The 143,275-nt window shown below is 41.8% G+C and overlaps 7 protein-coding genes and 2 long non-coding RNA genes across 18 annotated transcripts; 5 read left to right on the forward strand and 4 right to left on the reverse strand.

Moving 5' to 3' along the window:
* The first annotated feature begins 14,543 nt into the window (after nt 1–14,543).
* Nucleotides 14,544–19,780, forward strand: LOC135510057 (polymeric immunoglobulin receptor-like). Its single transcript, XM_064930861.1, has 9 exons — nt 14,544–14,841; nt 15,031–15,336; nt 15,585–15,920; nt 16,090–16,201; nt 16,631–16,719; nt 16,926–16,966; nt 18,612–18,695; nt 18,951–19,010; nt 19,404–19,780. Exons 1-9 carry the CDS (start codon nt 14,772–14,774, stop codon nt 19,425–19,427), a joined length of 1,122 nt encoding a protein of 373 aa, XP_064786933.1. The 5' UTR covers nt 14,544–14,771; the 3' UTR covers nt 19,428–19,780.
* Nucleotides 19,781–28,505: 8,725 nt separating this feature from the next.
* Nucleotides 28,506–29,870, reverse strand: LOC135510058 (uncharacterized). 2 transcript variants are annotated; one of them, XR_010451058.1, is made up of 7 exons: nt 29,729–29,870; nt 29,466–29,641; nt 29,314–29,375; nt 29,145–29,231; nt 28,774–29,057; nt 28,659–28,694; nt 28,506–28,560 (listed from the first exon to the last, which is right to left on the reverse strand). It is a non-coding gene; the product is annotated as an uncharacterized LOC135510058 (long non-coding RNA). The 2 variants fall into 2 exon arrangements; XR_010451057.1 differs by having other exon boundaries at nt 28,774–29,231.
* Nucleotides 29,871–32,426: 2,556 nt separating this feature from the next.
* On the reverse strand, nt 32,427–35,079 carry LOC135511198 (CMRF35-like molecule 3). Of its 3 annotated transcripts, XR_010451222.1 has the most exons (5): nt 34,911–35,079; nt 34,489–34,726; nt 33,499–33,579; nt 33,183–33,242; nt 32,427–32,790 (listed from the first exon to the last, which is right to left on the reverse strand). XR_010451222.1 is itself a non-coding variant. In XM_064932826.1 (3 exons), exons 1-3 carry the CDS (start codon nt 34,969–34,971, stop codon nt 33,513–33,515), a joined length of 366 nt encoding a protein of 121 aa, XP_064788898.1. In that variant the 5' UTR covers nt 34,972–35,079; the 3' UTR covers nt 33,475–33,512. The 3 variants fall into 3 exon arrangements, 2 of the variants coding, with proteins under 2 accessions (XP_064788898.1, XP_064788896.1); XM_064932826.1 differs by lacking the exons at nt 32,427–32,790; nt 33,183–33,242 and having other exon boundaries at nt 33,475–33,579; XM_064932824.1 differs by lacking the exons at nt 32,427–32,790; nt 33,183–33,242 and having other exon boundaries at nt 33,500–33,579; nt 34,421–34,726.
* Nucleotides 35,080–36,639: 1,560 nt separating this feature from the next.
* LOC135511197 (polymeric immunoglobulin receptor-like) lies at nt 36,640–43,996 on the reverse strand. Of its 2 annotated transcripts, none has more exons than XM_064932823.1 (6): nt 43,771–43,996; nt 43,485–43,562; nt 42,894–43,226; nt 38,653–39,081; nt 38,376–38,439; nt 36,640–38,171 (listed from the first exon to the last, which is right to left on the reverse strand). In XM_064932823.1, exons 2-6 carry the CDS (start codon nt 43,531–43,533, stop codon nt 38,069–38,071), a joined length of 978 nt encoding a protein of 325 aa, XP_064788895.1. In that variant the 5' UTR covers nt 43,534–43,562; nt 43,771–43,996; the 3' UTR covers nt 36,640–38,068. The 2 variants fall into 2 exon arrangements, with proteins under 2 accessions (XP_064788895.1, XP_064788894.1); XM_064932822.1 differs by having other exon boundaries at nt 36,642–38,171; nt 38,376–38,487.
* Nucleotides 43,997–48,025: 4,029 nt separating this feature from the next.
* Nucleotides 48,026–68,100, reverse strand: LOC135510140 (polymeric immunoglobulin receptor-like). Its single transcript, XM_064930919.1, has 10 exons — nt 68,052–68,100; nt 61,251–61,586; nt 60,970–61,081; nt 60,457–60,551; nt 60,204–60,244; nt 54,606–54,671; nt 49,050–49,124; nt 48,758–48,841; nt 48,443–48,502; nt 48,026–48,049 (listed from the first exon to the last, which is right to left on the reverse strand). Exons 1-10 carry the CDS (start codon nt 68,098–68,100, stop codon nt 48,026–48,028), a joined length of 942 nt encoding a protein of 313 aa, XP_064786991.1.
* LOC135510059 (polymeric immunoglobulin receptor-like) lies at nt 68,086–73,339 on the forward strand. Of its 4 annotated transcripts, none has more exons than XM_064930862.1 (11): nt 68,086–68,205; nt 68,400–68,705; nt 69,002–69,337; nt 69,507–69,618; nt 70,667–70,797; nt 71,011–71,051; nt 71,515–71,580; nt 71,882–71,956; nt 72,164–72,247; nt 72,512–72,571; nt 72,964–73,339. In XM_064930862.1, the coding sequence occupies exons 1-11, from the start codon at nt 68,148–68,150 to the stop codon at nt 72,985–72,987; spliced, it is 1,293 nt and encodes a 430-aa protein (XP_064786934.1). In that variant the 5' UTR covers nt 68,086–68,147; the 3' UTR covers nt 72,988–73,339. The 4 variants fall into 4 exon arrangements, 3 of the variants coding, with proteins under 3 accessions (XP_064786934.1, XP_064786935.1, XP_064786936.1); XM_064930863.1 differs by having other exon boundaries at nt 72,967–73,339; XM_064930864.1 differs by lacking the exon at nt 71,882–71,956.
* A 3,763-nt stretch (nt 73,340–77,102) lies between these two features.
* LOC135510060 (uncharacterized) lies at nt 77,103–79,191 on the forward strand. The gene is made up of 3 exons (XR_010451060.1): nt 77,103–77,328; nt 77,537–77,614; nt 77,873–79,191. It is a non-coding gene; the product is annotated as an uncharacterized LOC135510060 (long non-coding RNA).
* Nucleotides 79,192–82,494: 3,303 nt separating this feature from the next.
* On the forward strand, nt 82,495–88,238 carry LOC135510141 (uncharacterized). Its single transcript, XM_064930920.1, has 8 exons — nt 82,495–82,816; nt 82,986–83,097; nt 83,527–83,615; nt 83,822–83,862; nt 84,142–84,207; nt 87,424–87,507; nt 87,763–87,822; nt 88,215–88,238. The coding sequence occupies exons 1-8, from the start codon at nt 82,573–82,575 to the stop codon at nt 88,236–88,238; spliced, it is 720 nt and encodes a 239-aa protein (XP_064786992.1). The 5' UTR covers nt 82,495–82,572.
* A 19,200-nt stretch (nt 88,239–107,438) lies between these two features.
* LOC135511199 (CREB3 regulatory factor-like) lies at nt 107,439–122,682 on the forward strand. 3 transcript variants are annotated; one of them, XM_064932827.1, is made up of 11 exons: nt 107,439–107,580; nt 107,853–107,960; nt 111,082–111,186; nt 114,437–114,552; nt 114,779–114,895; nt 115,263–115,493; nt 115,741–116,347; nt 117,011–117,200; nt 118,155–118,228; nt 119,992–120,117; nt 120,249–122,682. In XM_064932827.1, the coding sequence occupies exons 4-11, from the start codon at nt 114,544–114,546 to the stop codon at nt 120,365–120,367; spliced, it is 1,473 nt and encodes a 490-aa protein (XP_064788899.1). In that variant the 5' UTR covers nt 107,439–107,580; nt 107,853–107,960; nt 111,082–111,186; nt 114,437–114,543; the 3' UTR covers nt 120,368–122,682. The 3 variants fall into 3 exon arrangements, with proteins under 3 accessions (XP_064788899.1, XP_064788900.1, XP_064788901.1); XM_064932828.1 differs by lacking the exon at nt 111,082–111,186; XM_064932829.1 differs by lacking the exons at nt 107,439–107,580; nt 107,853–107,960; nt 111,082–111,186; nt 114,437–114,552 and having other exon boundaries at nt 114,812–114,899; nt 120,249–122,681.
* The last annotated feature ends 20,593 nt before the right edge of the window (nt 122,683–143,275 follow it).

Genomic DNA, 143,275 nt, shown 5'->3' on the forward strand with positions numbered 1-143,275 from the left:
GAATTAGTTGGGTAACATTTATAAATAAGATGTTTTATTCATTTTATAGCATGCTTATGTGGGCAAAGTTACGTGGGCCCAGAGAGGGGAGAGGTCTGGTTAGTCTTATCTGTGAATGTGTCATGTATAAACATCTCTTTTAAACCATGTGACGGGATGATTGAGGGGAAACCAATTATCTCTTGGCTCCACAATGTCTGTGTGCCAGTCACTGTCTCTGTGATCTTGTCCAGTAGGGGGTGTATTTGATATATGCCATTGGGTGAGGTAATGGTGTTGGTCCTGAGTGGTACCAAGAGCGAGATAAGAACATAGTTTAGGAGACCAAAGCTGAACGATAATTTATAGCCAATGCTGTCTGGCTATGTGTATCTTTGCTATAAAGGATCTCCGTTGCAATGTGTAAGCTCTCTCAGAGAATTCATTTATAGACACTGAATTGATCTGAGAGTCACAGGGTTGAGATGGAGCTCATAATAATTAAAGATGGACTTTAAATTTCCACTACACCATCAAAGACAGCTCTGCTGTTAGGACTGGAGATCCTGCTGTCTCCTCTTCCACCTCTCAGGCCCCAGTCAACAACACACCACAGAGCCCAGGGGTAAGTGTACACAATGATGATTATCACTTATTAAGCAATGTAATTAATTTTGTTTCTAAACTGATTAATTGTACTGTCTCACAGTCACTTGCTCTTTCTGTATCACCCTTCATACATGTCTATCTGATTGCAGTTTGCAGTCTCAAACAATGTTGTTCTTATGTAGTTTACAAAAGTTTAATCAGGAGGTCCCGAGTCTTGGTTTCTACTAAGCTAACATATGGAACTGTTTTAACATCATCATAAGATGATAACAAGGATAATTTAAGTATTTCATTTAGAATTTGTAAGTATAAATAAGTGCATAACTAAATTATTTGATGAAACATTGAATTTGGCCTTACTGCTACTATCTCATAGAAACACATTGAATAACATATACATAAATGACTAATCAGAAAATCAAAAAATAGCTATGTTGTCAAACTTTTCACGCTGTCTAACATTTACTGGACACAATACATCACAATGGTATAAATGTCATACCAAATGAAAGAAGGAAGTATTGGGTACATATTTTGTATTCATTGCATCTTCATATCTTATTTCAGTACGGAGTTGTAGACCGTTAAATAAAGAGTGTTGTCATGAAGTGGCCCTCTTTGGGTATAGCGAGTAGCCTCCAACTCTCTCTCTTACCAGTTCTCTCTCTCCCTCCTGCACCCAGGCTCTGTTATCTCAGGTCATAAATTCCTGGAGGAGACTCTCTCTCTCATGCAGTATAGAAAGAGGGTTTCACAGTCGAACAAAGGAACTTCTTCTACATCACAGAACTTGAGAACTGAGCAATGTCCATGTTTTGGAGAATGTGTAAACGGTCAGTGGAGAATCCAGCTCCGACCGGTCCACTTTGTGTAATGTTTGTGACCTCATGAGAGACAATACAGCCACATTACCATAACTCTGTTTATACAAGAGTCTCCGTTATGAATTTTGCATCTAATTATTGTATAAAATGAATGAGTAAAGATGAAACTATTTGTGAAATTATGTATTGTGGTTTTAAACTGTTTAATGAAAGAGAATCCAGTTCCCTTTAAAGTTTAACTGAGTCATTGGCCCACCCCATGAGCACAGACATTGATTTGGCGTCATGGGACAGCCCTTTTCTGATGTTCCGATTATAAACCCCAACTGGAGAAGCCCACTTCAGACCAAGCGTACCTCAATTACCAAGAGGGCTAAGGTTTGAGTAGAGACCATGCATTCCTCGGTCATCTGAGGGAGCTAAGGTTGTAACGGTTGTTGAATCCCTAACCAAACCACGTGGAGCATTGGCTACACTGTTGGAAATGGTTAAACTCTGAGACTATCGATACCGACAGAATAAGAGCAAATCTTAGATACTAATTACTAGTCTGCAGCTAGAATTTATGTCGACCTGGAATGCGAAGACCGTCAACTACCGAAACAGCTATTCTATAAGAACATTTCTGAATATTACTCTGAAGTATTCCATTCTAACCAAAGACTCCAGGGATACAGAGAGAATCTAGGATGAACTTTCCAACAGAAAAGGACGATTCCAACAGAGATCACGACGACACACTGAGCGTAAATATATGTATTGATTGCAGTTGTTCCCGAATGAGTGAGCGTTCATGTGCAAAGGATTAGCATTTCAATTATTATAATTATCTGCTGTGTAGTGACTCTTGTCTTTCCCGGCGTTCTCAGTCCACACCCACTTCCCTTATAATTTCCTTGTAACCATATATATTGTTGTTTGTTTATGCATTTCTGTGATTATTTAGTTAGTTAGTAAAGAAATGATTAAGATAATTGAGGTATGGATGATTCATAGCAAAGACTGGGTTCGTGCAGATAACCAACAACTTTCGACGTTTGAAATTTACATTTACATTTAAGTCATTTAGCAGACGCTCTTATCCAGAGCGACTTACAAGAAATGAGACTAACATGAGGTAATGAATGATTCATTAATTTAGAAGACTAATTGGTCAGATATTAAAATATCTGAAAAGTTATATTAGGAAAACTATAACTTTGTAATCTGAAGATTTTCCTTGGTGCCCCAACCTCCTGGTTAATTACATTTACATGATTAAGTTAGTTTAATCACATAATAATAATTACAGAGAATTGATTTGACAAAATAAGTCTTCACTTTAATGATGCCAAAGGCACGACAGTGTGCACTTGTGACTATTTGACCCATCAGCGGGTAAATTGTTACACTACGTCGGGTAATTGTCACATTGGATTATCATAACATAAGAACACAACTAATTAATTGTGAATATTGATTTTAATTTTAATTTCAAATTCAAAACCAAATTCAACTTCATTAAAGAACTCAAAATAAAAACAATCATGCCTAGAGAATCTGTCAAATCGTGCCTTTCAATCAAAACAATGATGCTGGCAGAGCACGCATTAATTAAGTGGCACGAACACTTTACTTAAATCGAACGTTCTCTGGCGTGCACATAGATCCGCGATAATTGTTGGAATCGGAATGGAATGTAATACTGCAGATAACTTGCTTAAATGTTTAAAGTCTTAACAAAACAGACATGGTGTTTAAACACACTAATGCGCTCATGCACAGTTTTGTAACAGCCTATACGACGTACATCTGTATCTTGTCATATATATATATGTAAACATTCATAGTGTCAGGATTTGGCCAGGGTTGTTCCGGGTTTTGGTCACTAGATGCCCCCATTGTGCTTTTTGACCTTATGTTTTTTCCCTTGTTCCCCATTATTATTTGCACCTGTGCCTCGTTCTCCCTGATTGTATTTAAACCCTTAGTTTCCCTCAGTTCTGTGCTCTGTGTTTGTATGTTAGCACCCAGCCCTAGTGTTCTGTGTATTCTTGTCGATTCCGGTGGATGCTCTTGTGGAATTCTGTTTTTGTTTTTGAGTATCTTTTGAGGCTTTTTTGTGCTATTCCTACCACCTTTTGGATTTTCCATTTTGTATTGAAGGACTTCTCCTTTTTACTTTATTAAATACACCATCTTAAGTACTGCTGTGTCTGCCTCATCTTCTGGGTTCTGCTGACTATTCGTGGCTCAGTTGGTTAAGTGACTGTTTCTCACTCCGGAGACCCAGGTTCGTAACCGGGTCCTGACAGAAAACACAGAGCCAAAAATGAACCCAGAGGCAGCCAGTTCCCAGGACCTTTTTGCCATGCTGTCCCACCACCAGGAGACTGTCCAACGCCACGAAGCCGCCCTGGTTCAGCAAGAGGCCTTAATGGCTAGACATTCTCATCTTCTGTCGGAGATGCTGACTTCCATTAAGCAAATATCTGATCGTCTTACCCCGGCAACAGTTCCCGTCCCAGTACCTCAGATTCACGTACCCATGGCAGTTAACCCCCTGCCTGAACCTCGTCTTCCACCTCCCCAACGGTTCTCAGGTGATCCAAGTGCTTGTAAAGGGTTTCTCACCCAATGTTCTCTCTCCTTTGAGCTACAACCCTCGTCGTTTCCCACCGACCGGTCTAAGATCGCTTATATCATCACCCTGCTGTTGGAAAAAGCCCTGGCCTGGGCTACTGCTGTGTGGGATGCCCATAGTTCCTGCTGTGCCAGCTACTCTGCCTTTGCTGAGGAATTCAAACGAGTGTTTCAAGGCCCAAGCAGTGGTTCTGACTCAGCCAAACAGCTCCTGACTCTCCACCAAGGTTGGCGCAGCGTGACGGACTATGCCATCCAGTTCCGCACGGTGGCAGCAGCAAGTGGCTGGAACAACGAGGCGCTCACGGTGTGCTTTCTGAAAGGCCTTTCCGACACTATCCAAGATGAACTGGCCACTCGGGAACCACCGGACAATCTCGAGTCCCTGATCAAGTTGGCCTCACGCATTGACCAGCGTCTGAGAGAGAGAGAACTCAACCGTAGACCTCTAGCCCCTATCAGTCCCAGCTCCGAGTCCCCACCTTTATCCTCGCTGGCTCCATCGGAACCCATGCAGATTGGACGCATCTCCCAGGCTGAGAGAGACCGCCGGATGAGGGAGCGACGCTGTCTATATTGCGGCAAACCGGGCCATTTCCGTTCCACGTGTCCCGGGCTCCAGGGAAACGCTCTGTCCCGTACAGACCGGGGGAACTGTAACGGGAAACATAACCTCCTCCCATCCGTCCAACTCCCGTCTGCTCATTCCAGTCACCCTCTCCTGGGACAACCACAAGCTTCACCTTCAAGCCTTGGTAGACTCTGGAGCCGCAGGTAACTTCATGGATGGTGTCTGGGTGAAGGAGAATGGCGTTCCCTCTGAACCTCTAAGTGAACCCATGAGGGTCACTACATTGGATGGAAGCCCTTTGGGATCTGGACTTGTCACTCATGTCACTACCTCCTTGCGACTTTCAGTTTCACAACACCAGGAATTGATGAACTTTCATTTGATCTCCTGTTCCGAGTTCCCTCTCGTCCTTGGATACCCCTGGCTTCACAGCCATAACCCTCACATCGACTGGTCTGTGGGCACTATCAAGCAGTGGGGTCCTACGTGCCAAGCTACTTGTATTTTCCAGAATTCCCCGAGTTCTACTCCCGAGTCTTTAGAATCCATCGACCTGACCCGAGTTCCCGAGTGTTACCATGACCTCAAACTGGTGTTTAGCAAACAGAGGGCCACCATGCTACCACCCCATAGACCTTACGATTGCCCCATCGACCTGTTTCTGGGCACTTGCCCCCCCAGGGGTCGGATCTTCTCCCTATCTCCACCCGAACGAGCTGCTATGGATACCTACATCAAGGACGCTCTGGAAGCAGGCCTCATGCGTCCATCCACCTCCCCGGCGGGAGCAGGGTTTTTCTTTGTGGCCAAGAAAGACGGTGGATTACGTCCTTGCATCGACTACCGGGGACTCAATACCATAACCGTCCGTAACCGTTACCCGCTACCCCTTATGGCCACAGCCTTCGAGCTGCTCCAGGAAGCAGTTGTTTTCACTAAGCTTGACCTGCGGAACGCATACCATCTTGTGCGGATCAGACCTGGTGACGAGTGGAAAACCGCTTTCAACACGCCTACTGGTCACTATGAATACTTGGTGATGCCCTTCGGCCTGACCAACGCCCCAGCGGTGTTCCAAGCGCTCATAAACGATGTGCTTAGGGATATGCTTAACATATTTGTGTTCGTTTACTTGGATGACATCCTCATCTTTTCGAGCTCCCTTCAAGAACACACTAAGCATGTCAGACAAGTACTCAAACGCCTCCTGGACAGCCATCTGTACGTTAAGCCGGAAAAATGTGAATTCCATTCATCCCGAGTACAATTCCTGGGATTTGTAGTGGAACCCGGTCGAGTCCAAATGGACACCAGGAAGGTAGGGGCGGTAGCGGATTGGCCCACCCCCAAATCCGTTAAGGAAGTTCAGCGTTTCCTGGGCTTCACAAACTTTTACCGCAAGTTCATCAAGAACTTCAGCTTGGTGGCAGCCCCTCTCTCAGCTTTAACCAAGGGTGGCAATGCAAGGTTTTTGTGGGGAAGAGAAGCTGAGACGGCCTTCCAAGGACTCAAGCAGCGCGTTCTCTCTGCTCCCATCCTGATACTACCGACTACGGATGAACCATTTGTGGTGGAGGTAGACGCATCAGAGGTTGGTGTTGGAGCTGTCCTGTCTCAGAGGGGTGAAGACAAGAAGCTTCATCCGTGCGCTTTCTTCTCACACTGGCTTACCCCGACTGAGAGGAACTACGATGTGGGGGATCGTGAACTCCTAGCGGTTAAGATGGCATTGAAGGAATGGAGACACTGGCTCGAGGGGGCTTCTCACCCGTTTCAAGTGCTTACGGACCACAAAAATCTGGAGTATATCCAGCAGGCGAAGCGGTTGAACTCTAGACAAGCTAGATGGTCTCTTTTCTTCAATCGATTCCAGTTTATCCTCACCTATCGGCCCGGGTCGAAGAATCTCAAACCGGATGCCCTGTCCCGAGTCTACGCTCCTGCCATTCGAGATGACACGGACATGCCTGTCCTTCCTGCTGCTAAGATTGTGGCTCCGATCTCGTGGCAAGTTGAGGATACCGTGAGACGTGCTCAAGCTAGCGAACCGGACCTGAAAGGAGGTCCTGCCAATCGGTTGTTTGTCCCCAAGGCAGTGAGGACTCAGGTCCTTCTGTGGGGGCACTCCTCTCGCCTCACCTGTCACCCGGGCGTAGGTCGCACCTTGGAGTTCATCCAGCGTAAGTTCTGGTGGCCTACCATAAGAGAAGACGTTGCCACTTTCGTCAATGCCTGTCCCGTGTGCTGCCAGGGCAAATCTTCTCACCTCCGCCCTCAAGGACTCCTTCACCCTTTACCTGTTCCCCACAGACCCTGGTCCCATATCTCATTGGACTTTATTACTGGACTTCCTCCATCCCATGGCAATACTACTATCCTAGTCATAATCGACAGGTTTTCAAAGGCGGCCAGGTTCGTCCCTCTGACTAAGTTACCTTCTGCCAAGGAAACGGCTGAGTTGGTAATTAATCATGTGTTCCGAGTCTTCGGCATTCCTCAAGATATGGTTTCTGACAGAGGTCCCCAGTTCGCCTCAAGGTTTTGGAAGGCCTTCTGCCAACTCATGGGGGCTTCTGCCAGTCTATCTTCAGGGTACCATCCGGAGTCCAACGGCCAAACAGAGAGGATGAATCAAGAGCTGGAAACCACCCTCCGATGTATGACTCGTGACAACCCGTCCACATGGTCATCCTTTATTGTTTGGGCCGAATACGCGCACAACACCTTGCGCTCCTCCTCCACTGGTATGTCCCCGCACGAGTGTCAGTTTGGCTATGCTCCTCCATTGTTCCCAGACCAGGAGGCAGAAGTCAGAGTGCCTTCAGCCTTGAAGTTCGTCAGACGCTGTCGGCTTATGTGGAGGAAGACCCGTCTTAATCTTATGCGTTCCTCACAGAGGTACCAACAACAAGCCAACAGACGTCGCCGTCCCGGGCCTACCCTGCGCCCCGGCCAGAGAGTCTGGCTCTCCACAAGAGACTTACCTCTACGGGTGGAGTCTCGCAAGCTGTCCCAAAAATACATCGGTCCCTTCAAGGTTGCCAGGAGAGTTAACCCAGTTTCTTATCGCCTACACGTACCCAGATCCCTTAAGATTAATCCCACATTTCACATTTCATTGTTAAAACCTGTTGTTTTTTCTCCCCTTGTCCCGGCAGACAGACCTCCCCCTCCGCCTCGTGTCATTGGAGGCCAGCCGGCTTATACCGTCCATCGGATACTGGATTCCCACCGGGTGCAGCGGTCCTGGCAGTATCTGGTGGACTGGGAAGGCTACGGTCCCGAGGAGCGCTCCTGGGTTCCTGCCAAAGACATCCTGGACCCTGACCTCATTCGTCAGTTCAGGGCCCTCCACCCTGAGAGAGCTGGTAGGAACGTCAGGAGCCGTTCCTAGGGGGGGGATTCTGTCAGGATTTGGCCAGGGTTGTTCCGGGTTTTGGTCACTAGATGCCCCCATTGTGCTTTTTGACCTTATGTTTTTTCCCTTGTTCCTCATTATTATTTGCACCTGTGCCTCGTTTCTCCTGATTGTATTTAAACCCTTAGTTTCCCTCAGTTCTGTGCTCTGTGTTTGTATGTTAGCACTCAGCCCTAGTGTTCTGTGTATTCTTGTCGATTCCGGTGGATGCTCTTGTGGAATTCTGTTTTTGTTTTTGAGTATCTTTTGAGGCTTTTTTGTGCTATTCCTACCACCTTTTGGATTTTCCATTTTGTATTGAAGGACTTCTCCTTTTTACTTTATTAAATACACCGTCTTAAGTACTGCTGTGTCTGCCTCATCTTCTGGGTTCTGCTGACTATTCGTGGCTCAGTTGGTTAAGTGACTGTTTCTCACTCCGGAGACCCAGGTTCGTAACCGGGTCCTGACACATAGCTCATATATTATACAGCGCTAAGCTAATCTGCCTGACTCAAGTCATTTCACGTACCCCTGCTAAAACAGGAACCAGGTCACTCTCCCTGCAATAAAACTACCCCCTCAGCTCTGATGTTTCACGACCCCCTCTGCTCTCCTGTCTCACTGTCCCCTGACACACAAATATCTTGTTGGATAAAACACACACATCCCCCTCTACTGGTCGAGTGCTCAGAGCAGAAGACTCTGCTCTGCACCAATGGGGCTCCTGCTATGGCTAGAGCAGATCCGCCTACAACCCTTCGGGACCAGTCAGAAGACCAACACGACAAGACTCCACCTACATATTCCATGTATAAAATCTGCTGTGACCAATAACTAGGTCTCTTTGTCACCTGACTCCTTACCGAGTTAAATGAACTAGATCCGTGCACGTTAAACTGCGGGACAAGATATCTTTTGACTCAATAAAACTGCCTTTTGTTACAACTGAAATCCACTCTGTCCAGCGCCCGTGATTTGGTCTCGACTCTCCAGTATTTAAACACTAACAATCTGACTAATCCGACTCATCTTCAGAGATGGCTGACACACATAAATTGCCTGGCCTGAGGTGCAAGCATCACGGGCCCATTTGTTGCATCTCACACACTTCACCCACGTCTCATTTGGAAGGCTGTTTGAAAATGGCTCCACACAGACGTGGCAGAAGCACTCCTCTTCCTCTGATGATGACTCTTCTACGATTTTTCATTTTTTAGCTGCTTTCTTGTTCTTTGCAGATCCAGATGTTGACTTCCCCCTCCTTGCTTCCCTTTCTTCGGAAACAGGCTTTTGCTAGATTGTGCCTTCTTCTTCTGCTTTTCCATTTCTAGTGCCTGCTTCACTGGTGTGTCAGTTAGAATTGCTATTTTGCACCGTTTTCTTCCTTTGCAAGCTGGTTTTCGGGGGCCAGCTTTTGGACATGGCGGGATGTCCTCTGGAGTTGGCAGTCCACTGTCAGCAATGGCATTGTTGGGCAAGGGTGAGCTAGTGCTAGCATAAGAACTGAGCAGGTCTGTGTTTGAGCTTGTGCTAGGCAGGGCTAGAATGGTGCTGGGGCCTGGCAGGGCTGAATTGGTGCTGGGGCCTGGCATGTTGGTGCCGGGGCCTGGCAGGGCTGGAAGAGTGCTGGGACCTGGCAGGTTAATGCTGGGACCTGGCAAGCTGGTGTTGGGGCCTGGCAGGGCTGGAAGAGTGCTGGGGTCTGGCAGGCTGGTGCTGGGGCCTGGCAGGGCTGGAATAGTGCTGGGGTTTGCCAGGTTGGTGCTGGGACCTGGCAAGCTGGTGTTGGGGCCTGGCAGGGCTGGAAGAGTGCTGGGGTCTGGCAGGCTGGTGCTGGGGCCTGGCAGGGCTGGAATAGTGCTGGGGCCTGGCAGGGAATTGTTGGTGCTGGGGCCTGGTAGGGTTGGGTTCTGAATGGGGCAATCTGCAACATAGGAGGCGCAAACTCGGTTTCCAGCAATGCATCCCCGTTGTAAGATTGTACCCCAGACACCCTAAAGCCAGCCTGAATGTTCAAGGGAGTTGCAGCCAGAGGATAGGCAATTTACACAATCCCAGGAATGTCATAAATTGACATTGTCCTCCCGGAATTGTTCCTCATCCAGGCATCACACGCGGTGTTGATGTGCCTCTTTAGCAGCAGGTAGACAGACCTGTCTAAGGGTTGAAGCCAATGAAAGCAATGGGGTGGGAATGACAGCATAATTATCCCATTTTCTTTGGCATAATTGAGTCCATCAATGGACAGATGAGACTTGTGGTTTTGTCCAAAAGAATTAAACAGGGCTTCTCCTTTGAACACTTTGTATGCTCAACGAAATGTTTCAGGAAGTCAACAAAGTGCACATCTTTCATCCACCCAGTGGGATTTGCCTCTCCTATGCTGTCAGGTGGCCCGTTGATCAAGAAATGATTGTGAAGTTGACAGGGGGAATATAAAATATGGAGATATACTATTCCCTGTGGCAGAGACAGCAAAGGCCAGTGTGAAGAGGGTTCCCCTTTCAGTCTGCCCACCACTTTGTCAGGTTTATGTACAGTGGTCACCCCAGTTTCATCAACATTCCATATGTCTCCTGATCCAAATTGATATCTCTGTAGCACTTCTGCTACATTGTCGAAGAAAGCGTTACAATTTTCTCTGTTGAAGCTACTTGCCCTGACAAGGCTAGTTGCCCCTGGCTTTCTCAGCGACAGCGTTGGGTGCCGCATTAAGAAGCCTGTAAACCACTCCGAGCTGGCCTTTTCTTTTTCTACCCACATTGCCGAGAACTTTAGCTGGTGTGCCACAGCAAACTGGTAGGCAAGTCTTCTGACCTCACTTGGCGACAGACCAAAATAAATGTCAGCTGACCCGGTAATATACTGAACAAGCTACATTTCCTAATCAGGTGAAAAAACCTGCCATGATTTTGTATAGCCAACCACTGTTGTTGGCATGGCTGTCTGACTTTCAACTTCTTCTATGGTAACCTTTAACATTATGCCAGGTGGTGTGCTGCCATTCTCTGTCTTTCTTTTAGAATTTCTAACCATTTTTCTTTCCTTCTCCTCTTTCTCTCCTTCCTTCCGTCCTTTCGTTTTTCCTTCAAAAACACATTTCCTCAATGCAATTACATATTAATTACAGGCTTATTACACGAACCGCCCTGTCTACTACCCTTGTTGCCAAAATGCAAATCATAACACCACACTAAATTCATGACACTCGATAAAGTAGTATGTGTGTGGATATACTGTCTCATACAGTAGGCATGTTTTGTGTGAGTAGACAGACACACACACACACACACACACACACACACACACAGATACGTTTGGCGTTTTCGTTAATAATTTATTTTATGAATCGAATTGATGTCGTACCCTGCCTCATCCATGGCCAGGAGGAGGGTGTCACTCTCATAGGGATGGTGACCGTACACCTTCCAGCTCCATGCTGAAAAGAAATCGTCAATAGGGCTGAGGTAAGGAGAGTATGGGGGCAGATATAAGGTCACGATATGGGATGGGCAGAAACCATGCCTGAACAACCTCTGCATGGTGGAACCTGACATTGTCCCAAACAATGTCATAGGTGACCCCTTCACCTTGACAGATCTGCTCAATTTCATTAAGAAACACAATGAGGTGTGCAGCATTGTAAGATCCAAGTAATGGCCTACGTCCTCCACACCATCTTCAGAGGTAGCTGCACACATGGAGATGTTTCACCACGTTGTCCAGGCATTTGGACAGTCTCCCATTGGCCGATGAGAGTCCGCCCACGGCGCCAACATTTAGCAAGGTTGAAGCCCGCTTCATCAACAAAGATATACTTATGATGGTTAAAAACAGTGTCCAGCACCATCACTATCACATCTAAGGTAAGACCCAGGTGCAGACAGTGTCGAAACAACAAAGTTTATTTGAACAGGGGCATGCAAAATGACAGGTCAAGGGCAGGCAGAGGTCAATAATCCAGATAGGTGGGGCAAAGGTACAGGACAGGACAGGCGGGAGACCCCGGCAGCAGCGACGGACAGGCGGGAGACCCCGGCCGCAGCGACGGACAGGCGGGAGACCCCGGCAGCGCAGGAGAGGAGAAAGGCTCTGGCAGATCCTGGCTGACTGGCGGATCTGGAAGAATCTGGCAGATTGGCGGATCTGGAAGAATCTGGCTGACTGGCGGATCTGGAAGAGTCTGGCAGACTGACGGTTCCGGCGGATCCTGGCTGACTGGCGGATCTGGAAGAGTCTGGCTGACTGGCGGATCTGGAAGAGTCTGGCGGATCTGGAAGAGTCTAGCTGACTGGCGGATCTGGAAGAGTCTGGCTGACTGGCAGATCTGGAAGAGTCTGGCTGACTGGCAGATCTGGAAGAGTCTGGCTGACTGGCAGATCTGGAAGAGTCTGGCTGACTGGCAGATCTGGAAGAGTCTGGCTGACTGGCAGATCTGGAAGAGTCTGGCTGACTGGCGGATCTGGCTGACTGGCGGATCTGGAAGAGTCTGGCTGACTGGCGGATCTGGAAGAGTCTGGCGGATCTGGAAGAGTCTGGCTGTCTGGCGGATCTGGAAGAGTCTGGCTGACTGGCGGATCTGGAAGAGTCCGGCTGACTGGCGGATCCTGGCAGACTGACGGCTCTGGCTGCTCCATGCTGACTGGCAGCTCTGGCTGCTTCATGCTGACTGGCGGCTCTGGCTGCTCCATGCAGATTGGCAGCTCTGGCTGCTCCTTGCAGACTGGCTGCTCCTTGCTGACTGGCAGCTCCTTGCAAACTGGCAGCTCCTTGCAGACTGGCAGCTCCTTGCAGACTGGCTGCTCCGGCTGCTCCATGCAGACTGGCAGCTCTGGCTGTTCCATGAAGACTGACAGCTCTGGCTGCTCCATGCAGACTGACAGCTCTGGCTGCTCCATGCAGGCTGGCAGCTCTGGCTGCGCTAAACAGGCAGGAGACTCCGGCAACGCTGTAGAGATGGAAGGCTCTGGCAGCGCTAAACAGGCGGGAGACTCCAGCAGTGCAGGAGAGGAGAAAGGCTCGTGCAGCGCTGAACAGGCGGGAGACTCCAGCAGCGCAGGAGAGGAGGAAGGCTCCGGCAGCGCTGGAGAGGCGTGGCGCACTGTAGACCTGATGCGTGGTACTGGGCCGAGGACACGCACAGGAAGCCTGGTGCGGGGAGCTGCCATCGGAGGGCTGGTGTGTGGAGATGGCACAGGATGGGCTAGACCATGAAGGCGTACTGGAGATCTTGAGAGCAGTGCTGGCACAGGACATGCAAGGCTAGGGAGGTGCACAGGAGGCCTGGTGCGTGAGACTGGCACCAACTTCACCAGCCGACTAGCACGCACCTCAGGACGAGTATGGAGCGCTGACCCAGGAGCCATCAAATCCCCGACACGCTCCGTCGGGCGAATTCCATATTTAAAGCACCAACAAAGCAACTCCCTCATTACTCTCTCCTCCAATTTCCCCATTAACTCCTTCACAGTCTCTGTTTCGCTCACCTCCAACACCGGCTCTGGTTCTGGTCTCCTCCTTGGCTCCTCACGATAAACAGGGAGTGGGCTCAGGTCTGACTCCTGACTCTGCTACACTCTCCCTGAGACCCCCCCCCCCCCCCAAGAAATTTTTGGGGCTGACTCTCGGGCTTCCATCCGCGCCGCCGTGCTGCCTCCTCATACCGGCGCCTCTCCGCTTTTACCGCCTCCAGTTCTTCCTTGGGACGGCGATATTCTCCAGGCTGAGCCCAGGGCCCTTCTCCGTCTAATTCGTCCTCCCATGTCCATTCCTTCTTATGTTGCTCCTGCTGTTGCTTTTGCCTGTTACCACGCCGCTTGGTCCTGTTGTGGTGGGTGATTCTGTCACGGCTTTCGTTGTGGGAAGGAGGAGCGGACCAAAATGCAGCGTAGTTTTGATTCATTTGATTAAATACGGAAACTATACACGATAAACTGATAAAATAACAAACGTACGAAAACCGAAAACAGCCCTATCTGGTGCAAAACACAGACAGGAACAATCACCCACAAACACACAGTGAAACCCAGGCTACCTAAATATGGTTCCCAATCAGAGACAATGACTAACACCTGCCCCTGATTGAGAACCATATCAGGCCAAACACAGAAATAGACAAACAAGACATCCAACATAGAATGCCCACTCAGATCACACCCTGACCAATCAAAACATAGAAACATACAAAGTAAACTATGGCCAGGGCGTGACAGAAAGCAAACAAATAAAAAGTAATTAATGTTTTGAAAGATATTTTACTGTTCTCAAGATCATTTGTCGCAACATGATGTGAGCTCTGTGAGTTTGAGTGAGAAATTCTGATGTATCTGAAGTAGTTTGGAGTATTGGAGTCAATAACAGAACTTATAGCTCAGTATTTAACATGACGTCATGGAAGGATTGTAACTGAAACTTGCAGCATTCTGAGCTACTGTAACTTTCACACTTTTGCTGTACATTTCCTGTATAGAAGGTGGTGAGTGACAGAGTGTTCTGTTGAACGTAAAATCACATCAGACTGGGTTGTGGGAATCCTGAACCATGAACCCGGTTTAGTTATTCTGTAGAGGTCTTGGCCTTAAAGTAGTCTATATACTGCAATGGTTCCTATCTTTCACTGAGGGGAGCATATACACACAAACAGAAGCAGGAAGAGTTAAAGTGAGGTCTGTGAACACTAGGAAGTAGTAGTTCTCACTGGTGCCTTGGTCCTTGACACACATTTGTACTCAGGCCAATTTAACGTAACAGGCTGACTCTAACTCTCATGGCTCTTCATCTCTCCCTCCACCTGCTCCTCCTCCTCCTCCTTGTCTACAGAATCTCAGCAGGTAAAGGTAACATTTCTATTTATTAAGGGTGAAGTCCCCTAAGTCAATTCACTTTAAAAACTGTATAATCAATCAGAATCATGAACAAGCTGTTTAAAAGTGTTGGAGCGATGTGATATTTACATTTTCCCTCTGTAAAGATTCTATTAAATGTTAACTCGAATTTAAATGTGTTGTGTGTTGATGTGTCCACAGTGGGGTATGTTTCTGTGCAGACAGGAGGCTCCATCACCTTCCCATGTAGCTATGATCAGTATTACATAAACCATGTGAAATACTGGTGTCAAGGATTAGTTTGGGAAGTATGTTCGTATGTAGTACGTGCTGACCATCCTAAGAGCAGTGGTAAGACCTCAATCTCTGATGACATCAACAAGAGAATCTTCACCGTGACCATGACTGACCTGACGTCATGGGACTCTAATACTTACAGGTGTGTTGTGGAGATCAATAGAGGAACAGATATCATGGTACAAAGGTTCTACCTATCTGTCACTCCAGGTAAGATCCCTTCACTGCTTGTATCTAGTAAAGTGGAATGAATAATTCCTAGACAGAGCTATACTGTACATGTAGTTAAAACAAGATTATATTTTGTGTCATGATGGAGTAACAGAACTAAGATTGTGATGCAAGTTACATTTTTCAGAATGAATCAATCCCAGAATGCAGCTTGAAGGAATTTGTAAGGAGGCTGTTGTAAAAGTCATTTTTTCTTCTCTGAATTCTTGTTTTTTACCCGTGTTCAGGTACTCCAGAACTCTATGTAGAACAACAGGAAGTGACTGGAGTAGAAGGAGGGAGTGTCACTGTCTGTTGTTACTATAGTAACTCTGGAGACATGAAGTGGTGCAGGATGGGTGGTGATTGTGTGAGTGGGTATTCTGGGACTTTACATGGAACATCAGTGGCATTAATCTGGACTAGTGATGCCAACAACAGAAAAGCCTTAACAGTGACTATGAGTGGACTGAAGATGGAGAACACTGACTGGTATTGGTGTAGAGTTGGAGAACTAGAGATGCCTGTTCACATCACTGTCAGTCAACAAACTGCAACACAGAGAACCTCTAAGATGACCTCAAGTTAGTAGATCAATCACATACTTTATGATCAATATGATTCACTTTGTTTTATCCACTGGTATCATCTGGAACTAATTGTAATATGAACTATGAATGTGATGTTGCTATACAACCTGACTATCTGGTTTACCATTAACTTCATTGATGATATTGTTGTTTTACCTCACAGCAACCCAAGATCCAACCCCTCCACAACCCTCTGCCTCTCCAACTGCTGAGCCTGTTCAGACTGACAACACAAGTCAAGGAGCTGAGGGGAACATGGAGGAAGTCCACCAGAGGTTATTATCACTCCTTCAGATGTTTTATCCCACATGTTGTTAGATAATATGAACTCAGAGAAACATTACAATTCAATCATACACTACAACAGTTAATGCTAACCAAACACCCTCCCTAAATGCATATAGAGACTGTTACCACTCCCTCCTGGGTAGAACATCTCTGTGGTTGCCTTGTGAGAAGTAGCAGTAATGTTGGTGTTATTCTCACTCATTTGCAAGGACAAGTTGCACACACGAACAAAACATTATTTGTATAGTAATAATCTCAATAATAATCACATCATCTCTTCATTTGCATGGTCGACTTCCACACATGTGAATAGACAAAAAAAATGTTCCACTTATCATACAAGTTGTTACCTTTTCACAAATGATCCATTCATAATGATGTATTTTAATTGTATTATTAATTCAAGTTGTCATCAGGTCCGTGGAAGTCCTAATCATCTCTATGGGCATGTTGGTGGTGGTGACAGCTGGTATCCTAGTAACATGGAAGATGTGGAGAAGGCCTAGTAAGTAGTCATTTTATGTGAATATAAAAAGGAGAATAGTTTAGAAAATACTAAATGTATTGTGACCAACAGTATATTTCTTGCCTGTGATTCATCTTGAATGACAGAAAACATTTGGAGGAATTGTCTTTAAGAAATCCATTCAGAGGTATTATTGTACTATAACAAACTCAGAAGTAACTGACATCTCCCTCTCTTTATTCCAGAGGACAATAAGGCCAAGGACCAGACAACTAACAACTCAGTGGTATGATACACTTATTTAATTTAATTATTTTCAACCATCTGCAAATCTGTTCTTGATTTGGGATCATCTACCATTTGACTCCAGCGTTACTTCTTCAGTTGATCATCAATGAGTTGACATAAAAGGTCCCATATTCTAACTGAACCCAAGCTCTTACAGTGCTCAATATGTTGAAAAATGTTGTGAATACTGTCAGTTCACTAAATATACACCTGACTGCATCATATCAGTGGAAAGGTGCAGCGTGAGTAGAGTTCCACATATTTATTAAAGTGAATCTTCAAAAACCAACAACGAATAAAAAACGTGAAGTTCGTAGTGCACATAGCACTAAACCAAAACGAAACAATATCCCACAAACGCAGGTGGGAAAAGGACCACACTAAGTATCATCCCCAATTAGAGGCAACGATCATCAGCTGCCTCCAACTGGGAACCATACTCACACCAACATAATACAAGACTAGAACACCCCCTGGTCACGCTCTGACCTATTGCACCATAGAGAACCACAAGGGCTCTCATTGGTCAGGGCGTGACAGGTAATTAATGGGGTCAAATGTGTCTTCACTTTTGTAGATTGGGGTGATCAGTCCTTGGTTCCAGATGATGGGGAATATGCCAGAGCTGAGGATGGTGTTAAAGAGTTTAAGGATAGCCAGGATAGAATTGTGTTCTGTATATTTTATCATTAAATTTAGGATAGCATCAACCCCACTGGCCTTTCTGTTTGTAGGGTTTGTATTTTGTCCTAATTTGTAAGTCGCTCTGGATAAGAGCGTCTGCTAAATGACTTAAATGTAAATGTAAATGTCCTGTAGATCATTTAATGTAATTGTAGAATCCTGGGGTTTCTGCTAGTATTTAATAGTTGATTCTAAGATTTGTATTTGATCATGTACATGTTTCTGCTGTTTGTTCTTTGTAATAGAACCAACCAGTTTGGAGAAGTGGTTTATCCAAACATCTCCGTTTTGGATAGATAACTCTTCGTGTTGCTGTTTGTTTAGAGTTTTCCAATGTTAAATGGTTTTTCCAAATCTAAGTGGTTAGATTCTATGGATTTTTCAATTACAATGAGCTGATTTCTGACGTGCTGTTCCTTCTTTTTCTGTAGTGTATTTCTGTCCAGGAAATTGTTGAGAAGGGATTGAATTTGCCTTGCCTAATTGTTTTATGGTAGATCTCCACAATACTTTCTTTCCACCTGTAGCATTTCTTAATATTATTCAGGACCTTTGGCTTTGATGCCTCATGATTGAGCTCAGCCCTGTTCAAGTAGAGTGTGATTTTGCTGTGATCTGATAGAGGTCTCAGCACTACTGCCAAGAGATGAGCTATAGGTGTACCGACTGTAGGAGTCCCTTCGAAACCACCTTTGACTATGTACATACCCATTGTCCGACAGAGCTGCAAGAGATGTGACCCATTTTTGTTGGTTATGTTGTCGTAGTTGTGTCTAGGAGGACAATAGGTAAATGTACACTTTAACAGTCATGTTGTCGTAGTTGTGTCTAGGAGGACAATAGGTAAATGTACACTATAACAGTCATGTTGTCGTAGTTGTGTCTAGGAGGACAATAGGTAAATGTACACTATAACAGTATAACACATTTTTGTTACTTGGGCGTCTCTCTACCAACAGGATCCATTTCCTGAAGCTGAGGATGATGTCACATACAGCACTGTCATCTTCCTGCACAAGGCCCAACTAAAAGGACAGACAAAGGTAAAGCTGTTCTACTGATTCTCCACAGCTGGTATTATGTTATCAGAAACAACAGTAGGTGATTGTTTCCTCAGTGTTAATATAGTCATGGTTACATCACCATTATAGCTGTAGGCCTAATATATCACCTTTATGTTACATATCACAATTATAACTGTCTACACTTGTAATTTCACAGAGAGGTGTGTTTTATAGTGTATCTCCATCATGACAGAACTGTCCCTGTTCACCTCTCTACCTGTTCCTCCTCTGTAGTCAGCAGACCCAGATGATAATGTGGTCTACAGCTCACTAGCTCTACAGGTGACCAAACAGGTCAGTGTTGGTGTCTCCTCTGTCTGTTGTACCAGATGATGCTGATCTCTCAACAAAGATACAGACAACAACACAATACTATGTGTACTAAACATCACTCTTTAACCACAAAAATATTTATTCATCGTTTTATTTTGCTGCATGTAAAATTTTGTCATCACATTGTGACCAGCTAAACTATTGTTATCAGTGTGTATCCATAACATTACAGTGTGGACTGCACCTGGGTTTAGGGTGACGTTGCCCCTCGATGCTGATCTTGGGTCAGATTTCTTTTTAAATCTTACTGAAGATTAAGGTTTGGATAGGAGGAAGGGGAAGCTGATCCTAGATCTGTATCTAGTGGAAACATCACAATGGAGATTGTGACTGAATGTTTCACTTCCTCTCCAGCAGAGAGCAGCAGCACAGCAGTGACTGACAGAGAAGACCTTGATCTTGTCATTTTACTGGAAGGACAGAACACTCCCCTCTCCTGTGTCACAACATCTATCTGCCTCCAATATGATTCTGTCATACCTCTTGACCCACCCCAGGAAGACCCCTCTATCCTTTAGTGTAATAAACTACTGAAGGCAGTCTGCTGTGTTTGTTGTGATTATCATCACATTTCTGTTATTAGTTATGTTCCACCACCTTTCCCCTTGTCTCTTATTTCTTACATCATGATCTTATTGATCTAGTTTAATGTCCTATGTCTGTAACTAATCATGATCAAACGTGTATTAAGATCTTAGTATAGACAGCTACTATGTATAATAACTACTGTACTGCAATGATAAAATGTACTATATATTAAACAATGGAAATGTATTTTTTTAAATGCAACTGTGACATCTATTTATAGCAACTATTTATAGGAATTACACAAACATTTTATTTTAGGTATGGGGGTAATTGTCTGCATTATTTTCAATCACCCATATATTATTTTGTAAATATATACAGTACTGTATATATATATTTACAAATGGACAACTTCACTTAGGCTTTTATATCCAGCTTTTACATACTATATACATTTTACTGACACAGTATATTTGACATTAGTTGTATTTTGTTTGTTTTTAGTCCTTCAGCTCCCCTCTACCCCTCCCATCTATCTCAGTGTTCTTGTTAGCCTTCCGACGCCGACAGAGATGGCCGCCTCGCTTCGGGTTCCTAGGAAACTATGCAGTTTTTTGTTTTTTTACATGTTATTTCTTACATTAGTACCCCAGGTCATCTTAGGTTTCATTACATACAGTCGAGAAGAACTACTGAATATAAGATCAGCGTCAACTCACCATCAGTACGACCAAGAATATGACTTTCGCGAAGCAGATCCTGTGTCCTGCCTTTCAACCAGGACAACGGAATGGATCCCAGCCGGCGACCCAAAAAAAACGACTTCGTAAAAGAGGGAAACGAGGCGGTCTTCTGGTCAGACTCCGGAGACGGGCACATCGTGCACCACTCCCTAGCATTCTTCTCGCCAATGTCCAGTCTCTTGACAACAAGGTTGATGAAATCCGAGCAAGGGTAGCATTCCAGAGGGACATCAGAGACTGTAACGTTCTTTGCTTCACGGAAACATGGCTCACTGGAGAGACGCTATTGGAGGTGGTGCAGCCAGCGGGTTTCTCCACGCATCGCGCTGACAGAAACAAACACCTTTCTGGTAAGAAGAGGGGCGGGGGCGTATGCCTTATGGCTAACGAGACGTGGTGTGATCACAGAAACATACAGGAACTCAAATCCTTCTGTTCACCTGATTAGAATTCCTCACAATCAAATGTAGACCGCAGTATCTACCAAGATTATAATCACAGCCGTATATATTCTCCCCCAAGCAGACACATCGATGGCTCTGAACAAACTTTATTTGACTCTTTGTAAACTGGAATCCATACATCCTGAGGCTGCATTCATTGTAGCTGGGGATTTTAACAAGGCCAATCTGAAAACAAGACTCCCTAAATTGTATCAGCATATCGATTGCGCAACCAGGGCTGGCAAAACCTTGGATCATTGTTATTCTAACTTCCGCGACGCATATAAGGCCCTGCCCCGCCCTCCTTTCGTAAAAAGCTGACCACGACTCCATTTTGCTGATCCCTGCCTACAGACAGAAACTAAAACAAGAAGCTCCCACGCTGAGGTCTGTCCAACGCTGGTCCGACCAAGCTGATTCCACACTCCAAGACTGCTTCCATCACGTGGACTGAGACATGTTTCGTATTGCGTCAGACAACAACATTGACAAATACGCTGATTCGGTGTGCGAGTTCATTAGAACGTGCGTTGAAGATGCCGTTCCCATAGCAACGATTAAAACATTCCCTAACCAGAAACCGTGGATTGATGGCAACATTCGCGTGAAACTGGAAGCGCAAACCACTGCTTTTAATCAGGGCAAGGTGACTGTAACATGACCGAATACAAACAGTGCAGCTATTCCCTCCGCAAGGCTATCAAACAAGCTAAGCGTCAGTATAGAGACAAAGTAGAATCTCAACTAAACGGCTCAGACACAAGAGGTATGTGGCAGGGTCTACAGTCAATCACGGACTACAAGAAGAAAACCAGCCCAATCACGGACCAGGATGTCTTGCTCCCAGGCAGACTAAATAACTTTTTTGCCCACTTTGAGGACAATACAGTGCCACTGACACGGCCTGCAACGAAAACATGTGGTCTCTCCTTCACTGCAGCCGAGGTGAGTAAAACATTTAAACGTGTTAACCCTCGCAAGGCTGCAGGCCCAGACGGCATCCCCAGCCGCGCACTCAGAGCATGCGCAGACCAGCTGGCTGGTGTGTTTACGGACATATTCAATCAATCCCTATACCAGTCTGCTGTTCCCACATGCTTCAAGAGGGCCACCATTGTTCCTGTTCCCAGAAAGCTAAGGTAACTTAGCTAAATGACTACCGCCCCGTAGCACTCACTTCCGTCATCATGAAGTGCTTAGAGAGACTAGTCAAGGACCATATCACCTCCACCCTACCTGACACCCTAGACCCACTCCAATTTGCTTACCGCCCAAATAGGTCCACAGACGACGCAATCTCAACCACACTGCACACTGCCCTAACCCATCTGGACAAGAGGAATACCTATGTGAGAATGCTGTTTATCGACTACAGCTCGGCATTTAACACCATAGTACCCTCCAAGCTCGTCATCAAGCTCGAGACCCTGGGTCTCGACCCCGCCCTGTGCAACTGGGTACTGGACTTCCTGACGGGCCGCCCCCAGGTGGTGAGGGTAGGCAACAACATCTCCTCCCCGCTGATCCTCAACACTGGGGCCCCACAAGGGTGCGTTCTGAGCCCTCTCCTGTACTCCCTGTTCACCCACGACTGCGCGACCACGCACGCCTCCAACTCAATCATCAAGTTTGCGGACGACACAACAGTGGTAGGCCTGATTACCAACAACGACGAGACGGCCTACAGGGAGGAGGTGAGGGTCCTCGGAGTGTGGTGTCAGGACAATAACCTCACACTCAACGTCAACAAAACTAAGGAGATGATTGTGGACTTCAGGATACAGCAGAGGGAACACCCCCTATCCACATCGATGGAACAGTAGTGGAGAGGGTAGTAAGTTTTAAGTTCCTCGGCATACACATCACAGACAAACTGAATTGGTCCACTCACACAGACAGCATCGTGAAGAAGGCGCAGCAGCGCTTCTTCAACCTTCGGCTTGTCACCAAAAGCACTCACAAACTTCTACAGATGCACAATCGAGAGCATCCTGGCGGGCTGTATCACCGCCTGGTACGGCAACTGCTCCGCCCACAACCATAAGGCTCTCCAGAGGGTAGTGAGGTCTGCACAACGCATCACCGGGGGCAAACTACCTGCCCTCCAGGACACCTACACCACCCGATGTTACAGGAAGGCCATAAAGATCATCAAGGACAACACCCACCCGAGCCACTGCCTGTTCACCCCGCTATCATCCAGAAGGCGAGGTCAGTACAGGTGCATCAAAGCTGGGACCAAGAGACTGAAAAACAGCTTCTATCTCAAGGCCATCAGACTGTTAAACAGCAACCACTAACATTGAGTGGCTGCTGCCAAAACACTGACTCAACTCCAGCCACTTTAATAATGGGAATTGATGGGAAATGATGTAAAATATATCACTAGCCACTTTAAACAATGCTACCTAATATAATGTTTACATACCCTACATTATTCATCTCATATGTATACGTATATACTGTACTCTATATCATCTACTGCATCCTTATGTAATACATGTATCACTAGCCACTTTAACTATGCCACTTTGTTTACATACTCAATTCATATGTATATACTGTATCTTGCATATGCTGCTCTGCACCATCACTCATTCATATCTTTATGTACATATTCTTTATCCCCTTACACTGTGTATAAGAAATTAGTTTTGGAATTGTTAGTTAGATTATCTGTTGGTTAGTACTGCATTGTCGGAACTAGAAGCACAAGCATTTCGCTACACTCGCATTAACATCTGCTAACCATGTGTATGTGACAAATAAAATTTGATTTGTTGATTTATATTTGCCATATATTTTCCAACTGTGCTGTTTCATAAAAGTTATAAACCTATATACAAAATCACAACTGTTTGTGGTCTCCATTGAAAACTCACGTGTCCTGGTCTCTGTCTGCCCAAAATAAATGATTAACCCAAGTGGAGAGTTGAAGGACACATGCAAAGGAGTTCCCGGGGTTCAAACCAAATCTGTTAAAGTATGAGGGAGGGGGTTATTAACAGTGGGGCATTTATCATAGGTTACTGTTTAAGTACCCTAAGTTGGTATCCATCAACATTTACTTTGATTAATGTATTGCACCTTTTATGTTATTTTGAATATTATTTGTAATTTTGAATGTATTGTTTTTTTGATTGAAATGCATTGTTTCTGTAGGAGGTGCTAAAGCAATGTAAAGGCTGGGGTTGAGCTCGTCCCAGACCCGGAGTCGTGGGCTGACCATGATAAGCAGATTCCATTAGCTTCCACAGTCACAGAGTCAGATTCCACAGCCACAAAGTCAGATTCCACAGCCACAGAGTCAGATTCCACAGCCACAGAGTCAGATTCCACAGCCACAGAGTCAGATTCCACAGCCACAAAGTCAGCATGCTATTTAAGGTTAGGGATAAGGTTAACAGTGTGGTTAGGTTAGGGTTAAAGATAGGTTTAAAATGCAATTTTAAGAAGATTAATTGTAGAAATGGGCGGGCTTTATGACTTTGTGGCTATGGGAGCTAGTGACAACTATCAAATGCTGAAATTACGTGCTCATCAGAACTTCCTATTTCCTCATTTGAAAATTCAAAAGGCACTCGCACATCTGAGTTATCTTTTTTGCAGGTGCATGCAGTTGAATCAATGTGAAAAATAAGAAAAATGTAAGGGCAGTGTGCTGGTTTCTTATTTTTTCAAATTGATTCAACTGTTACCATGCAGCTGCAAAAAAGACACCTCAGATGTGCGAGTGTTTTTTGAATTTTCAAGTGATAAATGCAAAAAGATACCGAGCTAATATGATAGGTAGCCTGTGATATTTAATTCAGTTTTCTAGCTATCTATACAGTATATGACGTTGGCTAGATAGCTAGCTAGTTCATTTAGCATCTCATTTGAATTAGCCTGCACTGTCGCTAATTATACATTTAAAAGAATGTTTGTCATGTGTTTACTTGGTTCTCCCAGCCATGTGGATAATTGGAAACAGGGCGGCAAAGTTTGCTTGTCACCAGAGCGTTTTAGATCATATTACTATTGAACTATGTACCCATTTAATAACCAGACCTTCATACAAACTTGTATGCTGAATTCTTGCCACACAATCGAACGTGCTGCCAGCACGTCCACAAGCGAGTCACAAGGGGCGGCCTAAGCTGCACGCGTCAATTTACCACTATCTAGTGTACATGCAACGTTAGGCCTACTTGTAGCTAACATTTAAGTTAACCTTAGCTACTTCTGTGGCTTGAGACTGCTAGCTAGCAATAAACGGAACAGAGGGAATATGTCAGACCCCCCTAAAAGAGGCTTTGCCCCCCTATCCAGTAATCTCTAGTGACGTCCCTGGGCTAAACACTGCACACTTCTTTACCAAAGGTTCATTGCCACATTCATGTGCTTTCGGAGTTCTGTGAAATTCCTATTTCTGACTGGGTAGTTTCACTTGACTGATCCTCCAAGTCGGAATTACAAGAGGAAAATTTGAAAATGTTGCTGCCTGAGTTGCTGAGTTGTGACGTTTCACCACTGACCTGGGAACAAATCCGTTTTTGACCACTACACCCTCATCAGTATGTAATTTGTAATGTAATTAGATTTACCATATTGTCAATATCAAGGTGGATAAACTCTTACTGGTTGAAGAATTGTTCTGACCAAATCACCAAATAGCACACGAATGAAAAAAAAGTTGTATTTCCGACACCAACAATTAGAAGTTTTGACAGGCACATGTAGGATTGTAGGATTTTTATTTAACTAGGCAAGTCAGTTAAGAACAAATTCTTATTTACAATGATGGGCTGCCCCGGCCAAACCCGGATGACGCTGGGCAAATTGTGCACTGCCTCCAGGGACTCCCAATCACAGCCAGATGTGATATAGCCTGGATTCAAACCAGGGACTGTAGTGACACCTCTTGAACTTAGACCGCTGCTCCACTCGAGTAATTACTAGATTCCATAGCCAGAAAGTCATAAATCCCGCCCATTTCTACATTTGATCTTCTTATGTGTGATTTTAAACCCAACTTTAAGCCTAACCTATCCACTATCTAGCCTTTGTGGCTATGGAATCTGACTTTGTGGCTGTGGAATCTGACTCTGTGGCTGTGGAATCTGACTCTGTGGCTATGGAAGCTGTTGTTAATAAAATGTGGCTATGGAATCTGAATTTGTGGCTGTGGAATCTGACTTGGTTTGAACCCTGGGAACCCCTTTACATGTGTCCTTCAAATCTCCACTTGGGTTAATCATTTATTTTGGGCAGACTGAGACCAGGGGCCTGTTGCACAAAACTAGGATAAGGGATTAAGCCAGGATATCTTGGTGATCCTGGCTCAATTGATCCGTAATCCGGTTGCACTAAAGATGGATAGGGGGCAGGAGGACATGTTATGGTATAAATTACCATGGAGATTTATTCTGTGGAGCTAGCCTGCTCCAGACCAGGCTAAATTCCAGGATCTATTTAATCTCATCCCTAATGTCAGTCAGCAGTCACCACAAATGGAAACCAATAGTTATTTCACTGCTCACTACATTGTTATCACATATAACTAGACCCACTGTTATTATTTAAACGTTTGTGATCATTAATTTCAATGATTTTGGATAAAAAAATGATTTTTAGATGTTGCTATCATTAGATAATTTACAGTTTCCCATAGACTATAAGGCTATATATAAAATGATAGAATATTAGGGCCACAGAGGGGAAAAAAACCACAAGTCATAATATTGTAACCAGTTGTTTTAAAGGAGGACAGTTGTTAAAATGACAGATGTGGGGCATTTCGTGAAATTGTACTTCAGTATGGTTTCATAAACAAAGACATGCTGATGTGCCAGAATATTAAGTATCACATTGTCATAAGTATCAAAACTGTAAAAACAATGTAGCTTTTCTGCAGAAAGAACCAGCCTCATAAATGTATGACTTTATCCTTTTTCTTCAGTGTGGCCCTAGTACTCTGTCATATAAACAAATACACATTCCATATGAATATAAAAACACAATGTGTAACATTATGTTCCTTTATTGAATAAGGACAAAACAAAGCAGGTAAACCATCAGCTCCTTTCGAAACTGAAGTCACAGTGACTCTACAAGATGGAAAGCACAGAATCCAAGCATATTATACAAAATGATACATACACATTCAAAGGTCTGTATATAACACACCCTGCATGTCTGCACACTAAAATAAATGCAGGACAAATCCATACACATCAACTGAACAGACAAATGAATGGATGCAGTAGCCTCCCTGCAGCCTTGTATTACACACAGTATACCGCACAAACATCATAAGAGGCCAAATTCGTCAAAAAACGAACCCAAAAAACCCAAATTCCTCTGCCACCGCAGGACATATTTAACCAAAATTGAAAGCACACATACTAACTAAAATAATTCAACACATATTGGTCCCTCAGCAGCCGACCACTGTCGTCATCAGGGAAGATTGCCGGATTGTCCCAGTCCATGGCTGGTGGCACTCTGGGGGCCCTCTCCTTCCTCAGGCAGGCCACATTGTGGAGGACAGCACAAGCCACAGTAATATCACATGCCCTAACAGGGCTGACCCTTAATTTGTGAAGGCAGTGAAAGCGTGCCTTCAGGAGGCCAAAGGTCATTTCAACTCTGGCCCTGGTCCTGGCATGGGCATTGTTGTAGGCCTGCTGTGCTTCCTGGGGGTCTGTGAAAGGTGTCAGGAGAAAAGGCTGGCAGCCATACCCCCTGTCTCCCAGCAACACACCAGAGAATTCACCTGTCAACACAAAATCTCATCATTACTACCTCATAAACACAGTGATATTCTTGACACAGCCATGATGGTTATAAATAGGGGTTGTGTGGCTTACCTTGTGATAGGCACTGATAGATTTCAGAGGCCCGAAAGATTCTGGAGTCATGGACTGAGCCAGGCCATTTTGCCACAACATTGCTGATCACACAGTCAGCATTGCAGACCATCTGAAATCATAAGATGAGGAATATTACACCAATCAATGCACATCACTGGCAATGCAGAGTGTTCGCAAATGGACAATATCAAAAAGTTATGTTCACCTGAACATTAATGCTGTGAAAGGATTTCCTATTCACAAAATCGGCCTCATGGGCACCTGAGGGGGCTTTTATCCTTATGTGTGTGCAGTCCACTGCACCAATGACATTGGGGAAACCTGTCACACAAAGTAATGAGTATCCTACTATGTGTTAACAGTTGTCCTGTAATTTGTAGATCCTCTTACCTGCAATCCTATAGAACTCCTCTTTGATGTCACAGAGTCTTCTGTGGCCAGGGAAGGAGATGAAGACATCTGCTAATGCTTTGATAGCCAGACACACACTCCTTATTGTGCGGCAAATTGTGGCCTTGTTCAGCTGTTCTGCATCCCCCACTGAGTACAGGAAGGCTCCACTAGCAAAAAAGCGCAAGGCCACACAAACCATTTGCTCCACACTCAGTGCATGGCTCCGTGCAGTGCGGTGCTTAATCCTGGGACCCAGTAGTCTGCATAGATACCTGATGCCATCTGCAGAAAACCTGTATCTTTCATATAGATGGTCATCAGGGAAGGCCAGTGGGTCCAACCGGTCCCTGAAGACCCTTTCTCGCCTGAAGGCTCTCCTCAGCACAAGTGCTTCTTCATCCACCACATCTCGCACGAATGGGCATGCCATTGTCAGAGCAGAAAGGAACACACAATTTTGGGCCTTCATATAGGCTAGTGGCCACACCTGGTGCTGGGGGTGGGCAAAAGAGGGCGATGCCTTATAACGATGACTTGGTTGTACTGATTGCTGGGAAAATAAAAAAAACCTTAGAAAGATGCCACCGTCCTGTGTGCTCACAATAAGAGCTCATATGTCATGGCTCACTTGACTTTACGAGAATATACCTAATTTTTATTTTGAGCTGTGTCATCTTCTTGGAGCTGGGGGAGGAAAGAAAAATAATGATTAATACATTTGTGTTACAGTTAGCATACAGTGTACATTGAAGGCATATCTCACCTCCCTCTCAAGTTTTTTTATTTCAAGGTCCAGTTTCCTAATTGTCCTCTTTTTTATTTCGGACTCCAGTGCAAGATTTTCCATCTTTTTCTTCTTGTACTGAATGTCTATGTCTGCCAGTTCTATTTGGCACCGGAGGTGGTTGCCATACAACTTTCTGATAGCTTGTGAGCTCTGTGAACACAATACAATTAGCGCAGCTGGAATTTGGCAGGATGTGGTGTCCTTTTATTAATACGCACTATGTTGCCAGGCTGGTTTTCCCACTGTATAGCATCTGGGTCCTGTAAAATAAATTAGATTTTTTGATTTTGATGAGGACTCCTCACCATTGTAGAGTAAATAGTACTTTCACAGTCTTAACATGATACCTCATGCCTTCTGGAATCCAGAGAGATGGTCTCCTCCTCTTCATCGTCTCCATCATGTGCTGTTGCTGCTGCACTGGGGCCTTCACCCTATCACATTTAATCGGATTCATATTGAAGCTAGTAGACAAGACATGCCAGGCCTACAGTATGCCTTTGATGGAGTACTCACTGGATCAGCATCGTCTGGTGCTTGTGCTGGTGGCTCTAACAGGAACACAGTGCTGCCAGACACTGCAAGGCAATAGGTAAACCAAAGTCAGACAGTCCAAATTGATTCAATATGAATGTGGTTGTATCCCATGTAGAGATGGAAGGACATACCTTGAATGAAGCGGGTGGCATCTTGGGAGGAACCTATGCTCGTCTCTTTCCCCTCGGGATCCCCTCTAAGACGGGCCTGCCTTTATTTAGCTCCAAGGCCATGTCCTCTGCTGGGGTAAGGTCAGCCTTTGGTGACCCACCACCCGTGCCTTGTCTGTGGGTATTCTTTTTCACTGCTAAAACAGTACAGACAATGTGTGAGCAGGCACCTTCTGGGTACAATATATGCTTGTGCTTTGTTAAATATTAGTCAGGGACCATACCATTCTGCAGAATGTTCTTGTATTTGATTTTGACCTGCTGCCATGTCCGTTTTGGCCCGTTCATGTTTAATCTACACACACACACACACACACACACACACACACACACACACACACACACATTTAATGGAGTCACACTGCAAAAAATGACTTGGTATTTTTGTCTTGTTTTCAGTAAAAATATAAAAAAAATTATCATAGCTTTATACAGTGTGATGGAGTTACTTTACACAATTTCACTCATATCTGCAGTGCATTTCAATTAAAAATTTAACCGTTTCATAATTACAGTACAACTGCATTTTTGGAGATGTGAATTAAATATTTGAATTGTAATTGTGATGTTTCAGCGGAGCGGTGAGTGTGTAATTGTGCACTACTTACGCATTCAGGCGGTCTGCAATACTTTGCCACGCTTTTTCTCTTTGCTTTATCACTGTGGCGGTGTTGCCTTTCTTCTTAATTATATCTTTTACCTCCTCGTATGCCTCCATGAGGATTTGTGCTTCTGACGGGGAAAAGTACGCGGCTCTAGTTGCCATGGTAAATCAGTTAATCTGTGATCTGTGGCGGGGTCTATTTGAGTGAGCCGTGAGCGCGCACCTATCCAGGATTGGTTTCACCTGGCTTAATGAATCCGTGTCTGCTCATCCTGGCTTGGTCTTTGTGCAACCAATTAAGCCTGGACGCACATGTTTTGGCTTCATTGAGCTCAGCTGAGTCATTTATCCCGGATGTCTTAATTCTACTTTTGTGCAACAGGCCCCAGGACATGTGAGTTTTCAATGGCGACCACAAACAGTTCTGATTTTGTATATAGTGTGGCAGACTGCAGGGAGAGGTGAGAGGAGTGGTTATTGAAGGGAGATATCTTGCAGCCCACTGGCTCCAACCCCGAGCCTTATATAGACTTCTTGCCCTAATGAGGCAAGCCTGTGGATCATTAAGCCAGAGAGTACATGGGGATTAAAGAGGAAGTGGCTTGCTCAAAGGGGCTGTGTGATTACCCCCACTGTGTACCGAACCGGTTTGGCTGAGGACACGAGTTTTAGGATTACCCCTGGAGAATGGAATGGAATGGACAACGAGAACGGTTTGTGGACTGTGAAATGGTTGGTGAATTCCCCCCTTTCTCCAGTGTGCAAATATCCCTAATAAACTCCCCATTTGCATTCTAGTTGTGCTCCTTGTGCGTGTTTGGTTATTGAACTGGATGGTCTTCAGAGATAGATGGGAGGGGTAGAGGGGAGGGGGTTGAGGAAAGCTGAAGGACTAAAAACAAACTAAAGATAACTAATGTAAAATATACTGTGCCAGTAAAATCTATTTTAAACTGGAATTAGAAGCCTAAATGTTGTCCATGTGTGTATATATAAACTCAGAAAAAAAGTCCTATCACTGTCAACTGTGTTTATTTTCAGCAAACTTAACATGTGTATATATTTGTATGAACATAGCAAGATTCAACAACTGAGACATAAACTGAACAAGTTCCACAGACATGTGACTAACAGAAATGGAATAATGTCCCTGAACAAAGGGGGGGGGGGGGGTCAAAAGTATCTGTCAGTATCTGGTGTGGCCACCGGCTGCATTAAGTACTGCAGTGCATCTCCTCCTCATGGACTGCACCACATTTGCCAGTTCTTGCTGTGAGATGTTACCCCACTCTTCCACCAAGGCACCTGCAAGTTCCAGGACATTTCTGGTGGGAATGGCCCTAGCCCTCACCCTCCGATCCACAGGTCCCAGACGTGCTCAATGGGATTGAGCTCTTTGCTGGCCATGGGAGAACACTGACATTCCTGTCTTGCAGGAAATCATGCACAGAACGAGCAGATAGACTGGTGGCATTGTCATGCTGGAGGGTCATGTCAGGATGATCTGGTGAGGATCTGGTGAGGTCTGGTGAGGATCTGCCTTACAACAGGCCTACAAGCCCTCAGTCCAGCCTCTCTCAGCCTATTGCGGACAGTCTGAGCACTGATGGAGGGATTGTGCGTTCCTGGTATAACTCAGGCAGTTGTTGTTGCCATCCTGTACCTGTCCCACAGGTGTGATGTACCAGTCCTGTGCAGGTGTTGTTACACGTGGTCTGCAACTGCGAGCATGATCAGCTGTCCGCCCTGTCTCCCTGTAGCTTTGTCTTAGGCGTTTCACAGTATGGACATTGCAATTTATTGCCCTAGCCACATCTGCAGTCCTCATGCCTCCTTGCAGCATGCCTAAGGCACATTCATGCAGATGAGCAGGGACTCTGGGCATCTTTCTTTTGGTGTTTTTCAGTCAGTAGAAAGGCCTCTTTAGTGTCCTAAGTTTTCATAACTGTGACCTCATTTGCCTACCGTCTCTAAGATGTTAGTGTCTTAACGACCGTTCCGCAGGTGCATGTTCATGAATTGTTTATGGTTCATTGAACTAGCACGGGAAACTGTAAACCCTTTACAATGAAGATCTGTGAAGTTATTTGGATTTGTATGAATTATCTTTGAAAAACAGGGTCTTGAAAAAAGTGATGTTTAAAGCTGATCTACCCCCCCAAAAACATAATGAAAATTTCAATGATTCCCAATAAATATAACATGATTTGCAAAAAGAAAATGCATCTGTGTAATTCCTACAAATATCTGCTATAAATAGATGTAAATAATTGCATTGTACCATTGATGTCCATTGGGCAATATATAGTCCATTTTATTATTGCAGTTCAGTATACTAAGATCTTAATACACGTTTGATCATGATTAGTTACAGGCATAGGACATTTAACTAGATGAGATCAATAAGATCATGATGTAAGAAACCAGAGAGGGGAAAGGTTGATGCAACATAACTATTATCAGAAATGTGATGATAATCACAACAAACACAGCAGACTGTCTTCAGTAGTTTATTACACTAAAGGATAGAAGGGTCTACCTGTGGTGGGTTAAGAGGTATGACAGAAGAATATTGGATGCAGATAGATGTTGTAACACAGGAGAGGGGAGTGTTCTGTCCTTAAAGGATAAGGACTCGATCAAGGTCTTTTCAGTCAGTCACTGCTGTGCTGCTGCCCTCTGCTGGAGAGGAAGTGAAACATTCAGTCATATTCTCCATGGTGACGTTTCCATTAGGCACAGATCTAAGATCAGTTTCCCCTCCTCCTACTCTAACCTTAACCTTTGGTGGGGGGGAAATGAAATCTGACCCAAGATCAGCATCTAGAGGCAACGTCACCCTAAACCTAGGCACAGTCCACACTGTAATGTTATAGATACACACTGATAACAGTGAGGTTAGCTGGTCAAAATGTGATAATAACATTTTACATGCAGCAAAACAAAAACACTACTAAAAGTGTGTGTGGTTAAAGAGTGATGTTTAGTACACATAGTAATGTGGCGTTGTCTGTATCTTTGTTGAGAGATCAGCATCATCTGGTACAACAGACAGAGGAGACACCAACACTGACCTGTGTGGTCACCTGTAGAGCTAGTGAGCTGTAGACCACATTATCATCTGGTTCTGCTGACTACAGAGGAGGAACAGGTAGAGAGGTGAACAGGGACAGTTCTGTCATGATGGAGATACACTATAAAAACACACTTCTCTGTGAAATTAAACGTGTAGACAGTTATAATTGTGATATGTAACATAAAGGTGATATATTAGGCCTACAGCTATAATGGTGATGTAACCATGACTATATTAACACTGAGGAAACAATCACCCACTGTTGTTTCTGATAACATAATACCAGCTGTGGAGAATCAGTAGAACAGCTTTACCTTGGTCTGCCCTTTTAGTTGGGTCTTGTGCAGGAAGATGACAGTGCTGTTTGTGACATCATCAGCTTCAGGAAATGGATCCTGTTGATAAAGACACAAATAACAAAAACGTTTTGTTATATTGTTTTAGTGAACATTTACCTTTTGCTTGTTCCAAGACAGGAAGTGATACTGGAAATACAATTGTTTTCTAAAACAGATGCACATTTGCCAAGGCTATGACGCTTGATGAGTAACAGCCATAATGTTGTCTAATAGCCGAGATGCTTGTAGCCATAAGTTGACCTTCTGTTCTGTCCTGAACTGATCAGGCATCACAGTGCTGTACATCACATCATGGTGGCTCTCTGGGTTTGGGCTCTGAGAAATGGACAGCACAGAAGATAAACACATGGCTACATGCATAGGAAGAGAACCGGAACTTCAGATGCTCAGCACTGCAGAGATGGAGGAGAGAGAAAGAGAGAGAGAGAGAGAGAGAGAGAACCCCGGCTCACTGCAGAGATGGAGGAGAGGGAGAGAACCTGCAGAGATGGAGGAGATTGTATGATTATCATTGAGATTATTACTGTACAAATAATATATTTTTTTAAAGTGTCTGTCATAGTCTGTCATAGTTTGTCTGTCATAGTTGAAGTGTACCTATGATGAAAATTGCAGGCCTCTCTCATCTTTTTAAGTGGGAGAACGTGCAGAATTGGTGGCTGACTAAATACTTTTCTGCCCCACTGTACCTACATTCCTCAGGTCAACTTGAGCAATAATGGTAATACCAGATACGAGACACGGAACTTGTTACAAGGAAATGAAACGAGAACACCAGTCATGTAGTTTGTGAAAGCTGGTATTTTCGGAGAGTCTGATCCTTACTGAGAACTACCTATTCTACTTTACTGAATTGTAAGAGTTGCAGGGATCTTACCTGGAGTGACAGATAGGTAGAGCAGTTGTATCATGCTATCTTGTCCTCCATTGATCTCCACAACACACCTGTAAGTATTAGAGTCGTCTGGCTCCAGATCAGTCATGATCACAGTGAAGACTTTCTGGGTGATGTCATCAGAGATTGACGCCCTATCAGTGCTCTTAGGATGGTCAGTGCGTACTACAGAGGAGCAATGAGTCCAACCATACCCTTTACACCAGTACTTCACGTGGTTTATGTAATACTGATCATAGCTACATGGGATGGTGATGGAGCCTCCTGTCTGCACAGACACATGCCTCCCTGTGAACATATCAACACAAAACACATTTAGGTTGGAATACAATACAATCTGCACTGCAGAAAACAAAACCCCATTGCTTGTAAACTATAAAACAGCTTTTTAATGATTGAGCTTTATTACACAGTGTTTACGGTGAATTGACCCACTGGACTTCAGCCCTTCATATAAACATGTTTCACATACCTGCTGAGACTCTGTAGAAGATGATGAAGAGGAGGAGGGGGAAGGAGAGATGGTTAGCCATGTGAGGGTTTCAGTCTGCATGTAATATTAAATGGTACCTGAGCACAAATGTGTGTCAAGGACCAAGGCACCAGCCAGAATGACTCTACCTCCCAATGTTAGTACACTGTCTAACTCTCTTCCTGCTTCTGTTTGTGTGGACATGCCCCCCTCAGTGGCAGCCAGCAACTATTGCATCATATGGACTAATTTAACCTAAAACTAAACCTAAAATATATTTCAGCTTTCTCTAAGGGTTTTGGGACCAAGAATCACTACTATCCTCATACTACTCTCTACTGGAACATAGGTCACTAATGACTACAAAGATTTGATAATTGGGCATCTTGCACCATATTTCCATTGGCAAAATTCTATATTTCACTATATATGAAACTATATGATAAATGTCCTGCATATGCTAAAAAATGTAGTGATAGTACAAGACCAAGACCTCCATAGACTCTCACTTTAAACCAGGTTCATGGTTCAGGGTCCTCTGGACCACAACCCAGTCTGATGTGGTTTTACGTTCCACAAGAACAGACTCTTTCTCTCTCCCCCTCTAAACAGGAAATGAACCCTGGTCATGTACAGCTCATAACTACAGATGTCCTCCAAGTGAAGGTGGTAAATTAGCTCAGGAAGCTGCATTACCAGAATGCTGCAAGTTTCAGCTAAACTCATTCCATGATGTCACGTTAAATGCTGAGCTGTACGTTCTGTTATTGGCTCCAACACAGCAAACCTCTTCAGATACATCAGAATTGAACTCTCAAACCTACAGACCACAGTGCTCACATTATGTTTTGACAAATTATCTTGAGAATAATAAAATGTCTTTGAAAATGTTTATTACAGTTTTTTTAATTGCTTTGGTACTATTTTCACACTTGTGGAAACATTTCACAACTTTTAGTACAAAACAGATCCTCAAAAAGGACACACAAAATCACTCAGTAACTTTTTCCACCAAACCTAATCAGTATTTAATCTATAAACACCTTTCATATAAAGTAATTGCCCCTCACAATGCAATGCTCACAATGCTTTTCATATGATTCTCTTCTCACTTGTTGAAATACATTTGGTAATCCAACGGTGCTTAATGGTTAATCACTTAACCGTTTGGTAAACATATCGTTTTTAAACTGGTTTGTCTACTATATATGGATTTTGAGAAATACATAAATAAAATATGTTTGTATAGTATAAACATCAAAATGACATGTATAATACATAAAGCCAAGAGTGTGCAAAGCTGTCCTCAAGTTAAAGGGTGGCTACATTGTCGAATCTATAATATAAAATATAGTTTGATTTGTTTGACACTTTTTTGGTTAATAAATGATTCCGTGTGTGTTATTTCATAGTTCTGATGTCTTCACTATTATTCTACAATGTATAAAATAGTAAAACTAAAGAACAACTCTTGACTGAGTCGGTGTTGTAAAACCTTTGACCGGTAGTGTATGGAAATAAGGTAAACCTGTTTTTGTTTTGTCGTAATGGGGTAGTGTGTGTAGATTGATTAGGTTTGTTTGTATTTCATCCATTTTAGAATAAGGCTGTGACATAACAATATGTGGAAAAAGGGAAGGGGTCTGAATACTTTCTGAATGTACATTCTATTGTTGGCTCCAACACAGCAAACTATTTATGATAAATCAATTTCACACTCAAACTCACTGAGCACAACAACTAGTGACAAATTATCTTGAGAACAATAAAATGTATTTAAAATGTTTTATTAGCCAAGCCTTTATATATTCCATTAAAGCTGGTAAAGACAGAATAGTTCTCCAAGGCACTGATTAAACAAGTGGAGGATTTGTTACAGAAAACCAGACAACCAAATATCAACTTTGAAACAACTCAAGAACTCAGGATTCATAAATGAACCCAAAACATTTAAATGTAACCTTGTCTTGTGTGTGTGTGTGTGTGTGCGGTTTGGTTTTACTATCCTTGTGGGTAAAACAAGAACCATTTAGACAAGTCAAAATTCAAAAGCAAATCAAATCAAATGTATTGGTCACATACACATGTTGAGCAGATGTTATTGCAGGTGTAGCGAAATGCTTGTGCTTCTAGCTCCGACAGTGCAGTAATATCTCAGAAGTAATACTGAACAGTTTCACAACATACACACAAAATACACATTAATGTAAGTAAGGAATAGATTAAGAATGTATATACATATATGTTAGAGCGACATTGGTCTAAGATTCAGTGCCATAGTATAGAATACTGTATATAAATGTGCGATGGGTGATCCACCAAATGGACAAGTTGGGACATTTTGCCGGTCCCCACAAGGAAACATTATATTTAGCCTGAGGGGTTAGGTTGAGGGTTATGGTTACAATTAGGGTTAAGGATAGAATCATAATTAGGTTTAGGGGAAACAGGATTTTGAATTGGCATACATTTTTTGGGCCCCACAAAGACTGTAAAACATACATGTGTGTGTGTTTTATCCTCAAGAAAGTTAAACATGTTTGTGTACCTGCCCCCCTGAGTGGACGATAGCAATTATTGCATTATGTAGACTAGTTTAACCCAAAACTCATAGTCACTACAATGTATTTCAGCTTCCAGCTTTCTCCAAGGGCTTTTATGGATCAAGAGTCACTGTTACCCTCTGCTGGAAAATAGGTCACTAATGATTAAACAAAGAAATGTATAGAATTAAGAGCACATGAGCTGCAGAGATGGAGTGATGACAGCCTTCCACTTAGAGATCAACCCTGGTCATAGACGCAGCTCAAAACCACAGATGTCCTCCAACCTAAACTGTTAGGTATCTCAGGAAGCTGCTGTACCACAAGGCTGCAGGTTTCTGGTAAACTAATTCATGCCATGACATCTTGTTAAACACTTGTTGTCTCCAACAGAGCAAATACAGTAACTTCGATACATCAGAATTTCAGATTTTCATTCACGGAATTTCACAGAATTTGGTGACAGATGATCTTGATATCAGTAAAACATGTTTATTAGCAAGTAAATTAAATATTAAATGAAAGCTGGAGAATGTGAAGAAGATAAAGACATATACCGCAATGAAAAATGCGCAAATGCTAAATAAATCTAGTTTCTACTCTTCCTGTTTCACCTCAGAGTTGGGTTGCCCTGAACTTCACCACAGCAATGACGTTGCACAGGATGAAGAGCAGTGCATTAACAGTTTTCTGAAGGTAGAAGAGTGTTCTCTCCCATCTGGAGAAGAACAACACTGCTTTGAGGACATGATACTCTGCAAATGTCAATCAGGCATATATATATATATATATGAGGCATACTTGGGACATGTTTTAAAGTGATTTTAAAACAACACAATTCATTAATCCAATAACTGACATTTAAATAAATGACCTTCTTGCTTGTTGAGTACCGGTTAAAGAGGTGGTAGTGTACACTTACCCCTGGGCTACATGGTGTGTGTTGTTGACTGGGGCCTGAGAGGTGGAAGAGGAGACAGCAGGATCTGCAGTTGTGGGCGAGGTCAGAGAGATGTCTTGAGTGGGCTGTTTGTCTGTCAAGGTGCAACAGTTTCCGTATGTAATGTATTAGTGTTGAAGTGACACAATTTCAGTGAGAGATGGCAATGCTTTAAATTAACAAAATGACTTCAGTTGGATTCTGTGAATTTGAGAGACTCATTCCACTATTTTTGGTTATAACTGGTCTCATTACTTACTAAAGATGGTGTCAGTCTGTGTTGTGGTCAGTTGATTAACAGTGGAGGTGATGATGGTGGAAGAGGGGGTAGGGGTGGTGGTGGAGGCAGGTGTGGTACTCTGTGTTGTGGTCAGTTGATTGACAGTGATGTGAACAGGCATCTGTAGGTCTCCTCTGGAACACCAGTACCAGCCAGTATCTCCCATATTCAATCCATTCAGAGTCACTGTTAAAATGTATCTGTTGTTGTGATCAATGGTCTGCTGTGATGTCACTGATGTTCCATCTAAAATCCCTGAATATCTCCCCACCAAGGGGACATAGTAGATACCCATCTTACACCACAACCACTTCTTAACCACAGTGTTACTATAGTAACAACGGACAGTGACACTCCCTCCTTCTACTCCAGAAACGTCCTGTTGGTCCACATAGAGTTCTGGTGTACCTGAACACAGAGGTACAGTCACAAGTTCACCAAGGGAGAAGCAACACATGTCATATCATAGGCAATGATGTACACTGATGGACAAAACATTAAGAACACCTGCTATTTCCATTACATAGACTGACCAGGTGAATCTAGGTGAAAGATACAATCCTTTATTGATGTCACTTGTTAAAAAATCCACTTCAATCAGTGTAGATGAAGAAGAGGAGACAGGTTCAAGGAGTTTTAAGCCTTGAGACAATTGAGACATGCATTTGTATGGGCAAGACAAAAGCTTTAAGTGCTTTTGAAAACGGTATGGAAGTAGGTGCCAGGTGCACCGGTTTGAGTGTGTCAAGAACTGCAACGCTGCTGGGATTTTCACACTCAACAGTTTCACTTGTGTATCAAGAATGGTCCACCACCCAAAGGTTATTCAGCTAACTTGACAGAACTGTGGAAAGTATGAGTCAACATGGGCCAGCATCTCCCTGGAAAGCTTTCGACCCCTTGTATTGTCTATGCCCTGACGAATTGAGGATGATCTGAGGTCAAACGGGGAAGCAACTCAATATTAGGAAGGTGTCCCTAATGTTTTGTACACTCAGTGTATACAAACACTAGATTGATGATGCTATGTATTGGCCAATGAAAGGCTTTGAAGCACCTGTCTGCCATATTGGTACTCTTCAGAAGGAGCGGTCTTCAACAGGAATGACGGGAATTGGACAGTATTTCAACTTAATGTCTCAAAGATAATTAATGCATGTATTTAAAGACAAACTCCAGCTATTTTTTAACATTTCCTGTTGAGTAAAAAAATCCCATGTACACTTAAGGGTAAAAAAAAAAAAATTCGAGCAAAATATTGTTTTTAGTGTCAATGAGTTGGGCTGATGGGAATCTGTGATGTCATCGGCCTCACCCTTGTGGGAACAATAGAGGAACGATGGACAACAAAAGAGGAAAGGTCCATTCCCCACTTGTGCCATGTCATGAGGATACCTCGACCACCTATTGAGATGTGATAACTGAGGTGAAGAGGTGACAACTTCAATCAATTACCCCATCGGAACCCAAAATATACAGTTGAAGTTGGAAGTTTACATACACCTTAGCCAAATACATTTATACTCAGTTTTTCACAATTCCCGACATTTAATCCTAGTAAAAATTCCCTGTTAGGTCAGTTAGGATCAGCACTTTATTTTACGAATGTGAAATGTCCGAATAATAGTGGAGAGAATGATTTCTTTCAGCTTTTATTCCTTTCGTCACATTCCTAGTGGGTCAGAAGTTTACATACACTCAATTAGTATTTGGTAGCATTGCCTTTAAATTGTTTAACTTGGGTCAAACGTTTCTTGTAGCCTTCCACAAGATTCCCACAATAAGTTGGGTGAATTTTGGCCCATTCCTCCTGACAGATCTGGTGTAACTGAGTCAGGTTTGTAGGCCTCCTTGCTTGCACACACTTTTTCAGTTCTGCCCACAAATGTTCTATAGGATTGATGTCAGGGCTTTGTGATGGCCACTGCAATACCTTGACTTTGTTGTCCTTAAGCCATTTTGCCACAACTATGGAGGTATGCTTGGGGTCATTGTCCATTTGGAAGACCCATTTGTGTCCAAGATTTAACTACATGACTGATGTCTTGAGATGTTGCTTCAATATAACCACATAATTTTCATACCTCATGCAGCCATCTATTTTGTGAAGTGCACCAGTCCCTTCTGCAGCAAAGCACCCACACAACATGATGCTTCCACCACCGTGCTTCACGGTTGGGATGGTGTTCTTCAGCTTGCAAGCCTCCCCCTTTTTCCACCAAACATAACGATGGTCGTTATGGCCAAACAGTTCTATTTTTGTTTCATAAGACCAAAGGACATTTCTCCAAAAAGTACGATCTTTGTCCCCATTTGTAGTTGCAAAACATTGTCTGGCTTTTTTATGTCAATTTAGGAGCAGAGGCTTCTACCTTGCTGAGCGGCCTTTCAGGTTATGTCGATATAGGACTTGTTTTACTGTGGAAATAGATACTTTTGTACCTGTTTCCTCCATCTTCACAAGGTCCTTTGCTGTTGTTCTGGGATAGATTTTTACTTTTCGCACCAAAGTACGTTCATCTCTAGGAGACAGAACGCGTCTCCTTCCTGAGCGGTATGACGGATGTGTGGTCCCATGGTGTTTATATGCGTACTATGCGTACTATTGTTTGTACAGATGCATGTGGTACCTTCAGGCATTTAGAAATTATCCTAATGAAGAATCAGACCTGTGGAGGTCTTGGCTGATTTCTTTTGATTTTCCCATGATGTCAAGCAAAGAGGCACTGAGTTTGAAGGTAGGCCTTGAAATACATCCACAGGTACACCTCCAATTGACTCAGATGATGTCAATTAGCCTATCTGAAGTTTCTAAACCAATGACAAATTGTTCTGGAATTTTCCAAGCTGTTTGAAGGCACAGTCAACTTACTGTATGTAAACTTCTGACGCACTGGAATTGTGATACAGTGAATTATAAGTGATATAATCTGTGTGTAAACAATTGTTGGAAAAATTACTTGCGTCATGCACAAAGTAGAAATCCTAACCGACTTGCCAAAACTATAGTTTGTTAACAAGAAATTTGTTGAGTGGTCGAAAACGAGTTTTAATTACTTAAGTGTATGTAAACTTCCAACTTCAACTTCTAAGCTTGTTTTTCTCCAATGTTTGTAAACATTGTAAATGTAAACTAACACTGTATAGCCTCAAAACATGCTTAAAACTATAATTTTAATATATTGGATGGTCACTCCATAGCTCTGAGTGGTTACATTTATCCAGGCTCATCCCTCATTAGCTGTTCTTGGTAGAGAGCTTTGGAGACCTCTTTCTTATTGGTCTTTAAGCAAAAAGGCACGAGGGGGTGTGGTATATGGCCAATATACCACGGCTGAGGGATGTTCTTACGCAGTACCTGGATACAGGGGCTTGTGGTATATCAGCCATATACCAAACCCCTGAGGTGCCTTTTTACTATTAAAAACTGTTTGTAATTAGTGCAATAAAAATACATGTTTTGTCATACCCGTGGTAAACGGTATGATATACCACAACTGTCAGCCAATCAGCATTCAGGGCTCGAACCAACCAGTTTATAATAACTAATGTACTGCATGGTGATGTCACCATGGAATGACACAACTCCATCCCACCAAAACAGGCTGACATTTCAGGCGGTCTTTTCAAACAGCTCAACACTGAAAGGGAATAATCATCATTTTCACAATTTCAAGGTTTTCTTCCAACCTCATGTTGTGGAAATACAGTATATATAAAATGCTGACCTTCTGTCCTGAACTGATCAGGCATCACAGTGCTGTATGTCACATCATGGTGGATCTCTGGGTTTGGGAACTCTTTTTGTGTTGCGTTAGGCATATGAAAGTGACAATACTGTGACTTAACAAAAATAGGAACATTAGGTTGTGATTTTGAATTCATTATGCATGGCTTATGAATGTGTTATGACGTCCTTACCCTTCATAATAAAGTGTTTCTGTTCTCCACAGTGTAACAATGTATACCTACAATATAAACCCATTCCATATTTACATTGCGTCTGCCTGTATGTATAACCATGTAAATACATTGTATTTAGAGCCTTAAAACAGTCTCCCCCAAATCAATAGCTACATAGCTGTGTCATACTGAACAAATAAACCAAAGGATGATGGCATGTGACCTGGAATAAAATACAAGCCCAAGTTGTACTCTCTAAGTCAGCTCTCTATGATGATCAAACACAGTGTGATTAAGGAGAGGTATGGAGGGCTAACCTGTGGTGACTGACAGGTGCAAGTATGTACTTTGATCTCGTCCTGCAGTCTCCACAGCACACCAGTAATACCCAGAGTCCTCTGGCTGCAGATCAGTCATGTTAACAGAGAAGATTCTTCGGGTGACATCATCAGAGATGGACACTGTCCCAGATATCTTTGGTTGGTCCGTGCGTACAAGAGCAGAACAAGAATTCCAGTAATCTCCTTGACACCAGTATTTGACATATTGTATGTATCTCTGATCATAGCGACATGGGATGGTGATGTAGTTTCCTGTCTTCACAGACACCTTACTCACAGTTGACACACCGTACGCTCCTGCCTGAGTACCTGCAGACACAGCAACAGAAAACACTTTTAGACTCCTTCCGGTCGACTGATAAGGTAATCTACCAATTACCCATTCAGGTCACCAGTAGGAGTGAGAAGTGCACAACATGGCTGGTATGGCCGGGATGAGTGTGGGCTCAATATATAAGCTAGCTAATATTTTGTATTCAGGGTTTCAGCATAGCCAGTACCTGACTTCAAGCAGCAGTGCACAGAAACATGAGACTTTATCAATTCATAAAAATATTTTACCAGTACCTGAGAGTCTGGAGAAGATGAGGAGGAGGAGGGAGAGATGAGGAGCCATGTGTAGTTTGTGTTTCTGTGTGGTACAAACTGTACACAAATGTATGTGTCAAGGGAAGAGGCACCAACGACAATGTCTCCTATACACATCACTGTCTGTACCCTTCTTTCTGCTTCTGTTTAAGTGAACATGCCCCTGATTGGCTGGTAACAATACATTCTGTGGATCAGTCAATACAACTGATATGATTTGATTTATTCAAATAAATTAATTTCAATTCTTTATTTATGTACTTACTTGATGTATTTTTTCCCCAATAAAGTTAGACCAATATCTCCACAGACCAGACTTCAAATCAGCTTCAAAGTAAACCAATGATTAGATCTACCACGATACAGTCTGCGATTTTAAGGTGGTTACACAAAATTCAGATACGAAGCCTCTCTGTCTTAAAAGACTAAACAGGAATAGAAAAAGAAACAATAAACATTGTCTGTGTCGAGGAAATAAACCCTGGTCATAGATACATCTCAAAACCACATTGTCCTGAAAGGTAGCTCATCAGCAGTAGCTCAGGAAGCTGCTGTACCACAAGACTACAGGTTTCAGGTTAACTCATTACATTACATGTTGATAAAAGACAGTTTAGCTAAACTGTTGGGTTGGTTGACCCTGCACTACTAGAGTGGATTTAGCGGGTGGTGTGGAGTTACTATTGGTTTATTTGACAAAAAGTTAGTTTGAGACGATGCCCATATGTCTTTGTGGACGCTCATTTTTTTGGTCGCTAATTAATGAGCCCCCCCCCTAAATAAATCAATATATCAAACAATATATTTTCTGTGTGATTTCTTTTTTTTCCGTCAACATTTCCATCGCAACTTAAAATCGAATTTAGTAGGTGCTAGGACCTGGGGGAGGCTGCTGGCGCTCTAGTGACTGTTATTCTTCAGGAAAGATGGCTGACAAAAATTGATTTGCACTTTTTGCAACAAAGTATGTTCATCTCTAGGAGACAGAACACGTCTCCTTCCTGAGCGGTATGACGGTTGCGTGGTCCCTTGGTGTTTATAATAATAATATGCATATATTAGTACCTGAGACAGAGTAGGAGGCAGTTCACTCTGGGCATGCTATTCATCCAAAGTGAAAATGCTGCCCCCTATCCCAATGAACTGTGTACCAATTTAATAACCAGATCTTCATACAAACTTGCTATGCTGAATTCTTGACGCACAATCGAACGAATTTACCACTATCTAGTGTACATGCACCGTTAGGCCTACTTGTAGCGAACATTTAAGTTAACCTTAGCTACTTCTGTGGCTTGAGACTGCTAGCTAGCAATAAACGGAACAGAGGGAATATGTCAGACCCCCCTAAAAGAGGCTTTGCCCCCCTATCCAGTAATCTCTAGTGACGTCCCTGGGCTAAACACTGCACACTTCTTTACCAAAGGTTCATTGCCACATTCATGTGCTTTCGGAGTTCTGTGAAATTCCTAGTTCTGACTGGGTAGTTTCACTTGACTGATCCTCCAAGTCGGAATTACAAGAGGAAAATTAGAAAATGTTGCTGCCTGAGTTGCTGAGTTGTGACGTTTCACCACTGACCTGGGAACATTTTCAACCAAAAGATGACAACAAATCCGTTTTTGACCACTAATTAGATTGACCATATTGTCAATATCAAGGTAGATAAACTCTTACTGGTTGAAGATTTGTTCTGACCAAATCACCAAATAGCACATGAATGAAACAAAGTCTTATTTCCGACAACAAAAATTTGAAATGCACATGAATGTAGGATTTTTGTTTTTTATTTAACTAGGTAAGTCAGTTAAGAACAAATTCTTATTTACAATGATTGGCTGCCCCGGCCAAACCCGGACAATGCTTGGCCAATTGTGCACTGCACTATGGGACTCTCAATCATAGCCAGATGTAATACACCATGGATTTGAACCAGGGACTGTAGTGACACCTCTTGAACTTAGATGCAGTGCCTTAGACCACCGCTCCACTCGGGTCATCACTAGTTTCCATACCCAGAAAGTCATTAATCCCGCCCATTTCTACATTTGATCTTCTTAAAATTTGATTTTAAACCTGACTTTATCCCTGACCTAACCACACTGTTAAACTTAACCCTAACCTAACCACATTGTTAACCTAACCTAACCACACTGTTAACCTTAACCCTAACCTTTAATAAAATGTGGCTGTGGAATCTGACTTTGTGGCTGTGGAATCTGACTCTGTGGCTGTGGAAGCTAATGGAATCTGCTTATCATGGTCAGCCCACATCTTCGGTTCTGGGAAGAGCTCAACCCCAGCCTTTCAATTGCCATAGCACCTCCTACAGAATCCTTAAAATTCAATTTAAAAAAACAATACATTTAAAATTACAAATAATATTCAAAATAACATAATTAAAGGTGCAATACATTAATCAAAGTAAATGTTGATGGATACCAACTTAGGGTACTTAAACAGTAACCTATGATAAATGCCCCACTGTTAATACCCCCCTCCCTCATACTTTAACAGATTTGGTTTGAACCCTGGGAACCCTCAATGTCCATTGTTTAATATATATCCACTGCTCAAAAAAAATAAAGGGAACACTTAAACAACACAATGTAACTCCAAGTCAATCACACTTCTGTGAAATCAAACTGTCCACTTAGGAAGCAACACTGATTGACAATACATTTCACATGCTGTTGTGCAAATGAAATAGACAACAGGTGGATATTATAGGCAATTAGCAAGACACCCCCAATAAAGGAGTGTTTCTGCAGGTGGGGACCACAGACCACTTCTCAGTTCCTATGCTTCCTGGCTGATGTTTTGGTCACTTTTGAATGCTGGTGGTGCTTTCACTCTAGTGGTAGCATGAGACGGAGTCTACAACCCACACAAGTGGCTCAGGTAGTGCAGCTCATCCAGGATGGGACATCAATGCAAGCTGTGGCAAGAAGGTTTGCTGTGTCTGTCAGCGTAGTGTCCAGAGCATGGAGGCGCTACCAGGAGACAGGCTAGTACATCAGGAGACGTGGAGGAGGCCGTATGAGGGCAACAACCCAGCAGCAGGACCGCTACCTCCACCTTTGTGCAAGGAGGAGCAGGAGGAGCACTGCCAGAGCCCTGCAAAATGACCTCCAGCAGGCCACAAATGTGCATGTGTCTGCTCAAATGGTCAGAAACAGACTCCATGAGGGTGGTATGAGGGCCCGACGTCCACAGGTGGGGGTTGTGCTTACAGCCCAACACTGTGCAGGATGTTTTTCATTTGCCAGAGAACACCAAGATTGGCAAATTCGCCACTGGCGCCCTGTGCTCAGATGAAAGCAGGTTCACATTGAGCACATGTGACAGACGTGACAGTCTGGAGACGCCGTGGAGAACGTTCTGCTGCCTGCAACATCCTCCAGCATGACCGGTTTGGCGGTGGGTCAGTCATGGTGTGGGGTGGCATTTCTTTGGGGGGCCGCACAGCCCTCCATGTGCTCGCCAGAGGTAGCCTGACTGCCATTAGGTACCGAGATGAGATCCTCAGACCCCTTGTGAGACCATATGCTGGTGCGGTTGGCCCTGGGTTCCTCCTAATGCAAGACAATGCTAGACCTTATGTGGCTGGAGTGTGTCAGCAGTTCCTGCAAGAGGAAGGCATTGATGCTATGGATTGGCCCGCCCGTTCCCCAGACCTGAATCCAATTGAGCACATCTGGGACATCATGTCTCGCTCCATCCACCAACGCCACGTTGCACCACAGACTGTCCAGGAGTTGGCGGATGCTTTAGTCCAGGTCTGGGAGGAGATCCCTCAGGAAACCATCCGCCACCTCATCAGGAGCATGCCCAGGCATTGTAGGGAGGTCATACAGGCACGTGGAGGCCACACACACTACTGAGCCTCATTTTGACTTGTTTTAAGGACATGACATCAAAGTTGGATCAGCCTGTAGTGTGGTTTTCCACTTTAATTTTGAGTGTGACTCCAAATCCTGACCTCCATTGGTTGATAAATTTGATTTCCATTGATAATTTTTGTGTGATTTTGTTGTCAGCACATTCAACTATATAGAGGAAAAAAGTATTTAATAAGAATATTTCATTCATTCAGATCTAGGATGTGTTTTTTAGTTTTCCCTTTAATTTTTTGAGCAGTATATATAGTACATTTTATTATTGCAGTACAGTAGTTATTATACATAGTAGCTGTCTATACTATGATCTTAATACACGTTTGATCATGATTAGTTACAGGCATAGGACATTAAACTCGATCAATAAGATCATGATGTAAGAAATAAGAGACAAGGGGAAAGGTGGTGGAACATAACTAATAACAGAAATGTGATGATATTCAGAACAAACACAGCAGACTGTCTTCAGTAGTTTATTACACTAAAGGATAGAGGGGTCTTTCTGGGGTGGGTCAAGAGGTTTGACAGAAACATATTGGAGGCAGATAGATGTTGTGACACAGGAGAGGGGAGTGTTCTGTCCTTCCAGTAAAATGAGGAGATCAAGGTCTTCTCTGTCAGTCACTGTTGTGCTGCTGCCCTCTGCTGGAGAGGAAGTGAAACATTCAGTCACAATCTCCATTGTGACGTTTCCACTAGATACAGATCTAGGATCAGCTTCCCCTTCCTCCTATCCAAACCTTAATCTTCAGTGGGATTTAAAAAGAAATTTGACCCAAGATCAGCATCGAGGGGCAACGTCACCCTAAACCCAGGTGCAGTCCACACTGTAATGTTATGGATACACACTGATAACAATAGTTTAGCTGATCACAATGTGATAATAACATTTTACATGCAGCAAAATAAAAACACTACTAAAAGTGTGTGTGGTTATAGAGTGATGTTTAGTACACATAGTAATGTGGCATTGTCTGTATCTTTGTTGAGAGATCAGCATCATCTGGTACAACAGACAGAGGAGACACCAACACTGACCTGTGTGGTCACCTGTAGAGCTAGTGAGCTGTAGACCACATTATCATCTGGGTCTGCTGACTACAGAGGAGGAACAGGTAGAGAGGTGAACAGGGACAGTTCTGTCATGATGGAGATACACTATAAAACACAGTTCTCTGTGAAATTACAAGTGTAGACAGTTATAAGTGTGATATGTAACATAAAGGTGATATATTAGGCCTACAGCTATAATGGTGATGTAACCATGACTATATTAACACTGAGGAAACAATCACCTACTGTTGTTTCTGATAACATAATACCAGCTGTGGAGAATCAGTAGAACAGCTTTACCTTGGTCTGTCCTTTTAGTTGGGCCTTGTGCTGGAGGATGACAGTGCTGTATGTGACATCATCCTCAGCTTCAGGAAATGGATCCTGTTGGTAGAGAGACGCCCAAGTAACAAAAAGGTGTTGTTATACTGTTATAGTGTACATTTACCTATTGCTTGTTCCAAGACAGAAAATTAGACTGGAAATACAATTGTTTTCTAAAACAAATGCACATTTGCTAAGGCTATGACGCTTCATGAGTAACAGCAATGATGTTGTCTAAGAGCCGAGATGCTTGCAGCCATAAGTTGACCTTCTCTTCTGTCCTGAACTGATCAGGCATCGCAGTGCTGTACATCACGTCATGGTGGCTCCCTGGGTTTGGGCTCTGAGAAATTGACAACACAGAAGGTAAACATATGGATACACGCACAGGAAAAGAGAGAGTACACTAACTTCAGATACTCAGCTCACACTGCAGAGATGGAGGTGAGAGAGAGAGAGAGAGAGAGAGAGAGAGAGGGGGAGAGAGAGAACCCCAGCTCACACTACATAGATGGAGGAGAAAGAGAGAAAGAGGGAGAGAGAGAGACATCCCAGCTCATTCCGCAGAGATGGAAGAGAAAGAGAGAGAGAGCTAGGCAGATAGAGAGAGAGAGATTGCGAGAGAGAGAACCCCAGCTCACGCCGCAGAGATGGAGGAGAAAGAGAGAGAGAGAAGCCCAGCTCACACTGCAGAGATGGAGGAGAAAGAGAGAAATAGGGAGAGAGAGAGAGAGAGACATCCCAGCTCACTCCACAGAGATGGAAGAGAAAGAGAGAGAGAGAGAGAGCTAGACAGAGAGAGAGAGTGAGATTGAGAGAACCCCAGCTCACACCGCAGAGATGGAGGAGAAAGAGAAAGAGAGAGAGAGACAGAGAGAGACAGAAGCCCAGCTCACACTTCAACAGCGTTTATGACCAGGTCCACCTCTACAAAGCAGCAATCCCAACTTTCTCCCAACTTTCTCCAGGACCCTGAAGGACGTCACCCTGAACCGTACCCCCAGCAACTCACACAGGAGGAGCAGAGCAACGGACTCCCCACCCAGATTAGCGAGACACCCTCCCAGACCTATAAGACCCCCTCCTGAAAGACCTGCACTTAGAGAAGCCATGCCAAGATGACCTACACCCAGACCACAGCATCACCAGCCACATCCCAAGCAGCTAAGACTACCCCAAGCAAAACCTGGCCACACCCTTTATAGGTAACCCCCATTTCAGACCTATGCCCCTTCTGCCCACCCCATTCCCCCCACCCCTGTGGCAAGGACTTCAACATGACAGCAGAACATAAGCCCAGGCCGTGAGCAGAGCAACAGCCCCAACCACCACTATAACACCCTCCCAAGCCCCATCCTGCAATCTAAGAGGTACAGTTGAAGTTGGAAGTTAATATACACTTAGCTTGGAGTCATTCAAAATAATTTTTCTACCTCTCCACAAATGTCTTGTTAACAAACTATAGTTTTGGCAAGTCGGTTAGGACATCTACTTTTTGCATGACACATGTATTTTTTCAAACAATTGTTTACAGAGAGATTATTTCACTTATAATTCACTCTATTACAATTCCAATGGGTCAGAAGAATACATACACTAAGTTGACTGTGCTTTTAAACAGCTTGGAAATTTCCAGAAAATGATGTCATGAATTTAGAAGCTTCTGATAGGCGAATTGACATAATTTGAGTCAATTGGAGGTGTACCTGTGGATGTATTTCAAGGCCTACCTTCAAACTCAGTGCCTCTTTACTTGACATCATGGGAAAATCAAAAGAAATCAGCCAAGACCTCAGAAAAAATTGTGGACCTCCACAAGTCTGGTTCATCCTTGGGAGCAATTACCAAACGCCTGTTCATCTGTACAAACAATAGTACACAAGTATAAACACCATGGGACCACGCATACCGTTCAGGAAGGAGACGTGTTCTGTCTCCTAGAGATGGACGTTCTTGGTGTGAAAAGTGCAAATCAATGCCAGAACAACAGCAAAGGACCTTGTGAATATGCTGGAGGAAACAGGTACAATAGTATCTGTATCCACAGTAAAACGAGTCCTATATCGACATAACATGAAAGGCCACTCAGCAAGGTAGAAGCCACTGCTCCAAAACCACCATAAAAAAACAGACTAGGGTGTGGAACTGCACATGGGGACAAAGATCGTACTTTTTGGAGAAATGTCCTCTGGTCTGATGAAACAAAAATATAACTGTTTTGCCATAATGACCATCATTATGTTTGGAGGAAAAAGGGGGAGGCTTGCAAGCCGAAGAACACCATCCCAACCATGAAGCACGGGGGTGGCAAGCATCATGTTGTGGGGTGATTTGCTGCAGGAGGGACTGGTGCACTTCACACAATAGATGGCATGAGAAAGGAACATTATGTGAATATATTGAAGCAACATCTCAAGATCAGTCAGGAAGTTAAAGCTTGGTCGCAAATGGGTCTTCCAAATGGACAATGACACCAAGCATACTTCCAAAGTTGTGGCAAAATGGCTTAAGGACAACAATGTCAAGGTATTGGAGTGGCCATCAAAAAGCCCTAACCTCAATCCTATAGACAACTTGTGGGCAGATCTGAAAAAGCATGTGCGAGCAAGTAGGCCTACAAACCTGACTCAGTTACACCAGCTCTGTCAGGAGGAATGGGCTAAAATTCACCCAACTTATTGTGGGTAGCTTGTGGAAGGCTACCCAAAACGCTTGACCTAAGTTAAACAATTTAAAGGCAATGCTACCAAATACTAATTGAGTGTATGTAAACTTCTGACCAACTGGGAATGTGATGAAAGACATAAACGCTGAAATAAATCATTCTCTACTATTATCATGTCATTTCACTTTCTTAAAATAAATTGGTGTATAACCTAAATTGGTATATAACCTAAATTGGTATATAACCTAAAACAGGGAATTCTTACTAGGATTCATTGTCAGGAATTGTGAAAAACTGAGTTTAAATGTATTTGGCTAAGGTGCACGGAAACCTCTGACTTCAACTGTACGTATCAGATGCTCAACATGCTCTGCTCACACCTGCTGTGACGGTCCAGGCCTAAACCACTCAAAAACAACCATAGGCACTATGGAACACAAATCTGTAACTACCTCATCCTGGAATATACAAGGTCTGAGGTCATCTGGCTTTGGCCTAAAGAGCAGGAACCCAGACTTCATCAAAGAAATTGGAAATATAGACATTATCATCCTACAATAAACATGGTATAATGGAGACGGACCCACTGGTTGCCCTCTAAGCTACAGAGAGCTGTTAGTCACATCCACTAAACTACCAGGTGTCAAACAGGGAAGAGACTCAGGGGGTAAGCTAATTTCGTATAGAGCAGACCTAACCCACTCCATTCGTCAAAACAGGAACATTTTACATCTGGCAAGAAACTAATAATGAAATGATCTCAACAGAGAAGAATGTCCTCATGTGTGCTACCTATATCCCCCCAATAGAATCCCCATGCTTTAACGATGACAGCTTCTCCATCCTAGCGGGGGAGATCAACAATTTCCAGTCTCAGGGATGTGTGCTAGTCTGTGGCAGCCTAAATGTCAGAACTTGACAATAACCTGACACCCTCAGAACACAGGGGGACAAAAACCTACCTGGAGGTGACCATATTCCCTCCCCCATATGCCCCCATATGCCTCCCTGAGGCATCAAAGCCAAAGGAACGGAATAATATTAAGAAAGAAGGAACATAGTGTGAAATCTAGCAAAAAACAATTAGTCAACAACAAATTCAATCACTTCTAGAAAATTTCCGGGACAAAATGTTTCACTGTAATAGTGAAGGTGTAAACTTGGCAGTAAAAAACCTAAACAGTATATTTGACCTTTCAGCATCCAAAATCAAATATAAAAATGTCAAGCAGACAACCTAAGAAAATTAACAACAATGACAAATGGTTTGATGAAGAATGCATAAACCTAAGAAAGAAATTGAGATACCAATCCAACCAAAAACATAGAGACGCAGAAAACCTGAGCCTACGCCTTCGCTATGGTGAATCACTAAAACAGTACAGACATACACTACGGAAAAAGAAGGAACAGCATGTCCGACATCAGCTCAATGTAATTAAAGAATCCATAGAATCTAACCACTTGTGGGAAAATTGGGAAACTCTGAACAAACAACACGAAGAGTTATCAATCCAAAGTGGAGATGTTTGGATAAACCACTTCTCCAATCTATTTGGCTCTGTAACAACGAACAAAAAGCAAAAACATATACGTGATCAAATACAAATCGTATAATCCACTATTAAAGACTTCCAGAACCCACTGGATTCTCCAATTAAATTGAATGACCTAGAGGACAAAATACAAACCCTCCAACCCAAAAAGGCCTGTGTGGCTGATGGTATCCTAAATGAAATAATAAAATATACAGACCACAAATTCCAATTGGCTATGCGTAAACTCTATAACATAATCCACAGCTCTGGCACATTCTCCAATATTTGGAAACAAGGACCAGTGGTGGAAAGTACTCAAGCAAAAATACTTTAAAGTACTACTTAAGAAGTTTTTTTTGGTATCTGTACTTTCCAACATATATATCATTCAATTGGCGAGGGCACTGGAACAGTCTGCAGCACCCACCCTACTAGAATCTGAAGTCAAATGTCTACCGTTTCCTCTTGATCTGGTGCTTCTGTCCCCAACCAAGGAGGGCCTACAGCAGCACCTAGATCTTCTGCACAGATTCTGTCAGACCTGGACCCTAACAGTAAATCTCAGTAAGACAAAAATAATGGTGTTCCAAAAAAGGTCCAGTCACCAGGACCACAAATACAAATTCCATCTAGACACTGTTGCCCTAGAGCGCACAAAAAACTATATATACCTTGGCCTAAACATCAGCGCCACAGGTAACTTCCACAAAGCTGTGCTATTGAGAAAGGCCGTCGTAGGTAGACATGGCTCTCAAGAGAAGACAGGCTATGTGCTCACTGCCCACAAAATGAGGTGGAAACTGAGCTGCACTTCCTAACCTCCTGCCCAATGTATGACCATATTAGAGAGACATATTACCCTCAGATTACACAGATCCACAAAGAATTCGAAAACAAATCCAATTTTGATAAACTCCCATATCTACTGGGTGAAATTCCCCAGTGTGCCATCACAGCAGCAAGATTTGTGAACTGTTGCCACGAGAAAAGGGCAACCAGTGAAGAAACACCATTGTAAATACAACCCATATTTATGCTTATTTATTTTATCTTGTGTCCTTTAACCATTTGTACATTGTTAAAACACTGTATATATATATATAATATGACATTTGTAATGTCTTTATTTTTTTGAAACTTCTGTAACTTCTGTAATGTTTACTGTTAATTTTTATTGTTTATTTCACTCTATATATTCACTTTATATATTATCTTTCTTCACTTGCTTTGGCAATGTTAACACGTTTCCCATGCCAACAAAGCGTCTGAATTGAATTGAGAGAGAGAGAGAGAGAGAGAGAGAGGGGAGAGAACCTGCAGAGATGGAGGAGAGAGAGAGAGAGAGAGAGAGAGAGAGAGAGAGAGAGAGAGAGAACCTGCAGAGATGGAGGAGAGGGAGAGAGAGAGAGAGAGAGAGAGAGAGAGAGAGAGAGAGAGAGAGGAGGGAGAGAACCTGCAGAGATGGAGGAGAGAGAGAGAGAGAGCGCGAGAGAGAGAACCTGCAGAGATGGAGGAGAGAGAGAGAGAGAGAGAGAGAGAACCCCAGCTCACTGCGAAGATGGAGTGATTGGTTCTCGTCCAAGATCTCCACAGACCAAAACCAGGTTTATTCAGTTTGTACCTGCTGTGCTGTTTCTCTGGTGTGGGTCACTGTGCTGTATGTAATGTCCTGCTCAGGGTCAGCAGGCTGCAAAGAAATAAATAGCAAAGAGAAACAGGACTTGTCTATTTACCACCTAAACTACAGTTTGTTTCAGATGTATGTTTAGTGAACTGACAATTTCCTGTTATCTGTCTTTTTAACAGTATTTTCTGTCAGGACCCGGTTTCGAACCTGGGTCTCCGGAGTGAGAAACAGTCACTTAACCAACTGAGCCACGAATAGTCAGCAGAACCCAGAAGATGAGGCAGACACAGCAGTACTTAAGACGGTGTATTTAATAAAGAAAAAATCCTTAAATACAAAAAATGGCAAATCCAAAAGGTGGTAGGAAAAGCACAAAAAGGCCTCAAAAGAAACTCACAAAAAATAAACAAAAACAAAAAACAGAATACCACAAGAGCGTCACCCGGAATCGACAAGAGTACACAGAACACTAGGGCAGGGTGCTAACATACAAACACAGAGCACAGAACTGAGGGAAACTAAGGGTTTAAATACAATTAGAGGAAAAAGAGGCACAGGTGCAAATAATTAATGGGGATCAAGGGAAAAACATAAGGACAAAAAGCACAATGGGGGCATCTACTGACCAAAACCCGGAACAACCCTGGCCAAATCCTGACAGAATCCCCCCCCTAGGAACGGCTCCTGACGTTCCTACCAGCTCTCTCAGGGTGGAGGACCCTGAACTGACGAATGAGGTCAGGGTCCAGGATGTCTTTGGCAGGAACCCAGGAGCGCTCCTCAGGACCGTAGCCTTCCCAGTCCACCAGATACTGCCAGGACCGCTGCACCCGGCGGGAATCCAGTATCCGGTGGACGGTATAAGCCGGCTGGCCTCCAATGACACGAGGCGGAGGGGGAGGTCTGTCTGCCGGGACAAGGGGAGAAAAAACAACAGGTTTTAACAATGAAACATGAAATGTGGGATTAATCTTAAGGGATCTGGGTAAGTGTAGGCGATAAGAAACTGGGTTAACTCTCCTGGCAACCTTGAAGGGACCGATGTATTTTTGGGACAGCTTGCGAGACTCCACCCGTAGAGGTAAGTCTCTTGTGGAGAGCCAGACTCTCTGGCCGGGGCGCAGGGTAGGCCCGGGACGGCGACGTCTGTTGGCTTGTTGTTGATACCTCTGTGAGGAACGCATAAGATTAAGACGGGTCTTCCTCCACATAAGCCGACAGCGTCTGACGAACTTCAAGGCTGAAGGCACTCTGACTTCTGCCTCCTGGTCCGGGAACAATGGAGGAGCATAGCCAAACTGACACTCGTGCGGGGACATACCAGTGGAGGAGGAGCGCAAGGTGTTGTGCGCGTATTCGGCCCAAACAATAAAGGATGACCATGTGGACGGGTTGTCACGAGTCATACATCGGAGGGTGGTTTCCAGCTCTTGATTCATCCTCTCTGTTTGGCCGTTGGACTCCGGATGGTACCCTGAAGATAGACTGGCAGAAGCCCCCATGAGTTGGCAGAAGGCCTTCCAAAACCTTGAGGCGAACTGGGGACCTCTGTCAGAAACCACATCTTGAGGAATGCCGAAGACTCGGAACACATGATTAATTACCAACTCAGCCGTTTCCTTGGCAGAAGGTAACTTAGTCAGAGGGACGAACCTGGCCGCCTTTGAAAACCTGTCGATTATGACTAGGATAGTAGTATTGCCATGGGATGGAGGAAGTCCAGTAATAAAGTCCAATGAGATATGGGACCAGGGTCTGTGGGGAACAGGTAAAGGGTGAAGGAGCCCTTGAGGGCGGAGGTGAGAAGATTTGCCCTGGCAGCACACGGGGCAGGCATTGACGAAAGTGGCAACGTCTTCTCTTATGGTAGGCCACCAGAACTTACGCTGGATGAACTCCAAGGTGCGACCTACGCCCGGATGACAGGTGAGGCGAGAGGAGTGCCCCCACAGAAGGACCTGAGTCCTCACTGCCTTGGGGACAAACAACCGATTGGCAGGGCCTCCTTTAGGGTCCGGTTCGCTAGCTTGAGCACGTCTCACGGTATCCTCAACTTGCCACGAGATCGGAGCCACAATCTTAGCAGCAGGAAGGACAGGCATGTCCGTGTCATCTCGAATGGCAGGAGCGTAGACTCGGGACAGGGCATCCGGTTTGAGATTCTTCGACCCGGGCCGATAGGTGAGGATAAACTGGAATCGATTGAAGAAAAGAGACCATCTAGCTTGTCTAGAGTTCAATCGCTTCGCCTGCTGGATATACTCCAGATTTTTGTGGTCCGTAAGCACTTGAAACGGGTGAGAAGCCCCCTCGAGCCAGTGTCTCCATTCCTTCAATGCCATCTTAACCGCTAGGAGTTCACGATCCCCCACATCGTAGTTCCTCTCAGTCGGGGTAAGCCGGTGTGAGAAGAAAGCGCACGGATGAAGCTTCTTGTCTTCACCCCTCTGAGACAGGACAGCTCCAACACCAACCTCTGATGCGTCTACCTCCACCACAAATGGTTCATCCGTAGTCGGTAGTATCAGGATGGGAGCAGAGAGAACGCGCTGCTTGAGTCCTTGGAAGGCCGTCTCAGCTTCTCTTCCCCACAAAAACCTTGCATTGCCACCTTTGGTTAAAGCTGAGAGAGGAGCTGCCACCAAACTGAAGTTCTTGATGAACTTGCGGTAAAAGTTTGTGAAGCCCAGGAAACGCTGAACATCCTTAACGGATTTGGGGGTGGGCCAATCCGCTACCGCCCCTACCTTCCTAGGGTCCATTTGGACTTGACCGGGTTCCACTACAAATCCCAGGAATTGTACTCGGGATGAATGGAATTCACATTTTTCCGGCTTAACGTACAGATGGCTGTCTAGGAGGCGTTTGAGTACTTGTCTGACATGCTTAGTGTGTTCTTGAAGGGAGCTCGAAAAGATGAGGATGTCATCCAAGTAAACGAACACAAATATGTTAAGCATATCCCTAAGCACATCGTTTATGAGCGCTTGGAACACCGCTGGGGCGTTGGTCAGGCCGAAGGGCATCACCAAGTATTCATAGTGACCAGTAGGCGTGTTGAAAGCGGTCTTCCACTCGTCACCAGGTCTGATCCGCACAAGATGGTATGCGTTCCGCAGGTCAAGCTTAGTGAAAACAACTGCTTCCTGGAGCAGCTCGAAGGCTGTGGCCATAAGGGGTAGCGGGTAACGGTTACGGACGGTTATGGCATTGAGTCCCCGGTAGTCGATGCAAGGACGTAATCCACCGTCTTTCTTGGCCACAAAGAAAAACCCTGCTCCCGCCGGGGAGGTGGATGGACGCATGAGGCCTGCTTCCAGAGCGTCCTTGATGTAGGTATCCATAGCAGCTCGTTCGGGTGGAGATAGGGAAAAGATCCGACCCCTGGGGGCAAGTGCCCGGAAACAGGTCGATGGGGCAATCGTAAGGTCTATGGGGTGGTAGCATGGTGGCCCTCTGTTTGCTAAACACCAGTTTGAGGTCATGGTAACACTCGGGAACTCGGGTCAGGTCGATGGATTCTAAAGACTCGGGAGTAGAACTCGGGGAATTCTGGAAAATACAAGTAGCTTGGCACGTAGGACCCCACTGCTTGATAGTGCCCACAGACCAGTCGATGTGGGTTTATGGCTGTGAAGCCAGGGGTATCCAAGGACGAGAGGGAACTCGGAACAGGAGATCAAATGAAAGTTCATCAATTCCTGGTGTTGTGAAACTGAAAGTCTCAAGGAGGTAGTGACATGAGTGACAAGTCCAGATCCCAAAGGGCTTCCATCCAATGTAGTAACCCTCATGGGGTCACTTAGAGGTTCAGAGGGAACGCCATTCTCCTTCGCCCAGACACCATCCATGAAGTTACCTGCGGCTCCAGAGTCTACCAAGGCTTGAAGGTGAAGCTTGTGGTTGTCCCAGGAGAGTGTGACTGGAATGAGCAGATGGGAGTTGGACGGATGGGAGGAGGTTATGTTTCCCGTTACAGTTCCCCCCGGTCTGTACGGGACAGAGCGTTTCCCTGGAGCCCGGGACACGTGGAACGGAAATGGCCCGGTTTGCCGCAATATAGACAGCGTCGCTCCCTCATCCGGCGGTCTCTCTCAGCCTGGGAGATGCGTCCAATCTGCATGGGTTCCGGTGGAGCCAGCGATGATAAAGGTGGGGACTCGGAGCTGGGACTGATAGGGGCTAGAGGTCTACGGTTGAGTTCTCTCTCTCTCAGACGCTGGTCAATGCGTGAGGCCAACTTAATCAGGGACTCGAGATTGTCCGGTGGTTCCCGAGTGGCCAGTTCATCTTGGATAGTGTCGGAAAGGCCTTTCAGAAAGCACACCGTGAGCGCCTCGTTGTTCCAGCCACTCGCTGCTGCCACCGTGCGGAACTGGATGGCATAGTCCGTCACGCTGCGCCAACCTTGATGGAGAGTCAGGAGCTGTTTGGCTGAGTCAGAACCACTGCTTGGGCCTTGAAACACTCGTTTGAATTCCTCAGCAAAGGCAGAGTAGCTGGCACAGCAGGAACTATGGGCATCCCACACAGCAGTAGCCCAGGCCAGGGCTTTTTCCGACAGCAGGGTGATGATATATGCGATCTTAGACCGGTCGGTGGGAAACGACGAGGGTTGCAGCTCAAAGGAGAGAGAACATTGAGTGAGAAACCCTTTACAAGCACTTGGATCACCTGAGAACCGTTGGGGAGGTGGAAGACGAGGTTCAGCCAGGGGGTTAACTGCCATGGGTACGTGAACCTGAGGTACTGGGACGGGAACTGTTGCCGGGGTAAGTCGATCAGATATTTGCTTAATGGAAGTCAGCATCTCCGACAGAAGATGAGAATGTCTAGCCATTAAGGCCTCTTGCTGAACCAGGGCGTCTTTGTGGCGTTGGACAGTCTCCTGGTGGTGGGACAGCGTGGCAAAAAGGTCCTGGGAACTGGCTGCCTCTGGGTTCATTTTTGGCTCTGTGTTTCTGTCAGGACCCGGTTTCGAACCTGGGTCTCCGGAGTGAGAAACAGTCACTTAACCAACTGAGCCACGAATAGTCAGCAGAACCCAGAAGATGAGGCAGACACAGCAGTACTTAAGACGGTGTATTTAATAAAGAAAAAATCCTTAAATACAAAAAATGGCAAATCCAAAAGGTGGTAGGAAAAGCACAAAAAGGCCTCAAAAGAAACTCACAAAAAATAAACAAAAACAAAAAACAGAATACCACAAGAGCGTCACCCGGAATCGACAAGAGTACACAGAACACTAGGGCAGGGTGCTAACATACAAACACAGAGCACAGAACTGAGGGAAACTAAGGGTTTAAATACAATTAGAGGAAACGAGGCACAGGTGCAAATAATTAATGGGGATCAAGGGAAAAACATAAGGACAAAAAGCACAATGGGGGCATCTACTGACCAAAACCCGGAACAACCCTGGCCAAATCCTGACAATTTTCAACATATAACATATAACATCTTATAACACTATAAGAGATTGGGTTCCATTAGAATATGGCACCTTTTATATCAACTCATTGATGATCAACTGAAGAAGTAACGCTGGAGTCAAATGGCAGAACATAATACAATTAAAGAAGTGTATCCTACCACTGAGTCGTTAGTTGTCTGGTCCTTGGCCTTATTGTCCTCTGGAATAAAGAGAGGGAGATGTCAATTACTTCTGAGTTTGTTATAGTACAATAATACCTCTGAATGGATTTCTTAAAGACAATTCCTCCAAGTATTTTCTGTCATTCAAGATGAATCACAGGCAAGAAATATACTGTTGGTCACAATATCAATACATTTAGTATTTTCTAAACTATTCTCCTTTTTATATTCACATAAAATGACTACTTACTATGCCTTCTCCACATCTTCCATGTTACTAGGATACCAGCTGTCACCACCACCAACATGCCCAGAGAGATGAGTAGGACTTTCACATCTATGGACCTGATGGATTACATATACGAACTTGAATTAAAAATACAATTAAAATAGATCATTATATATTGTTCATTTGTTGTATGCACTTGTTGTGATACATGGAACAATTATTTATCTGTTCACATGTGTGGAGGTTGACCAAGCAAATTAAGAGATATGATTATTATTGAGATTATGACTATTTATTAAGTGTGCAACTTGTCCTTGCAAATGAGTGAGTATAAAACAATAATGCTGCTATTTCTCACAAGGCAACCACAGAGATGTTCTACCCAGGAGGAAGTGATAACAGTCTCTATATGCATTTAGGGAGGGTGTTTGGTTAGCATTAACTGTTGTAGTGTATGATGGAATTGTAATGTTTCTCTGAGTTCATATTATCTAACAACATGTGGGATAAAACATCTGAAGGAGTGATAATAACCTCTGGTGGACTTCCTCCATGTTCCCCTCAGCTCCTTGACTTGTGTTGTCAGTCTGAACAGGCTCAGCAGTTGGAGAGGCATAGGGTTGTGGAGGGGTTGGATCTTGGGTTGCTGTGAGGTAAAACAACAATATCATCAATGAAGTTAATGGTAAACCAGATAGTCAGGTTGTATAGCAACATCACATTCATAGTTCATATTACAATTAGTTCCAGATGATACCAGTGGATAAAACAAAGTGAATCATATTGATCATAAAGTATGTGATTGATCTACAAACTTGAGGTCATCTTAGAGGTTCTCTGTGTTGCAGTTTGTTGACTGACAGTGATGTGAACAGGCATCTCTAGTTCTCCAACTCTACACCAATACCAGTCAGTGTTCTCCATCTTCAGTCCACTCATAGTCACTGTTAAGGCTTTTCTGTTGTTGGCATCACAAGTCCGCATTAATGCCACTGATGTTCCATGTAAAGTCCCAGAATTCCCACTCACACAATCACCACCCATCTTGCACCACTTCATATCTCCAGAATTACTATAGTAGCAACGGACAGTGACACTCCCTCCTTCTACTCCAGAAACCTTCTGTTGATCCACATAGAGTTCTGGAGTACCTGAACACAGAGGTACAGACACCATAGAAAGACCTCAGCAGCAGACCTTTATTTCTAGCAGGTGTATGACCTTTACACATAGTGTTACTAGGTGATATGGTGCTGCTTGTGGTAGACAACGTTGAAAGACACAATACAGACAGCAGACTTGAAACAAAGTTTACACCAACATCTACATATAGAAAACATAAAATAGACATATACAGTGGGGCAAACAAGTATTTAGTCAGCCACCAATTGTGCAACTTCTCCCACTTAAAAAGATGAGAGAGGACTGTAATTTTCATCATAGGTACACTTCAACTATGACAGACAAAATGAGAAAAAAAATCTAGAAAATCACATAGGATTTTATTTATTTATTTGCAAATTATGGTGGAAAATAAGTATTTGGTAAATAACAAAAGTTTATCTCAATACTTTGTTATATACCCTTTGTTGGCAATGACAGAGGTCAAACGTTTTCTGTAAGTCTTCACAAGGTTTTCACACACTGTTGCTGGTATTTTGTCCCATTCCTCCATGCAGGTTCTCTGTGTTGCAGTTTGTTGACTGACAGTGATGTGAACAGGCATCTCTATTTCTCCAACTCTACACCAATACCAGTCAGTGTTCTCCATCTTCAGTCCACTCATAGTCACTGTTAAGACTGTTCTGTTGTTGGCATCACTAGTCCGCTTTAATGTCACTGATGTTCCATTTAATAGAATAGAAACAGATCATCAAAAATGCTGTTTTAACAAAACTTGAAGCACATTTTCAAATTACTAAATACAACACACAAAATCACACAGTAACTTTTTCACCAAACCTAATCAGTGTTTCATTTAGAAATACCTTTCATATATAGTAATTGCCGTCCACAATGCAATGCTCACAATAGTTTTCATATTATTATCTCTAGTTTGTTTAAATACATTTGACCATCACTTAATCCACCGACGTTTAATGTTTAACCACTTAACCGTTTGGTAAACCTATAGATTTTTAATTAGTTTGTCTACTTTATATGGATATTGAGAACTACATAAATAACATGTGTGTTTGGACAGTATAACCATCTAAATGACATGTTCGAAGATTTTAGAGAAACCACAAATGTCGGTAAATATAAGTGTCTTATATTGGCAGAAAGCTTAAATTTGTGTTAATATAAATGCCATGCTATTGTTTGACGAGAGCTCCGAACAACAAAACACTTTTTTCATCTGGCGAACTGGAATTCCTGGGAGTGCCTTCTGATGAAGATCATCAAAGGTAAGTGAGTATTTATGGTGTTATTTCTAACTTCTGTTGACTCCAAAATGGCGGATATTTCTCTGGCTGGATTGGGCTCTGAGCGCTGTTCTCAGATTATGCTTTTCCCAAAATGTTTTTTTTTTTTTAAATCTGACAGAGCGGTTGCATTAAAGCCTATTCTATAATGTCTGCAACTGTATTACTGAATACTACAGATGACTTCATGTCTTATTCCAGTGCAGCACCTCAAATATCACTGTGCGTTTATCCCATTCACAGATATCATTATTATTTATTTTTTGCATAGGGGTTGCTAGGCCCTAGGATTTCTACTGGTGTTCTATTCATTTTATCAATTGTCTACTCTGTTACTTCAACTTTACTTCAAATTCTATCTGATACCTTTTCCTTTTAATTTAGTTATTTATAATGTCTACCCTTTCTTGTCTTAATTTATTTACTTACTATATCCTATCTTATTGTTACTTATTGCTTTATTGCTAATTTACTATATCTGTTCTCAGCGCTAATTTCACTGAATTTCTCCAGAGCCAGTCTCTATTCTGGTTTCTGTAACCTTACACCTTTGCCTTTCCTTCAGGCTATAATTACCCTGCGGGCTCTGCTGCTACTGAGCGCTCAGTTGCCCACTGTTTCCTCCTACCGTCCTTCACGGTGCTGTAATGTCTCTAGTAGATACTCTAGATTATACCACGTAAAAGTTTTTTATGTATTTATTGTCACTATTTATTCTAGACAGATTTATTTTATCTTCATGATGCACCCATCCCGTTAGCGGGATCATTTTTGTCAACACCGCTGAATTGCAGAGCGCCAAATTCAAATTAAATTACTACAAATATTTAATTTTCATGAAATAACAAGTGCAATATAGCTTGTTGTTAATCCACCTGGCATGTCAGATTTCAATAAAGCTTTTCGGCGAAAGCATACTGTTACGAATCCCTTTGGCCCAGCAGTCTAGGGGGAATGGTATCGAGACCCGTAACATAACTCATGCAAATTTTAACAGTGAAAAAGTAACAGTGAGAACAAACCCAGAGGCAACTAATTTACCGTCAAACTTTTATGGTTTATTTCTAAACACACGGTAAAGGGAGGGGGGGCAGGAAAAGGGGCTGAGCTGGTGTCACGAGTCCGACCGAGGGTGGCTTCCCTTCCCAGTCGGGTGGCGCTCGGCGGTCGTCGTCACCGGCCTATTAGCTGCCACTGATTGTTGTTCCACCCCCTCCTTGTATGTTTATTGGTAGCACCTGTTTGTGATGATTAGTTGGGCTTCTTTAGACAGTTGGCCCGCCTGTTTGTTGTGCGGGATTAATTATTGTAACCTTCGGCTCTGTAGTAGAGGAACGTGTTTGTTCCTGGACGTGCATTTTGTACATTTTTCATTCCCTGTGTTTGGGGCCGTTATTATTGTGAGCATCCTGTGCGTTGGTGCATTAAAGAGCACAGCATTGCACTCTCTGTCTCCTGCGTTTGACTCCACACCCACAACACCCGGAGCATTACAGCATTACCCAAGGAAAGAAATAATAACTATCCAAAAACACCCCTAAGCTAGACTACCTGCTTTTAGAACAGCTAGCTAACTAACCAAAAATACAGTGGGTCGTCCGCCAAGTTCTAACAAGTGTTTTTATACAAAGTATTCCTACGGGTAGTGTATGCCCATGGGCAACTTGTCTTGGTACCCCCTTTTCCCACCATCAAACAAACACCATAACCAAAACGATACTCACAGGTGGGGACAAAGTGACATGTAGTTGCAAAAACAAAACAGCTCAATCCAAAGAGAGAGAGAGAGAGATATAGAGAGCGAGATATTGAGCGAGAGACACAGAGATATTGAAACACAGAGAGATCGAGCGACACAAAGAGATTGAAACAGAGAGATCGAGCTCCAGAGGAAACAACTGAATGGATTTTTAAACCAAGGGAAAGGGGATGTGATTGGGTAATGGAAACAGGAGGTGTGTCTTCTGATTGATGACTGCATGGTGACTGATTGGGGAATGATGATTGCCACCTGTGAGGGGAGAAGGACAGAAAAGAAATACACACACAGGATACACTCAGAGGATACCTATATCCGTAACACAAACCAAGCGTTTTTGTAAGCACATCTCTCTCAGTAGACAAAATATTACAAAAGGCTAGCAGCCAAGTAGATTGGTCACGAAAGTCAGAAAAGCTATAAATTAAATTGCTTACCTTTGATGATCTTCGGATGTTTGCACTCATGAGACTCCCAGTTACACAATAAATGTTCCTTTTGTTCCATAAAGATTATTTTTATGTCCAAAATACCTCCATTTGGTTGGCGCGTTATGTTCAGAAAACCACAGGCTCGAGCGGTCACGACATCACTACGAAAACTCCAAATAGTATCCGTAATGTTCGTAGAAACACTTCAAACGTTTTTTTTTATAATCAATCCTCAGGTTGTTTTTTACAATATATAATCGATAGTATATCAACCGGGAATGTAGCGTCTTCAATGGGAGAGAAAGAGAAAATGACTGCTTCAAGCTGTTGCGCATACAAAACGCTGCTGGCACCCAGCCATACAATAACGCGATGTGATCTTTCTCGCTAATTTTTTCAAAATAAAAGCCTGAAACTATGTCTAAAGACTGTTCACACCACGGGGAAGCCATAGGAAAAGGAATCTGGTTGAAATCCCTTTAAATGGAGCAAAGGCAGACTATGGAACATGGAGCTTTCAAAATAGAGGCCACTTACTTGTTTGATTTTCCTCAGGTTTTCGCCTGCAATATCAGTTATGTTATACTCACAGACAATATTTTGACCGTTTTGGAAACTTTAGAGTGTTTTCTATCCTAATCGGACAATTATATGCATATTCTAGATTCTGGGCCTTAGAAATAGGCAGTTTAATTTGGGTACGTTTTTCATCCAAACATCAAAATACTGCCCCCTACACTCAAGAGCTTAACAATGACCTTTCTTTTGCATTTCAAAGATGGTAGTAAAAAAATCACCATTTGGTTTTAACTTTGTATTTTCTTCTACCATATCTATTGTGTTATATTCCCATACATTAAATTCACATTTCCACAAACTTCAAAGTGTTTGCTTTCAAATTTTTACCAAGAATATGCATATCCTTGCTTCAGGGCCTGAGCATCAGGCAGTTAGATTTGGGTATGTGTTAAGGGAATTTTTATCAATAATGACTAATTATGTATACATTTCAATCAGGACTGACTAATCAGAATACTATTATTTTACTGTATATGTATGAATTTTATTTTTAATCCTAGTACTGAATATAATGTGTGTAAATATAATCAAGATTTAGAACAATGACTGTCTGTTCCTTGGTAGAAATTAATGAACTATATCGCCAGACTGGCTAGAATGCTTATCTACACAGGCTGACCTTGGCTCTAGACGATGTGGGAAAGCTTGAGAACTATACAGCCTTTGTACCAGTGTCAAGAAGAGACGGAACAGTTTAGAAAACGCTGACGTCATTTTCAATTTATAACCTGGGATAAAATGTATCATGGGCAGTACTCACGAGAATAAACGCAGCTGGTTGATTTTAAAGACTGATCTCTGTACATTTTATACAAATAAGGGTCTTACAAATTCTTATGAATTGACAGAGTGTTTAATTTTAATTGGGTATTAAAACATAGAGGAATAGGGTTAGGGATAATACTGCCCCGTTTGGATGAATTGCGTGCCCATAGTAAACTGAAAAGAAATCTGTCCTAAATTGTTAATATATGCACATAATAATTATTATTGGATAGAAAACACTCTAAAGCTTCTAAAACCGTTTCAATTATGTCTGTAAGTATAGCAGAACTCACAGGGCAGACAATCTCCCAAACTAGTTTTGGAATCCTGAAAGTTGGGGCAACTTTGACGTCATCGCCCCCACCCTTCCCAACCAGCTATGGATCTGGAGACACTTTCTATGTCTTCCAATAGATGTCCTCATTCACCAGAGTGTTTAATCCCGTGAACTTTGACCCTTTGAGACGAAGAACAGTGGGTGTCGCAAGAAAATACATGTGCGTTAGGGCGCGAATTGGACACAGACCTTCCTCTGTTCCAGCTTGCCTGAGATGAATTCGGATTGTCCGGTTGTAATGCCAATCGTTTTGTACATTTATAACATCCTAAAGCTTGATTCTGCACTTAGTTTGACCAGTTTAGTCGACATATACTGTTCTGGACCAGAAATCATTTTTGGTGCATTGGAGCTGAAAGTGGTAGCATATGCTACTACATGGACACCCGAACTGAAACAAAACGATGTATTGGGTAAGTATGACTCCTTCCACTACATTCTGATCGAAGACCATCAAAGGTAAGGGAATATTTATGTTGTAATTTTGTATTTCTGTTGACTCCAACATAGCGGAGAAATATTGCTTACGTCTGAGCGCCGTCTCAGATTATTGCATAGTGAACGAATTCCGTAACGTTAAAAATAAATGTGACACAGCGGTTGCATTAAGAAGCAGTGTATCTTTCTAACTATATGTAGAACATGTATATATAGTCAAAGTTTATGATGTGTATTTCTGTTATCTGGCGGAGCTTTCTATAATTTCTCTGGACTTTTTTGAGCATTTTTTGAACATGGTGTCAATGTAAGCAGAGATTTATGGATATAAATGGCATATTATTGAAAAAAACATAAATGTACTGTGTAACATGTCATATTACTGTCATCTGATGAAGATTTTCAAAAGGTTAGAAAATGATTTTTCTTTTAATCCTGCGTTTGTGATTGCATCTTTTGTTTGACAAAATGGCTGCATATCGTCTGTGACTTTGTGGTGGTTTGACATAAATATGTGCTATGTTTTCGCCGTAAAACATTTTAGAAATCTGACACGCTGGGTAGATGAACAAGGTGTTTATCTTTCATTTGAGCTATTAGACTTGTTAATGTGTGGAGGTTAAATATTTCTAAGAATATTTTTGCATTCTGTGCGCCACCATTTGAGTTGAGCGGGTGGGGGTGTGGTTCCCGCAGGGGAACCTGTACCGTTAACACGTCAATTCCTGTAACAGTATGTCATTTAGGCGAACATTTAAAAAGGGGGCTATCCCTAAGAAGTTTTTTAAAGTAGTCTATATACTGCAGTGGTTCCTATCTGCCACTGAGGGGGGCATGTACACACAAACAGAAGCAGGAAGAGAGTTAGACAGTGTACTAACATTGGGAGGTAGAGTCATTCTGGCTGGTGCCTTGGTCCTTGACACACATTTGTGCTCAGGTATCATTTAACATAAGAGGCAGACTCTAACTCTCACATGGCTCTTCATCTCTCCCTCCTCCTCCTAATCCTCATCTTCGACAGACTCTCAGCAGGTAAGGGTCACATTTCTATGAATTAAGGGCGAAGTCACCTGGGTCAGTTCACTTTAAACACTGTATAATCAATCTCAATCATGAACAAGCTGTTTCAAGTGTTGGATTAATGTGATTTTTAAATGTTTCCTCTATAAAGATTCTATTACGTTTTAACTCAAATGTAAATGTGTTTTGTGTTGATGTGTCCACAGAGAGGCATGTGTCTGTGCAGACAGGAGGCTCCATCACCATCCCATGTAGCTATGATCAGTATTACATAAACCATGTGAAATACTGGTGTCAAGGATTAGGTTGGGATGTATGTTCGTATGTAGTACGTACTAACCATCCTAAGAGCAGTGGTAAGACCTCAATCTCTGATGACATCAACAAGAGAATCTTCACCGTGACCATGACTGACCTGGTGTCATGGGACTCTAATACTTACAGGTGTGTTGTGGAGATCAATGGAGGAACAGATATCATGATACAAAGGTTCTACCTATCTGTCACTCCAGGTAAGATCCCTTCACTGCTTGTATCTAGTAAAGTACAATGAATAATTCCTAGACAGAGCTATACTGTACATGTAGTTGAAACAAGATTATATTTTGTGTCATGATGGAGTAAAAGAACTAAGCTTGTGAGGATAGTTACATTCTTCAAGAATCAATGACTATATATAATTATTATGAATTTAAAAGACCAAAAATGGATGTACCAATCACAGAATGCAGCTTGAAGGAATTTGTAAAGAGCCTGTTGTAAAAGCACTTTTTTCTCCTCTGAATTCTTGTTTTTTACCCGTGTTCAGGTACTCCAGAACTCTATGTAGAACAACAGGAAGTGACTGGAGTAGAAGGAGGGAGTGTCACTGTCTGTTGTTACTATAGTAACTCTGGAGATATGAAGTGGTGCAGGATGGGTGGTGATTGTGTGAGTGGGAATTCTGGGACTTTAAATGGAACATCAGTGACATTAACGCGGACTAGTGATGCCAACAACAGAACAGCCTTAACAGTGACTATGAGTGGACTGAAGATGGAGAACACTGACTGGTATTGGTGTAGAGTTGGAGAACTAGAGATGCCTGTTCACATCACTGTCAGTCAACAAACTGCAACACAGAGAACCTCTAAGATGACCTCAAGTTAGTAGATCAATCACATACTTTATTATCAATATGATTCACTTTGTTTTATCCACTGGTATCATCTGGAACTAATTGTAATATGAACTATGAATGTGATGTTGCTATACAACCTGACTATCTGGCTTACCATTAACTTCATTGATGATATTGTTGTTTTACCTCACAGCAACCCAAGATCCAACCCCTCCACAACCCTCTGCCTCTCCAACTGCTGAGCCTGTTCAGACTGACAACACAAGTCAAGGAGCTGAGGGGAACATGGAGGAAGTCCACCAGAGGTTATTATCACTCCTTCAGATGTTTTATCCCACATGTTGTTAGATAATATGAACTCAGAGAAACATTACAATTCCATCATACACTACAACAGTTAAGGCTAACCAAACACCCTCCCTAAATGCATATAGAGACTGTTACCACTTCTTCCTGGGTAGAACATCTCTGTGGTTGCCTTGTGAGAAGTAGCAGCATTATTGTGTTATACTCAGTCATTTGCAAGAACAAGTTGCACACTTTAAAAAATATATTATTTGTACAGTAATAATCTCAATGATAATCATACAATCTCCTAATTTTCATGGTCAGATAAACAATTGTTCCTTTTACCACAACAGTGCACATAACAAGTCCATACAGAAAACGATCAATTAATAAGGATCTATTTTAATTGTATTTTTAATAGAATCTTTTATATATAATCCATCAAATCAAATCAAATTTATTTATATAGCCCTTCGTACATCAGCTGATATCTCAAAGTGCTGTACAGAAACCCAGCCTAAAACCCCAAACAGCAAGCAATGCAGGTGTAGCAGCACGGTGACTAGGAAAAACTCCCTAGATAGGCAACTTAGAGAGGAACCAGGCTATGAGGGGTGGCCAGTCCTCTTCTGGCTGTGCCGGGTGGAGATTATAACAGAACATGACCAAGATGTTCAAATGTTCATAAATGACCAGCATCAAATAATAATAATCACAGGCAGAACAGTTGAAACTGGAGTAGCAGCACGGCCAGGTGGACTGGGGACAGCAAGGAGTCATCATGCCAGGTAGTCCTGAGGCATGGTCCTAGGGCTCAGGTCCTCCGAGAGAGAGAAAGAAAGAGAGAATGAGAGAATTAGAGAGAGCATAGGACACCGGATAAGACAGGAGAAGTCCTCCAGATATAACAAACTGACCCTAGCCCCCCGACACATAAACTGCTGCAACATAAATACTGGATGCTGAGACAGGAGGGGTCAGGAGACACTGTGGCCCCATCCGATGATACCCCCGGAGAGGGCCAAACAGGAAGGATATAACCCCACCCACTTTGCCAAAGCACAGCTCCCACACCACTAGAGGGATGCCTTCATCCATCAGGTCCATAGATGTGAAAGTCCTACTCAGCTCTCTGGGCATGTTGGTGGTGGTGACAGCTGGTATCCTATTAACATGGAAGATGTGGAGAAGGCATAGTAAGTAGTCATTTTATGTGAATATAAAAAAGGAGAATAGTTTAGAAAATACTAAATGTATTGATATTGTGACCAACAGTACATTTCTTGCCTGTGATTCATCTTGAATGACAGAAAACATTTGGAGGAATTGTCTTTAAGAAATCCATTCAGAGGTACTATTGTACTATAACAAACTCAGAAGTAGTTGACATCTCCCTCTCTTTATTCCAGAGGACAATAAGGCCAAGGACCAGACAACTAACGACTCAGTGGTATGATACACTTATTTTATTATTTTACACCATCTGCTTTTCTGTTCTTGATCTGGGATCATCTACCATTTGACACCAGCGTTACCTCTTCAGTTGATCATCAATGAGTTGACATAAAAGGTTCCATATTCTAACTGAACCCAAGCTCTTATAGCTCTCAAGATGTTGAAAAAATGCTGTTAAAAATACAGAGAACAGGAAATTGTCAGTTCACTCAATATATCTGTGACCGCATCCTATCATATAACAATATTACACCTCATGTCTATTTCCAAACCAATTCTTCGAGTTCTTGACAAACACATGACATTTTAATTTGCATTAGACAGTTATGACATCTGTTGTTTTCATGCATTTGGTAAAGGAGTGTAGCTCCTATTACCTGGCTTATCGTGGAAACAAACTGTGGTTTAGGTGGAAAATAGACAAGTCCTGTTTCTCTTTGCTATTTATTTCTTTGCAGTCTGCTGACCCTGAGCAGGACATTACATACAGCACAGTGACCCACACCAGAGAAACAGCACAGCAGGTACAAACTGAATAAACCTGGTTTTGGTCTGTGGAGATCTTGGACGAGAACCAATCACTCCATCTTCGCAGTGAGCTGTGGCTCTCTCTCTCTCTCTCTCTCTCTCTCTTTCTTTCTCTCTCTGTCTCTCTCTGTCTCTCTGTCTCTCTCTCTCTCTCTCTCTCTGTGTCTCTGTGTCTCTGTGTCTCCATGTCTCTGTGTCTCTCCTCCATCTCTGCAGTGTGAGCTGAGCATCTGAAGTTCCGGGCCTCTTCCAATGCATGTAGCCATGTGTTTACCTTCTGTGCTGTCCATTTCTCAGAGGCCAAACCCAGAGAGACGCCATGATGTGATATACAGCACTGCGATGCATGATCCGTTCAGGACAGCAGAGAAGGTCAACTTATGGCTTCAAGCATCTCAACTCGTAGACAACATTATTGCTGTTATTCATAAAACGTCACTGCCTTGGCAAATGTGCATTTGTTTAGAAAACAATTGTATTTCCACTATCACTTTCTGTCTTGGAACAAGCAATAGGTAAATGTACACCATAACAGTATAACAACACATTTTTGTTACTTGGGCGTCTCTCTACCAACAGGATCCATTTCCTGAAGCTGATGATGATGTCACATACAGCACTGTCATCCCCCAGCACAAGACCCAAGTAAAAGGGCAGACCAAGGTAAAGCTGTTCTACTGATTCTCCACAGCTGGTATTATGTTATCAGAAACAACAGAAACAACAGTAGGTGATTGTTTCCTCAGTGTTAATATAGTCATGGTTACATCACCATTATAGCTGTAGGTCTAATATATCACCTTTATGTTACATATCACAATTATAGCTGTCTACACTTTTAATTTCACAGAGAACTGTGTTTTATAGTGTATCTCCATCATGACAGAACTGTCCCTGTTCACCTCTCTACCTGTTCCTCCTCTGTAGTCAGCAGAACCAGATGATAATGTGGTCTACAGCTCACTAGCTCTACAGGTGACCACACAGGTCAGTGTTGGTGTCTCCTCTGTCTGTTGTACCAGATGATGCTGATCTCTCAACAAAGATACAGACAACACCACATTACTATGTGTACTAAACATCACTCTTTAACCACACAAATCTTTCTTAGTCATTTTATTTTGCTGCATGTAAAATTGTCATCACATTGTGACCAGCTAAACTATTGTTATCAGTGTGTATCCATAACATTACAGTGTGGACTGCACCTGGGTTTAGGGTGACGTTGCCCCTCGATGCTGATCTTGGGTCAGATTTCCTTTTTAAATCCCACTGAAGATTAAGGTTTGGATAGTAGGAAGGGGAAGCTGATCCTAGATCTGTATCTAGTGGAAACGTCACAATGGAGATTGTGACTGAATGTTTCACTTCCTCTCCAGCAGAGGGCAGCAGCACAGCAGTGACTGACAGAGAAGACCTTGATCTTGTCATTTTACTGGAAGGACAGAACACTCCCCTCTCCTGTGTCACAACATCTATCTGCCTCCAATATGATTCTGTCATACCTCTTGACCCACCCCAGAAAGACACCTCTATCCTTTAGTGTAATAAACTACTGAAGGCAGTCTGCTGTGTTTGTTGTGATTATCATCACATTTCTGTTATTAGTTATGTTCCACCACCTTTCCCCTTGTCTCTTATTTCTTACATCATGATCTTATTGATCTAGTTTAATGTCCTATGCCTGTAACTAATCATGATCAAACGTGTATTAAGATCATAGTATAGACAGCTACTATGTATAATAACTACTGTACTGCAATAATAAAATGTACTATATGTTATAACAATGGAAATGTATTTTTTTAAATGCAGCTGTTACATCTATTTATAGCAACTATTTATAGGAATTACACAAACATTTTATTTTAGGTATGGTGGTAATTGTCTGCATTATTTTCAATCACACCCATATATTATTTTGTAAATATATACAGTGCTATATATATATATATACAAATGGACAACAACACTTAGGCTTCTATATCCAGCTTTTACATACTATATACATTTTACTGACACAGTATATTTGACATTAGTTGTATTTTGTTTGTTTTTAGTCCTTCAGCTCCCCTCTACTCTACCCCTCCCCTCTACCCCTCCCCTCGACCCCTCCCCTCAACCCCTCCCATCTACCCCTCCCCTTAACCCCCCCCTCTACCCCTCCCCTCAACTCCTCCCTCTACCCTTCCCCTCTAACCCTTCCCCTCTACCCCTCCCCTCTACCAAACCCCCCTACCCTACCCTCCCCTCCCCTCTACCCCTCCCCTCAACCCCTCCCCTCTACCCCTCCCCTCTATCCTTCCCCTCTACCCCTCCCCTCTATCCTTCCCCTCTACCCCTCCCCTCTATCCCTCCCCTCTAACCCTCCCATCTATCTCAGTGTTGATTTATATTTGCCATATATTTTCCAACTGTGCTGTTTCATAAAAGTTATAAACCTATATACAAAATCACAACTGTTTGTGGTCGCCATTGAAAACTCACGTGTCCTGGTCTCTGTCTGCCCAAAATAAATGATTAACCCAAGTGGAGAGTTGAAGGACACATGCAAAGGAGTTCCCGGGGTTCAAACCAAATCTGTTGAGGGAGGGGGTTATTAACAGTGGGGCATTTATCATAGGTTACTGTTTAAGTTCCCTAAGTTGGTATCCATCAACATTTACTTTGATTAAAGTATTGCACCTTTAATTATGTTATTTTGAATATTATTTGTAATTTTGAATGTATTGTTTTTTATTAAATTGAAATGCATTGTTTCTGTAGGAGGTGCTAAAGCAATTTAAAGGCTGGGGTTGAGCACGTCCCAGACCCGGAGTCGTGGGCTGACCATGATAAGCAGATTCCATTAGCTTCCATAGCCACAGAGTCAGATTCCACAGCCACAAAGTCAGATTCCACAGCCACAAAGTCAGATTCCACAGCCACAAAGTCAGATTCCACAGCCACAAAGTCAGATTCCACAGCCACAGAGTCAGATTCCACAGCCACAAAGTCAGATTCCCCAGCCACAGAGTCAGATTCCACAGCCACAAAGTCAGATTCCACAGCCACAAAGTCAGATTCCACAGCCACAAAGTCAGATTCCACAGCCACAAAGTCAGCATGCTATTTAAGGTTAGGGATAAGGTTAACAGTGTGGTTAGGTTAGGGTTAAAGATAGGTTTAAAATGCAATTTTAAGAAGATTAATTGTAGAAATGGGCGGGCTTTATGACTTTGTGGCTATGGAAGCTAGTGACAACTATCAAATGCTGAAATTACGTGCTCATCAGAACTTCCTATTTCCTCATTTGAAAATTCAAAAGGACTCGCACATCTGAGTTGTCTTTTTTGCAGGTGCATGCAGTTGAATCAATGTGAAAAATAAGAAAAATTTTAGGGCAGTGTGCTGGTTTCTTATTTTTTCAAATTGATTCAACTGTTACCATGCATCTGCAAAAAGATAATTTTCATCAATCATTGGGTACAGCGCAAGAAAAAGGTCAGAGGAATCTGAAATAGGGACATAATTCATGTTCACATTAACAACATAACATACATAGGTATTTCATCAATAAGACCTTTAGGAAATAATGTTTGCTCAGAGTATTATTTATAGCACCTTCCCTGTCTGATATCTTAACTTTCCCTCTGCCACAAAATATAAAGGTAGAAATGTCATGTTTTAGGTCATTCAAATGTACTGCGACTGGATAATCCCTGTCGTTTCTCCTGATTGAATTTTTAAGCTCACAGATTCTCTGTTAGAGAGAACGAGAGGTTTTACCGACATAACAGAGCCCACATGGACATTTAATAATGTAAATAACATGGGTGGTGGAACACGTAATAATGTCATTTATTTGGAACCGTTTTCCTGTGTGTGGGTGGCAGAAATATTCACACTTCAACATATTGTTGCACTGTGCGCAACCTCTGCATTTATAGCAACCATTCGGTAGAGGGCGTAAAAGAGCCTGGCTGATTTTCTTTTGTGGCTGGTAGTTGGCATGGACCAATTTATCTCGTAAATTGCGACCTCTCCTATATACAATAAATGGTGGATTCTTAAATTCAGCTGGCAAAGCTGGGTCCGATGATAAAACATTTCTTGACAGCATCAACCATTTTTTGCAAGTTCAAAGTGTATGTGGTGGTGAACATTCCAGAATGTTATTTAGCTCTAGTGGGTCTTTTTGTAGCAGTTCATCTCTTGTTTTCCCCAATGCCAAATGAATAGCTTCATCCACACTTTGTGGAGAGTAGCCTCTTCTTAGAAACCTATCACACATCTCCGCTGCTTTCTCTAGATAATCCTCTGTGGAGTGACATTTACTGCACAGTCTGAAAAACTGGCTTCTTGGAAGTCCTCTTTTTAATGGCTCAGGTTGGAAACTGTCCCCCTGTAATATATTATTTCTGTCCGTTTCTGTTCTATACAGAGTGGTAAACAGGGTTCCATTCCATTTCTCAATCCACATATCGAGGTAATGAACATGTTGAGGTAATGTTTAGTGTCACATTCAATAGTGAATTTGAGATTGTGGTCAATATCATTGAGTAATGCCATAAAGTCCGACAGCTCCTTTCCCATTCCTCCTCATAGGCAAAAACATGCTGTCAATATATCGATACCACTTCAGGACTTTATTCAAAAATGGATTTTTGTTTTCATTATCAACAAAATGTTCTTCAAAAAGACCCACATAAAGGTTAGCATGTCTCGGAGCGAATGTGAAGCCCATCAACGTTCCATTCCTTTGTAGGTGGTATTCATCATCAAACCTGAAATAGCTGTACGTCAAAACATATTCAGCTCTAGAATAAAGTTTGTTGGTGGATATTCGTTAGTAGCTCTGTCTCTCAAGTAGTGAGCTAAGGCTGCCAGCCCCTGTACAGGGAATACTGGTATATAGACTCTCCACATCTAATCTGAACAAAATTGTGGTGTTGGAAATATGACTTTGTTTCATTCTTGTGTTTTTTGCTGATTTGTTTGGAACAATTCTTCAACCAATAAGAGTTTAGCTTACTTAACATTGACGATATGGTCAAACTAGCTACATTATACATACTGATGAGGCTGTATTGGTCAACAACGAATTTGTGAAGAATAACAGTCACTAGAGCGCCAGCAGCCTCCCCCAGGTCCTAGCACCTACTAAATTCGATTTTAAGTTGCGATGGAAATGTTGACGGAAAAAAAAGAAATCACACAAAAAATATATTGTTTGATATATTGATTTATTTAGGGGGGGGGCTCATTAATAAGCGACCAAGAAAAATGAGCATCCACAAAGACATATGGGCATCGTCTCAAACTAACTTTTTGTCAAATAAACCAATAGTAACTCCACACCACCCGCTGCCTCCACTCTAGTAGTGCAGGGTCAACCAACCCAACAGTTTAGCTAAACTGTCTTTTATCAACATGTAATGTAATGAGTTAACCTGAAACCTGTAGTCTTGTGGTACAGCAGCTTCCTGAGCTACTGCTGATGAGCTACCTTTCAGGACAATGTGGTTTTGAGATGTATCTATGACCAGGGTTTATTTCCTCGACACAGACAATGTTTATTGTTTCTTTTTCTATTCCTGTTTAGTCTTTTAAGACAGAGAGGCTTCGTATCTGAATTTTGTGTAACCACCTTAAAATCGCAGACTGTATCGTGGTAGATCTAATCATTGGTTTACTTTGAAGCTGATTTGAAGTCTGGTCTGTGGAGATATTGGTCTAACTTTATTGGGGAAAAAATACATCAAGTAAGTACATAAATAAAGAATTGAAATTAATTTATTTGAATAAATCAAATCATATCAGTTGTATTGACTGATCCACAGAATGTATTGTTACCAGCCAATCAGGGGCATGTTCACTTAAACAGAAGCAGAAAGAAGGGTACAGACAGTGATGTGTATAGGAGACATTGTCGTTGGTGCCTCTTCCCTTGACACATACATTTGTGTACAGTTTGTACCACACAGAAACACAAACTACACATGGCTCCTCATCTCTCCCTCCTCCTCCTCAGCTTCTCCAGACTCTCAGGTACTGGTAAAATATTTTTATGAATTGATAAAGTCTCATGTTTCTGTGCACTGCTGCTTGAAGTCAGGTACTGGCTATGCTGAAACCCTGAATACAAAATATTAGCTAGCTTATATATTGAGCCCACACTCATCCCGGCCATACCAGCCATGTTGTGCACTTCTCACTCCTACTGGTGACCTGAATGGGTAATTGGTAGATTACCTTATCAGTCGACCGGAAGGAGTCTAAAAGTGTTTTCTGTTGCTGTGTCTGCAGGTACTCAGGCAGGAGCGTACGGTGTGTCAACTGTGAGTAAGGTGTCTGTGAAGACAGGAAACTACATCACCATCCCATGTCGCTATGATCAGAGATACATACAATATGTCAAATACTGGTGTCAAGGAGATTACTGGAATTCTTGTTCTGCTCTTGTACGCACGGACCAAACAAAGATATCTGGGACAGTGTCCATCTCTGATGATGTCACCCGAAGAATCTTCTCTGTTAACATGACTGATCTGCAGCCAGAGGACTCTGGGTATTACTGGTGTGCTGTGGAGACTGCAGGACGAGATCAAAGTACATACTTGCACCTGTCAGTCACCACAGGTTAGCCCTCCATACCTCTCCTCAATCACACTGTGTTTGATCATCATAGAGAGCTGACTTAGAGAGTACAACTTGGGCTTGTATTTTATGCACTATAGTAATACTTCCAGGTCACATGCCATCATCCTTTGGTTTATTTGTTCAGTATGACACAGCTATGTAGCTATTGATTTGGGGGAGACTGTTTTAAGGCTCTAAATACAATGTATTTACATGGTTATACATACAGGCAGACACAATGTAAATATGGAATGGGTTTATATTGTAGGTATACATTGTTACACTGTGGACAACAGAAACACTTTATTATGAAGGGTAAGGACGTCATAACACATTCATAAACCATGCATAATGAATTCAAAATCACAACCTAATCAATCTACACACACTACCCCATTACGACAAAACAAAAACAGGTTTACCTTATTTCCATACACTACCGGTCAGGTTTTACAACACCGACTCAGTCAAGAGTTGTTCTTTAGTTTTACTATTTTATACATTGTAGAATAATAGTGAAGACATCAGAACTATGAAATAACACACATGGAATCATTTATTAACCAAAAAAGTGTCAAACAAATCAAACTATATTTTAGATTTTAGATTCTTCAATGTAGCCACCCTTTAACTTGAGGACAGCTTTGCACACTCTTGGCTTTATGTATTATACATGTCATTTCGATGTTTATACTATACAAACATATTTTATTTAAGTATTTCTCAAAATCCATATATAGTAGACAAACCAGTTTAAAAACGATATGTTTACCAAACGGTTAAGTGATTAACCATTAAGCACCGTTGGATTACCAAATGTATTTCAACAAGTGAGAAGAGAATCATATGAAAAGTATTGTGAGCATTGCATTGTGAGGGGCAATTACTTTATATGAAAGGTGTTTATAGATTAAATACTGATTAGGTTTGGTGGAAAAAGTTACTGAGTGATTTTGTGTGTCCTTTTTGAGGATCTGTTTTGTACTAAAAGTTGTGAAATGTTTCCACAAGTGTGAAAATAGTACCAAAGCAATTAAAAAAACTGTAATAAACATTTTCAAAGATATTTTATTATTCTCAAGATAATTTGTCAAAACATAATGTGAGCACTGTGGTCTGTAGGTTTGAGAGTTCAATTCTGATGTATCTGAAGAGGTTTGCTGTGTTGGAGCCAATAACAGAACGTACAGCTCAGCATTTAACGTGACATCATGGAATGAGTTTAGCTGAAACTTGCAGCATTCTGGTAATGCAGCTTCCTGAGCTAACTTTACCACCTTCACTTGGAGGACATCTGTAGTTATGAGCTGTACATGACCAGGGTTCATTTCCTGTTTAGAGGGGGAGAGAGAAAGAGTCTGTTCTCGTGGAACGTAAAACCACATCAGACTGGGTTGTGGTCCAGAGGACCCTGAACCATGAACCTGGTTTAAAGTGAGAGTCTATGGAGGTCTTGGTCTTGTACCATCACTACACTTTTTAGCATATGCAGGACATTTATCATATAGTTTCATATATAGTGAAATATAGAATTTTGCCAATGGAAATATGGTGCAAGATGCCCAATTATCAAATCTTTGTAGTCATTAGTGACCTATGTTCCAGTAGAGAGTAGTATGAGGATAGTAGTGATTCTTGGTCCCAAAACCCTTAGAGAAAGCTGAAATATATTTTAGGTTTAGTTTTAGGTTAAATTAGTCCATATGATGCAATAGTTGCTGGCTGCCACTGAGGGGGGCATGTCCACACAAACAGAAGCAGGAAGAGAGTTAGACAGTGTACTAACATTGGGAGGTAGAGTCATTCTGGCTGGTGCCTTGGTCCTTGACACACATTTGTGCTCAGGTACCATTTAATATTACATGCAGACTGAAACCCTCACATGGCTAACCATCTCTCCTTCCCCCTCCTCCTCTTCATCATCTTCTACAGAGTCTCAGCAGGTATGTGAAACATGTTTATATGAAGGGCTGAAGTCCAGTGGGTCAAATCACCGTAAACACTGTGTAATAAAGCTCAATCATTAAAAAGCTGTTTTATAGTTTACAAGCAATGGGGTTTTGTTTTCTGCAGTGCAGATTGTATTGTATTCCAACCTAAATGTGTTTTGTGTTGATATGTTCACAGGGAGGCATGTGTCTGTGCAGACAGGAGGCTCCATCACCATCCCATGTAGCTATGATCAGTATTACATAAACCACGTGAAGTACTGGTGTAAAGGGTATGGTTGGACTCATTGCTCCTCTGTAGTACGCACTGACCATCCTAAGAGCACTGATAGGGCGTCAATCTCTGATGACATCACCCAGAAAGTCTTCACTGTGATCATGACTGATCTGGAGCCAGACGACTCTAATACTTACAGGTGTGTTGTGGAGATCAATGGAGGACAAGATAGCATGATACAACTGCTCTACCTATCTGTCACTCCAGGTAAGATCCCTGCAACTCTTACAATTCAGTAAAGTAGAATAGGTAGTTCTCAGTAAGGATCAGACTCTCCGAAAATACCAGCTTTCACAAACTACATGACTGGTGTTCTCGTTTCATTTCCTTGTAACAAGTTCCGTGTCTCGTATCTGGTATTACCATTATTGCTCAAGTTGACCTGAGGAATGTAGGTACAGTGGGGCAAAAAAGTATTTAGTCAGCCACCAATTGTGCACGTTCTCCCACTTAAAAAGATGAGAGAGGCCTGCAATTTTCATCATAGGTACACTTCAACTATGACAGACAAAATGAGAAAAAAAATCCAGAAAATCACATTGTAGGATTTTTAATGAATTTATTTGCAAATTATGGTGGAAAATAAGTATTAGGTCACCTACAAACAAGCAAGATTTTTGTCTCTCACAGACCTGTAACTTCTTCTTTAAGAGGCTCCTCTGTCCTCACTCGTTACCTGTATTAATGGCACCTGTTTGAACTTGTTATCAGTATAAAAGACACCTGTCCACAACCTCAAACTGTCACACTCCAAACTCCACTATGGCCAAGACCAAAGAGCTGTCAAAGGACACCAGAAACAAAATTGTAGACCTGCACCAGGCTGGGAAGACTGAATCTGCAATAGGTAAGCAGCTTGGTTTGAAGAAATCAACTGTGGGAGCAATTATTAGCAAATGGAAGACATACAAGACCACTGATAATCTCCCTCGATCTGGCTCCACGCAAGATCTCACCCCGTGGGGTCAAAATGATCACAAGAACGGTGAGCAAAAATCCCAGAACCACACGGGGGGACCTAGTGAATGACCTACAGAGAGCTGGGACCAAAGTAACAAAGCCTACCATAAGCAACACACTACGCCGCCAGGGACTCAAATCCTGCAGTGCCAGACGTGTCCCCCTGCTTAAGCCAGTACATGTCCAGGCCCGTCTGAAGTTTGCAAGAGAGAATTTGGATGATCCAGAAGAAGATTGGTAGAATGTCATATCGTCAGATGAAACCAAAATAGAACTTTTTGGTAAAAACTCAACTTGTCGTGTTTGGAGGACAAAGAATGCTGAGTTGCTCAACTTGTCGTGTTTGGAGGACAAAGAATGCTGAGTTGCATCCAAAGAACACCATACCTACTGTGAAGCATGGGGGTGGAAACATCATGCTTTGGGGCTGTTTTTCTGCAAAGGGACCAGGACGACTGATCCGTGTAAAGGAAAGAATGATTGGGGCCATGTATCGTGAGATTTTGAGTGAAAACCTCCTTCCATCAGCAAGGGCATTGAAGATGAAATGTGGCTGGGTCTTTCAGCATGACAATGATCCCAAACACACCGCCCGGGCAACGAAGGCGTGGCTTCGTAAGAAGCATTTCAATGTCCTGGAGTGGCCTCGCCAGTCTCCAGATCTCAACCCCATATAAAATCTTTGGAGGGAGTTGAAAGTACGTGTTGCCCAGCAACAGCCCCAAAACATCACTGCTCGAGAGGAGATCTGCATGGAGGAATGGGCCAAAATACCAGCAACAGTGTGTGAAAACCTTGTGAAGACTTACAGAAAACGCTCTCTCAACTTTTTAAGTGGGAGAAGTTGCACAATTGGTGGCTGACTAAATACTTTTTTGCCCCACTGTATATGTCTATTTTATGTTTTCTATATGTAGATGTTGGTGTAAACTTTGTTTCAAGTCTGCTGTCTGTATTGTGTCTTTCAACGTTGTCTACCACAAGCAGCACCATATCACCTAGTAACACTATGTGTAAAGGTCATACACCTGCTAGAAATAAAGGTCTGCTGCTGAGGTCTTTCTATGGTGTCTGTACCTCTGTGTTCAGGTACTCCAGAACTCTATGTGGATCAACAGAAGGTTTCTGGAGTAGAAGGAGGGAGTGTCACTGTCCGTTGCTACTATAGTAATTCTGGAGATATGAAGTGGTGCAGGATGGGTGGTGATTGTGTGAGTGGGAATTCTGGGACTTTAAATGGAACATCAGTGGCATTAATCTGGACTAGTGATGCCAACAACAGAAAAGCCTTAACAGTGACTATGAGTGGACTGAAGATGGAGAACACTGACTGGTATTGGTGTAGAGTTGGAAAACTAGAGATGCCTGTTCACATCACTGTCTGTCAACAAACTGCAACACAGAGAACCTCTAAGATGACCTCAAGTTAGTAGATCAATCACATACTTTATGATCAATATGATTCACTTTGTTTTATCCACTGGTATCATCTGGAACTAATTGTAATATGAACTATGAATGTGATGTTGCTATACAACCTGACTATCTGGTTTACCATTAACTTCATTGATGATATTGTTGTTTTACCTCACAGCAACCCAAGATCCAACCCCTCCACAACCCTCTGCCTCTCCAACTGCTGAGCCTGTTCAGACTGACAACACAAGTCAAGGAGCTGAGGGGAACATGGAGGAAGTCCACCAGAGGTTATTATCACTCCTTCAGATGTTTTATCCCACATGTTGTTAGATAATATGAACTCAGAGAAACATTACAATTCAATCATACACTACAACAGTTAATGCTAACCAAACACCCTCCCTAAATGCATATAGAGACTGTTACCACTCCCTCCTGGGTAGAACATCTCTGTAGTTGCCTTGTGAGAAGTAGCAGTAATGTTGGTGTTATTCTCACTCATTTGCAAGGACAAGTTGCACACACGAAAAAAAACATTATTTGTATAGTAATAATCTCAATAATAATCACATCATCTCTTCATTTGCATGGTCGACCTCCACACATGTGAATAGATAAATAATTGTTCCACTTATCATACAAGTTTGTACCTTTTCACAAATGATCAATTTATAATGATCTATTTTAATTGTATTATTAATTCAAGTTGTCATCAGGTCCGTGAAAGTCCTACTCATCTCTATGGGCATGTTGGTGGTGGTGACAGCTGGTATCCTAGTAACATGGAAGATGTGGAGAAGGCCTAGTAAGTAGTCATTTTATGTGAATATAAAAAGGAGAATAGTTTAGAAAATACTAAATGTATTGTGACCAACAGTATATTTCTTGCCTGTGATTCATCTTGAATGACAGAAAATACTTGGAGGAATTGTCTTTAAGAAATCCATTCAGAGGTATTATTGTACTATAACAAACTCAGAAGTAACTGACATCTCCCTCTCTTTATTTCAGAGGACAATAAGGCCAAGGACCAGACAACTAACAACTCAGTGGTATGATACACTTCTTTAATTTTATTATTTTCAACCATCTGTAAATCTGCCATTTGACTCCAGCGTTACTTCTTCAGTTGATCATCAATGAGTTGATATAAAAGGTCCCATATTCTAACTGAACCCAAGCTCTTACAATGCTCATGATGTTGAAAAATGCTGTGAATACTGTCAGTTCACTAAATATACACCTGACTGCATCATATCATTGGAAACAAACTGTGGTTTAGGTGGAAAATAGACAAGTCCTGTTTCTCTTTGCTATTTATTTCTTTGCAGTCTGCTGACCCTGAGCAGGACATTACATACAGCACAGTGACCCACACCAGAGAAACAGCACAGCAGGTACAAACTGAATAAACCTGGTTTTGGTCTGTGGAGATCTTGGACTAGTACCAGTCACTCCATCTTCGCAGTGAGCTGGGGTTCTCTCTCTCTCTCTCTCTCTCTCTCTCTCTCTCTCTCTCTCTCTCCCTCTCTTTCTCGCTCTCTTTCTCTCTCTCTCCTCCTCTCTCTCTCTCTCTCTCTCTCTCTCTTTTTCTCTCTCTCTCCTCTCTCTCTCTCTCTCTCTTTCTCTCTCTCCTCCTCTCTCTCTCTCTCTCTCTTTCTCTCACTCTCCTCTCTCTCTCTCTCTCTCTCTCTTTCTCACTCTCTCATCCTCTCTCTCCCTCTCTTTCTCTGTCGTTCTTTCTCTCTCTCTCTCTCTCTCTTTCTCTCTCATTTTCTCTCTCTTTCTCTCTCTCTCCTCCATCTCTGAAGTGTGAGCTGGGGTACTCTCTCTCTCCCTCTTTCTTTCTCTCTCTCTCTCCCTCTCTCTCTCTCTCTCTCTTTCTCTCTCTCTCTCTCTCTCTCTCTCTTTCTCCTCCATCTCTGAAGTGTGAGCTGGGGTACTCTCTCTCTCCCTCTTTCTTTCTCTCTCTCTCTCCCTCTCTCTCTCTTTCTCTCTCTCTCTCTCTCTCTCTCTCTCTCTTTCTCCTCCATCTCTGAAGTGTGAGTGTGTACTCTCTCTCCCTCTTTCTCCACCCCCTCTCTCCCTCTCTCTCTCTCTCTCTCTTGAATTCAAAGGGCTTTATTGCAATGGGAAACATATGTTAGCAATGCCAAAGTAAATGAAATAGATAATAAATTACAGTAGACGTTACATTAACAGAAGTTCCAAAAGAATAAAGACATTTCAAATGTCATGTGGTGGCTGTATACAGTGTTGTAACGATGTGCAAATTGTACAAAAAGTAAAAAATTGAAAATAATAAACATAAATATGGGTTGTATTTACAATGGTGTTTGTTCTTCACAGTTTGACCTTTTCTTGTGGCAACAGGTCACAAATGTTGCCGCTGTGATGGCACACTGGTATTTCACCCAGTAGATATGGCAGCTTATCAAACAAAACAAACGAAATACATCCTTTGTGGATCTGTGTAACTTGAGGGAAATATGTGTCTCTAATATTGTCATACATTTGACAGGAGGTTAGGAAATGCAGCTCAGTTTCCATATCATTTGTGGGCAGTATGCACATAGCCCGTCTTGTCTTGAGAGCCAGGTCTGCCTTTAGCGGCCTTTCTCAATAGCAAGGCTTTGCTCACTGAGTCTGTACATAGTCAAATATTTCTTTAGTGATGGCTTTGTTATGGAAGGTTTGGGAATCGCTTCCTTTTAGGTAGTTGTAGAATTTATAGTCTCTTTTCTGGATTTTGATAATTAACAGTATCGGCCTAATTCTGCTCAGCATGCATTATTTGGTGTTTTGTGTTGTACACAGAAGATATTCTTGCAATCTGATGTCTGTCCCATTGTGTGAATTTTTGGTTGGTGAGCAGACCCCAGAATTTACAACAACGAAAGGCTCTATAACTGATTCAAGTACTTTTAGCTAGATCCTAATTGTTATGTCTAATTTTATGTTCCTTTTGATGGCATAGAAGGCCCTTCTTGCCTTGTCTCTAAGATCGTTAACAGCTTTCTGGGAGTTACTGTGGTGCTGATGTTTAGGCCAAGGTATGTATAGTTTGGGTGCTCTAGGGCAACGGTGTCAAGATGGAATTTGTATTTGCTGTCCTGTCAACTGTCAACTGGACTTTTTTTGGAACTCCATTATTTGTTGTCTTACTGAGATTTATTATCAGGGCCCAGGTCTGACAGAATCTGTGCAGAAAATCTAGGTGCTGCTGTAGGCCCTCTGTGGTTGAGGACAGAAGCACCAGATCATCAGCAAACAGTAGACATTTGACTTCAGATTCAAGTAGAGTGAGTCCGGGTGTTGCAGACTGTTCTCGTGCCCTCGCCAATTCATTGATATATCTGTTGAAGAGGATGGGGCTTAAGCTGCATCCCTGTCTCACCCCCCGGCCCTGTGGAAGAAATGTGTGGTTTTTTGTACATGGATTTTACATCATTTTTTTCACGCAACACCACTTTCCTTCACTTTGTACAGCAGGCCCTCATGACAAATTGATTTAAAAAAAAAAAGCTTTTTTGAAACCAACAAGAATTTGAAGAAGAATTTGTCTTTGTTTTGGTTTGTTTGTTTGTCGATTAGGGTGTACAGGGTAAATACGTTGTCTGTCATACCGTAATTTGGTAAAAAGCCAATTTGACATTTGCTCGGTACATTCTTGTTCTGTAGTGTATTTTTGTCCAGGAAATTGTTGAGAAGGGATTGAATTTGTCTTGCCTAATTGTTTTTTGGTAGATTTCCACAATACTTTCCTTCCATCTAAAGCATTTCTTAATATTATTCAGGTCCTTCGGCACAAGCTTTTCGCTACACTCGCATTAACATCTGCTAACCATGTGTATGTGACAAATAAAATTTGATTTGATTTGATTTGATGCCTCATGATTGAGCTCAGCCCTGTTCGAGTAGAGTGTGATTTTGCTGTGATCTGATAGGCACTACTGTCAAGAGATGAGCTATAGGTGTAAATACCGTAGGAGTCCCCTCGAAACCTACCATTGACTATGTACATTCCCGTTGTCCGACAGAATTGCAAGAAATGTGACCCATTTTGGTTGGTTATGTTGTCGTAGTTGTGTCTAGGGGGACATATGGGGGAGGGAATGCTGTCACCTCCAAGTAGGTGTTTTCTCCACCTGCGTGCTGAGGGCTTCTTGTCTAGTTCTGGCATTTAGGTTGCCACAGACTAGTCCATGTCCCTGGGCCTGAAAATGGTTGATCTCCTCCTCTAGGGTGAGCGAAGTGAGCTGAGCATCTGAAGTTCCGGGTCTCTTCCAATGCATGTAGCCATGTGTTTACCTTCTGTGCTGTCCATTTCTCAGAGGCCAAACCCAGAGAGACGCCATGATGTGATATACAGCACTGCGATGCCTGATCAGTTCAGGACAGCAGAGAAGGTCAACATATGGCCACAAGCATCTCGACTCGTAGACAACATTATTGCTGTTACTCATAAAACGGCATAGCCTTAGCAAATGTGCATCTGTTTAGAAAACAATTGTATTTCCACTATCACTTTCTGTATTGGAACAAGCAATAGGTAAATGTACACTATAACAGTATAACACATTTTTGTTACTTGGGCTTCTCTCTACCAACAGGATCCATTTCCTGAAGCTGAGGATGATGTCACATACAGCACTGTCATCCTCCAGCACAAGGCCCAACTAAAAGGACAGACAAAGGTAAAGCTGTTCTACTGATTCTCCACAGCTGGTATTATGTTATCAGAAACAACAGTAGGTGATTGTTTCCTCAGTGTTAATATAGTCATGGTTACATCACCATTATAGCTGTAGGCCTAATAAATCACCTTTATGTTACATATCACAATTATAACTGTCTACACTTGTAATTTCACAGAGAGGTGTGTTTTATAGTGTATCTCCATCATGACAGAACTGTCCCTGTTCACCTCTCTACCTGTTCCTCCTCTGTAGTCAGCAGAACCAGATGATAATGTGGTCTACAGCTCACTAGCTCTACAGGTGACCAAACAGGTCAGTGTTGGTGTCTCCTCTGTCTGTTGTACCAGATGATGCTGATCTCTCAACAAAGATACAAACAACACCACATTACTATGTGTACTAAACATCACTCTTTAACCACAAAAATCTTTCTTCGTCATTTTATTTTGCTGCATGTAAAATTATCATCACATTGTGATCAGCTAAACTATTGTTATCAGTGTGTATCCATAACATTACAGTGTGGACTGCACCTGGGTTTAGGGTGACGTTGCCCCTCGATGCTGATCTTGGGTCAGATTTCCTTTTTAAATCCCACTGAAGATTAAGGTTTGGATAGGAGGAAGGGGAAGCTGATCCTAGATCTGTATCTAGTGGAAACGTCACAATGGAGATTGTGACTGAATGTTTCACTTCCTCTCCAGCAGAGGGAAGCAGCACAACAGTGACTGACAGAGAAGACCTTGATCTTGTCATTTTACTGGAAGGACAGAACACTCCCCTCTCCTGTGTCACAACATCTATCTGCCTCCAATATGATTCTGTCATACCTCTTGACCCACCCCAGAAAGACCCCTCTATCCTTTAGTGTAATAAACTACTGAAGACAGTCTGCTGTGTTTGTTGTGATTATCATCACATTTCTGTTATTAGTTATGTTCCACCACCTTTCCCCTTGTCTCTTATTTCTTACATCATGATCTTATTGATCTAGTTTAATGTCCTATGCCTGTAACTAATCATGATCAAACGTGTATTAAGATCATAGTATAGACAGCTACTATGTATAATAACTACTGTACTGCAATAATAAAATGTACTATATATATTAAACAATGGATATTGATTTTTTTAATGTAATTGTTACATCTATTTATAGCAACTTTTTGGAGGAATTACACAGACATTTTTTTTTGCAAATCATTATATATTTATTGGGAATCATTTTACTTATTTTTTTTTTAGGTATGGGGGTAATTGTCTTTCAATCCCCCATACATTATTTTGTAAATATATACAGTACTGTATATATATATATATATATATATATATATATATATATATATATATATATATATATATATATATATATATATATATATATTTTTTTTTACAAATGGACAACAACACTTATGCTTCTATATCCAGCTTTTACATACTATATACATTTTACTGACACAGTATATTTGACATTAGTTGTATTTTGTTTGTTTTTAGTCCTTTAGCTCCCCTCTACTCTACCCCTCCCCTCTATCCCTTCCCTCTACCCCTCCCCTCACCCCCTCCCCTCTACCCCTCCCCCTCTACCCCTCCCCTCAACCCCTCCCCTCTATCCCTCCCCTCTACCCCTCCCCTCTATCCTTCCCCTCTACCCCTCCCCTCTACCCTTCCCTTCTACCCCTCCCCTCTATCCTTCCCCTCTACCCCTCCCCTCTATCCCTCCCCTCTACCCCTCCCCTCTACCCTTCCCCTCTACCCCTCCCCTCTACCCCTCCCCCTATCCTTCCCCTCTACCCCTCCCATCTATCTCAGTGTTGATTTATATTTGCCATATATTTTCCAACTGTGCTGTTTCATAAAAGTTATAAACCTATATACAAAATCACAACTGTTTGTGGTCGCCATTGAAAACTCACGTGTCCTGGTCTTTGTCTGCCCAAAATAAATGATTAACCCAAGTGGAGAGTTGAAGGACAAATGTAAAGGAGTTCCCAGGGTTCAAACCAAATCTGTTAAAGTATGAGGGAGGGGGTTATTAACAGTGGGGCATTTATCATAGGTTACTGTTTAAGTACCCTAAGTTGGTATCCATCAACATTTACTTTGATTAATGTATTGCATCTTTTATTATGTTATTTTGAATATTATTTGTAATTTTGAATATTATTTGTAATTTTGAATGTATTGTTTAAAAAAAAATTGAAATGCATTGTTTCTGTAGGAGGTGCAATGTAAAGGCTGGGGTTGAGCTCGTCCCAGACCCGGAGTCGTGGGCAATGTAAAGGCTGGGGTTGAGCTCGTCCCAGACCCGGCGTCGTGGGCTGACCATGATAAGCAGATTCCATTAGCTTCCATAGCCACAGAGTCAGATTCCACAGCCACAAAGTCAGATTCCACAGCCACAGAGTCAGATTCCACAGCCACAAAGTCAGATTCCACAGCCACAAAGTCAGATTCCACAGCCACAAAGTCAGATTCCACAGCCACAAAGTCAGATTCCACAGCCACAAAGTCAGATTCCACAGCCACAAAGTCAGATTCCACAGCCACAAAGTCAGATTCCACAGCCACAAAGTCAGATTCCACAGCCACAAAGTCAGCATGCTATTTAAGGTTAGGGATAAGGTTAACAGTGTGGTTAGGTTAGGGTTAAAGATAGGTTTAAAATGCAATTTTAAGAAGATTAATTGTAGAAATGGGCGGGCTTTATGACTTTGTGGCTATGGAAGCTAGTGACAACTATCAAATGCTGAAATTACGTGCTCATCAGAACTTCCTATTTCCTCATTTGAAAATTCAAAAGGCACTCGCACATCTGAGTTGTCTTTTTTGCAGGTGCATGCAGTTGAATCAATGTGAAAAATAAGAAACATTTTAGGGCAGTGTGCTGGTTTCTTATTTTTTCAAATTGATTCAACTGTTACCATGCATCTGCAAAAAGATAATTTTCATCAATCATTGGGTACAGCGCAAGAAAAAGGTCAGAGGAATCTGAAATAGGGACATAATTCATGTTCACATTAACAACATAACATACATAGGTATTTCATCAATAAGACCTTTAGGAAATAATGTTTGCTCAGAGTATTATTTATATCACCTTCCCTGTCTGATATCTTAACTTTCCCTCTGCCACAAAATATAAAGGTAGAAATGTCATGTTTTAGGTCATTCAAATGTACTGCGACTGGATAATCCCTGTCGTTTCTCCTGATTGAATTTTTAAGCTCACAGATTCTCTGTTAGAAAGAACGAGAGGTTTTACCGACATAACAGAGCCCACATGGACATTTAATAATGTAAATAACATGGGTGGTGGAACACGTAATAATGTCATTTATTTGGAACCGTTTTCCTGTGTGTGGGTGGCAGAAATATTCACACTTCAACATATTGTTGCACTGTGCGCAACCTCTGCATTTATAGCAACCATTCGGTAGAGGGCGTAAAAGAGCCTGGCTGATTTTCTTTTGTGGCTGGGAGTTGGCATGGACCAATTTATCTCGGAAATTGCGACCTCTCCTATATACAATAAGTGGTGGATTCTTAAATTCAGCTGGCAAAGCTGGGTCCGATGATAAAATATTTCTTGACAGCATCAACCATTTTTTGCAAGTTCAAAGTGTATGTGGTGGTGAACATTCCAGAATGTTATTTAGCTCTAGTGGGTCTTTTTGTAGCAGTTCATCTCTTGTTTTCCCCAATGCCAAATGAATAGCTTCATCCACACTTTGTGGAGAGTAGCCTCTTCTTAGAAACCTATCACACATCTCCGCTGCTTTCTCTAGATAATCCTCTGTGGAGTGGCATTTACTGCACAGTCTGAAAAACTGGCTTCTTGGAAGTCCTCTTTTTAATGGCTCAGGTTGGAAACTGTCCCCCTGTAATATATTATTTCTGTCCGTTTCTGTTCTATACAGAGTTGTAAACAGGGTTCCATTTAATTTCTCAATCCACATATCGAGGTAATGAACATATCGAGGTAATGTTTAGTGTCACATTCAATAGTGAATTTGAGATTGTGGTCAATATCATTGAGTAATGCCATAAAGTCTGACAGCTCTTTTCCCATTCCTCCTCATATGCAAAAACATGCTGTCAATATATCGATACCACTTCAGGACTTTATTCAAAAATTGATTTTTGTTTTCATTATTAACAAAACGTTCTTCAAAAAGACCCACATAAAGGTTAGCATGTCTCGGAGCGAATGTGAAGCCCATCGACGGTCCATTCGTTTGTAGTTGGTATTCATCATCAAACCTGAAATAGCTGTACGTCAAAACATATTCAGCTCTAGAATAAAGTTTGTTGGTGGATATTTGTCAGTATCTCTGTCTCTCAAGTAGTGAGCTAAGGCTGCCAGCCCCTGTACAGGGAATACTGGTATATGGACTCTCCACATCTAATCTGAACAAAATTGTGGTGTTGGAAATATGACTTTGTTTCATTCTTGTGTTTTTTGATGATTTGTTTGGAACAATTCTTCAACCAATAAGAGTTTAGCTTACTTAACATTGACGATATGGTCAAACTAGCTACATTATACATATTGATGATGTCACGCCCTGGTCGAAATATATTATATTTATCTTCATTTATTTTGTCAGGCCAGGGTGTGACATGGGTTATTGTGGTGTGTTTTTGTCTTGGGATTTTTGTGGGGTGTATAGATTAGTCTATGGCTGCCTGAGGCGGTTCTCAATCAGAGTCAGGTGATTATCGTTGTCTCTGATTGGGAACCATATTTAGGCAGCCATATTCTTCGTGTGTTTCGTGGGTGATTGTCCTGTGTCCTTGTTCCTGTGTTAGTTTACACTAGTATAGGCTGTTTCGGTTTTCGTTACGTTCTTTGTTTTGTAGTGTTTGTATTTAGATTCGTGTTACATTTGTTCATTAAACTTGGATCGCAATCTACACGCTGCATTTTGGTCCGACTCTCTTTCACCGCATGAAAACCGTTACAGATGAGGCTGTATTGATCAACAATGGATTTGTTGACCAAGACATATGGGCACCGTCTAAAGCTAACTTTTTGTCAAATAAACCAATAGTAACTCCACACCACCCGCTGCCTCCACTCTAGTACTGCAGGGTCAACCAACCCGACAGTTTAGCTAAACTGTCTTTTATCAACATGTAATGTAATGAGTTAACCTGCAACATGTAGCCCTGTGGTACAGCAGCTTCCTGAGCTACTGCTGATGAGCTACCTTTCAGGACAATGTGGTTTTGAGATGTGTCTGACCAGGGTTTATTTTTCTATTCCTTTTTAGTATTTTTAAGAAATTCATATCTGGATTTTGTCAAAACACCATAAAATCACATAGACTGGATTGTGGTAGGTCTAATCATGGGTTTACTTTGAATCAGATTTTTGTTCTGGTCTGTGGAGATATTGGTCAAACTTCACTTGGAAAAATGTACATAAATAAAACATGTCAATTAATTTATTAAAATAAATCAAATCATATCAGTTGTATTGACTGATCCACAGAATGTATTGTTACCAGCCAATCAGGGGCATGTTCATTTAAACAGAAGCAGAAACAAGGGTACAGACAGTGATGTGTATAGGAGTCATTGTCGTTGGTGCCTCTTCCCTTGACACATACATTTGTGTACAGTTTGTACCACACAGAAACACAAACTACACATGGCTCCTCATCTCTCCCTCCTCCTCCTCATCTTCTCTAGACTCTCAGATAAGCGTAAAATGTTTTTATGAAGTAATAAAGTCTCATGGTTCAGTGCACTGCTGCTATCCTCCTATATCCAATGTTATATATAAACACCAAAGGAGGCTGGAGGGAGGAGCTTTAGGAGGACAGGTTTATTGTAATGGCTGGAATTTTATAAATGGAACAGTATCAAACAAATGGAAACTACATGTTTGGCTCCGTTCCATTTATTCCATTCCAGCCATTACAATGAGAACAACCTTCTATTTTAAAGCAACTGCACTGCCTTTATCTGAAGATATAGAAATGCATTTCATAATGTCTACAAATATTTTTGCCAAGTATATTCTATTACAGACACCTTAAAGACCCAAAACGTGATTTTCCTGTGTTTTATATATACTGTATTTCCACACTATGAGGTTGGACAAATACTGTGAAATTGTGAAAATTATGTTAATGCCCTTTTAGTGTAAGAGCTGTTTGGAAAGAGCCTAAAATGTCAGCCTGTTTTGGTGGGATGGAGTTGTGGCAATCCATGGTGCAATCACCATGCTGTAAATTAGTTAACATAACTTGGAAGTTCCCTCCCTGAATGCTGATTGGCTGACAGCCATGGTATATCATACCGTATACCACGGGTATGACAAAACATGTATTTTTACTGCTCTAATTACATTGGTAACCAGTTTTAAATAGCAATAAGGCACCTGAAGAGTTTGTGGTATATGGCCAATATACTATAGCTAAGGGCTGTATCAAGGCACTCTGCATTGCGTTGTGCGAAAAGAACATCCCTTAGCCGTGGAATATTGGCCGTATACCACACCCCCTTGTGACTTTTTACTTCTTTTTTTTTTAAATATTTTATTTTTGCATTTTCCAATTAAGAACATTCAAAACAAAAGTGAAAAGATATTAGACAACGATGGGACAAAGTGACAGTAACAGACGAGCGTAACCAAAAAATAATAATAATTAGAATTATATATACAAACATACAATAAGAAAAAAATAATAACGAGACATTGGATCACCTGCCGTAGGCTACATATTATACATTACGTGTGAAACATTATGTGAGGATTATATAGAGATTCTCCAAAGGGATACAACTATTAACTTCCGATAGCCACATTGCAACTGGCAGGGAGGAATCCAATTTCCATTTCAAGGCAATACATTTCTTGGCAATCGCTAGCAATATTTCTGTTAGCTTTATAGTATGGCTTTGCCTAAGATTGGTGTTAGTAAAGTTACCCAGTAGACAGACCTCCGGGTCTACTTTAAGACCAATAAGAGAGTTCCACAGCTATCTACCAAGAACAGGTAAAGAGGAATGAGCCTGGAGAAATGTAACCACTAAAAATCATAGACAGAGCTATGGATGCAAGGCGTGACCATCCAAGCTAACACAATTATAGTTGTAAGCATGTTTACAAACATTGGAGTAAAAAAAAACATTAAAAAACATTTTCAATCAAATTTCTTGAGAGTACTAATATTTCTGTCCTCACTAAACCAGAGAAATACATAAAGTCTCGCTCCAGTCACCTTTTCACCTTGAATATGGGAGATACTGGCTGGTACTGGTGTTCCAGAGGAGACCTACAGATGCCTGTTCACATCACTGTCAATCAACTGACCACAACACAGAGTACCACACCTGCCTCCACCACCACCCCTACCCCCTCTTCCACCATCATCACCTCCACTGTTAATCAACTGACCACAACACAGACTGACACCATCATGAGTAAGTAATGAGAGACCAGTTATAACCAAAAATAGTGGAATGAGTCTTTCAAATTCACAGAATCCAACTGAAGTCATTTTGTTAATTTAAAGCATTGCCATCTCACGCTGAAATTGTGTCACTTCAACACTAATACATTACATACGGAAACTGTTGCACCTTGACAGACAAACAGCCCACTCAAGACATCTCTCTGACCTCGCCCACAACTGCAGATCCTGCTGTCTCCTCTTCCACCTCTCAGGCCCCAGTCAACAACACACACCATGTAGCCCAGGGGTAAGTGTACACTACCACCTCTTTAACCGGTACTCAACAAGCAAGAAGGTCATTTATTTAAATGTCAGTTATTGGATTAGTGAATTGTGTTGTTTTAAAATCACATACAAAAGAGATATGTCCCCTGAATGCCTCATTCTTAAATTATATATGCCTGATTGACATTTGCAGAGTATCATGTCCTCAAAGCAGTGTTGTTCTTCTCCAGATGGGAGAGAACACTCTTCTACCTTCAGAAAACTGTTAATGCACTGCTCTTCATCCTGTGCAACGTCATTGCTGTGGTGAAGTTCAGGGCAACCCAACTCTGAGGTGAAACAGGAAGAGTAGAAACTAGATTTATTTAGCATTTGCATATTTTTCATTGCGGTATATGTCTTTATCTTCTTCACATTCTCCAGCTTTCATTTAATATTTAATTTACTTGCTAATAAACATGTTTTACTGATATCAAGATCATCTGTCACCAAATTCTGTGAAATTCCGTGAATGAAAATCAGACATTCTGATGTATCGAAGTTATTTGCTCTGTTGGAGACAACATGTGTTTAACAAGATGTCATAGCATGAATTAGTTTACCAGAAACCTGCAGCCTTGTGGTACAGCAGCTTCCTGAGATACCTAACAGTTTAGGTTGGAGGACATCTGTGGTTTTGAGCTGCGTCTATGACCAGGGTTGATCTCTAAGTGGAAGGCTGTCATCACTCCATCTCTGTAGCTCATGTGCTCTTAATTCTATACATTTCTTTGTTTAATCACTAGTGACCTATTTCCCAGCAGAGGGTACATTTACATTTACATTTAAGTCATTTAGCAGACGCTCTTATCCAGAGCGACTTACAAATTGGTGAATTCACCTTCTGACATCAGTGGAACAGCCACTTTACAATAGTGCATCTAAATCATTTAAGGGGGGTGAGAAGGATTGCTTTATCCTATCCTAGGTATTCCTTGAAGAGGTGGGGTTTCAGGTGTCTCCGGAAGGTGGTGATTGACTCCGCTGTCCTGGCGTCGTGAGGGAGTTTGTTCCACCATTGGGGGGCCAGAGCAGCGAACAGTTTTGACTGGGCTGAGCGGGAACTGTACTTCCTCAGTGGTAGGGAGGCGAGCAGGCCAGAGGTGGATGAACGCAGTGCCCTTGTTCGGGTGTAGGGCCTGATCAGAGCCTGGAGGTACTGCGGTGCCGTTCCCCTCACAGCTCCGTAGGCAAGCACCATGGTCTTGTAGCGGATGCGAGCTTCAACTGGAAGCCAGTGGAGAGAGCGGAGGAGCGGGGTGACGTGAGAGAACTTGGGAAGGTTGAACACCAGACGGGCTGCGGTGTTCTGGATGAGTTGTAGGGGTTTAATGGCACAGGCAGGGAGCCCAGCCAACAGCGAGTTGCAGTAATCCAGACGGGAGATGACAAGTGCCTGGATTAGGACCTGCGCCGCTTCCTGTGTGAGGCAGGGTCGTACTCTGCGGATGTTGTAGAGCATGAACCTACAGGAACGGGCCACCGCCTTGATGTTAGTTGAGAACGACAGGGTGTTGTCCAGGATCACGCCAAGGTTCTTAGCGCTCTGGGAGGAGGAAACAATGGAGTTGTCAACCGTGATGGCGAGATCATGGAACGGGCAGTCCTTCCCCGGGAGGAAGAGCAGCTCCGTCTTGCCGAGGTTCAGCTTGAGGTGGTGATCCGTCATCCACACTGATATGTCTGCCAGACATGCAGAGATGCGATTCGCCACCTGGTCATCAGAAGGGGGAAAGGAGAAGATTAATTGTGTGTCGTCTGCATAGCAATGATAGGAGAGACCATGTGAGGTTATGACAGAGCCAAGTGACTTGGTGTATAGCGAGAATAGGAGAGGGCCTAGAACAGAGCCCTGGGGGACACCAGTGGTGAGAGCGCGTGGCGAGGAGACAGATTCTCGCCACGCCACCTGGTAGGAGCGACCTGTCAGGTAGGACGCAATCCAAGCGTGGGCCGCACCGGAGATACCCAACTCGGAGAGGGTGGAGAGGAGGATCTGATGGTTCACAGTGTCGAAGGCAGCCGATAGGTCTAGAAGGATGAGAGCAGAGGAGAGAGAGTTAGCTTTAGCAGTGCGGAGCGCCTCCGTGATACAGAGAAGAGCAGTCTCAGTTGAATGACTAGTCTTGAAACCTGACTGATTTGGATCAAGAAGGTCATTCTGAGAGAGATAGCGGGAGAGCTGGCCAAGGACGGCACGTTCAAGAGTTTTGGAGAGAAAAGAAAGAAGGGATACTGGTCTGTAGTTGTTGACATCGGAGGGATCGAGTGTAGGTTTTTTCAGAAGGGGTGCAACTCTCGCTCTCTTGAAGACGGAAGGGACGTAGCCAGCGGTCAGGGATGAGTTGATGAGCGAGGTGAGGTAAGGGAGAAGGTCTCCGGAAAATGGTCTGGAGAAGAGAGGAGGGGATAGGGTCAAGCGGGCAGGTTGTTGGGCGGCCGGCCGTCACAAGAAGCGAGATTTCATCTGGAGAGAGAGGGGAGAAAGAGGTCAGAGCACAGGGTAGGGCAGTGTGAGCAGAACCAGCGGTGTCGTTTGACTTAGCAAACGAGGATCGGATGTCGTCGACCTTCTTTTCAAAATGGTTGACGAAGTCATCTGCAGAGAGGGAGGAGGGGGGGGAGGGGGAGGAGGATTCAGGAGGGAGGAGAAGGTGGCAAAGAGCTTCCTAGGGTTAGAGGCAGATGCTTGGAATTTAGAGTGGAAGAAAGTGGCTTTAGCAGCAGAGACAGAGGAGGAAAATGTAGAGAGGAGGGAGTGAAAGGATGCCAGGTCCGCAGGGAGGTGAGTTTTCCTCCATTTCAGATAGGTTGGAGTTGGTATGAGCAGAGGGAAGAGATGATAGGATGGAAGAGGAGAGAGTAGCGGGGGAAAGAGAGCGAAGGTTGGGACGGCGCGATACCATCCGAGTAGGGGCAGTGTGGGAAGTGTTGGATGAGAGCGAGAGGGAAAAGGATACAAGGTAGTGGTCGGAGACTTGGAGGGGAGTTGCAATGAGGTTAGTGGAAGAACAGCATCTAGTAAAGATGAGGTCGAGCGTATTGCCTGCCTTGTGAGTAGGGGGGAAGGTGAGAGGGTGAGGTCAAAAGAGGAGAGGAGTGGAAAGAAGGAGGCAGAGAGGAATGAGTCAAAGGTAGACGTGGGGAGGTTAAAGTCGCCCAGGACTGTGAGAGGTGAGCCGTCCTCAGGAAAGGAGCTTATCAAGGCATCAAGCTCATTGATGAACTCTCCGAGGGAACCTGGAGGGCGATAAATGATAAGGATGTTAAGCTTGAAAGGGCTGGTAACTGTGACAGCATGGAATTCAAAGGAGGCGATAGACAGATGGGTAAGGGGAGAAAGAGAGAATGACCACTTGGGAGAGGGTAACAGTGACTCTTGATCCATAAGAGCCCTTGGAGAAAACTAGAAGCTGAAATATAGTATAGTGACTATGATTTTGAGGTTAAAGTAGTCTATATGATGCAATAGTTCCTATCTTCCACTGAGGGGGGCATGTCCACACAAACACAAACAGGAAGAGAGTTAAAGTGAGGTCTGTGAACAAGAAGTAATTAACATTGGTGCCTTGATCCTTGACACACGTTTGTGGTCAAGTTCAATTTAACATAACAGGCAGACTCTAACTCTCACATGGCTCTTCATCTCTCCCTCCTCCAACTCCTCATCCTCTGCAGAGTCTCAGCAGGTAAGGGTAATATTTCTATGAATTAAGGGTGAAGTCCCCTGAGTCAATTCATTTTAAACACTGTATAATCAATCTCAATCATGAACAAGCTGTTTAAAAGTGTTGGAGCAATGCGATTTTTGTTATTTTTCCTCTGTACAGATTGTGTTAAATGCTAACTCTAATTGAAATGTGATTTGTGTTGATGTGTCCACAGTGAGGACTGTGTCTGTGCAGACAGGAGGCTCCATCTGTAACGGTTTTCTTCCTGGGAAGGAGAGGAGGACCAAAATGCAGCGTGGTTATGGTTGAACATCTTTAATAAAGATGAAAACGTGAACAATATACATATACAAAATAAGAAAATGTGGAAAAACAGAAACAGTCCTAACTGGTGCAAAACACAGAGACAGGAACAATCACCCACAAAATACCTAAAGAATATGGCTGCCTAAATATGGTTCCCAATCAGAGACAATGATAAACACCTGCCTCTGATTGAGAAGCACTCTAGGCAACCATAGACTTACATAGAACACTCAACTGAACACAACCCCATAGACTACAAAACCCCTAGACAAAACAAGACACATAAATCACCCATGTCACACCCTGGCTTACGTTTTCTACGTATTCCCCAAGGTGTCTACAGCATTGTGACGTATTTTTACGCATTTATGTTGAAGAATAGCCGTAAGGGACCACATTGAGCAAGTGGTCACATGATGGGTCCCGCAGAAAATCTTGCGTAAAGTACTGAGGTAGCCATTATTCCAATCGCTTCTAATGAGAAACCAATTGTCCCGATATATTATCGAATTGATATGTGAAAAACACCTTGAGGATTGTTTCTAAACAACGTTTGCCATGTTTCTGTCGATATTATGGAGCTAATTTGGAAAAAAGTTTGGAGTTGAAGTGACCGCATTTTCCAGTCGATTTCTCAGCCAAACGTGAAGAACAAACGGGAGCTATTTCGCCTACAAAAATAATATTTTGGGGAAAAAGGAACATTTGCTATCTAACTGGGAGTCTCCTGAGTGAAAACATCTGAATTTCTTCAAAGGTAAATGATTTAATTTGATTGCTTTTCTTATTTTCGTGAAAATGTTGCCTGCTGCTAGCAGGGCATAATGCTATGCTAGCCTATGATAAACTTACACAAATGCTTGTCTAGCGTTGGCTGTAAAGCATATTTTGAAAATCTGAGATGACAGTGTGATCAACAAAAGGCTAAACTGTGTCTCAATATATTTCATTTGTGATTTTCATGAATAGGAAGATTTTCTAAGGATAATTATGTCCGCTGCGTTATGCTAATTAGTTTGAGGCGATGATTACGCTCCCGGATCCGGGTTTGAGAGTCGCAAGAACAAATTCTTATTTTATAATGACGGCCTACCCCAGTCAAACCCTCACCTAACCCGGACAACGTTGGGCCAATTGTACGCCGCCCTATGGGACTCCCGAGCACAGCCGTTTGTGTTACAGCCCAGGATCAAACCAGGGTCTGTAGTGATGTCTCTAGCACTGAGATGCAGTGCCTCAGACCACTGCACCACCTCTTTATTTAGGTTAATAGCATGACGTTGAAACAATGACATTTATTGAAACTTAACATTTTACTATCAACATTGAAACAAGGTTAAATAAAATATGTCTAATCAAATCTAAAATTCAACATAATTTCAACCACCCAGTCAAATATTTTCTACGCAATTCCAAGAAATATAGTTCTGATGATTATGTTGAAAATAGATTGATGTAACAACCTGTTAGTCAAGTTAAGTCAATGTATTTAAATTCACGTTTGACCCTAATTTCAATGTTTTTAACGTTAGTTGAAATGAGCTGAAAACAGTACTGGTTGATTACTTTTTTCAAACCCAATGTATTTTTTACATAGATTCCTCTCCACAATACGTTGAGACATTGCGTTGAAACAACGTTGATTTAACCAACATTGCTTACCATTTCCTCTTGGGTAGAAGAACATCTCCGTGGTTGCCTTGTGAGAAGTAGCAGCAATGTGGGTGTTATTCTCAGTCTCTCATTTGCATTATTAAATTGTACACTTATATGACCAGAGGCCGTCTGCACTCTAAGGTCCTTACTACTGAAAAGTGTCTGTTCTCGGTGTGTAGGAATCAGAATAAGAATACTGGAAGAGATAGAGACCCACACACTGTCGAAAAAAGGTTGCACACTTAAAATAAACCTTATTTGTATAGTAATAATCTCAATAGTAATAATCTCATATCTTTAATTGCATGGTGAAGATCCACACGTGAATAGCTGCAAACAACTAATTATTACTTTTTCACAAATTATAAATTCATAATGATCTATTTTAAAGTTATTATACAGTATGCCATCCATCAGGCCCATCCATGCCACCCATCAGGCCAATAGATGTGAAAGTCCTACTCATCTCTCTGGGCATGTTGGTGGTGGTGACAGCTGGTATCCTAGTAACATGGAAAATGTGGAGAAAGCATAGTACGTTCATTTAAAAAATATATATATTTGACAATATATTAATGTTGGAATATACAATAGAATGAATTGTGCACACATGATGGCATGTACGTACAGTACACCTTCATTTAGCTCTGAGGAGACAGGTGGTGTTGAAGTGACATGAAATGTAACTGAGTCCATTGTAAATCAGGGGACATTAATATCTCCCTCTCTATTTCAGAAGACAATAAAACTGAGAACCAGCCAATAATCACCTCAGCGGTAGACTACGCTCATCTTGTCTTTTCAATCATACATGTATGTGCCTTTCTATTCTTGATATAGTAATTTCCAGACAGTATGAGTCGGTGTGTGTCATTTCCTGACATTGTTTCAATGATGACAAAAGGACAAAACACATCTGAAACATAAAAGTCTACAGATTGATTCCCACTGTGGTTATTATTATTATTACTATTATTATTAATACTATTATCATTATTACTAATATTATTATTATTATTATTACTATTATTGTTATTCCCACTGTGGTTATTATTATTAGTACTATTATTACAATAATTATTAATACTATTATAATTATTACTAATATTACTATTATTATTATTACTATTATTATTATTATTATTCCCAGTGTGGTTATTACTATTATCATTATTATTATTATTATTATTATGATTATTCCCAATGTGGTTTTTAATATTATTATTATTATTATTATTATTATTATTCCCAGTGTGGTTATTACTATTATCATTATTATTATTATTACTATTATTATTATTATTATTATGATGATTATTCCAAATGTGGTTTTTATTATTATTACCATTATTATTATTATTATGATTATTCCCACTGTGGTTATTATAAATATTACTATTATTATTATTCTTATTATGATTCCCACTGTTGGTTATTATTATTATTACTATTATTATTATTATTATGATTCCCACTGTGGTTATTATTATTAGTACTATTATTATTATTATGATTCCCACTATTGGTTATTATTATTATTACTATTATTATTATTATGATTCCCATTATGGTTATTATTATTATTACTATTATTATTATTACTATTATTATTATTCCCACTGTGGTTATTATAATTATTACTATTATTATTATTATTATTATTATTATTATTATTATTCCCACTGTGGTTATTACTATTATTATTATTATTCCCACTGTGGTTATTACTATTATTACTATTATTATTATTACTATTTTATTATTATGATTCCCACTGTGGTTATTATTACTATTATTATTATTACTATTTTATTATTATGATTCCCACTGTGGTTATTATTACTATTATTATTACTATTTTATTATTATGATTCCCACTGTGTTTATTATTACTATTATTATTATTACTATTTTTATTATTATTATTACTATTATTATTATTACTATTTTTATTTTTATTATTCCCACTGGGGTTATTACTATTATTATTATTATTATTCCCACTGTGGTTATTATTACTATTATTATTATTATTCCCACTGTGGTTATTACTATTATTATTATTACTATTATTATTATGATTCCCACTGTGGTTATTACTAGTATTATTATTATTATTATTCCCAATGTGGTTTTTATTATTATTACTATTATTATTACTATTATTATTATTACTATTACTATTATTATTATTACTATTATTATTATTACTATTATTATTATGATTCCCACTGTGGTTATTACTATTATTATTATTATTATTATGATTATTCCCAATGTGGTTTTTATTATTATTACTATTATTATTATTATTATTATTATGATGATTATTCCCAATGTGGTTTTTATTATTATTATGATGATTATTATTATGATTATTCCCACTGTTGGTTATTATTATTATTACTATTATTATTATTATTACTATTGTATTATTATGATTCCCACTGTGGTTATTATTACTATTATTATTATTATTACTATTATTATTATTACTATTATTATTATTATTATGATTCCCACTGTGGTTACTATTACTATTATTATTATTACTATTTTATTATTATGATTCCCACTGTGGTTATTATTACTATTATTATTATTACTATTTTATTATTATGATTCCCACTGTGTTTATTACTATTATTATTATTATTATTCCCACTGGGGTTATTACTATTATTACTATTATTATTATTACTATTTTATTATTATGATTCCCACTGTGTTTAATATTACTATTATTATTATTACTATTTTTATTATTATTATTACTATTATTATTATTACTATTTTTATTTTTATTATTCCCACTGGGGTTATTATTATTATTATTATTATTATTCCCACTGTGGTTATTATTACTATTATTATTATTATTCCCACTGTGGTTATTATTACTATTATTATTATTACTATTTTATTATTATTCCCACTGGGGTTATTACTATTATTATTATTATTATTCCCACTGTGGTTATTATTACTATTATTATTATTATTCCCACTGTGTATATTATTACTATTATTATTATTATTCCCACTGTGGTTATTATTACTATTATTATTATTACTATTTTATTATTATTCCCACTGGGGTTATTACTATTATTATTATTATTATTCCCACTGTGGTTATTATTACTATTATTATTATTATTCCCACTGTGGTTATTATTACTATTATAATTATTATTCCCACTGTGGTTATTACTATTATTATTATTATTCCCACTGTGGTTATTACTATTATTATTATTATTCCCATCGTGGTTATTACTATTATAATTATTATTCCCACTGTGGTTATTACTATTATTATTATTATTATTATTATTCCCACTGTTGTTATTACTATTATTATTAGAATTATTCCCACTCTGGTTATTACTATTATTATTATTATTCGCACTGTGGTTATTACTATTATTACTTTTATTATTCCCATCGTGGTTATTATCATTATTATTATTATTATTCCCACTGTGGTTGTCTTATTCAGACAGCTCACACACCGGAAGGCTGCTGTTGTTCATCTCGATGTATTCTCGTCACAGATTCATATTGAGGTACTTTAATAAAAGTATGGATTGGTTGATTGTTTAGTAAACATGTTCTCAGTATCACCATTATATATAAATGTCATTATATCATGACAGAACTGTGTTTTTATAGTGTATCTCCATCATGACAGAACTGTCCCTGTTCACCTCTCTACCTGTTCCTCCTCTGTAGTCAGCAGAACCAGATGATAATGTGGTCTACAGCTCACTAGCTCTACAGGTGACCACACAGGTCAGTGTTGGTGTCTCCTCTGTCTGTTGTACAGATGATGCTGATCTCTCAATAAAGATACAGACAACGCCACATTACTATGTGTACTAAACATCACTCTTTAAAGGTCGACTTTGGGCAAAAACTCACAAATAACGGATTTCAACTGTATAACTGATCAATGCACCATCATACCAGGTCATTTAATGCTTAAAAACAAAACATAATTGTCGAATTTGGCAACAGAAGTGCAATTTCTAACCGATCTCTACAGCATCCGTCAAAAACAAATCCTGTGAAATGACGTCAACACATACTGGAAGATTTATTTTATTTTTTACATACTGCAAGAGTTACTGGGTAGCTAAATTGCCTAGCCTAGCTACATTGGTCGAGGTGCGCGTTGACACATCCATGAACTACCAAAGGCACAGCCCATTTCTGTTTGAACATTTAGAACGAATCAAATCAAATCGAAAAGAGGCAGTGATGGACAGTTTCTCGTACCCAAAGTCGGCCTTTAAACACACAAATATTTTTTTGTCTTTTTACTTTGCTGCATGTAAAACTTTTTCATCACATTGTGACCAGCTAACCTCATTGTTATCAGTGTATCGATAGCATTACAGTGTTGAGTGTGACTGGGTTTAGGATGAAGTTGCCTCTAGACGCTGATCTCGGGTCAGTTTTGTAATGTTTCCTACTATTGGTTAAGGTTATGCGTTGGGGGAGGGGAAGAGGATCCTAGATCAGTACATAGGGGAAACATCACCACGGAACTTTTGACATCATGTTTCTCTTCCTCTCCAGCAGAGGGCAGCAGCAGCACAACAGTTACTGACTGAGAAGACCTTGGTCGAGTTTTTATGTTGGAAGGACAGCCCACACTCCCCTCTCCTGTGTCACAACATGTATCTGCCTCCAATATGCTTCTGTCATACCTCTTAAACCACCCCAGAAAGACCCCTCTATCCTTTTGTGTAATAAACTACTGAAGACAGTCTGCTGTGTTTGTTTTCATTATCACCACATATCTGTTACATTAAGGTTATACTAGTAGAACTAGTAGAACCATTGTCTACAGATCCACTAATTGTATATACTGTACTAAAGTTTGGCTCAAATGATTGGAACAGACGGATGCTTCATCGCTCTGTTTTTACAGGGCAGCGATCATTAACTTGATTCAGGACGGGACAAATTTTTCTTGTGCGGCTGGTCAGGGGCCCGGAACATAATAACAAATAAATTGTAGACTGCAAATTGACCGTAAGAAGCCCAAACAGATATAATATTTGACAAAAATATAATAATTTCAAACCTTGCTTACATTTATATACAATCACATACACTATTATGCGTGGGAATTCTTTGGAACAGATTTTCAAAATTAAAATCACTTGCTTTTATGTCCAACAATTATAATAGAATAAAAAATCAAATATATTTAGATTTTTTTTCTCAGAAAACACCTGTAATTAATCACATCAAAAGTGTATTACGATCTTAGTAGCTAGCTACTGGCTACTATATATAATAGCTACTGTAGTGCAATAATAAAAGTGACTACTGGTTTTAGTTTACTTTGAATTTTAACAAGGTCATTTTGTTCAATATTTGAAGGAGAGAGCATTCCCTCCCCACAGTAAAATCCATCCTAAATCAACAATCCAAGTTGTTCTATCCAGCAGATGATGTTGCAGCTAGCATCTCGTTACCATGGCAATTTTAATGCAGCACCCAATTAGTATTTTCTTTTAAGGTGGAAATGTGTATATGTAAAACACCCAGGTCATACATGTTGGGTTTGTATAGATTGTTTTATTTGAGCTTGTTAAACATTTTCATTCCCCTTTAAGGAATATTTTTTTATTCATTTTTTATTCATTATAGAAAATTATAGAACTATGCCACTTGTTACGTCTTCAAGAGGCTAACATGTATTGATTACTACTATAGGTGTTGAACTAAGGTTGCATTTGCAATTGTAATTTAACAAACATTGTTTTCTTTGCTTGCTCACCTCACCTTTCAAGAAATGAAATGTGTTAAACATATAATCAAATGTGTATTGCCTTAAGCAGGATAGTCCAAGTCAATAGGCTATTTAGGCTACTAGGATACCTAGTACCAGAGATATTGAAGGAATTCTATACTTTCTATACCGTCTCTGCCTACCAAAACATGCACATTATTTAAAGATGAGTGAATTATTATCATGAGGTCACCAGCACCGCACAGTGAGTCGACCAATTTAAAATAAAGCATTATTGTCTATAGACACTAAAACGTGTCTCACCGTAGGCTACCTCTCAGCACCATCCTGTCGACCTCTCGTTCCTCCAACGGGGGGCTGGCCTCACAAGAAAAGCTGATTTAAGTGTAGTGAAATCCATGCACTGTGTGTAGCAGGTAGTTCTCAGTAATTATAACACAATCAGACATATCTGCCTACACAAATTAAATGACTGATGTTCTCCTTTAATTTCATTCCTTACTTTCTCTATGGTTCCTTTGGAACAAATCATGCATTTTCACAGCTGATCCCGGACTGAACCATTTGGGTTCTGAGGGGATTTATTTATCAACAAGTTCCACATTATTGTATTTAGAGGAAATATATCCTAGCCCAATGAAGTCTTGAAGATGACTATGTTAATTTGAGGACATTAATGTAATATATGTCATTTATAATAACAACCAATGTGTGTATTAATGGGAAATAAAGAAAAATGTTTCCTTGTTTCGCCATGTCTAGACCATTCCAAAGCCAGCTGTTCAGGACGAGCCCAAATATATTTTGCGTCGATATACCAGAGGACCACAACATATCATTAATTCTTGTAATTTGTGCGGTCTTGTGGAGAAGAACATTGGTTTATGTGGATGTCACTTTGTTCCCCTGATTGTAACTGCTGGAACAGTGGACGGTAGGTAGCCTAGCCTTCTACAGCATGGTAGCCATGAATCGAGCAATAACCCAGTATAGCCTACTGTTTTGGGTTGGTTATTTTGTTGCGACTCTGATGCCAGTCAATGCTGATGTGCTCTTCCTGTATTATATACAATGGCCTCCTAGGTTATAGCTGTGTAGGCCTAATAGAAATATAATATTTTATGCTGCATAGGCTTATCGTTGCTGGTATTGCAACGAGTACTATTTAGTGGTCAAATGTTTAGCCTATTTCCTATCGGACTTTAGGCTGCTGGCTTCCAGAGAGCTCGCTGTCAGAACCGCGGGGCTGCGCGTTGACAGATGACGGGGGCGCGCTTCAACATCGGAAAATGTGACACACCGTCCATGCAGGAGGTAAGACAACGAGCTGTTCGTTCAAAGTACTGCCTTTTCGTAACTTGAGTGCAAAGCGACAGTGTCAGGGTGATATTGTTGCCACATGTTGTTTTAATAGCCTTGCACCACGTTCAGCTAATTGTATGCTCAGATTCAGAAAACTTTAATGTCCTCAATGATGGCATTAGACTGAATGAGAATAACAGTCGGTTTATAGTGAAAATAAATCCCCCCCATAGCTGTCAGGTACAGAGCTTTGCTATTCCTCTTATTTCTTGGAATAGGAGTAGGCACTCCCCTCTCTGTCTCATGTGGAAGAAAGGCTGTTTCTTCAGACTATCCCTCTGTAGAGTGTGTGTGTGTGTGTGTGTGTGTGTGTGTGTGTGTGTGTGTGTGTGTGTGTGTGTGTGTGTGTGTGTGTGTGTGTGTGTGTGTGTGTGTGTGTGTGTGTGTGTGTGTGTGTGTGTGTGTGACACAGGGAAATGACTGATTAGGACTATTTTAGGGATCTGGGGCACAGGATGTTGGCTGTGAGTATTAGTCTTTCCTCTATCTACCCCCTCTGTCTTTCTGTCTCTCTGTGCTGGTATGATGGAATACAGAAACTCAATTTTACAGTCCTGGAAGTTGTTTTACATTGCTGTTAGTTGTTCAGAAAGCATGTGTTAAATGCTCGATTGAATGACTCCCAAAGAGTAAAAATAAATGTGGTCTGTCAAATAAAGTGTAACATGGCAACCCAACCTAAACTGCAGCAGATTTCCCCTTGTCTATAGCAGCTAGAAACTATATGGTCTTGTTGAGGGTCTATATTAACAGTGCTCATGTGATGAGCTGCTAGATTAACCTAGATGTCACTGCAGTGATGAATCCATTAGGCAGGATGAGGCGGCAGATTGACGAGGGCTGCATTTTCTGAGCTAAACTGACCAAGACACACCTCCAACAACAACATAAAACCTCACATAATTCAGTATTCAGATCCCTAGAATTTTTACATTACATTTACATTTAAGTCATTTGGCAGACGCTCTTATCCAGAGCAACTTACAAATTGGTGAATTCACCTTATGACATCCAGTGGAACAGCCACTTTACAATAGTGCATCTAAATCATTTAAGGGGGGTGAGAAGGATTACTTTATCCTATCCTAGGTATTCCTTAAAGAGGTGGGGTTTCAGGTGTCTCCGGAAGGTGGTGATTGACTCCGCTGTCCTGGCGTCGTGAGGGAGTTTGTTCCACCATTGGGGGGCCAGAGCAGCGAACAGTTTTGACTGGGCTGAGCGGGAACTGTACTTCCTCAGTGGTAGGGAGGCGAGCAGGCCAGAGGTGGATGAACGCAGTGCCCTTGTTTGGGTGTAGGGCCTGATCAGAGCCTGGAGGTACTGCGGTGCCGTTCCCCTCACAACTCCGTAGGCAAGCACCATGGTCTTGTAGCGGATGCGAGCTTCAACTGGAAGCCAGTGGAGAGAGCGGAGGAGCGGGGTGACGTGAGAGAACTTGGGAAGGTTGAACACCAGACGGGCTGCGGCGTTCTGGATGAGTTGTAGGGGTTTAATGGCACAGGCAGGGAGCCCAGCCAACAGCGAGTTGCAGTAATCCAGACGGGAGATGACAAGTGCCTGGATTAGGACCTGCGCCGCTTCCTGTGTGAGGCAGGGTCGTGGTCTGTCAAATAAAGTGTAACATGGCAACCCCCGTAACATTCTGTTACGTTACAGCCTTATTCTAAAATTGATTTAATAGTTTTTTTCCCTCGTCAATCTACACACAATACCCCATAATGACAAAGCAAAAACTCAGTTCATTTTTTTTTTTTTTTTTTTACAAATGTATTAAAAATAAATGGATATATTGCATTTACATAAGTATTCAGACCCTTTACTCAGTACTTTGTTGAAATACCTTTGGCAGTGATTACAGCATCAAGTCTTCTTGGGGATGACGCGACAAGCTTGGCACACCTGTATTTGGGGAGTATGTCCCATTCCTCTCTGTAGATTTTCAAGTTCTGTCAGGTTGGATGGGGAGTGTTGCAGCACATCTATTTTCAGGTTTCTCCAGAGATGTTCGAATGATCGGGTTCAAATCCAGGCTCTGACCGGGCCACTAAAGGACATTCAGAGACTTGTCCTGAAGCCACTCCTGCGTTGTCTTGGCTGTGTGCTTACGGTCATTGTCCTGTTGGAAGGTGAACCTTCATCCCCAGTCTGAGGTCCTGAGCGCTCTGGAGCAGTTTTTCATCAAGGACCTCTCTGTACTTTGCTCTGTTCCTCTTTATCTCGATCCTGACTAGTCGCCCGGTCCCTGCCGCTGAAAAACATCCCACAGCATGATCCTCTCACGATCATTTATTTAACCTTTATTTAACTAAGCAAGTCCAGTTAAGAACACATTCTTATTTACAATGACTGCCTACCCCAGCCAACCCTAACCCGGTCATTGCTGGGCCAATTGTGAGCTGTCCTATGGGACTCCCAATCACAGCCGGTTGTGATATAGCCTGGAATCGAATCAGGGGCTGTAGTGACACCTCTAGCACCATGCTTCACATAAGGATGGTGCCAGGTTTCCTCCAGATGTGACGCTTGGCATTCAGGCCAAAGAGTTCAATCTTGGTTTCATCAGACGAGAGAATCTTGTTTCTCATGGTCTGAGAGTCCTTTAGGTGCCTTTTGGCAAACTCCAAGCGGGCTGTCATGTGCCTTTCGCTTAGGAGTGGTTTTCGTCTGGCCACTCTACCTTAAAGGCCTGATTGGTGGAGTGCTGCAGAGATGGTTGTCCTTCTGGAAGGTTCTCCCATCTCCACAGAGGAACTCTGGAGCTCTGTCAGAGTGACCATCGGGTTCTTTGTCACATCCCTTAACAAGGTCCTTCTCCCCAGATTGCTCAGGAGGCCAGCTCGAGGAAGAATCTTGGTGGTTCCAAACATCTTCCATTTAAGAATATTTGAGGCCACTGTGTTCTTGGGGGCCTTCAGTGCTGCAGAAATGTGTTGGTATCCTTCCCCAGATCTGTGCCTCGACACAATCCTGTCTCTGTGCTCTACAGACAATTCCTTCAACTGTTGGACAATATATATATATATACAATTGTGTGCCTTTCCAACTCCTGTCCAATCAATTGAATTTACCACAGGTGGACTCCAATCAAGTTGTGGAAACATCTCAAGGATTATCAATGCAACCAGGATGCACCTGAGCCCAATTTCGAGTCTCATAGCAAAGGGTCTGAATACTTAAGGTATTTCTGTTATTTATTTTTAATACATTTGCAAAAATTTCGAAAAACCTGTTTTCGGTTTGTCATTGTGGGGTATTGTGTGTAGATTGATGAGGGGGAAAAATATTTGATCCATTTTAGAATAAAGCTGTAACGTAACAAAATCATAGATGTGTATGATTGGTTCAGATTTGATGATGAACCTGATTTAAACATCCAGAAAAAAAATATTTTTCAATGTTCCGAAAAGACGCCTTTTCAACATCCTGGAAAATTTGAATTTTAAACATATGGAAAATACATATTTTCACCTTTCATTAAGAACCTAAATTGAACCTAACTTCAACGTCTGAAAAATACATATTTTACATGTCTTTTCAACGTCATTTTGCTCGCTGGGAGTTTTTTTTTGGAGGGGGCAGGGGTCTTGCCTAGGGCAGGCAAGGAATTGCCCTGGATGAATCAGTACTAAGTAATCTCAGAGCCCGAAACCAAGTCTTAAAAGCCTGACAAGCTACTCAATCTGTCATGGGAGACCTGTACAGTGCCTTGCAAAAGTATTAGTCCCCCTTGGCATTTTTTCTATTTTGTTGCATTACAACCTGTAATTTAAATTGATTTTTATTTGGATTTCATGTAATGAACATACACAAATTACTCCAAATTGGTGAGGTGAAATTAAAAAATAACTTGTTTCAAAAAATTCAAAAAAATAAAAAACTGAAAAGTGGTTTGTGCATGTCTTCACCCCCTTTGCTATGAAGCCCCTAAATAAGATCTGGTGCAACCAATTACCTTCAGAAGTCAAATAATTAGTTATATAATATAATATAATGTCCACCTGTGTGCAATCTAAGTGTCACATGATCTGTCACATGATCTCAGTATATATACACCTGTTCTGAAAGGCCCCAGAGTCTGCAACACCACTAAGCAAGGGGTACCATCAAGTAAGTGGCACTATGAAGGCCAAGGAGCTCTCCAAATAGGTCAGGGACAAAGTTGTGGAGAAGTACAGATCAGGGTTGCGTTATAAAAAAATATCAGAAACTTTGAAAATCCCACAGAGCACCATTAAATCCATTATAATAAAATGGAAAGAATATGGCACCACAACAAACCTGCCAAGAGAGGGCCACCCACCAAAACTCATGGACCAGGCAAGGAGGGCATTAATCAGAGAGGCAACAAAGAGACCAAAGATAACCCTGAAGGAGCTGCAAAGCTCCATAGCAGAGATTGGACTATCTGTCCATTGGACCACTTTAAGCCGTACACTCCACAGAGCTGGGCTTTACGGAAGAGTGGCCAGAAAAAGCCATTGCTTAAAGAAAAAAATAAGCAAACACGTTTGGTGTTCGCCAAAAGGCATGTGGGAGACTCCCCAAACATATGGAAGAAGGTACTCTGGTCAGATGAGACTAAAATTGAGCTAACACCTCCCATCACACCGAGAACACCATCCCCACAGTGAAGCATGGTGGTGCCAGCATCATGCTGTGGGGATGCTTTTCATTGGCAGGAACTGGGAAACTGGTCAGAATTGAAGGAATGAAAGATGGCGCTAAATACAGGGAAATTCTTGAGGGAAACCTGTTTCAGTCTTCCAGAGCTTTGAGACTGAGACGGAGGTTCACCTTCCAGCAGGACAATGACCCTGAGCATACAGCTAAAGCAACACTTGAGTGGTTTAACCTCTCTGGGCAACCCGACGCGCTAGCGTACCAACTTGCCAACAATAAATGCAAATGTGCTACGCCAAATGCTAATAGCACTCGTTAAAACTCAAACGTTCATTAAAACACACATGCAGGGTACTCAATTCAAGCTACACTCGTTGTGAATCTAGCCAACAAGTCAGATTTTTAAAATGCTTTTCGGCGAAAGCATGAGAAGCTATTATCTGATAGCATGCAACACCCCGAAATACCTGAAGGGGACGTAAACAAAAGAATTAGCGTAGCCGGCGCTACACAAAACGCAGAAATAAAATATAAACCATTCATTACCTTTGACGAGCTTCTTTGTTGGCACTCCTATATGTCACATAAACATCACAGTTGGGTCTTTTTTTCGATTAAATCGGCCCTTGTATACCCAAAATGTCCATTTATGAAGACTGTGTGATCCAGGAAAAACACCGTTTCTAAACGCAACGTTATTTTTTTAAATTAAAAAAGTTGCCTATAAACTTTGACAAAACACTTCAAACTACTTCTGTAATCCAACTTTAGGTATTAGTAAACGTTAATAAACGATCAAATTGATCACGGAGCGATCTGTATTCAATAGGAGCAAGTTTGGAAAACGTAGTGCACTTTCCACCTTCCATTTCTTCCTGCTGTGTCCCCGACGAGAGGACGTGCCTATTACTCATATGACCAAGGATTTACCTGCATAGAAATCACAACACTGGCGACATCGTGTGGAAGCTGTAGGAACTGTAAGCCGGTCGCTATCTATTATACCTTGCAATAGACAATACAGAGACTGGCGGATTGATTTTTTCTTCGTCGATTTTGTGATCAGGTTTCCTTGCGATTTTGACCACGAAACACGTTCTGTTATAGTCACAGACATCATTTAACCAGTTTTAGAAACTTCAGAGTGTTTTCTATCCACACATACTAATCATATGCATATACTATATTCCTGGCATGAGTAGCAGGACGTTGAAATGTTGCGTGATTTTTAACAGAATTTTGAAAAAAGTAGCCCGATCTCTAACAGGTTGGGGGAAACATTTAAATGTCTTGGATTGGCCTAGTCAAAGCCCGAACCTCAATTCAATTGAGAATCTGTGGTATGACTTACAAATTGCGGTACACCTGCGGAACCCATCCAACTTGAGGGAGCTGTAGCAGTTTTGCCTTGAAGAACGGGCAAAAATCCCAGTGGCTAGATGTGTCAAGCTTATAGAGACATACCCCATAAGACTTGCAGCTGTAATTTCTGCAAAAGGTAGCTATACAAAGTATTGACTTTGGCGGGGTGAATAGTTATGCATGCTCAAGTAATCTTTTTTTTGTCTTGTTTGTCTTACAAAAAAAATATTTTGCATCTTCAAAGTGGAAGGCATGTTGTGTATCAAATTATACAAATCCCCCAAAAATCTATTTTAATTCCAGGTTGTAAGGCAACAAAATAGGAAAAATGACAAGGGGGTGAATATTTTCGCAAGCCACTGTAACTAATCTCTGAAACCTGAACTAAATCAGCTGCTCGATTTAAAATGTTAATATTAAGGCTAACTGTCTGTCTCTGTTATCAGATGATGTGAACTCTGACCTCTGGCGGTTGGTGTACTGATGATGACGAAGCTAACCGTACTAAACTTTTGACCCATCCAACTGCCTCTGAACAGGTCCAAGCACCACCATGCCTCAGGTACACAGCCTTGTTATACTACAATATTTTCTTCATTATACTTCATAATATATAGATACTTTATCATGATGAGTTGCTAGTTTACAAACTTAATGCTGGCTATTGTACAATATGACAACAGAGTCATATCTGGCTTTCTCTCGCTTTCTCTCTCTGTCTTCCTCTCCCTTTATCTTTCTATCTCCCCCATCCAACTCTGACCCCTTCCCCTTCTCTCTCTCTCCAGCCAGGTAGCAGTGGGATGGAGCCTGTCTTTGGTGAGGCCTATGGGACCAACGGGTTATCTGTGACCTTAGAGCCATTCACCATCTCTCCTACAGGGGGCAGTGCAGAGTCAGACAACGTAGGTACAGTGGAAAACATTTGTCACTTGTATATGTCCCATGTCTGAATCAGTGGAGGCTGCTGAGGGGAGGCCAGGCCATAATAATCGCTGGAATTGGAGTCAATGGAATGGCATCAAACACGTGCTTGATACCATTCCACTAATTCCGCTCCAGCAATTACCACAAGCCCCAACTCCCCAATTAAGGTGACACCAGCCTCCTGTGGTCTGACTCAGTCCCTGATTAGAGGGGATGGAAGAATGAAAACCATCAATGCTATTGACCTCTGGATATGGAATTGAATACCACAGAAGTAAAAAACAATGTGTGTATGTAACTCAGTGTTATCATAGACAGAGAATGTGTTTGGTCTCTGTGTTGTAGTGTCCTAAGGGTGTGGTGGTGATGTTGGGGGCCCCAGCCCTGTCCCTGTGTCGAGGCCAGCAGCCTGGATGTGAGCTACTCAGTGATCTCTTGGAGGATGTGATCACTGACGACACACACACCTCCGAGCGTCGCTGGGACATCTCGGCCCTGGATGACATCACACACTACGCCAAAGGCAGCCCAGAGGGGGCACCACCGAGCTGCGAGTGCTCCTTTGTCTCACCTGAGGTATGAGTTACTCTTAACCACAGATTATCAGGATTAACATCATCACTAACCTTCACCATTAGATTCTGGGAAGTCACTTCTGGTTCTGGAGATCTACAGGGTGTGCAGCTGTTTGTTCCAGCCAAGCACTTACACAACTGAGGAAAATATTGATTAGTCGATTCTTATTTGGGTCCATGGGCAGTCCTGAGGAACTCTGACCATGGTTTAGAGCAAACTTCTACCTACTCTGTTTTGCTCTCCGCAGGGAGGCAGAGAAAAACCATGGTTATCCCTAAGACCAGAGGACAGGCAGCCGAGGAACCCCACAGACCTCACACCCTGTGTAGGGTTGGGGGCTGGACACCTCCTCCTGGCTGGTAGATATCCGGAGTCCTGGAGCCAAGAGGCTGGAGGGCGGGAGAGTGAAGCTAGGGAAGGGCTGCAGCAGGTGGGGCAGGAAGAGATGGTGCATAACTACTCTCTACAGAGTGAGCCAGACACTGAGTCTAGTCAAGGAACAGACAGCGATATTGAAGAGGAGGAGAAGGAGGAAGATGGGAAAGAGGAAGAGGAGAAGGGGACAGAAGCCATGGAGGAAGAGAAAGGGAAGGAAGAGGAGGAGCTTCAGTCCCATAAGAGACAAAAGAAACGCCGGCGTTACTGGGAATGTAGCCTCTTCAGTGAGGCAGACCTGGGGAGAGATGGAGAGAAAGAGAGATTGAGAGCCAAATGGAGAGATGGAGAGAAAGATAGACGGAGAGCCGAAGAGAGATATGAAGAAAGAGATGAAGATAAATATGAAGGAGATATAATCTGTGGCCCTAGCACCCTACCCACCACCATGTGCCTGAAAGAGGGGACCTCCACCAATGGTGAGACCTCAACCCCAAGCCATAAGACCCATTAATGTACAATAGAATAAGGAAAGGAAGATGTAAAACATTTTTGCATTTTATATGTTCTTCATTTTTATAAATGTATCAATACTCCTTCGGTGGGTCACATACATACCAGGAAAGTGTTAATTTTAAAGGGATACATCGAGATTTTGGAAATGAGGCCCTTTATCTACTTCCCCAGAGTCAGATGAACACAGATGATGCCATTTTTAAGTCTCTGTGTCCTATATGAAAGAAATTAGAGGTAGTTCGTAACTAGAATTAGAGCACTGACTGGAAGTCTGAGTATCGACTAGCATAAATCTGATATCCACGACTTCATCTGACTCTGGGAAGTAGATAAAAGGCTTCATTGTCAAAATCCCCAAGTATCCCTTTAACACCATGGGTGTTAAAATTCAGAAGTAAAATTTGCTGCTTCAACCTCGCCATCTCTCATTTCTATTGCCAAACACAAATACTTTGTTAGTGGAGTCTTAAGTATAGCTGCATTAGCTGCACTGTCAGTTGCGTCTCGAGTGCTTGCATGCTTGGAAACATATAATTACATTTAGTCATTGAGCAGATGTTCTTATCCAGAGCGACTTACAGACTTACTTATGTAAAACTAACCACAAACTCCTGTGTGTTCCCCAGGTAAGCGAGGCCAGAGAAAAGCCCGTCGTACAGATGCCAGTGACCTGACCCCCAGCCCTGGGAAGCTACAGAGCTTGGGAGAGCAGCTCCATACACTCAGCTCTGCTCTGGAGGGCCTGACTCCTGTCAGTGACCTGCCTGTTACTGCCAGGACCCCAACACGAAAGGAGAGGAACAAACTGGCCTCCAGGTACACGTAGACACTAGGACACGGACACATACACACCACTTACCTGACTTACCTGTCTAACTGTAGAGGCATTACATTTACATTTACATTTAAGTCATTTAGCAGACGCTCTTATCCAGAGCGACTTACAAATTGGTGAATTCACCTTCTGACATCCAGTGGAACAGCCACTTTACAATAGTGCATCTAAATCATTTAAGGGGGGTGAGAAGGATTACTTTATCCTATCCTAGGTATTCCTTGAAGAGGTGGGGTTTCAGGTGTCTCCGGAAGGTGGTGATTGACTCCGCTGTCCATAATTCGCTAGTGGCTTTTCCACACCGCACTTTCAGAAGTACGTTTGATTTGTACAGCAGGGTGTCCTGGATGTTAGTACCACTCAACAGAACTGTGCTGTGTTAAATTCAACCTGCGTCTAGCTAAGTGCTAGTGAGGTCGAGTGTAGCGCAGCATAAGCTCTGGCTATAGGTTGGTAAACTGTCTCTCTCCCTGTCTCTGTCTCTGTCTCTCTCCATCTCTCTCGCTCTGTCTGTCTGTCTCTCTCACTCTCTCTGTCTCTCAATTAAATTTCAATTTAAGGGCTTTATTGGCATGGGAAAAATGTTTACATTGCCAAAGCAAATGAAATAGATAATAAACAATAAAACATTGACTGTAAACATTACACTTACAAAAGTTACAAAATAATAAATACATTTCAAATGTCATATTATGTATATATACACAGTGTTGTAATGATGTGTAAATAGTTCAAGTACAAAAGTGAAAATAAATAAACATAAATAGGTTGTATTTACAATGGTGTTTGTTCTTCACTGGTTGCCCTTTTCTTTTGGCAACAGGTCACACATCTTGCTGCTGTAATGGCACACTGTAGTAATTCACCCAATAGATATGGGAGTTTATCAACACTCCCATCTCTCTATCAGTCTCTCTCGCCCTCTCTCTCCACAGAGCGTGTCGGCTGAAGAAGAAAGCCCAGCATGAGGCCAACAAAATCAAGCTGTGGGGTCTGAACCAGGAGTATGGTGAGTTATTTCTTCCGATTTATAATCAGTGACCCACCTAAAACTGTTGTTATGGGTTCTGTTGGTGACCCACCAAGTAGAGAAAGATTTTGTTTCTAGCCAGGATCCTTTCTCAATCTAGCTGGTCCTTGATCTGTATGTGCAGTTTTAGGATTTGGTAATACAGAGCAATCAGATATGGGACCACGCTATTCTCAAAATGTGACCTAATCAACCAGAAGCCACAGGGTCCTGACCACTGGAGGCTCCTCAGAGTAAGAAGGGGAGGGCAATGCTACTAAATTCATTTCTGAAAAGTTAAAATGGTTTAACATTAAAAAAGCTATCCTTTTTAGATAAAACTATACTAAATATATTCATGTCACCAAATAACTGATTAAAACACACTGTGTTACGATGAAAGTCTACAGTAGCCTCAACAGCACTCTGTAGGGTAGCACCATGCTGTAGCTGGAGGACAGCTATCTTCCATCCTCCTCTGGGTACATTTAATTCAATATAAAACCTAGGAGGCTCATGGTTCTCAGCTCCTTCCATAGACTTACACAGTAATTATGACAACTTCCGGAGGATGTGCTCCAACCTATCAGAGCTCTTGCAGTATGAACTGACATGTTATCCATCCAATCAAAGGAACAAAGAATGAATCTAGTACTGAAAGCATACGCTACAGCTAGCTAACACTGCAGTGCAGTGGTGAGTAGTTGACTCCAAGAGAGTGAAAGACAATAGTTAAGCAGTTTAACAAATTAAGTAGTAGCAGCAGAGAGAGCGAGTGATAGCTATATTTCATTGTCTTTTTTCCTTCTTAGTTTACTTTTCACTTATCTAATGCAGCTAATTTAGCCTACTCAACATCCTGATTCAAACAAAGAGGAATGCTATTTAAGTTAGCTAGCAGACTAAGGCTATCCAACACTGCAACTCTTCAAGTCAAGGTAAACGTTCGGTTTTATTAATTTATTGCCACCGGGGCCCGCTGGTGTAACTGCTAAACTACCTACTGTACACTGTACTGCATGATTGTACACATGGATTGGATTCTGTGTTTACTTACAGGTTAGTTCTAGTTTGTTGACTATAATATTAATATGGTGTCAACAATGTAGGCTTAGTGGTTAGTGTTATGGTATGAAGGTTTGGCTTGGAGAGGTTTTTGCGCTTGGTCATATACAGCTGTTGTGTTGTGCACTGAAGTCCACAAGCGAAGGTAAAATGTGAGAGGAGAGAGCGTAAATGCAAAAAGGAATTATACAGCAAGCATTAGCAATGATTCCGTATTTGTCTTTATGAAAGTGAACTGTGTGTGCGGATGATCAGGGGTGTATTCATTCTGCCGATTCTGTCTTAAACAGAAGCAAACGAAACGGGAAGGACCTACCTGAATTTGTCCAATACAAACTCTTGTTTTAGTTGCAAAACGTTCTGTTTGGACTAATGATTCCACCCCAGATCAGCTAGATGCAGGCAAGAGTGTGCAATGTGTTATTGAATGTGTCACTGTCTGTCACCTTGATTATTTAAAAAAAAATCTACCTCTCTAATCTTAAACAGCACCAACCGCCACTGGCCCTAACACACTGTTATAGATAATTATCTGTTTCATACAATCCTTTTTCACACTTAACATAGCCTATGTGCTTTAAATATACATTTTTATGATTTCATTTATACTGAGACTTTCCAAGGGAATTTCGCCAGTATGCAGCCATTTTAGCTCATTCAGTCAATCCTTCATGTCTCTGGTGGTGTAATTCCTTCAGATGGCCTGTTGTGGGCAGTGCTGCAGATAAAGGAGCTGATCCGCCAGAGAGTGGAGAGCAGAGAGGAAGACATAGGGAGAGGAGGTCTGAGAGAGAGACTGGAGGACATTCTGAAGGAATCAGCTGGTGAGTAGTGAGTATGTAGTCTGTTTGGACTGCCATGAGACCCTGTGAGTGTGACTGTATTTTAATGGAAGTATGTTAATTGTATGGATGTGTGTTTGTGGGTATTTGTGCGCATGCGTGCGTGTGTGCAGGGCCACGTGTAGCAGGACGAGGCAAAGCGTTTGTGGAGAGGATCTTGAAGAACCCTGCCGGGGGACAGAGCACCAGAGAGACTAAGGGAGAAGGAGGGTCATCAGACCCTAGCCACTAACCTCTTCTCCCCACCAGAGTCACTATCCCGCCCCTTCTTGCTTCACTTTGCACTTTCTAACATGGAGAGAAGGTAGGATAGGCAGGCAGGCAGGCAGACAGACAGATAGAGAGCATCTGCTGTGCCTCTAGCTGTTACAGTATAGCTGATGAGTGTCTCAGAACATTAACGTCTGGCATGTTTGTTTAAGATTGTGTGCATAATTCCAGTGTATCTATTGCATTATGTACTATAGTGTATACCATCGTGCCTAAAGGAGGACACTGTGTGCTGCTAGCTAGTCGTAGTTATACACTATTATGGAAGAACAGGGAGAGGAGTGACAGTGAGTATGGTGCTTATAACAGTGGACATGATGACTAAGCTGTTTATCTTGATGTCCATTTTGAATCGTACTGTAAACCAAAAGTGCATAGATAAACAGACAGACAGGGGGAAGGACTTTGGCATCACGTGAATGTTGCACAGTGCTTCTCAAAGATGCTGAATGCTGCTTGCATGGTCGTTTTATATGTCTCTGCATTCCTTAAAGTAAATTATGTTTCTCTACAGATCCTCTTTAAAACTGATGTCATAATGTACTGTACTTCTCTACAGAGGAACCTGTGTAGAGGATAAAAATAACCTTAAACCAGGGAAACTCCCGTCCTCAGGAGGGCCCTGTGTTTTCTGGTTTATTTTCTTCCTGCAAATCAGTGACTGGACTGCTACCTGGGAAACCTGGCCCCATGTTCACAAAGAGTCTCGGGGTGCTGATCTAGGATCAGTAGATCATAATTAATAGGATTACATGGACGGGGGGGACCTAATCCTAGATCAGCATTCCTTCCCTGAGACACTTTTTTAACATGGGCCCAGGCGTGTCTTCTCTCGGCAATGAGTGATTAAGTGCCACAGGGAGAAGAGAGAACAGCACTGCACCCCTGATTACTATAGTTGTCCATCCATGTCCTAAACCCACAGTACTGTAACTGTTAGAGTGATCCACATCAATGGTTTCAAATCTGATTAATATATTTCATATATCTGATTAATCTATCTGATTTTTCATCTGATTCATCTATATAGGTCCACTGTGCTTTTTGTAGCCTGTGCCTTTGAATGGTCTTTGAGAGCAATATATTAATACGCACACCACCACATCTTTCTCTGCTTCTCTTTGTGCTGCTGAGAATATAGAAAACACAACTCATTCAGAGACAACAAATACCCTCCCATACAAACCTAAACGTTTACTATTCTCTCATTTGCAAAATGGCCAATGTGATTTTTGAGAGGAAAGGTGTAGTGTGGCCATTCGGTCAGTATAGTCCCTATAATCCCAAGCCTGTATTCATAAAGCATCTTAAAATGCTGATCTACGATCATTTTAGATCATGATGAATCAGATTACCTGGACGGGGGGGACCTGATCCTAGATCAGCTTTTATTTACATTTAAGTCAAGCCAGCTAGATGTGACACTCCTACTCTAGGACTCTTTATGGATATGGACCCAGAGCTTTACTTCACTCTAAGTCCTGTCATTGCACTTCATGTACTTGAATGTAGGAGCACAGTAGTCTATTTACTTGAAAGATGGAGCACATTGAGAAATACAAGGCCCTGCTTCAGTATATTACTGACACAGCAGGGGTCATGAACTGCCCAGCCACAGTTCTTGGCAATAATCCTCAATTGGATGGATGAGTGACCATATCCTCAATTGGATGGATGAGTGACCATATCCTCAATTGGATGGACGAGTGACCATATCCTCAATTGGATGGACGAGTGACCATATCCTCAATTGGATGGATGAGTGACCATATCCTCAATTAATCCCCAACAATAATGGTACTGTTCATAAAAGTATTATGTCTTAACATGCGTGCACAAACACACACATGAAAACGAAGTGATACAAAAAATAACGTCATATAGATGATCATAACTAATAATTGAGAAGTTTGCACATTTATTGAATTTATAGATTTTGAAGAAGTGCTGTATATCATGATCAAGGGAACAGATTTTCCTGGGAAATGAACATGTATGGAGTTATAGGCCGTAACAGACCAGGCCTTAACAGACCAGGCCTTAACAGACCAGTTATAGGCCTTAACAGACCAGTTATAGGCCTTAAAAGCCCAGGCCTTAACAGACCAGTTATCGGCCTTAACAGACCAGGCCTTAACAGACCAGGCCTTAACATACCAGTTATAGGCCTTAACAGACCAGTTATAGGCCTTAACAGACCAGGCCTTAACAGACCAGGCCTTAACAGACCAGGCCTTAACATACCAGTTATAGGCCTTAACAGACCAGTTATAGGCCTTAAAAGCCCAGGCCTTAACAGACCAGTTATCGGCCTTAACAGACCAGGCCTTAACAGACCAGTTATCGGCCTTAACAGACCAGGCCTTAACAGACCAGTTATCGGCCTTAACAGACCAGGCCTTAACAGACCAGTTATCGGCCTTAACAGACCAGGCCTTAACAGACCAGTTATCGGCCTTAACAGACCAGGCCTTAACAGACCAGTTATCGGCCTTAACAGACCAGTTATCGGCCTTAACAGACCAGGCCTTAACAGACCAGTTATCGGCCTTAACAGACCAGGCCTTAACAGACCAGTTATAGGCCTTAACAGACCAGGCCTTAACAGACCAGACCAGGCCTTAACAGACCAGTTATAGGCCTTAACAGACCAGGCCTTAACAGACCAGACCAGGCCTTAACAGACCAGGCCTTAACAGACCAGTTATAGGCCTTAACAGACCAGGCCTTAACAGACCAGACCAGGCCTTAACAGACCAGTTATAGGCCTTAACAGACCAGGACTTAACAGACCAGTTATAGGTCTTAACAGACCAGGCCTTAACAGACCAGTTATCGGCCTTAACAGACCAGGCCTTAACAGACCAGTTATCGGCCTTAACAGACCAGGCCTTAACAGACCAGTTATAGGCCTTAACAGACCAGGCCTTAACAGACCAGTTATCGGCCTTAACAGACCAGGCCTTAACAGACCAGTTATCGGCCTTAACAGACCAGGCCTTAACAGACCAGTTATAGGCCTTAACAGACCAGGCCTTAACAGACCAGACCAGGCCTTAACAGACCAGTTATAGGCCTTAACAGACCAGGACTTAACAGACCAGTTATAGGTCTTAACAGACCAGGCCTTAACAGACCAGTTATAGGCCTTAACAGACCAGGCCTTAACAGACCAGTTATAGGCCTCAGCAGACCAGTTATAGGCCTCAGCAGACCAGTTATAGGCCTCAGCAGACCAGTTATAGGCCTCAGCAGACCAGTTATAGGCCTCAGCAGACTAGTTATAGGCCTCAGCAGACTAGTTATAGGCCTCAGCAGACCAGTTATAGGCCTCAGCAGACCAGTTATAGGCCTCAGCAGACTAGTTATAGGCCTCAGCAGACTAGTTATAGGCCTCAGCAGACTAGTTATAGGCCTCAGCAGACTAGTTATAGGCCTCAGCAGACCAGTTATAGGCCTCAGCAGACCAGTTATAGGCCTCAGCAGACCAGTTATAGGCCTCAGCAGACCAGTTATAGGACTCAGCAGACCAGTTATAGGCCTCAGCAGACCAGTTATAGGCCTCAGCAGACCAGTTATAGGCCTCAGCAGACCAGTTATAGGCCTCAGCAGACCAGTTATAGGCCTCAGCAGACCAGTTATAGGCCTCAGCAGAACAGTTATAGGCCTCAGCAGACCAGTTATAGAATTTAGCAGACCAGTTATAGGCCTCAGCAGACCAGTTATAGGCCTCAGCAGAACAGTTATAGGCCTCAGCAGACCAGTTATAGAATTTAGCAGAACAGTTATAGGCCTCAGCAGACCAGTTATAGAATTTAGCAGACCAGTTATAGGCCTCAGCAGACCAGTTATAGAATTTAGCAGAACAGTTATAGGCCTCAGCAGACCAGTTATAGAATTTAGCAGACCAGTTATAGGCCTCAGCAGACCAGTTATAGGACTCAGCAGACCAGTTATAGGCCTCAGCAGACCAGTTATAGGCCTCAGCAGACCAGTTATAGGCCTCAGCAGACCAGTTATAGGCCTCAGCAGACCAGTTATAGGCCTCAGCAGACCAGTTATAGGCCTCAGCAGAACAGTTATAGGCCTCAGCAGACCAGTTATAGAATTTAGCAGACCAGTTATAGGCCTCAGCAGACCAGTTATAGGCCTCAGCAGAACAGTTATAGGCCTCAGCAGACCAGTTATAGAATTTAGCAGAACAGTTATAGGCCTCAGCAGACCAGTTATAGAATTTAGCAGAACAGTTATAGGCCTCAGCAGACCAGTTATAGGCCTCAGCAGACCAGTTATAGAATTTAGCAGACCAGTTATAGGCCTCAGCAGACCAGTTATAGAATTTAGCAGACCAGAGGCAGTCGTTCCAGAAAGCTGTGTATTGTCGAGTTATCTGCTAGAATACTTATTCCCAGTCTTACTTAAGCCTTAACCTATTCATCTGATCTTGCAGTAGTTAACATGTAATAAGCCATTTGTAATGTGTTATTAACCCTTTATCAACATGTATGAAACATTTATTAGCTCTGGGACTGTGCATAAAAAAGAGAAACACACAAAAAAAATGTCGTAGAAATAGAAACACATAGTTTTGTTCAGTCCGTTCAGTCCGTTCAGTCTGCTCAGTCCGTTCAGTCTGCTCAGTTCGTTCAGTCTGCTCAGTTCGTTCAGTCTTATGTCCGTTCAGTCTGTTTAAATGTAGATTTTGCTATCTTGAAGCTGCTGCTATGTCAATAAAAATCTATATTCTTAAAATGCCATGTGTGAATTGATGAATTGATTCTATGAACAATGTGCTTACATCTTAATTGAAATACTCAGTGGGTGGGTCCATAAATAACAATTCTGTGTAAATGAGCTATTAGTCTGCACACACAGCAAAACTACACAGACAGACACACACACACACAACTTACCTGTCTAACCAGACTCCTAGTTTCCTGTAAACCTACACTTCTGAATCGCCTGTTGAGGGTAAAGTGTAGCTCAATGCTGTAACATTCAGTTTTCTAGAGTTCAGCTCTGTTGGATCAACAAGATAACTCTGGGATTTGGTTTGAGGTATTGAAATATCTTGAGATATCTTTGGTTAGAGATATTAATATACCATCAAAAATTAAAAACAAAAAGGTTCTCCAAGTGTGGCTTAACTTTTGGGGGAAGTGCCCATTTAAGAAAGAAAGTTGTTAAAAGTTATTCAAGGACAGGGAGTGACAATGGCTTAGAGATCGTGTTAACCAGAGGAGGATCTCTCCTGTCCTGTATGCTGCGGCAAGAATCCTGCCCTACTGTCGTGTAGCCACAGCTTCAATAAGGCCCGTACGGGAATGCTGTTCTGAGAAAGGAACGGTCCCCAGTCCCGAGCCTCCAGCGACGGTCCCCAGTCCGGAGTCTCCGGCGATGGTCCACGGTCCGGTTCCACAGAAGCGGAGGGATCAGCGTGCGGTGCGGGGGCTACGTCCTGAACCGGAGCTGCCACCGAGGATAGATGCCCACCGGGACCCTCCCCTATAGAGTTAGGTTTTGTGGCCGGAGTCTGCATCTTTGGGGGGTGGTCATGACACGCCCTGAACTTAGAGAGCCTTTTTATTTCTCAATTTGGTTAGGACAGCGTGTGATTTGGGTGGGCATTCTATGTTTTCTATTTTTTTATTTCAAAAACAAGGACATTTATAAGTGACCTCAAACGTTTGAATGGTAGTGTATATATACAGTGGGGCAAAAAAGGTATTTAGTCAGCCACCAATTGTGCAAGTTCTCCCACTTAAAAAGATGAGAGAGGCCTGTAATTTTCATCATAGGTACACTTCAACTATGAATTTGAAAATAAATTCATTAAAAATCCTACAATGTGATTTTCTGGATTTTTTTTCTCATTGTCTGTCATAGTTGAAGTGTACCTATGATGAAAATTACAGGCCTCTCATCTTTTTAAGTGGGAGAACTTGCACCATTGGTGGCTGACTAAATACTTTTCTTGCCCCACTGTATAAACTACCATTCAAATGCTTGAGGTCTTATAAATGTCCTTGTTTTTGAAATAAAAGCACATTCTTTGTCCCCCACAGTTTCAATTTGAAGAACCCCAAAAGGATACTCCAGGAACCTTTAATTTTTAAAGACCAGTCGCTGATTTATGGTAAATTTATCCTTTACAAACGGTTGGGATCAGGATTGGGCAATGATTATCTGATCATAGATCTGTGCCAATGCTCCAGTAGTTGAAGTTTGTACAAATTCAGTTCGGAGCTACAGAATAATGGCAAGTCTCTGTGCAGGTTGGTGCAGCTCTAGCCAGTCCCCCCCTGTTTCCCTACCTCTAAACTTGCTATACTGAATTCTTGAATCACAACCGAACTTGCTGCTATATGCTGCCAGTAACGGTTTTCTTCCTGGGAAGGAGAGGAGGACCAAAATGCAGCGTGGTTATGGTTGAACATCTTTAATAAAGATGATAACGTGAACAATATACATATACAAAATAAGAAACTGTGGAAAAGCCGAAACAGTCCTAACTGGTGCAAAACACAGAGACAGGAAACAATCCACAAAACCACAAAATACCCAAAGAATATGGCTGCCTAAATATGGTTCCCAATCAGAGACAACGATAAACACCTGCCTCTTATTGAGAACCACTCTAGGCAACCATAGACTTATCTAGAATACTACACTGAACACAACCCTATAGACTACAAAACCCCTAGACAAACAAGACACATAAATCACCCATGTCACCCCCTGGCCTAACCAAAATAATAAAGAAAACACAGAATACTAAGGCCAGGGCGTGACACTGCCAGCACGCCCTCAAGCGAGCCAATCGGGGGGGTCCGAAGCGGCATGCACAATTTACCTCCCTCTAGTGTACAATAACTGTTAAGGTATGTTGGGGGATAATGCCCCCCTTATGGAAAATGTCTATTTTCTGAAACAAAAAATTATGTTTGGTATGATTTAGTATACTGGCTATCCTAAGGCAAACATATTTTGAAGGGAAGTAAGTGGGCAGAATTATTATTATTTTAAATGATTTTATAAATACAGAAACTTTAGAAATGGAATGGTGGGTTTGCTGTGTTAGCCTCAGTTTCAATTCCCCTCATTAGGAAATATGACTGAGAACGAGATTTGGGTTTTGTGTGTGTGTGATTCGAACGTGGGAACTGTTTGTACTTTCACTTGGCCAAATCAGTACACAGTTACAGTCATCACCCTTCTACATAATCTGAAACAGTCTAGCCAGGTTTTGTGTCTGGAAGTAGCCTTGCTAGCAAGCCAGCCAACGTATTTCGCCAATTAGCTTCAGCCAGCTGTGGCAAAATTGGTTTGACTTTGGATAGCCTGTATGTGCTGCTAATTAGGGACCATCAATAAATTACACAATGTAAATGGGACAATATTTTCATTTTTTCAGACCTTTTAGTTGTCTCATGAAGTTAAAAAAATTTTTTATGTGAATATGTCAATGGCTGACAGTCCTGACAGTCCCTAACTAGCCCCATAGGGATATTGCATTTTAAACCAAGTTGGCAATGGGCATTGGGATCTGGTTGAGTGCAGCTGTGCTCCGAATTGATGAATACTTGGGTACTGCCAGCTGTGGGCAAATGGGCAGGTTTGAAATAAACTCCTCCCATGGACAACTGTTATGGTACCCTTCATTTCGTGACATACAATTTTTCCCTAATTGTCTTGCAAATCTCTGTTTTTGATGAGACTGACTTTATAACCAAAATTATCTCATTTACAATTTGTAGTAAATTTTGACAATAGAATAAATATTTCTGACTCATCAATGCTACATAGGCTGTTTTCGAAAGGAAAAGTTGCAGCTGAAGATGAGGTGAGACAGATTAAATGTGTAGTTGAGCAAGAGTAGCGGCAGCCAGGACAAAGGGTTGGATAAAAAATTGTGACAGAAAGTGATTTATGTGTAAATTACAGACAGGGGGTGTGTTACCCCGGCGGGCAAAGACACCCTATACTTTGGACTCATTGGCCTTATCCTCTATAAAAAAGACTGAAGAAGTGCTAGCACAGGCTGCTATCTTGCAAACTGCACAATCCTTTTTCAAGACAGATAGGTCTAGTGCATGGGAAACAATGTACTTGTGGGGACAGGGTAGAGAAGCAATGGATAGAAGGGCTCGACACCGCTCGTACGTGGTTAACCGAAGCGAGGAAGAGAATTAAGAGAAAAAAATAAAATAAAAAATGGACAGGATCAGACGATAGAAAATGGTTTAATTGCAATGGGACAGGACATGTCGCCCGGGAGTGTATGGCTCTCTGTAAACATGGTGACTGAGTAGGAGACAACCACCGAAATTACTGAGTAGAGAAAGGGTGAGAGTAAGTTTAAAGAAGGATATCACCAAGGGAAAAATTATGTGCGTGTGAGATAGGTTCATTAACAAGTCAAGAGTCATAAGAAACGATAATTCGCTCACGTGTGAGACCTAATAACTTATCAAGAGTCACAATAGTAACTATTCCTAAATTTTGATAAAAGAGAGCGAGATTAATGAGAATCCTCGCTGAGGAAAAGCTTGGGTTTTTAATATAGAGCTATTTTTGTTGTCTCTGTGCCGGCGTTACAAACACAGACAAATGTAAAGTGGGTTTATTTGCGGAGAGTCTTGGTTATCCAAATAGCTTTTGTCGTTCAGTGGTAGAATTCTCGCCTGCAACGCGAGAGGCCCGGATTCGGTTCCCGGTAAATGTTAGACTAAAATCAGAGTTTTTGATTGTAATTAAACAATTTGTATGTTTTGCCTAGAAAGATATGATCGCTAGTGTTTGTATAAGATATAAATTGAACTTTTTAATAGATTGTTTAGGTTAAATTGAGTGACTAAATTATTTTTAAAAAATAATAGCGAAACTAATTTCGATGCAAGACAGTGTCTGTTGCCTAAATGATCTGTTCGAATAATGTATTGGGAATGGAGTCATAATTAAAATGCTGAATCAAAGAAGACAGTTCCCTAAATCTAATGAATTCTAAATAATAATGAAGAGACAATTACGATAGATTTGTGCCCATCGAAATGTTCTTATAAATTTAGCGAAGTACATGGTACGTTTTCATTTTGGAGTAGGGAAAGTTTGATTTACTTTAACGATAGAATTAAAGCAAAATTAATCCAAATAGCGGATATATTTTTGCCTAGAGTCAGGAATAAGAGATTTAGGTGCTGTGTTGGCTACTAGTTTTCAGGCTAAGTTGCTAGTGGCAGGTTGATTTGTTATGGAATAACGTAGACTGCGTCATTACGTTAGATACACAATAATGTTACTCAAATTGATTTGACCGTTCAGGTACACTCTTTTCTGTACTTCTGGCAGTACAATTTTGATTGAGAGATGTTGATTGATGTTGTATGTTCTATTCAAGGTTCTATTTGTGATAAATAGGGTTTATCGAACCCGTACTACTGCTGTTAGACAGCCAACAATGATTTGCAATTCGTTGAAATTCGCTGCGGGTTGGGCACGGGCTGAGCGCCTGTTACTGACATCCCTCACAATTCACTTTTGCCGCCACGGCAATGATGTTGTGACTGAGGGTGACCGAGAAAATGGTTTGTGTCAATTAGAAGGAAAATGCATGCATTACAGCTCTGAGTCACCTCTCAGAAATTGATTAACGTTCCAAATACATTTTTAAAAGTAGCTGAATATCGTCAGGGTAGTCTGAAAAGATGCTAAAACTAGCAACAAAATTGCTAGGTGGCCATCACTGATTGGTGGCGTTCACTGGGCTATATTTGGCTATAAGAGAGGGAGGTCTGAATAGTTGAATCGTAAATGTTTGTGATAGTTCCCGGTTATTGATTTTTGGTTTGATTGTTTAGGTAACACCAGTGAATTTGAACAAGAAGTTAATGTATTCTAAACGTTATCTGTTTTCATTACGGGGAACAATGACAGGTCTGCAAAGTTTATTGCTGGCTGAGTTTGTTTTATTTTAAAGGGACAGTGCACGTTTATCACAGTTGTGTGGTTCTAATGGCAGTGTATTCCTAAAAAGTATTTGGAGAAAGACTGAATGAGTTACATGAAACATTGAGGAAATCTTAAAGGGGTACACTCACATGGAATATTAGGAGTTTTATTTTCTGAGTTTTAATTACACAAGTTAATTTTTGTTTAGAGAAAGGGTTCTTTAATATGTCTAATATGGTATGGAACATGACTATAAAGGGTGGTATAACCTTTGACCTTTATCATGGCTTTCTCTTGTGGTCTGATCAGCCTCAGGGGAGGGCCATTTGGATAATGAATGTGGTCATTTGGGATACTGGTTTAAAGGAAAATTAATTACAATGGAGTTTATAGCTCTTGGACATAATTATAGTTTGAACCACAGAGGAGAAAGTGGAATTGAGGCAGGACAAATTATGGGGAGTGGGGGAATAACCTCTAGTGAGGAAGAGGTTCAGGATTCTGTTTTTAAACATTGGCTGTGAAGGTTTTGAATTGGCTATTATTGATTTGGTATTACAACAGAATAAAATCCTATTTATCATCGATAATACATGGGGGAAGATATGGTACGTTTGGACAGGAGATATTTTAAACCAATAGGGCAGGAAATACATAGACAAATAATGATTTTATAAGCATTACAATTATTAATGAAAATAAATACGTTTCGGTTCTTAGGGGTGGTAAATTACTGTAGATAAGGTATCCCACACTATGCAACATATATTAAATTATTGATGAGACTGATTTCAAGGTTAACCCATGCTATTGTTAGATAAAATACTGTAGACCCCTGAAGGAGAGAGCTTATTAGTATAGGAAGGATTTGATATGGTTAGCATTTGTTTTGGCTTTATTTGACCATTAGAAGTTTTTTATTTAAATAGTATTCAAGTTAACAGGAATATATGACATCTGTGATTTAGGATTATTGATAGGATTGAGGATTTAGGATTATTGATCATTTAGGATTATTGATAGGTTGATTAAGGTTATGTAAGGACTTTAGAGATTGACACCATAGACATGTTTTTTCTAAAATCAATGATTTTAAATAAAGCCAAACAGTGTGACCCTTAGTTAATATTTGAAATATAGGAGAAAAGGGTTACTGTTTAAATCGATAAATATATTTAAGAACATATATAAGCAGCACAGATACCTCTTAAAGTAGATAAGAGACTTGTCCGAGAATTGGTAAAGGATAGATATGAATGGACGCCCCAGGAAGAATTGGACATGTGGAGAATTCTGATGGAAGATCATCAAAGGTAAGGGAATATTTATGTTGTAATTTTGTATTTCAGTTGACTCCAACATAGCGGAGAAATATTGTTACGTCTGAGCGCCGTCTCAGATTATTGCAATGTTAGGCTTTTTCCGTAATGTAAAAAAAAATGTGACACAGCGGTTGCATTAAGAACCAGTGTATCTTTTTCATTATATGTAGAACATATATCTTTAGTCAAAGTTTATGATGAGTATTCCTGTTATCTGGCGTAGCTTTCTATAATTCCTCCGGACATTTTGGAGAATTTTCTGAACATGGAGTCAATGTAAACCGAGATTTATGGATATAAAATGCACATTATCGAACAACATAAATGTACTGTGTAACATGTCATATGACTGTCATCTGATGAAGATTTTCAAGAGGTTAGTGAATAATTTTTTTAAAATCCTGCTTTTGTCATTTTATCTGTTGTACAAAATGGCTACGTTTTTTCTTTGTTTTGGTGGTGGTCTAACATAAATATATGCTGTGTTTTCGCCGTAAAACATTTTAAAAATCTGACATGCTGGGTAGATAAACACCTTGTTCATCTTTCATTTGAGGTATTGGACTTGTTAATGTGTGGAGGTTAAATATTTCTAAGAATATTTTTGCATTCCCTGCGCCACCGTTTCAGCTGAACGGGGGGGTGGGGGGGGTGGAGTTCCTGTAGGGGAACCTATAGGCTTAATTGAGGTGGAAAGTGGTTAAGGGGATTCTAACCTATGGTTAGAATGGATTCAGTATAAAGCCAGATCAGTAGCGAAATAAGAATGTTAGACCTGCGCCTCAGCAAAACCTCAGTTCATAACCATTCCCTTTCCATTTGATGGAATTGATACACCCAGGGCAATGGCCTGTATGGTAAAGCTGTTCAAGAGGGCAAGGAGCTGAACAATGACAGTTGCATTGATACATGATATCTGTGTCCCCAGGTGCCGATTACATCCAGACTTTCCTCCTATCACAGTTACAGGAGGATATTATTATTGCATGGCTCGCTACATAACACACGGGTGGGAAGTAGGGGAAGTCAGTACATGCAATAGGACGGAGAGTGTTACTACTGATGAGACTATGAGTGATCTGACAGGCTGGTTGAGCTCTGGGAATTTCAGTAAGATTAAGTGGTGGTTGTGTGGGGGACTGACGTTATGGCCAAAAATTGCCTACCAATTGGACCAGTAGTAGGCATGCTCTTTACCCTTACCCAGAGCCAGGTAGAAGAGAGAGGAGTGCTCAGGCAGGATGTTTTGACAATAGAGTTTACATTGATAGCATTGGTGTTCCAGGGGGGTGCCAGATGAGTTCAAAGCAAGAAATCAGATCCTAGCAGGATTAGAGTCAAGTATTTTCTGGTGGTCCACTCTCAATAAGAATGTGGACTGGATCAATTATATTTATTATAATCAACAGCGCTTCATCAATTATACCAGAGATGTAATGAATGGCTTAGCTGAATAGAATAGTCTTGGATATATTACTGGCTGAAAAGGGTGGTGGGGGGGTGTATGGGGGTAATTTAAAGCCCGATGACACAGCTCCAGATGGATCAGTGACCAAGGCCTTGGCTGGTTTAACCACCCTATCTCACAAGTTGGCAGTGAACTCAAGGGTGGATACTTCTGACTAATTGGGTTGACAGTATGTTTGGAAAATTGGAACATTGCATGATCACTGTGTTTTGGGCAACCTTCACCTGTGTGAATGTGTTAGTTTTGTGTGGATGTTGTGAGAAAGGTACTAATTTCTAGGACTCTGGAGTATTCGATGACAACAGATGGTGATGTACGGACCAATCCTAAGCTCTGACCAGTGGAATGATGAATACATGGCTCCGGACCCAGTAGATGAATCTGTATCTTTCACTCACGGGGAGACCATATTTGATATTTAGGAAATTTAGATGGTTACTTGTTTCAATGTGTAGACTGTTGCTTTGATGAAGATTGTAACGAAAATCCTGATAAGAGTTATGATTCTGATGTACACTGCAGGCCCAGAGCAGTCAATGTAAATATATATTGATATTTGCTAGGTTGATTTTGGAGAACAATAGATGTGTAATCCTTACTATTTAGTCAAGGTGTGGAGTGTTATCTAATAAGAATAGATGTGCGCTAGTGAGTATAATATTTAGTCAAAGGGTGGATTGTTATGGGATTTTTTTAATCAATAATGACTAGATGAGGTATACTGCACTATAACTGGCAGTAATTCTACCCTGTCTTTCTTGTAGTATTAAATAATGTTTGTTAATTAGGAAGGGGTTATGTGACATGTACCTAGGAAGAAAGGAATGTATGTGGAGATAGGAGAGGACAGGGAGAGCTCCTCCAGGGTTATAGTGTCTGGGGGAGCCTGGAACTGTCAGCTGAGGGGTTATAAACTGTGGTTAGACTCATGAGAAAATCCCTGTTGGTGTGTATGTATTGCGTAGTTGAGGATGGTATAAGAAGAAATGTAATTGTCAAAACTTGAGAGCTCTCGCAAATAAATTGGGATCTGATAAATTGTGAGCTGGGAATTCTGTCTGTTTTTATTTAAGACCAGAACTTTACAAACTCTGGGTATCAGACATAAATATAATTGGAATTTATGAACACTGATTAAATAATTACTTGACAATTGTCTAATAATTGCGCCAACAGTTGTTGCCTTCTCACCAAGCTGCTTGCCTATTGTCCTGTAGCCCATCCCAGCCTTGTGCAGGTCTACAATTTTATCCCTGATGTCCTTACCCAGCTCTCGGGTCTTGGCCATTGTGGAGAGGTTGGAGTCTGTTTGATTGAGTGTGTGGACAGGTGTCTTTTATACAGGTAACGAGTTCAAACAGGTGCAGTTAATACAGGTAATGAGTGGAGAACAGGAGGGATTCTTAAAGAAAAACTAACAGGTCTGTGAGAGCCAGAATTCTTACTGGTTGGTAGATGATCAAATACTTATGTCATGCAATAAAATGCAAATGAATTACTTAAAAATCATACAATGTGATTTTCTGGATATTTGTTTTAGATTCCGTCTCTCACAGTTGAAGTGTACCTTTGATAAAAAATTACAGACCTCTACATGCTTTGTAAGTAGGAAAACCTGCAAAATCGGCAGGGTATCAAATACTTGTTCTCCCCACTGTATTTGTATTTGCATATTCACATTCACCCCTTTAGATTACTGTGTATTAGGTAGTTGTTGGGGAATTGTTAGATTACTTGTTAGATTTTTGTGTATTAGGTAGTTGTTGGGAATTGTCTGATTATTTGTTAGATATTACTGCACTGTTGGAACTAGAAGCACAAGCATTTCGCTACATTCACATTAACATCTACTAACCATGTGTATGTGACTAATAAATGTTGATTTGATTTGATTCGATGTGGTTAGATCTATGGTAACCTTGTTTAGATCTATGGTAATTTTGTTCAGATCTATGGTATTGGGGATGAGGTTAGATCTATGGTCATCTTGTTCATATCTATGGTAATCTTGTTCAGATCTATGGTAATGGGTATGAGGTGAGATCTGGGCTCCATTCAGACTGAATTTCTGCAGTGTAAACCCCTGTCTTCTGAAATGTTTCTCAGATCCTGATCCGATGGTTTGAATCAGAGCTGGCTATATAGCTAGAATATTGAATAAGAATTTTGACGTTGCTGTCTAACCCTTCCTTATGTCATTGTAATTGTCTCCATGTTGTAAAGCTTTACAGAATCTTCTGTGCCTTGCTGAATATCTATACTACATGTATGTCTACCTAACTCTCAGATCCTGAGCCCCTTATAGTCACACTTGCTACAGATACTGTGATATGAACTATGACCAGCCCTAACAGCACGGGCAGTGGGTGAGACACACACACATTTTAAATATTTTATTTGAATCCATCAAAATTTCAAAGGTCCATGTATGCATGGTACTCAAGAGTACAGAAAGCACCTCATTCTCCAAACAACTAGGCTGCCCATGACAGCTGAAACAGAGCAGTACCTAGCAAATTGCTTTGACCTAGTTTTTGTCAGTTCTGCAGTCTGGAGGTCACACACTGCAAGCCTGTGTACGTGGCTGAGACTGCCAAATATCAGGGCCACCAGCTTGCACCCTCACCCCAGGCTGTCCCAGCATGCCTCTAGGGGCTGGTATTTAAGCAGGTTCTCTGCAAAGGCCTGCTCCATGTAGGCGTCCAATGAGCAGCCCATTTCCAAAATGAGCACCTCCCCAAACAACAACAATATCTGGTGTATTTGGCACACAGGTGTATTCATCAACATCAAACCTGGTTCACCTTTTGTGCTGTTGGTGAGACTACATGTCGAAAAGACGGTAATGTCTGAAGGATGGCACAGTGATCCACAGCAGAGTGCTGCTGTCCATCCCTACCCCCTGCGTCACTTTTAAAACCCTCCGGTAATGCAGTATCTTACAGGTAACATAGCATAACACACCTCATCAATGGTGACCTTACATTTCATCCAATACAACTTTATTATTTGCCTCCAGAGTTGTTTAAGAAGGTGAAGGAACTTTGATCTCCAGTCAGAGTGAATGTGAGACTCCAGAGTCTGGCAATGCGAGACTATGACCTTGGAGAACAAGCTAAAAATTCCATAGCTCAAATGCAGAAATCTTTTGGACCAAACTTAATTCAGGAATCAGAAAAAAAACAATAGCCTGTGTACATATCAATCAGGAAGACAAAAGTACTACTAAAAATATGATATTATATAATATGCTTGTGCTCAGAAGTATAATATGCTGTGTGTGTCCTCTTACTGTACTCCTAATATAATAACAATATATATCTCTGGCAGATGAGAGAATCTGTAAAGGCTCACGTAGAAATATGTGATTAGGAGCAGCAGTAACCAGAAGCTCTTGGTTTGGTATTTGGTTTTCGTCGTTGATTATTTGGAGGGATCAGGATTGGGCGAAGGCGGAGCTTAAACTGATGCAGTAATTTTCAAGCCTGTATGCGGATGATAAATTGTTTCCACAGCCACAATGTCAAAATTAATGAAACAAAAATGTGCTTTTTGGCCATGATAAACATGGGTGAAATCTACGGAAGGGAGGGGTTTGCTCGAGAGTTTCCGTTTACGAAGGAGGAGATTTTGCTTCCTTCCTTTGCACAAAGGAACACACACACACGCGCGTGTTCTCCCTCTTCTCTCCCCTACAGACCCAGGTTAGATGACCATTCCGTCAGGACCCTACTCTGGCTCCCCCTGGCTGTCACTTAGTGTCACTGTTCACCCAGTTTTCTCCATACATTTTGGACCGAAGGAAAGCATTTAAAGCGTGGACAGACCATGACAGAGAGGCCTTCCCAGACTCAGGTTACAACGCGCGTGCACACACACACACACACACACATGGACACACACACACACACACACACACACACACACGGACACACAAACACTCTTAGAGCAGTGGTCACTAAAGCTATATAACTTAGGTGAATAGACAGCAACACATACATTGTCACAGAACGTGATCAAATGTCTGCGTGTGCCTGTGTATCTTTGTAGCATTTAGTTGGATTGACCATTCCGCCACCCTGGGTTCAAATCATCCATTGTTGGCAAGACATCCTTGACTCCTGACCTGGAGAGGATATCTGGCCTAACTGGAGGGTTGTGCGTGTGAATATTTCTGTGTGTACAGAAATATAGAGTAGATAGTGTTCCACTGGGATGGATTTGCATACCGCTAAACCACTGGCTCTGGACCAGAAAGCGATTTGTATAGCAGCGGCTCTTCCTCCTTCTGCTTTGAGAGAGAGAGAGAGAGAGAGAGAGAGAGAGAGAGAGAGAGGCATATAACTAATGGCATTGAACAGTTAATGCTTAGGCCAACAGTTACCATTATACTGTCCTTCGGAATCAAAGTTCATATATGATATTCAAAGTAGTTCAAGCACTTGGGTCTGCAGTATTTGTGTAAGTGTTTATCATATGTTGGAGGTTGATATTGTGGTATGTCAGTATTTGCATGCTTAAACTACTGATGGGTTTACAGTGCTGCTTTCACAAAGCCGATGAATGGACTCTGAAAGTGCATTAAAACTTCTTGAGGGCTGGTGGCAGTATTCAGTATTTCGGATGACTGATGTGCCCAAAGTAAACTGCCTGTTACTCAGGCCCAGAAGCTATGACTAGCATATAATTGGTAGTATTTGATAGACTCTGAAGTTTCTAAAACTGTTAAAATAATTTCTGTGAGTATAACAGAACTGACAAGGCAGGCGAAAACCCGAGGAGAATCCATCCAGAATAAAAAAAATTAGGTGTCTGCCCATCCAAATCCTTTTTTATGAGAAAATCAAAGGATTTCCTCCGATATTGCAGTTCCTATGGCTACCAGTAGATTTCAACAGTCTTTATAAAGAGTTTCAAGCGTGTTTTATGAAAAATTAGCTAGAATTTGTAGTTTTTCCAGGTGTCTCCCATTTTGACTGTAGTATTGTGTCGGCTGGCTGGATGGCTTAAAAGGTAAGTGATTCACTTTATCGCTCTTTCTGACTTTAGTGACACCTCTGCTTTTTTGGAAAATGTTTGTAATGCTTTTGTATGCGGGGGGCTGTCCTCAGATAATCGCATGGTATGCTTTTGCCGTAAAGCCTTTTTGAAACCTGACAAAGCGGCTGGATTAATAACAAGTTAATCTTTTAAACTATGTATTTTCATGAATGTTTAATATTACGATTTTGTATTTTGAATTTGGTGTGCTCCGATTTCACCAGATGTTGTCAAATTTGATCCCGTTAACCTCTCTGGGATCGTTCGGGACGCATCCCACCTCGCCAACAGCCAGTGAAATTGTAGGGCGCCAAATTCAAAACAACAGAAATCTGCAAAAGTACAATATTCAATCATCTGAGAACAGCGTTCAGCCACAAAAGCAAGCCATACAGTTACTCGCCAAATTGTGGAGTCAAAAAAAGTCATAAATAGCATTAGAAATCTTCACTTACCTTTGCTGATCTTCATCGGAATGCACTCCCAGGACTCCCACTTCCACAAGAAATGTTTGTTTTGTTCAATTACGTCCATATTTATGTCCAAATACCCCTATTTTGTTTGTGCGTTTAGTTCACTATTCCAAAGGCACAATGCACGAGAGCAAAATCCAGATGAAAAGTCAAAAGAGTTCCATTACAGTTTGTAGAAACATGTCAAATTATGTTTTATAATGAATCTTCAGTAATATTCCAACTGGACAATAGCGTCTTCATTACAGAGGAAAAAGAAGGAACTGCGCGCCCGCGTGACTGCGCAGTAAACAACTGATTGGCCTTAGCCTAGTCCACTTGTTGAAACAGCTCTTATTCGACACCTTCCACAATAGAAGCCTCAAACAACTTTCTAAAGACCGTTGACATCTGCTGGAAGCCTTGGGAGGTGCAATCTGGCCCCATAGACACAGCATATTGGATAGGCAATTACTTAAATGAAACTACAAACCTCAGATTTCCCACTTCCTGGTTGGATTTGTCTCAGGTTTATAACCTGCCATATGAGTTGTGTTATACTAAAAGACATAATTCAAACAGTTTTTTAGAAACTTCAGTATTTTCTATCCAACACTACTAATAATATGCATATACAGTGCCTTGCGAAAGTATTCGGCCCCCTTGAACTTTGCGACCTTTTGCCACATTTCAGGCTTCGAACATAAAGATATAAAACTGTATTTTTTTGTGAAGAATCAACAACAAGTGGGACACAATCATGAAGTGGAACGACATTTATTGGATATTTCAAACTTTTTTAACAAATCAAAAACTGAAAAATTGGGCGTGCAAAATTATTCAGCCCCTTTACTTTCAGTGCAGCAAACTCTCTCCAGAAGTTCAGTGAGAATATCTGAATGATCCAATGTTGACCTAAATGACTAATGATGATAAATACAATCCACCTGTGTGTAATCAAGTCTCCATATAAATGCACCTGCACTGTGATAGTCTCAGAGGTCCGTTAAAAGCGCAGAGAGCATCATGAAGAACAAGGAACACACCAGGCAGGTCCGAGATACTGTTGTGAAGAAGTTTAAAGCCGGATTTGGATACAAAAAGATTTCCCAAGCTTTAAACATCCCAAGGAGCACTGTGCAAGCGATAATATTGAAATGGAAGGAGTATCAGACCACTGCAAATCTACCAAGACCTGGCCGTCCCTCTAAACTTTCAGCTCATACAAGGAGAAGACTGATCAGAGATGCAGCCAAGAGGCCCATGATCACTCTGGATGAACTGCAGAGATCTACAGCTGAGGTGGGAGACTCTGTCCATAGGACAACAATCAGTCGTATATTGCACAAATCTGGCCTTTATGGAAGAGTGGCAAGAAGAAAGCCATTTCTTAAAGATATCCATAAAAAGTGTCGTTTAAAGTTTGCCACAAGCCACCTGGGAGACACACTAAACATGTGGAAGAAGGTGCTCTGGTCAGATGAAACCAAAATTGAACTTTTTGGCAACAATGCAAAACGTTATGTTTGGCGTAAAAGCAACACAGCTCATCATCCTGAACACACCATACCCACTGTCAAACATGGTGGTGGCAGCATCATGGTTTGGGCCTGCTTTTCTTCAGCAGGGACAGGGAAGATGGTTAAAATTGATGGGAAGATGGATGGAGCCAAATACAGGACCATTCTGGAAGAAAACCTGATGGAGTCTGCAAAAGACCTGAGACTGGGATGGAGATTTGTTTTCCAACAAGACAATGATCCAAAACATAAAGCAAAATCTACAATGGAATGGTTCAAAAATAAACATATCCAGGTGTTAGAATGGCCAAGTCAAAGTCCAGACCTGAATCCAATCGAGAATCTGTGGAAATAACTGAACTGCTGTTCACAAATGCTCTCCATCCAACCTCACTGAGCTTGAGCTGTTTTGCAAGGAGGAATGGGAAAACATTTCAGTCTCTCGATGTGCAAAACTGATAGACATACCCCAAGCGACTTACAGCTGTAATCGTAGCAAAAGGTGGCGCTACAAAGTATTAACTTAAGGGGGCTGAATAATTTTGCACGCCCAATTTTTCAGTTTTTGATTTGTTAAAAAAGTTTGAAATATCCAATAAATGTCGTTCCACTTCATGATTGTGTCCCACTTGTTGTTGATTCTTCACAAAAAAATACAGTTTTATATCTTTATGTTTGAAGCCTGAAATGTGGCAAAAGGTCGCAAAGTTCAAGGGGGGCGAATACTTTCGCAAGGCACTGTATTAGCATCTGGGACTGAGTAGCAGGCAGTTTACTCTGGGCACCTTATTCATCCAAGCTACTCAATACTGCCCCCCTGTCACCAAGAAGTTAACGGGATTTCCATGCTAAGAGTTAAGGACTTAAGTCTTAGACTAGTGCAGTTAGTACTGTAAGTCCAAGTATATTACTATCTTGACTGTATAAATCAAGATGTTATTAACAGAACTAACGTTCCCTTTTTCAATCTCCTCTACTCATTCAGAGACTCAATTCCATTTCTGCTTTTTTTACTCAGTTCTGTTCTTTTCACTCTCTCAGTTCCCCGTCAGGGGAATCCCTCAGAGACGAGGATGAGTGAAACAAAGCCCCTGTATTCTTAATCATGCATAAATGAGAAGTGTGGTTAGAAAAGTTATGGTCTAAACCCTTATTGTTTCCTCCGTTCCCTAAATTTCAATCTTTTATCCTTCCTCCTGAAGTGTGCACTCGTATACTCACCATGTATCTAGGCATAGAGCCTATCCACACAATCAGAAACTCCCTATTCTACTTGCATGGCTAAAAGTTTCAAAAGGATGGAGTGGTGTAAGAAATATGGTGGGAACTCTCCCTAGCACATGCTCACGCCAATAGAATGCTTTAATCATTGAGGGGGTATGAACAAGAGGGCACTTTAGGGAGAAGGGTGAAATTGGACTTGGGTTTATGTAGTATGTTCTTTTATCCTTTACAGAATATCTTCCAGGGAGCGATGTCATTGGATCAGCTCTACCTCGCTCGACCTTTGCCCTCCATTTCAGACTACCGTCCACCAAAGGACTTTATCTGTGTGGCAGCGGCTATCATCCAGGTTTGTAATTGGTCGTAAATGGTTTATTGGCGTTTTATCCGGTGCCAGCTCCAAGTCATCCTAGTGTGTGTGTGTGTGTGTGTGTGTGTGTGTTATACACACACACACACACACACACACACACCATATTGTTGGACGTGTACAGTAATATCACTTTTGGAGCTTTGGACATTGTAAGAGACAATTCTTTAAAGCTACAATATGTACCTTTTTGGGCAACCCATCTACATTCACATAGAAATGTAAGTTATATATCTGTCATTGTCATTGAAAGAAAGCCTAAGAAGTGGTAGATATGTGTGCTACTTCTATGCTTCCCGTACTTAAGTTTTGTTTTTGGGTCTTTTACTTTCGGTTTTGTACACAAACAGCTGAAAATATAATATTTTTGGTTATTGAAAATATATTTCACAGCGCTTTAGATGGTACAAAGATTGCTTTCTTTGTCACATAAATAGAAATTAGGCAAACTATTAGAAATTTAGCAACCAGGAAATGGTGGAGCGATTCCAATATATGGCACCTTTAAGATAAGAGAATTGGATTAATGGGGAGATGTAATTGCTGTTACTGCAGCTGTTCTCATATGCAACACACAGATATAGAATTACTAGAATAGACACAGTTCTGTGTACTCTGTGACAGGAGAAAAGGCTTGAGTGAGTGTGTGTTCTCAGATGTGTGTGTTCCATTCTCAAGTAGGTGAATGAATACACAGTATGTAGATCTAGAGTATATGCTTATAGGTTATGTCGATATAGGACATGTTTTACTGTGGATATAGATACTTTTGTACCTGTTTCCTCCAGCATCTTCACAAGCTCCTTTGCTGTTGTTCTGCGATTGATTTGCACTTTTCGCACCAAAGTACATTCATCTCTAGGAGACAGAACACGTATCCTTCCTGAGTGGTATGACGGCTGCGTGGTCCCATGGTGTTTATACTTGTGTACTGTTGTTTGTACAGATGAACGTGGTACCTTCAGGCGTTTGGAAAGGCGTGTGTGTGTTCCTCCTCAGGTGGTGGAGTGATGGGTTCTCTGGGGTGGAATGCTGCTCTGGCTGCCATAACTGACCTGAAACGTGGCTGAAACCTTACCAACCCACTCTGATTGGAGGGAGTGATGGAGAAATAGGGAGGTGGTCCATGCCAATGCCTCAACACTAGATTCCCAGCTGTAGGTGCTTTATAGCTCGCTTCACCGTTTGGGCGGAGTTTGCGCTTTAGGATTAGGATAATGACTAATGATGTACAAAATATGCCCACTTGGTAACCATGCTGAGCTAAAACAAACACTCTCACTGATGTCTCTGTCTAGAAGAATGATCTCACATCCACATAGATCTCCATCCATTTGCATGGTACGGGGACACCATGACATGCATTTTATTGAACATTCAACTCATTCCGACTGATGACATTCAAAAGGGCTGCTAGTTCAATCCTTAGCAAACTAGATTTGTAGAATAGAATACTATAAGGGTATCACATTTTAGGAAAGACCCAGATGCAGACAGTGTTGAAGTAACAAAAGTTTATTACTAGA

The sequence above is a fragment of the Oncorhynchus masou genome, chromosome 23 (genome assembly GCF_036934945.1).
Source record: "Oncorhynchus masou masou isolate Uvic2021 chromosome 23, UVic_Omas_1.1, whole genome shotgun sequence".
NCBI lineage: Eukaryota > Metazoa > Chordata > Actinopteri > Salmoniformes > Salmonidae > Oncorhynchus > Oncorhynchus masou.

Coding starts and splice junctions, on each gene's coding strand:
- LOC135511199 (XM_064932827.1), top strand. Junction 114,896..115,262: donor GCAGTGCAGAGTCAGACAAC/GTAGGTACAGTG, acceptor TCTGTGTTGTAG/TGTCCTAAGGGTGTGGTGGT. Junction 118,229..119,991: donor GGGTCTGAACCAGGAGTATG/GTGAGTTATTTC, acceptor TAATTCCTTCAG/ATGGCCTGTTGTGGGCAGTG.
- LOC135510141 (XM_064930920.1), top strand. CDS start 82,573: ATGAAGTGGTGCAGGATGGGTGGTGATTGTGTGAGTGGGAATTCTGGG. Junction 83,098..83,526: donor ATGGAGGAAGTCCACCAGAG/GTTATTATCACT, acceptor AGTTGTCATCAG/GTCCGTGAAAGTCCTACTCA. Junction 87,823..88,214: donor CTCTACAGGTGACCAAACAG/GTCAGTGTTGGT, acceptor CTTCCTCTCCAG/CAGAGGGAAGCAGCACAACA.
- LOC135511198 (XM_064932824.1), bottom strand. CDS start 34,971: ATGGCTAACCATCTCTCCTTCCCCCTCCTCCTCTTCATCATCTTCTAC. Junction 34,727..34,910: donor CTTCTACAGAGTCTCAGCAG/GTATGTGAAACA, acceptor ATATGTTCACAG/GGAGGCATGTGTCTGTGCAG.
- LOC135510140 (XM_064930919.1), bottom strand. CDS start 68,100: ATGTGTGTCAAGGACCAAGGCACCAGCCAGAATGACTCTACCTCCCAA. Junction 60,552..60,969: donor ATGGAGGAAGTCCACCAGAG/GTTATTATCACT, acceptor GTAATCCATCAG/GTCCATAGATGTGAAAGTCC. Junction 48,842..49,049: donor AGTTCAGGACAGAAGAGAAG/GTCAACTTATGG, acceptor CTCTACCAACAG/GATCCATTTCCTGAAGCTGA.
- LOC135511197 (XM_064932822.1), bottom strand. CDS start 43,533: ATGGCTCCTCATCTCTCCCTCCTCCTCCTCATCTTCTCCAGACTCTCA. Junction 38,488..38,652: donor ACAGACTGACACCATCTTTA/GTAAGTAATGAG, acceptor GCACCTTGACAG/ACAAACAGCCCACTCAAGAC. Junction 38,172..38,375: donor ACACACCATGTAGCCCAGGG/GTAAGTGTACAC, acceptor GTTCTTCTCCAG/ATGGGAGAGAACACTCTTCT.
- LOC135510057 (XM_064930861.1), top strand. CDS start 14,772: ATGGCTCTTCATCTCTCCCTCCACCTGCTCCTCCTCCTCCTCCTTGTC. Junction 15,337..15,584: donor CTACCTATCTGTCACTCCAG/GTAAGATCCCTT, acceptor ACCCGTGTTCAG/GTACTCCAGAACTCTATGTA. Junction 16,720..16,925: donor GAAGATGTGGAGAAGGCCTA/GTAAGTAGTCAT, acceptor TCTTTATTCCAG/AGGACAATAAGGCCAAGGAC.
- LOC135510059 (XM_064930862.1), top strand. CDS start 68,148: ATGGCTCTTCATCTCTCCCTCCTCCTCCTAATCCTCATCTTCGACAGA. Junction 68,706..69,001: donor CTACCTATCTGTCACTCCAG/GTAAGATCCCTT, acceptor ACCCGTGTTCAG/GTACTCCAGAACTCTATGTA. Junction 72,248..72,511: donor AAGTAAAAGGGCAGACCAAG/GTAAAGCTGTTC, acceptor CCTCCTCTGTAG/TCAGCAGAACCAGATGATAA.